Source organism: Sciurus carolinensis, chromosome 1 (genome assembly GCF_902686445.1).
Source record: "Sciurus carolinensis chromosome 1, mSciCar1.2, whole genome shotgun sequence".
NCBI classification, from domain to species: Eukaryota; Metazoa; Chordata; class Mammalia; order Rodentia; family Sciuridae; genus Sciurus; species Sciurus carolinensis.
Genome location: NC_062213.1, coordinates 191,576,404 through 191,698,299, shown reverse-complemented (window position 1 = coordinate 191,698,299; position 121,896 = coordinate 191,576,404). Strand labels below are relative to the sequence as shown.

Here is a 121,896-nt window from a genome sequence, read left to right as displayed (position 1 = left end):
GCCACCTGGGCAGAACCGCGTGTTCACAGAGAAGGGCATCGCGAAGCGAGGAGGGCAAGCCCCCGTCCCATGGCTGGCGGCGTGTGTGCGCCCGGCTTGGGAACGGGCTGGCTTGGGATGCCGGACCTGCCTTTGGCTACCGTGTCTGCTGAGAGTCAAGACATCCGGAAATCTTGTCTTTCACCAATGCAGATGGTGAAAGGACACATCTCACTTAGCGGGGAGCTTTGATGTTTTTGTGCACATGGCACAAAACTTTGAAAAAATGCATAAGGTGATCTAGAGTTTTTTGGTTTTTGATCCCAGGGATTGAACCCAGGGGTACTCTACTACTGAGCCACACCCCAGCCCTTTATATTTTTTTATTTTGAGATAGGGTCTCATTAAGTGGCTGAGGCTGGCCTCAAGCTTGCAATCCTCCTGTCTCAGCCTCCTGAGTTGCTGGGATTATAGGCCTGGCACTACCACCACACCTGGGTGCAAAAAGTGAACTAGAACTCTCTAAAAGTCTACATAATTTTTTCCTCCAGTATTGGAAATGATGCTAAGGTGAAATATATACCATAGTGAAATATAAAAATAATGCTGGAGCCACTCTGGAAAGTAGTGTGGGGAATCCTCAGAAAACTTGGAATGGACCCACCTTTTGACCCAGTTATCCCAATCCTCCTTCGATTTATACCCAAAGGATTTAAAATTAGCTTACTACAGTAATGCAGCCACATCAATGTTTATAGCAGCTCAATTTACAATATTTAGATTGCGGAACCAACCTAGATGCCCTTCAACAGATGAATGGATAAAGAAACTGTGGTATACCTACACAATGGAATATTATTCAGTCATAAAGAAGAATAATCTTAAGGCATTTGCAAATAAATGGATGGAGTCGGAGAATATCATGCTAAATGAAATAAACCAATCCCAAAAAACCAAAGGCCAAATGTTTTCCCTGATAAGTAGATGATGATATATAATGGGGTTTGGGGGTGGGGAGTGAGAGAAGAATGGAGGAACTTTAGATTATGTAGAGGGAAATGAGAGGGGGTATGAAAAATGGTGGAATGTGACAGACAGTATGTACATGCATGATTACATGAATGGTGTGAATCTACATCATGTACAACTGTAGAAATGAAATGATGTACCCCATTTGTGTACAATGAATCAAAATGCAGTCTGTAAAAAATTTAAAAATAATTTAAAAAATAATGGTGGAAATTTAAGATAGTTGTGAAGAAACTAAAAAAATAAATAAAAGGAAAAAATTCCAGCCTCCCGTCCCTGCAAAACAACATCACAAAACCTGAAACAGAAAATCTGATGCATGAGAAGTGTAGGACAGGAGTGGCCGCGGGTCAGGCGCGGAGGTGCGCGTCAGACTGGTGGATTTCCTCGCTCAGGGACCCGCCCCAGCTGATTTCCTCTGGAAGCCTCTCAGCCAGCCAGGGGCACGTTCTGCCTAAGGTGCCGTGTGGACCCTGCAAACAGCCAAACGCACCAACCCTTTCGCCCAGAATTTGACCTTCTTCTCTTCTTATATGGATGTTGATGAGGACGATGATGATTTTCCAGCGGGAATCGTGTTTTCAGGGTTTTGGCTTTGGGGGTTTCAGCATTCGGGATTTGGAAGCTCATGGAAATTTTGAGTTGTGGGGATTTCAACACTTGGGATTGTAGCGTGTGGGCCTGTCTTTCGGGATCACCACAGCGCTGGTCTGAGGGGTAGGTGTAGAGGCAACGGGAGTAGGGACGTGGGCTCTGGCGCTCCGGGTCTCTGCAGGGCCTGCCAGCATGCTGGAAATTGCCTTTCAAAAGGAGGCGAGTTCTCTGCTGCAGAAAATTCTAGGGGCCGGCACCGGGACTCCTCTGCGGGACTTCGTCGTTGACGGCTCCGTCCAACCTCCTTGTCCTGCATGTGGACCCTTCTCGGCTGTGGCTGGAACAGCGGGGCGGCTCACACTGCGCACAGACCCCTGCAGGCTCTGTCTTAAAACAGCCTCCAGAATCGCGGCCTTCCCACGTCCGGAATTCTGAGAGCAGCAGGAGGGCCATTCTGGAGGCCATTCTGGAGGCCGTTCTGGAGGCCGGATGCCTGAAACCAAGGTGTGGGTAGGGCAGGGCTCCCCGGGGGCGGCTTCTGGCAGCTCCAGCCCCTGGTGGCTGCAGGTGCTCCTGGTGCACCGTCATGCGGTCCCTCCTTTTCTGTTTCTCCATAAGGACATTTGCCACTGGACTTGGGACCTGCCTGGATAATCCAGTGTCCCCTCAGCTCCAGCTCCTTCACCACATCTGCGAGGATGCACTTCCTACCCCAGGCCTGCAAGGGCGGGGTGACAGGAACGTGGGCGCGTCTTTGGCCCACTGCGGGTGCAGGGTGCAGTCCTCCGCCTTTCCTCTCAGGAGGCAGTGAGGCTGGCCTCCGATCGCTGGCTTCTGGAGATCCCCATCGGTGCGGGAACCCTCACCGTCACGGGGTGTGTCCCCTGCTCTGGGGGCCCACGTGCACTCACTAAGGCGGCTGTGGTTCCTGCCACGTCCTGCTCTCGGGCTCCCAGCAGCAGGGCAGGAGGCAGCGGGCCCCGCAGGGGGTCTGAGGGTCCTGCCAACAGCAGCCGTGGCGGTGTCCTCGATCGGCTCCACGTCCCACAGACAACCCAGGCTGGTCGTGTAGACGTGGGGTGGGAGCGGCTGCCCCTTCTCTGAAGTCGGCTCTGCCTGGTAGTAGGCGTCTGGCCCTGCAGGCCGCACGCCTCGGGGCACAGGTGAGTCCCGGCTGACCGGCTGACCCGGGTCACACAGGCCGACCCCTGTGAGATTCATGCTGCAGAGGCCCCCGGAGAACCGAGTGAGGCCCCGGCCATCATGGACCGGCAAACTGCCCTCCCGCCCCCCTGGTTCCGCCTCTCTGAAAGCCCCTGCCCGACGTCCCCACCTCTGGAGCTGCTTCCTGGGGACTGACCCATGCTGGTCCCCGGGCCTGGCATGATCATGGAGGACAGTCTGCGTGGGCGCGGGCAGGGCCGTGAAGGTGTTCTGCTGTCCCTGCCAGGTAAGGGCAGACCAGCCGGGCACCTGTCTGGCGCTGCTGGGCCCCAGGCTGCGGGACCCTGCCCCGCTCGTCTCTCTCCGTCAGTCTCCTGCTGCATTTTTACAGCCCGAAGCAACGCAACAGGTCTCTCAGCCTATGACCCGCTTCCCGCCTGGGCGCAGGCCTGGCATCCTCGCAGCTGGACCCCAAGCCCCCGCAGGGAGGCCGTGCCCACCCACTTTGCGTTGAGGGACCATCAGAGGACCCGGTGTTTCCTCTCCCTCAAAGCAGACGGAAGGGGAGACGTGGGGCTTTCTGTGGAGGTGCTAAGGGACCATCTGGGGGGCTGGGCAGGGCAGGAAGTGACCGTGCTGCCCTCCAGGTGGGGAAGGCCCTCCTGGCCGGCGGTGCCACAGGCCGTCTCGCTGGGTCTGACGTGACCTCAGGGAAACACAACGTCCTTAACAAAACCGAGTCAGCAAAGGCCAGTGGTCTCGGTGGCCTCTCCCGCCGGCCCCGGCTGTTGACTTTAGAAGCCAAGAGGCCGGGGTGCCCAGTCCCCGGGCGGTTCAGGGAGATGTGAGCCCCAAGGGCCTGGCCCATTTTACAGGAACAGAACCAAACTCGCTGGGCCTGGGCAGGGTCCACGCCAGCCGGATCAGAGGGCCATGCAGAGCCACGGAACTCCTGGCAGTGGCCACTAATGAAAACCTAACTCCTCGTCCCTCCGAGCCTTCCTAGGGGCTGCTGCGGAGGGCGGGGAGCCCCAGCCTGATGACACGGGCCTCGATGTTCTCATCTCAGACCTCGGTGACTTGGGACTGAGCTGTTTTCATGGGAAAAGGAAAAGAACCTGTTTGAGGCAGGGAAAGAGGGCACCTCGCGGACGTCCCCATGGAGCAGCCAGCGCGGGTGAGCTGCCACGGGGAGGCCCGGAGCCACCTCCAAGGAGGCTGCGTGCGCCAGCACCCCCAGAGTGGAGGGCAGACTGGGGGTCACCAGATGGATACGGAGACAGTGATTTCTCTTTCAATTTTGTGCTTTGTGGAATCTTAGAATCACAGTTCAGAAAGGCAGATGCCTCACTTTCAGAAGCAGAGAAAGGACCACAGATACGGTGCCCTCTTTATTTTTGTGTTGGTGCTGGGGATGGAACCCAGGGCCTTTGCACATGCTAGGTCAGTGCTCCACCCCTGAGCAGCACCCTAGCCCCACTAGTGTCCTTCGTCCTGTTTCTTTTCTTTCTTTTTGATGTTACTGGGCTCAAATGCAAGAGTGCACTGTGCCCTACCACTGAGCTACATTCTCAGTCCTTCTCATTTTTTCTAAATTTTGAGACAGGGTCTTGCTAAGTTGCTGAGGCTGACCTTGAATTTGGGATCCTCCTGCCTCAGCCTCCCGAGTTGCTGAGATTACCTGTGTGCACCATTGCATCTGGCTTCTGCCTCTGTTGTTCTTTCATTGGGGGGCGGGTACCAGGGATTGAACTCAGGTGCACTCACCACTGAGTCACACCCCCAACCCTATTTTATATTTTATTTAGAGACAGGCTCTTGCTGAGTTGCTCAGTGCCTCACTTTTGCTGAGGCTGGCTTTGAACTCGCGATTCTCCTGCCTCAGCCTCCTGAGTCGCTGGGAATACAGGTGTGCATCACCGTCCCCAGCTCTGCTTCTGTTTTTAAGAAGACGTTTTCTCATGGCTTCTTTCCCCTTCGATGACTGTTTTTATAACAAGATTGTGTCCTGGGGCACAAACTTTCCCTTTCCTCTAAAGTTAAGTTTATTCTTTGAGCTACCAATACCTTTAGCTAGCGGGAAATTTAAACTCAACCTTTTCAATTATTGTTCTGGATTGGAGTGAATTCTTCCCTTGTTCCTCAGTTTTCTCACCTGTAAAATGGGGATGAGTAAGCTGAGTTGAAAATGGTGAAAATTTTAGAATACTGCCTACGTGCATTAAGTATTAGCAAATAGTATCATTCCAATGCTAAAGGGAAGACATCGAATCCACCGGGGGGCATCAGGGAAGGCTCCCAGGAAGAGGTGACGTTTTGGTTGCTGACACATCTTGGTTCCCTCTGCTTTCATGGGATACTTACTCAGTCTGGGAGTTACATACACTACACTCCATACAAAGTCCTCCTGCAAAAAACTTGGTAAGGACAGAAAAATGTGAAGATGAAAACAGAAAACGGTTATAGTCCTATCTTTCCAGGAATTTTATTCTAGATAATTTTTGTCTTTATTTTTATTTATTTATTTATTTATTTTTTGCAGTACTGGGGATCGAACTCAGGGCCTTGTGCTTGCGAGGCAAGCACTCTACCAGCTGAGCTATCTCCCCAGCCCCTGTCTTTATTTTTAAACCATATTAATTGGTAAGCTACATACAGTGTGATTCTGGCTAGGCAAATGTTTATTCCTAAAAAGTATAGAGTTGTGATCAATAAACATCCAAATTCAGGGGAAAAACCCAACATGTTGACAGAGGTTATCTTTGGAGGGTGGGATGGGCAGCGATCTTTCTTGTGTTATTCTCAGGAATTGATCTTTTTTTTCTCTCATGATGATGTGCTTTAGTGTCCTTTTAAAATGTTATTTAAAATGTAATAATACATGACTTTTTTTCTCATATGTGAAAGCTAGAGAGGAAAAAGGAAAAGAAAAGAGGGGGTGAGTCTCATGAAAACCAAAGGAGCCGGGTGTGGTGGTGCTCACCTATAATCCCCGAAGTCTGGGAGGCTGAGGCAGGAGGATCGGGAGTTCAAGGCCAGCCTCAGCAACTTTTTGAGGCCCTAAGCAACTCAGTGAGATCCTGTCTCTGAATAAAATACAAAAAAGAGCTGGTCAGTGGTCAAATGCCCCTGAGTTCAATGCCTGGTACCCCTCAAAAAAACAAAAAAAACAAACAAACAAAAAAAAGGAGATCGGCAAAGGAAAGGGGAGGGAGCGGGGAAGAGCTGGGAGCGACACAGGCCAAGTGATACACTTTGTATCACACTTGGTATTGTGTGTGTGCAAATGTCACAAATCCCATCGGAATGTGCACTATAATGCTCCAATTAAAAAAAAGTTTGTGCGTGTGGGAGAAAGAACCGAAAAAGTTCTGGAATAACTTTAGGGTCCATTATAAAATCAAATGCAAGGCATAAACTTGGGCACTTGGGTGCCTCTCATGACCTTTATCTCCTCGAACCCCAGAGCAGAGGGAGTGGCAGGGCCAGATGGTGAGTCCCCAGCCCTCTAGGCGAGGCTGCGTGTGGCCTCGGGTGTGGCTAGGGGGTTGTCCTAAGGACACGAGGCAGGACAGAAGGCTTCACCAAGAACCTGCAGGTTGGAGGCCAGGCAAGGGGTGGCTGTGCATTAACAAAGATGACTGAAATCTTGTCCCCAGGGGCTCCCTACAAAACCACTAACCCTGAGGGAGTGGGGGACATTTACACTGAGTTTGGGGGCATGGCATCCTTTCTGTGATTTGAACGCTAAGGGTCTAAGAGGCCACTAGCTCCTCCCATGTTTGCAGCCTTTACGCTCCTGTGCTTGGACCTGTGCAGTAGCCTGTGAACAGTCTGCACCCCCACTTCCGCCCACACGCACTCCTCAGCCAGCTCCCCAGTGCCCTGTGCCTGCTGGTTTCCCCTCCCCATAGGCCACTACTTCTCCTTGCCCACAGACCCTCCCCAGGGCCCCGGTTTGCTACACAGGCCTGTGCACATGATGCTCCTGCACAAGGCCCCCTGCTGCTCGGCTGCCTGGCCATTTCCACTCACCTCCTCCACCTCATCTAGGGGAGGACACCTCTTCTGAGGAGCCTCCCAGGCTTGCCCTGCCCTTGCCTTAGCTGTGACTTGTCCATCCTGGCATTTGGCACCTGGGGTTTGGTGAATGAGTGAATTCTGTGTCTCAGAGCAGAGTGGGGCTGTGTGGCCCCACAGCGGCTGCTGTTAGGACAGCAAAGAGCCCTCTGGTTTCAGCAGGGAAGGTGGCACAGAGGGAGGCGGCTCCAGGAGACTGGCGCCCCTCAGCAGGACGGGTTTCTCCGGCCAGGCTGCCGCAGGCTCTCGGGGTGGATGTGAAATGTAGAAAGCAAGCAGAGGCTCCGAGCCTCCAAACTGAAAATAGGCAGCTTGGGGCCCAGGCTGCCGCGCGGGGCCCACACAGCTGCGTGCGGGGTCCAGGTCGCGGCTGCAGCGGGCGCGGAGGGCGTTCTGGGCCCGCCGGGCTCTTGCTCTCGTCCTCAGCCTCGGTCTTGGCCTCCCCCTCTCCTGCCTCACAGCTCATTTCATTTACGACCCCAGGATGAGCCAGCCCACGAGGTGCGCGCCACCGGAGCTGGAGGGGTCCCTGGGCCGTGCTGGGGACAGGGCAGGGGTCCAGGCTGGGGTCCTCTGCCCCCTGCGCTGCGTGGCGCTGAGCCGTCAAACCTGCCGGGATGTCCGTTTCTTAGAATTAGAGCCAAAGCCGTTCCCACGGCCGGAGCCCTGTGTGGGGCCACTTCCCCTGGCAGCGGGCAGGCACGGGCCAGGCCCAGCCGGGGACCCTCGGGGGCCCCTGCGGCTCCACCCCCAGTCCCTCGCCAGGTCAGCCACAGGCTGCCCAAATCAGAGGGTCCCCTGTGGCCTCTAAGGTGGAATCCTGGGGCCCCAGGGGGTGCAAGAGGTGGCCTCTTCACCCTGGGCTGGCTGCCGGTGCTCGGGGGAGGCACACAGGCTCCAGGGGGCTTCCTAAGTCCACCTTCCCTCCAGCCAGGTAAAGCCCGGTCTGAGGCGGGGACTTTGGGGTTCAGGGTCCTGTGATTCTGCCACACACCTGGCACTTGGCGGTTCGCTGGATGTGTGGGGCCTCCTCCAATCAAAACGTTTCCCGGCTCTTCAGGGGTCACTCTCCAGGCTGGGGGGATCCTCGGGCCGCAGTGAGGGGGCCCCTCGCCCTTCCCTGGGCGGGGGAGAGGTGGGGGTGTGACTGTGGGCGCCCCCTGCGGCCCTGCGCTGGCGCCCCCTGCGGGCTGCTGCGGTTACTGCCGCGCTTCCCCCTACAGGGACCACCAGCAGCGGGGGACTTCTCCCGGAGCCTGCTGTCCCCTGGCAAGTGGGACACAGGTGGTGGAATTCGAGTCAGAGGCGCTGGAGTTCACAGCTCCTGTCTCATCAGCTTCCGGAGGGGCCGTCACTCCCTACAAAGTGACCCCTTCCCCAAAAAACCCACCATGGAAGCAGCGCGGGCCAGGTAGACACTGCTGAAGGATCGGCTGCTCCTCTGACCCGGGAGAGACGGCTGGGACACGTGGAGAAACACGCGGGTGTCCAGGACCCTGCTCAGAGGGCCTGCCGGTCCCTGGGGCCCAGGCAGTGCTGGGGCGGGGGCAGCAGGTGGCCAAGGGTTTGGGCTGGGCAATGGGAACTTGCTGGCAGGTGCTGGGTTTCAGGTAGACAGCCCACTGACCAGGGGAGGTTTGGGATTAGGGTTCGAGTGGGCGTCAGTCAGACGCCAGGCGTTGTATGGCAGTCCCTGTATGCACCCCAGCAGGCCCGCAGGGCTGGCGTTGGGCTCTGGGGGCTCGGCCTCCTTGCTGGCTGGGTCGGTGGGCGTTGGTGAAGCTGGGTCCCTACACTGTAGTGCGCCTGCCCCATCCTCCAACCTCAGCCCCGAATAACTCCAGGGGGCTGTGACCCCTTAGCACCCCCTCAGGGAACCTCAGGCCCCTCTTCTACAAAGCTGGGGTGCAAAAGAGTCAGCTGCCCTGCCGTCCTGATTGCTGTCAACCGACCACAAATCCCAGAGGGGACTCTGCCCAAGGTGCTGGGTGCCCCCTCCCCAAATGTGCATCTGGGGAGCAATCTGGGAACACGTGCAGTGGCCTCGACCAGAGGAACACAGGCCGCTGAGGGGAGGAGGGGTGACACCTTGAAGGCCTGTCTGAGGTTCTTCTGTGGTCCCGGCCACACCAGGAGGGCTGGCAGCTGCCCCTGGGCCACGCCCAATGGAGCTGGGTGGACGGAGGCACAGGCACCAGGTCTGCTTCCTCCCGGCAGGAGGCCCCCACCGCCCCGCCACGCCCGCGGCCTAGGAGCCTGGCACCGGAGCTTTGACAGGTCTGTTATATTATTGTAACAAATCAAAATTCCATTTTACAGTTAAATAGTACAGAAGACGGACAGTTTACTGTACAAGCAAGTTGTGCATGAAAAACAAACACACCAAGCAAACGATAGTGCAAAGCAGCTTCTCTCCCCCCACCCCCGCCAGTTCTGGGGCGGTTTTACGTGAGATGTGAGCACGGCAGACACCAAGGCCTCAGCGTGACAATATGTCACAAAGGATCTGCAGCCGCTGCCCACGCGCTTACAGTAACCTCGCCCGACCCCTTCCCCTCCTTGTGCTTTCGTCAGTGTGTTCGCCTGACACAACTATAAAGCAGCCTTGCAAATAAGGACCCATCTCTGCCAGCCCGGCCCACCACGGGCCCGACAACAGGCTCCACTTGGCTGCCAGGGCTGCTCGTCAGGGGTGGGGTAGATCAATTTATTTCCTGTCCCTGCCCCAGTGGGGGCTCGGGCATCAGGAAGGGGTGGGGCTACAAAGTGCTGGGCACTGGGAACCAGAGGCGCCTCCCCCACTGACCTGGGCCAGTTTAGGACCACAGAATGGGAGTGAAGCAGGTAGGGCAGTGGACTTTTAGCTGCTTCCTGAGAAGGGGTAGAGAGTCCCCCCAGAGGCAGGGAGTTTGTAGGACACCCCCAGCCACTATTTGGAAGAGACCGAGAATGCTTTCATTCCAGTGAGGGCAGGACAAGAGAAACTGCAGCAGGACGGATCTGAGTAGGATCACCAGAAGAACTTCCTAACCTGTCAGAGTATGTACCTGGCTGTTGTTACAGTTGGAGGCGACACGGCAGGCTAAGTCCTATGACAGAGACCTTCAAGAGGAGCATGGTAGGGGAATTTTCACATCCACAGAGGATGCGGCCTAAGCAGTCACGAACCATCATCTGCTCGCCTGCCCTTGTAAGCTTCCCATCCCTTGGTTCTTTCTAGAACTAAGGAACTCAGGAGTGAGGACCCCTGCAGCCTGAGCCCCGGGCAAGGCCTGCTCTTCTGTCTGCAGATTCCGGGGGTGACCTCCGGGCACAGGGTGTCCTCCACAGCCAGTGCAGTGCATCTGCCCCCACCCCCAGGGCCCCCACCGCCCCCAGCACAGATGTGAGGTTCGGGCACCTGCGGAGCCTCACCCAGTCCCTCGCAGGGACCCTTAGGGGAGGTGCTGCTGTAGGAACAGGGCGTCTGGAGGTGGCAGGATCCCAACAGCCCCAGTCCTAAGGCAGCGGAGCGCATGGGGTGCCTTTCCCGGCAGAGCTTTATCTGTAAGAGCCCTTCTGTTTGAAAATGTTCACTAAAGCGTTTTCTAAAATCGGGTTTAAAAACTGGTTTTTGTTCAGGCTGTTCACTCCTGCAGTGCCAGCAGGCTGGAGGGGGCGTGGCTGGGCCGACCAGTGGCCCAGGGACAGGGGCGACCCTACCACCCCTTGCCCCAGTGCTTGCTGCCAGGACCTAGCGGGGCCCTGAGTTCTCTGGAGGTTAGGAAACCAAACACCTAGAGGACGGAGGGAGGGAGCCTGGGGCTGGGAAGTGCCCCGGGCCAGTCCATAGGGCTTCCCTGTGACGGGACCTGCGGCCAGGGCCAGACTCGCGGACCCCGGGGACTTCTGGGCTGGGCGCGGCGGCAGGGCGGGGGCGCTGGCCAGGTGCGCCCTGCCCTCTCTGCCGGCGAGGTCCGGCCCCAGCCCTGCAGCGAGGGAGTCCCGAGACCGGACGGGGCGCGGGCGCCGGGCCGTCTTCCGGGCCTGCCCTCGGTGGCCGGCTCAGTAGGGCCGCCACACGGCCTCGTCCATGCGGCCCGGCGTGCTGAGGGCGGTGGGCGAGTTGCTGTGGCTGCCGTCGGCCTCCACGTCGCCCGGGCCGCCCAGGCTGGGGTTCATGAGGTTGCCGGCGGGCGCCGCGCCGCCGGGGCAGGAGGCCAGCATGCGCGAGGGCGAGCGCTCGCCCGCCACCATGGAGAACTGGTAGGAGCCCGAGGCGCCGCCGTAGTAGAGGTGGTAGGGCGCGGGGTTGGCGGGGAAGGGGCCGCTCTGGCTCTGCGGCGCGCCGGGGTAGGGCGGCGGGAGGTAGGTGTGGTGGAAGCGGCCGGCGGCCGGCATGCCCGCCACGCTGAGGCCGCCCAGGCTGCCGCCCGAGGGCGCGGCGCTGTAGGAGAAGGCGGCCGACATGGCCCCCGGGTAGTGCATCCTGGGGTCGGGGAAGCGGCTCTCCGAGAGCGGCGGCAGCGCCGGGAAGGAGCGGTCGAACTGGCGCGGGTCGGAGAAGGGCGTCAGCTCCGAGGTGCCTGCGGACAGAGGCCAGGGTCAGAGGCGCGCGGCGGGGCTCGGGCTCCCGGCCCACCTGGAAGCGCAGGGGCAGCAGGATGGGGCCTTGGCGTCCCTCTGCGGTCAGCCCCGCACAGCCCCCAGGCGGCAGGCCTGCTGGTGGCCACTGGGGACGCGAATCACTGGCGAGAGCTGGCAAGACTGCAGGGGAAAAGGGCCTGGGCTGGGCTGAGATCGGGCGCAGGACCCGCTTCCAAGATAGGAAACGGAGGCGGAGACGCGGTCCTCCGGGCAGGCGCAGGAGCCTCTGCTCTCTGCCGCGCGTGGCAGCGCTCAAGCCCCTTCCCGCCCTCTCCTGTGCCCGACTCCCGAAGGCTGGAGCTGACCAGGAGCTCCCCACACCTGCCTCAGCAGCACAGGAGAGGCCAGCTAGAGGGGCGTTGGGGCCCCCCTGGTCAGGGTCCAGCTGGAGCGTGGCTCCTCAGTGGCTGGAAGACAAGGGTGTCCCGGCCTCTACCCCTTCTTCTGTGGTCACAGGCTGTGGAACCTCAGCATTCAAATGGACTTTGGGACTGAATCTAACCACACTGGTGGAAAAATGGAGGTCCAGAGAGGGTGAGGCGCTAAGAATCACACAGGACACTGGACCTGGCATAAAACCCCAGGGCTTCTGGTGCTGAGCCCCAACATATGCCCGATAGGCAGCCATCTCAGGATCAAGGCAGCAGAGCTGAGGGTAATCGTGTGGCCTCTAGAGCTGGACGCCTATTGCTGTGTGTCCTTGGGCAAGTCACTTGACCTCTCTGTACCAGTTTCTTGGGGACCACAGCAGTCTGTGAGGTTTCAGTGAGTCCTTAGAATGGAGCTGGGCACAGAGTAGTTCCTATGAGGCTTTGCACTCTGCCTCTGCTGTGACACCTCTTGCTCTGGGCACCCAGGGGAACTGGCCTTTCAGGACCCTCTCTGACCCCTGCAGGGGCAGAGGTGGAGGAGCCTGGGAGTGGCCCAGAAGCCAAGTCTGTTTGGCACCAGGCCCTGTCCCACCCACCAAGGCAAGGAGCCAGGAGAGGACCCAGGGAACGGAGCTCTGTCCCCTGGCGCAGCAGGGATGCTGCCAGCTGGGGTGGGCACTGCTGACCAGGACCGCCTGACTGGGGACAGAGCGCTCAGGCCTCCCACTTCCTGGGGTGAGACTTGTCCCTTCTGGGGCTCTGGGGTCTGCTCAAGGCAGCTGGGGTTCACATCCCTTAGCAGTGTCTCTGGGCAGCTGGAACCTTCTGGAATGTCCGGCACCCTCCTTAGTGGTGACTGGCTGGTCAGTCTGCCTTGGAGCCTTCGAGGTCAGAGGTGCCTGGTGGCAGCCTGCACCCAGGACCCCAGGGGAGCAGGCCCTCCACGACAGACAAGCGTGAGGTGGCACCTCCTTGCAGAGCAGCGTGGAGGTGGCTCCCATCCTCAGGGGAAAGGACCAAGCAGGAGCCCCTGAGGGACGGCAGGTCTGGGGCTCTGGGAACACGGGGCCCTCAAGTGCAGTGTGGCAGGAGTCCGCATGCGCAGGACGAGCTGGGCCTCCCGGACCGGCCACTGTCCACTCCTGCCTCCTCGAGGGGTGGGGAGGTCCTGCCCCGCGCATGCCTCGGACCCCCCAGCGGCTTCCCCGAGTCTCCAGGCCACCCCCAGCCTCACAGCCCCGGGAAACCCGAGCTGGCCGGCCACTGTGAGCAGCCAATCCCGACAGCGGGAGGAAATGTTTATTTTCTTCTCCAAATTGCCCCAGCTGCTGTGTGGAGGCTGAAAGGGTCCTTTGAGCGGTGAGAAGCCCCCATTGTGGCGCTGTGGCTGGGGGGCCGGGGCTCAGCACTGCCTGCCAGCGACCAAAGCCAGGGGTCAAAGCTATTAACAGGCACCAAGGGAAGTGGTGGGGTGTCCTGAGGGCATCCCCAGGATGGAGGCTGAAGGTGGAGGCTGGACCCACCCAAGGGAGGCCTGTGAGAGTCCTCTTGCCTGGCTGCCAGCACCCCTCGATGGCAGGGGGCTCCTTCTTCCCACTTACAGATAAGAAAACTGAGGCTCAGCGAGGCTAGGTGACTTGCTTAAGATCACAGAGCCGATGAGAGGCAGAGCTGGGCTCCTACAGGGCAACCTGACTGCAAAGTTCCTGCCCCTGCACTGGTCCCAGAGGGGACAAGCCAGAGGAGCAGGACTTCCTGCCGCCCATGATGTGGGTGGCTAATGAGGGGCCGGACCCTATTTTGGGATGTGGCAGGAGAAGCTCAGGGTGGGCCTCTTGCCCTGCATGGTGGCTGATCTCCCCACACCCCGAGCAGAGGCAGGGGCTGCATGGAGGAGGGCGGGGACCCACGGGCACCGATCCCCAGAGCGCGCCCACCCGGCGGTGGCGGGGCAGGTGCGGGCCCCCACTCGCCAGTGGCTCCGCCCGAGGCAGGGAAAGGTGGGCTGTAACGTGGAAGGCGCCGGCTCCTGGAGACGGGAGCAGGGTGGCTACTGGGCACGGTGTGCCGGAACCTTGCTGGACGCTCCCGGGGCTCAAGCGCTGAGCGTCTCACACTCTGGAGCCCCTGGGCTCAGGGGCTGGAAGCTGCGTGGGGTGGGCACCACTGTCTTCACCAGGAGACAGGGGAGGCACCCTGTCTTCACCAGGAGGGCCACGCCCTGTCCCCTGCTGCCACGCCAGGCCTGGAGCCACGGCAAGGGCTGGCCAGGCCTCCCTCAGCAGGAGGAGGAAGTGGCAGGGAGCCAGTCCCCGTCCCGCTCCGGCCCGTCTTGGGCCTCCGCAGCAGACCCTCCTGGGGCCGGTGCCGTGCAGACTAGGCCTGGCCCCTTAACCTCTTCAGCCTCAAGTCACCCATCTGCCAAGTGGGCTCAGAGAAGGGGCAGCGTGCCATGGTGGCCAGTGGGCAACGGCCCCTGTGCCGACTCACTGCTGAGCACCAGAGGACGGGACAGGTGCAAGTCCAGTGGCCTTTGGAAGACCTACCTGCAGTCCAGCTGCAACTTGCCTGCTGTCCCCTTCTAGGCAGTGGGGACAAAGCCCCAGTCCTCAGTGCCCCGTTTGGGAGGAGCCTCTGGGCAGGCGGGAGACCTTTCCCAGACACTATTGTGTGTCCCTCGGGGCTGGTCACTCATGTCACAGTCCGTCTGAGTGCAGCTGTGTCCTGGTGGCCTCCAGTACCCCAGCCCCGAGCAGGGAACCGCCGCCCCGACCTTCAGGTGAGAAGGCTGAGGCTGGGGAGGGGTGCTCTGAGCCCGGGGGACATGTCACCCAGTTTCACACTGGCCCTCTGGGATTAACCCTTCGCCCCGCTCCTGGGCTGAGTCTGCTCAGGCGGATCTGGGGCGTCGGAGGGTGAGCTGAGTGACGGCAGGCCGGTCGCCGGGGCACCCAGGAGCCAGCTGCACCTCCACAGGCCAAGAGTAGCCCGTGCTCCTCAGCGGGGACCCTGGCGTGGGGTTCCTACCTTGGATGGGGGTCTGGCCTTGGCTGCTGAAGTGGCTCGTGGTGCTGAGGGAGCCGCGGGGGCTGGGCGTGCTGGGCGCCACCCGCATGCGCAGCCGCTCCAGGTCCCCGAAACGGTCGGGGAACACCTTGGTCTGGTCTTCTATCTTCTGCCGGTGCCCTGGGGAGCACCAGAAGCCCGTCAGCCACGGTTCCCGAGGCCCAGGGACGCTGCTGGCAAGTTCCTCCCGAGTCCTGACCTCAGGTTTCTGCAGGGAGAACCCTGAGGTCGCCACCAGCCTCCTCTGAGGTTCTCGGAAGACATTCTGAGGTGGCTTGGTGGTTCCCTGCCACCCGGGGCCGCCACCGCCTCACGCTAAATGCACAGTTGGGGCCGTCATTCTTCAGCCGAGTGGGCCCAGACGGCGTCGCACGGTCAGGTTGTGAACCCAAGATCCAAGCTCAAGGTTCACGTCAAAGCCTGTGACCTGATGCTCCACAACACACTGTTAGGCAGAAGGGGACACTGAGGTGACAGCACGGCAGGGGCTCAAGCCGGGCGGCAGGAGGGGAGTCGGCAGTGCTCCCAGGATCCCCAGGCCACCTCCCTCGTCTGCCAGCTCAAGAGGCCCAGGAGGGGCTGCCGGCCGCTCCAGCCCCAGGCCACACAGGGCCCCCACCCGCCTCGTCCCTTCAGCCTGGGACAGAAGGGCAACCCACCAGGATGCTGGGCAGAGGCTGCGCACCCGAGTGAGGAGCTGGACTTCCACCCCGCCGGGAAGCTGGGGTCCAGCGCACCTGGCTTGGGGCGTCGCACTTAGAGAAAGCTGCTGGCCCTCTGGTGCCCTCTGTGGTGGACCACAAGGAAGTGCTGGCGGGGTCAAGGTGGCCATGCCCCTGCCCTCCTGCAGCCTGCCGATGACCCAGAGGGCGCTCTCTGACGGACGTCACGCTGGCGGGCTCCCCGTGACACCCACTCCCAACCACTCACGTAACGTTTCACAAGCAACAAATCAACTTCCCAAAACCAAAGCACCACAGATGAGGCTTTTGACCAGCCGGCCCCCGAGACGCGCCCACTGTGGAAGGCTTTCTGCCCAGCCTTTTCTTTTGTTTTATGTGCATGGAAAATAGGAAGACTCTCCCGGAACTTTCTAGAATGGTGTCAGCCCGGCCATCTCATGCTGCCCGTCACTCTGAGCGGCGTGCCTTGGAGGTCAAGCTCAGTTTGCTTGTCTGTGAAATGGGGAGGGACCAGCCAGACTCCCCAGGGCCCGCCCTGGGTTGCTCAACACGGGTGTGAGACTGCTGTGCCGATGGCTGTCCCTCGCTCTGTGTCACCTCTGCTGGAGGGCCCTTCACCTCCTTGATGGAGGTGGCCAGGCCCTCCCTTAAAACCAGAGTTCTGTGGATCAGAGAGGCATGCAGGTTTGCCAGAGGTCACAGAGCAAGAAGGGGGCAGGCTCTGCTGGACCCAGGCCCTTCAGGAAGGTGGATGGGGAGGGAAAAGTCTGCCCGAGGCCTGGGGTCTGGAGTGACATGTGGAAGTTTTTAGGTTGACAGGAGGGAAGAAGGTGGGAGGTAAGACAGAACTCCCTGATGTCCTTGCTGAGGCTGGCCGTGCGTTCTGGGGACCAGGAGTGGGAAGTGACCCCCAGTCCTGCCGGGAATGGAGGAGCAGAGCCGGAGTCTCAGGAGAGGCCTGATTTCTGATTTTCAAGACAGGGACACAAAGGGCTCTGGTCCCTGAAGACACCTGAGCTCCCTACGCATCCTGGCCCCAAGTACCAAGGGGCATCTGCAAGCCCTGGGCAGCGGAGCAGGGAGCCTGGGGCCTCAGCTGGCCACTGAGAACCAGGGAGCCCCGTGTCCTCTGACAAGACCCCTTTCCAGAAACCACGGGACACTGCTGTGGCAGGAATGTGACCATCTGGCCCTGGCCAGACCCTCTCACCAGCTGTCCCCTCTGCCCAACCGAGGAGAGAGCACAGCTGGGGTTTGGCTGGGGCTGCGAACTCAGATGCCGGGCAGGTGCTGGGCCAGGCATGGCAACGGGGCAAGAGGGATGGGCGGGGAGTGGGGCGGCGGAGAGCAGCCACGGAAGGCACCTGTCCGGTGGCCGTGGTCAGCCAAAGCCCTGACAGGGCTCCAAGAAGATGCTGGCTGCTGAGGTCACTGGAAATGGCAGGGAGACACGGATGAGCGGGGGACAAATGAATTTAATCTCAACAGGCAGGAAGCCTGCCGGATGGAGGTGGAGACCACAGACTGGCCTGACAGCTTGGGTGCGAAGGATCTGGGTGTCGCAGTGAACCACAAGCTTCAAGTGAGCCAATGAGGCCACTCGAAAGCTGCTGCAAAACCTCAGACCTTGTCACTATCGTCACTGGGGAATAAGTCCCCCTTTCCTGAGTCACACCATGTTCCAAGCGTGTTTACAGGTACCCCTGTGGCCACAGAAGGAGGGCAGGGTTCACAGCCAGCTCTGGTCTGAGGCCAGGCCCTGGCCGCCTGCAGCCTGGGGTGTCGCTCAAGTCACCTGCCCGTCCCAGGCTGCAGGGTCCTCACCACGCTGCCCTCCGGGGTGGAGGTGCTGCCTAAAGGTCTTGGACCCTCGCCACTCCCCGAGTCAGTGCCATCACGACTGTCATTCACCCTGGCTGGTGTACGAGGGGGCGCGACTGAGACCACAGGCTCAGGCCAGATGCTGCCCGGGTGTCTGGATCGCAGAGCCAGGAAGCAGGACCCGCACGGTCCCGACTCTGCGTCTCGCGCCTTCTCTGACGCTTTCCCTTTTGCTGCCAGCATTCGGATGGGGTCACCGAGGCTTCAGAGCAAGACCAGTACCCAGTGGCCGGGCCCAGCTGGGACTCGGGCGACCTGGCCCCGCAGCGGGGCTGCTCCATGGCTGTTCTGCCTCCGGGCAAGGCAGGCCTCCCGGAGGAGAGGGTTTCTGCAGCTTTCGGACCTGCTTCCCGGTGGCGGTGGCCGTGCGCACTGCCGGGGAGGGGCACAGGGGAGCCGGGCGGCCTCACGTGGCCAGGGCGCCAGAGAGTCTGGAGCCATGGGGCCGGGGCCCTCACACTGGAGCCCAGGGAACGGAAGTGCCTGTGCCCGCGGAGAGATGGGCCGCAGAAAGGCCCCTTTCATTCCGCCCCCACAGACGGGGCGGGGCGGGGTGCCGGTCGCAGGGGTCACCTGGGCCCCGCCCTCTGTGCTGGTGCCTCAGTTCCCTCTGCACCGCCTGCTGGCCAGGCCTCCCTCTGGAAATCCCTGACCTAAGGTGGCAAGAGGCAGCCTCTGGTCAGACTGCCCTCGGGCGGTGAGAGGAAGGAAGGTGGGGCTGCCCAGGGCCCCCCTCCTGCTGCTGCGGTGCCAGTCTCTAGAATATTCTCCAGCCCCACGCCAGAGCCTCAGCTCAGAGCAGCCTCCACCGGCAAGGCCTCCTGTCCGCGGGGGCCAGACCAGGAGCCTCTCCTCCAGGAAGCCCCTTCTCCCGCCTCTGAGCCCCTGGCTGCCCTACCCGTGGAGCTGGAGGAGTGGGGACCCCGACGACGGCAGCCACGCCCCCAGCGCCTCCCGCACAGGCCAGGAGCGCAGTCCGGCTTTTATGGCTGAGAGAGAAGCTGAGGCTGAGGCGCAGTGACACTAGTCCTGGGCTCAAGGGCACAGGGAAGGTGCCTGGTCACCTGACCTCCCCGGAGCCTGCCTCTCAGACTTAAAACTGCCCAGATTTAAAACTCAGGGGCGTGACAGTGGGTGTGGGGCCACCCAGGCCCCAGGCAGGGGGCGTCTGCAGAGCGGGAAGGATGGGCCTGGGCAGGGGAGGGCAAGGGTCCCTCGGTGGACTCCAGCGGGGCTCTGTCCCGCTCTGTAGCTCAGGACGAGAGCCCAGGTCTCCATTCGCCTGTGCTGGCCCACCAAGTCCCTGTCCCCGAGGCCTCGGTTCCCACCTTGCAAGGCCCAACCCCCAGGCTGTGGATGAGCCTGAGTTGGGATCACAGCTTTTTAAAGCAGAGAACCGGGGAAGACAGGGCGAGCCGGGGAGCAGCCCCCCGGCCCACGGGCCTGGTGTGGGTGCCCATCCTCTCCAGAGCTGGGCTTCCCCTGGTGGCCTGGAGTCGTGCCAGGAGCCTCCCATGGGCCTGGTGGGCCCAGGTCTGCGGGAGGCACGGCACACGTGGCAGAGGTCCTGGGCAAGACACTGTCCCACTCCGGGCTCAGCCGGCTCGTTTGTAAAGTGGGGTCACACAAGCTGAGCCCCGAGAGTGAGGATGGGCTGGTCCTCAAGGGAGGCCTCTGTGGTCCCCGTTCTGACAAGGTCACCCATTCCGAGGCCAGCGGCTCCTCTAGCTGCAGCTATATGACAGTGGGTGGCCAGCCTTCTGGGTATGTGACAGGATCAAGTGGGGGGAGGAGGTGGGGGCTCCCTGGCCACTGTCCCAGGGCCTCGATCAACACCACTGGTCAGGCCAGCATGGGGTCCCCTCCCTGCCGGTGCCTGGTGCTTCCAGGGCAACCAAAAGGCCGTGGAGGCCAGGCCGGGCCTCCACACAGCCCACACCCGTGCCAGGAGCCACAACCCAGCGGGTCTTCCAACGAGTCAGGCAGTGTCCACTGGTCACACACAACTCCTCCCCAGCCTCGTCCCTGAGAGGCGACCACCATCGCCCTCCTCTCACAGACGGGAGAGTGGAGGCACCAGGTTAGTGCCACACAGTGACACTCAAACCTGGAACCACCAGCACGTGCCCCGGAGCTGGGCGGGAACAGAGGTGTTGGCCTCCCGAGACCCCAAAGGAGAGCGGGGTCACTGGGCCACATCCTTGGCTGGCCAGAGGCCCGTGGTGTCCGGCCTCAGCCAGGTGGGAGGGCAGCGGGGCAGGGAACCGTGTCATCGCTGAAGACGGACGGCCCAGCCCCAGCTGCCAGGCCCACGGCCCACCCGAAGCCACTCGGCAGCCTCTGCGGCTGCGACCCGGACACAGCAGCCACTGTCTGCCGGGCCGCGGGGCGGGGTGGCGGCCGGCCTGCTCTGCGGCCTGTCAGGAGATTTACACCGGACCGGGCGGCCGTGCGGACTCGCGGGCGGGTGCTGGCCGGGGTGGTCTGCCGTGAATTGGCCCCCTGTGAGCAGATGAAAGCCGAGCGCTGGGCAGGGAAGCGGGCTGGCGGGGGGCCAGCGGGCAGGGAGGCGGCGGCTCCCTCCCAGGGCTGCAGTGGGGCTTCCAGCGGCCTGGGCTTGATTAGGGGAACCCGGGAGGTCTGAGGTTAACCCCTTCCCTCCTGCAGGCCGGCTCCCTGGCTCCCCTAGGCCTGCCCCCAGCTGCAGGACGCTCCTGGGCTTTGGTGGCCTTGGCTCCTGGTGGTCTCCCCTCCCAGCCCAGGCCTGCCACCCCCGGCCCTGCACCCAGAGTCCGGGATGAGACTGGCCACCGAGCCTCCGCCAAGGCCGGGCTGCGGGCTGCGTCACTCCTCCTGCCCCGCCAGGCCCCCGCAGCCACGCGGCCCCTGGCTCGCCTCCCTCGGGCCTGCCAAGTCTCACCTCTCGAGGACCCCCGGCCCCCCCTCCGCACGCTCCGGCCCTTCTCCTGGCTTTGCTTTTCCTCACGGGATCTCTCGTTACCTGAAATTAAATTAACTATTTACTTGTTTTTAGTTCATTTATTCATCAAATATTGACTGAGCACCTGAAGTGCTCATGGCTGCACCCCAGGGTCGGCGCCCGGGCCCGGCAGAAGGGGAAAAAGAAGCCCCACTGCACAGCCAGCATCGGCTAGCGGGCGGCACGGGAAGAAAGAAAGTGAATCCGTGAGCTGAGTGGCACGCTGGAGGGTGATAAACACCTGAGGTAACATTAAGGCTGCGCAGGATTTGGGGACGGGCGAGGACGGCTGTGTGCATGGCATGTAAGACGGGGCCATCGCTGACAAGGTTGAGCAGAGCTTTCAAGGTGGGAAAGTGTGAGCCGCGCACTACTCTGGGGGTGTCTAGGGAAGAGTGTTCCCCGCAGGAGCAGTGCAAAGGCCCTGAGGCAGGAGTGTGCCTGGGAGGAGCCCAGAGTGAGGGAGGAAGCAGGTGAAAATTAGGTGCCATGGCAACAGCCAGACTCGCTTCCACCTCTCCCCTCTGGAGTACAAGTCCCAGGATGGTGGGAATCCATCAGCCTGGGTTCCCAGTGGTGTCCCTAGCACATGGTGTGGCGTCTGACACGACAGGGATGGTATGGATGGATGCCCGGGAAAATGTTGGTTGGGATCCTTCCATGTACAACTTGGGGTATCTCCGTGGGGGAGATGCCAAAGCACCCCCAACACACTGCTCCAGGGAGGATCAGGAACTCGGGTCCCACCCTTCCAGTGCCAGCCCTTGCTAGGGGTTGGCCCTTCCAAACTGCGGTCACCGCGCCCACACAGGCAGGCACAGCATGGCCTCCCGCCCCTGTCCTGGATCCAGCTCGGCAACCTGTGTTGTAACCAGCCCCCAAGCGACTCTGAGGAACTCCTGCACTGAGAGTCTCAGAAACCGAGGCCACACAGGCAGGAGGCCACCAAGCCAGCCTCAGACCCAGCTGGCCACCTGGCTGCAGGTTGGGCACGCTCTGCCGGGCACCAGAGGGGAACGACCCAGCCACAGAACCCACGGCGGGCCTCGGGGATCTGCAGACTCCTGCTCCGCGGCTCGCGGGGCCAGCCTGCTCCCACCGCCCGCCCCACAGGGGCTCAGGGCTGCAGAGACCCCGGAGCGCAGCAGGCTGGCGACACCCCAAGGGCTGTGGGCACTTCCTGTGGGCCAAGTGCTGGAAGCTCAAGGAACCCACGACTCCCCAGAGCAAACGTGAACACCACCCTGGGTCAGGCGCGCAGGGGCCAAGGCCGAGCAGCCCACACCTGGAGCCCTCGGCGGGAGCCCCAGGCACCCTAAGGCTCACCGTGGGAGCTGCCTCGGCCTCCCTGGACCCCGGCCCTGGCTGTGGTGAAGGACATCCAGGGAGCCTGGCACCCAGAGCCACAGTGGCCAGTGACTTTGGAGTTGGCCTCTTCCCTCTTCTAGATGGGGAAACTGCAGCCAGGGACAGGGCAAGCAGGTCTCGAGGACGGGGACCTGGAGGGCTTGCCCCTCCCCCTTCCTGCTGTTTCATAAATAAACTTCTGCTAAGATTTTGTTTGAACAAGTCACTTTAAAACTGTCAATCTGGTCCCTGCCCTGGCCCAGAAAGGGACACCATTTGCCCCAGGTCACACAGCAATCCTGGCCTCTCAACCAGCTTCTTAGCAGTCCTTTGTCTCCCTTCAACTTCGGCTGCTCTGTCCTCTGGGCTACTTCCCCCGCAAGGGGCCATCTCAGGCCTGGGGGACCTCAGGAGAGGAATGCAGGCGGGGGATTCAACTCGGGGGTCCCCAGGGCAGAGCCCAGCCTCCCTGCTCATCAGAGTGGGCCTCGGCAGAGGAGAGGGGCAGGGCTGGCAGGGCAGGCCAACCTGGGATCTGAGGGATGCCAGGCCTCTGGCACTTCTGCCGAGCTGAGATCCCAGAATGGGGTGCTCCCTTTTTTTTCGGATTGTCCCTAAGTGCAGTGTGCACGTGCGCGCACGCGCATGCACACACACGGAACCCAGCAGTGGCTCCCGTGCCCCCGATTCTGCCCCTGGAGACTTCAGCAGGACTGTGGCCACCTTTCGTGGAGGCTGCTGCGGCTCCTCTGAGCAGAGCCTGGTTCCTGGCAGCCACCCTGAGGCTCCTGGGAGGAGGGAGTCAGTGGGGGAGGGCACCAGGAAGGCCAGGCACCGGGTGACTCATGCGGATCCTCTGACAAAGTCATTTGTTGTCCACATGTTGCCACTGATCTCTAGGCCTGCAGAGAGGGGAATCATCCCACTTCATGGGTGGAGGCTCAGAGACATCAATGACTTGCCTTAGGCTGCACAGCAGACAAAAGCCCTGGCTAAGGCAAATGAACACCTGTCAATTGCCCTGTAAGTGCTTTTGCAGATCAACCCATTGTCTTCCCACAAGAACACCATTTTTTCAGACAAGAAAACTGAGGCCTGGAACTAGCTCCAGGTTCCACTAACCAGCTGGCTTGCTTAGAATCTGCTCTCTACATCATGGTGGTCTATGGACCACACAGGTTTTCCCAGTGACCACTACCTTGAGACTCCTGGACTCACTGGCCCAGTTCACAGATGACAAAATCAAGCCAAAATGGAGATGTGACTGGCAGCGGGGAGGTCATTAAGCCCAAAGCCAGGAGCATGGACCTGCCCACGTCTGATCCCAGCGGCACCCGATGCGTGGCGAGTTGGGTTCCCCCGGCTCAGGGCCAGGCCCACCTCCCCTCCCTGACCTGCCCTGGCTACATGCCCCTCCCAAGCCTCTGGCACTGGGGAGAGGCCCTAAACTTGCCCCCGTCCCAGCCCCGCACACACCCTACCTGGCACCCCACCTCCCCTGGGCTGGATCTGGTCCTCCCTGAACGAGCTGACCTTCAGCTCAGCTGTCACAAGGATCCCCTGCAATAAGCACAAAGGGGTTTTCTAAGTGGCAAAGGGTCACACTTAGAAGGAGAGGGACGGCCCCAGCTCTCCGCACCGCAGGCTGAGCGCGCCTGAGGTGTGGCAGTGGAGCAGGGCTCAGGAGCAGCCAGGTGGCCATTTCACTCCTTTATTCAGCAGACACAGACCCACCCGTGGCCTCCCCACCAGGTTTGCCCACCTGCAAACTGCAAACTCCCGCCTTCAGCAGGCAGAAGGGATCCAACGTAACCTCTGGTGGGTCAGGACTCCTGCCACGGCGCATGCTCAATGCCTATCTGCAGAATCAGATTTTCATTCCCAGTCTCGTGGGGGGGTCCCGGCCCCAGTGCCTGGGCTCTGCGACTTGAGAAAGTCAGACGCTGAGATTTCAAGAAACGTCACTCCTGATGGACTCCTGCCTTGCGGCCACTCGCCCTTGAACCACTGGTAGAGGAGGCTGGTGTGTGGGTGAACCTGGCCCAACCTGGACCCCAAACAACCCCGACTCCCCGTGTCCGAAGCCTCCTCCCTGCGCGCTTTCCATTCCGCGTGTCCCCCGTCTGTCCTTCCCGGGGGGAGGGGTCACCCAGCTGGTTCTGCATCCAGCCCCGGCCTCCCTGCTCCTCACTGGCCTCCCACAGCCTGGAGCTGTGCCCAGAGGGTTCCCTGCAGCACAAACGCGTGTGTGGGGTATGTGCAGAGCTGGGGACCATGGCCCCACCTGTGCTCTGCAGGCCCAGGGACATCTGTGTGACCCCACTGCTGCCTTTCCCCATTGGACCTTCCTCCAGGGCCTGGGGCTCAGTGACACTTACGTCGGGGCTCACGGGGTCCATCCACGGTGACTTTGATGGCTCGGTGGTAGGTGGCCACTTGGGTGGGGTTGGTGAACACAGTGATGGTCAGTGTGAAGCTCTTCCCTGGGGGGACAAAGGCAGGAAGTTGGTACCTGGCCTCACAGCATGCTGGCCTCGCACACAGACCCCGCCCCAGAAGCCCCTGACTTTCAGTGAGGAGCAGGTCTCTCCCCTTTGAGGCCCGGGCAGAAGATGGGGCTCTGGATGAAGCCAAGCTGCTGGGCGTGGCATTCAAGGCCCCTAGGAGTCTGGCACCAGCTGTCCCACCCGTCATCCCCCGGCTCCCTCAATACTCCTTCCTGCTTCTCGACTCTGCTTGTCCTTCTACTAGGTGACCCACGCGAAGTTCCAGTGGGGGACAAGGAGACACACACACACACTCACACACACACACTCACACAACTTACTTTCTGAAAGCAGCGACCCTTTGTGGAAAAATCCGAGCACACAGAAAATACAAGCAAGCAGCCCACCCACCCACAGCGCCACTCGCTAGAGATCAGCACCATTGCCGTTTCCTTGGCTGGTCCTCTTTGTGTGACTCTGCATATTTGCACAGTGGCAGTGGGACCAAAATGCATGTTTTCACTCCCTGTTTTTTCTCTCTTAATTTGACATCTCGTCAGAAGCACTTCCCGTGTCACTCAAGTTTCTTGCTGAACTTCCTTCCTTAATGGCTGCACGCTACTGGAGCTCACGGAAGCTGTCCGTGTGTGTCACCCTCGGCCCGCAGGTATTCCCGTGGCTGCCTGGCGTGCGCAGCCCCAGCTGGGAAGGACAGAGCTGGGAGCTGCAGACATTTCATTCGTAGACACAACTGTTATTTCCAGAACCCTGTTCTATTTTTAGCTACACATTTGGCTCTAAAGTCTCCATTCAAAATTCCTGAGGGGGGGAAAACTTTAAAAATAATACTGAATAATACTTTTTTTTTTTTTTTTTTTTACCATTTAAAATAAAACGAAAATGACCTTCTGTTTATAAAAATCTTTGTCTGCGTCTGTTATTTCCTTAGAACGGATTCCAAGAAGTGGCGAGTGGGACATGGCATTGGTGGGCTGGGTGTCTGCCGGGGCTGATCTCTCTGCGGAGATGACTCTCCAGAGAGGTAGGTGGACAGCGTCACGGGCAGGTGAGGCTGCGCGTCACCCTAGGGCCATCAGCGCTGTGACCCTGTCTATCAAGGTGGAAGATCTTCAAACTCTCTTGATTTTGTTTGCCTGTCTTCTGTGATTAGTGAGAATGAAACTTTATACGGTTATTATCCATCATAATCCCACACGAATTATTGCTTTGTGTTCTTCTATACTTTCCTGTTAGGGGGTTTTAGCGCCTTTTAAAATGGCTATATATTCAGGTCGTTAACATTTTCCATGTCATCTTGGTGGCAATCGGGTCCCCAGTGTGCTGGCTTCTCATTTCCCTAATGCTGAGCTGGTCTTCGTTTTCAGTTCTAGCACCGGCTGGTGACTCCTATGGTTTCTCACAGAGAAAGCAACACAGGTTCACTTTCAGCAGATGGGAATGGCCTCTGCTTTCTAGAGAGACTTCTTGGTCTGGTGGAAGGTCAGGGGTTCCCTCCAGGGGCACCTAGTAGGAGTCTTTCTTCTACCCTAGACTCTGTTAAGCTCCAAAGCTCTGTGCAATTCAAGATGGAGGGAGCTTCCTGGTCCCCAAGTCAGACTTCACCGCCCCCGCTTCTGATGGTGAGGTCTCTGGACCTCAGTCACAGCCTGGAAGTCCCGGGGGGCAGGGACCAAGGGCTGTGCCTCCCCAGGCTGGCCTGCAATGGGAGCCAAGCCATCTCCCTGGTGCCCAGCCAGCAGCCGTCCCCAGCCCCCTGGCCAGGTGGGCGACGAAGCAGGGCGAGGCAAGTCCTCAGGCCCCTCGAGCTGCTGGTCCTGCTGGGTGAGTGAACATGCGAACTTTCCAGCCCTAGACACGGAGAAGCCCCAACAGAATTAAAGCAGCAGGTGGCAGGTGCCAGGCCCACCCCCCGATGGCTTCTGAGCTCCAAGGGAGAGTCCAAAGCTGAAGAGTGACTGAGCTGGGGGTCACTGGGAACCAGGGGCTTCTCTGGATGAGGCCGTGGAACCCGCTGGCTGGCCCCTGGGTCCTTGGGGCCTCACTCTCAGGTCACAGGGGCACTTGGCAAGATTTCTGGAAAGAGCGGGTGTTGACTATCTAGGGAAACGCAGGGCGGGCGGCCGCAGACTCCTGGACACTCCGCCTCACTTCTGCAACTCGCCACGAGGTGGTTTCCACCCTGGACCCCTGCCCACCATAGCCAGGCACCCTCTGGGGGTCTCGGATTCTCCAGTCATTTCCCAACACCTCCTTGACGCCACAGGGCTATGCTGATGGGGAGCTCGAGTGGACCCCTGGGGCTCGAGTGGCCTGAGTGGACACTGAGGACCCCCAGGTCACCATCCTCCACTGCATGACAGTTTGCAGAAGCGCCCCTTCAGGTCTGGACTTAAAAGTCACTTGGCAGGGAGGGCGTCCCTGGCCACTCTGTTTGACATAGGCTCTTCTAGGGCCAGGGCTGTGGCTCAGGGGTAGAGGGCTTGCCCAGCACGCCCAAGGCCCTGGGTTCCATCCCCGGCACCACGAAATAAATAAATAATAAAACAGGCATTTTGATTTTGGCCTCCATGTGGGACCTTCTTACCGCTGAGTAGGCCTGTGAACTGGGACAGGAAAAAATTGCAATGGCATTGTCCCCAACCTCTAACTGAAATCTAGCCTCTCTCAAGTATGAGCGTAAGCAACAAACCACAGAGGAGTCACAGGCTGTACCTGTGACCTTGTCACCAACAGACAGCACCGATGTTCACAGCTCGCGTTACCTCCCATGCAGCTTTCTCTAAATGCCTTTCAGGACTTCAAGTGCCTCATCAGGACTTCAAAATCAGTGGTCATCAGGCCCCTCGCCAGCTCTTGTCACTTGGCGTATGGAACAGAGAGCACACTTATCACAGCTTTGTAAGCATCCTGCTGTTTTAACGTGGCCAGTGCCCCTGCTGTCCAGTGAGTTTGTTTTATGGCCGAAGCTGCTCAGTCAGAGCGCAGAGCCTCCCTCCTCCTCCTCCATCCCTGCACCTGTGTGAAATCCCCCGACAGCCATGGTGTTAACAATCCATCTGCTTATTTATTTTACTTTGTCTCCTTGTTCTCAACTGTAAGTGCCTGAGGATGAGAATTTATGTCCTGTTCACTGCTGTGTCCCCAGACACTGGCAACGGGCAGACAGTAGGTGCTCAATAAACATTCGTTTAACTGCAGTAAGTGCAGAGATGACGGCTCTCATTTTACGGATGAGAAAACTTGGCCTCGCAGAGGGGCAGGGAGTTGACAAGGCAGGGCCCAGAGAGGTTGGAAGGTGCTGGAACCTGCCCGTCTACACAGGTACTAAAGACCCACTCCTGTCGAGTGAGAAGTTCCCACCCCACCAGGCAGCAAACCACATGCCACCCTGAGATCACCACATGCCCCCACGGCTTCCTCCCAGCTTCCAGACCTGTCACCACCTCTGCCAGGTACGCAGAGAGGAGGGAGGGCGTCGGGGATAGGGGCTGGGGTCTAGAGCAGGAGTGGAGGGGACGAGCAGGGACCTCAGGAACCAGGGATAGGAGAAAGCCATCCCCAAGTGCCCCTTGTCTCTCCCTGGCCCTGCCCTGCTCTCTGGCCTGGTGGGCGACCCCCCATCCCCGAGCGGGAAGCTGAGAAGACAGAGAAGAGGGACACCACGTGTGCGACCAGCCGAGCGCAGTCAGCCGGGAGTCCCGGGACTGCTCACCAAGGAACTCCAAGGCTGGCCCAGGTGGAGGCGAGAGGTCCAGGCTAGGAGCCCAGACCCCACGGCGCTGAGTGACATTCCTCAGGACGCAGGGCCCCGGAGCAGTGGCGCTCAGCTGGATCAGGCAGTAGGCAAGTCCCTGGGCTTCTGGCCTGTTTCCTGCCTGACACCCCCACCCATGAGGGCTGCAGGGGCAGCAGCGGGCCGTGTCTAGTCTCAGGGGACCTCTGGCTCTTCTCCACGCTGGCCGAGACCCCCTCTGTCCTTCCCTGGTTAGTGGTTCCCGGCCTGCACCGCACCCTGGCCGCTCTCTCCACACGGCCGTTCCCTGCAGCCAGGTAGTGGCCGTTCAGGGTTCATGCGATTCTCCCTTTTGCTGAGGCCAGTGGTCACTTTCTGGAGGACACTGTGGGGATCTGCGGTGGCGCACTGTCCAGGAAGCACTCCTGACCCTCAGAGGTGGGACAGGGGCAGGCTGCAAGAGCCCGGTGATGCATGGGGACAGGAAGAATCTATTTTTTCTAGGAGGGAAGAACGTCCTGAAATGCCCTGAGTCGTGAGCCTAACTCGATTTTAACAGAATAAGGAAAATCGTTTTGCATTTTAAATATCTACCGACTTTTCTAGAAGGGAAGGCAGTTTGTCTTTTCCCTCTTTTTTCCGGCTCAGTGGCAGAGTGCTTGCCTGGCCGTGCGGAGCCCAGGCTTGCTACCCAGCACCACGGAAAAGAACAGAACGAAACAAAACAACTGCCCAGAACTTTGCCAAGAGTTTTCCCATCTTCGGAAAATTGTGGCATTGACGGTGAGGCTGTGTCGGGACGTGGAGTCCTCTGGCCCTGACTGCTGTTTTCTGTGGCCATCACGGGGCAGAGGACCTCGTCCACCCCAGACGACGGTAGTCCCGACACACATTCAAATCCATATTTTATTATAAAGTACTTTCCTACGTTTTCCTGCACTGTAGCTCTGGTATAATAGAGTTTGAAAGCGTAAGTAGGTAGACTGTGGTGTCTGCGAGAGTCATGCAGAAGGGGAAGGGCCTATTACAGAAGGGCCACCGTCGGAAAGGGGCCTGGTTTTCTTTCCAGCCCTTTCTGGGTTCGCACCTGCAGCCCTGCGTCAGAGCTCTGAGCTGCTGTGGTGTGTGTGTCTGTTTGGAAGCTGTTCTCCCTGGAGCTCCGACAGAATCCAGGAATTAAAGGAAGGAGTGAAGCAGAGACTTCCACCTGAATTCTTAGTCCTGACGAAGTCAAAGAGCCAGGGAAGAGTCCTGGGTTCTAAACCCCACCCTGTCCTGACTCCCTGTCAATCACAGCTGCTCCTCTGGGTGGGAATTTCCCAGTCAGCAGGATGGGCACAGCGGGGGGTACAACTGCAGCCCAGCCTGGGGACCCTGAGCCCTCCCAGGCCCTCCTCCTGGTGCCACCTCCACCTCTCCCACTCAACAATTCACACCTCCTGGGTTTTCCCCCACCCCCAACCAACCACACTGTAATCAGAGAATCAGTGACTGTCACCACTCAAAGGGACCTCAAAGGCTTCCTCAGTCCCAAGCATTTGAAGTAACACAATCGCTAACATGTATCCAGGTCTCAGTGGTGCCACCGGATACACTTGTATCGATTCCCTTAATGAAGTGGATATTTTTCATCCCCATTTTACAGACAAGGAAACCGAAGCACAGAGAGGTGAAATCATTTGCTCCACATCCTCTAGAAAGTCACACCATGGCTCGGACTCAAACTGGAGCTGACAAGTTCAAGCCCAGGCTCTTAAAGACCAGGAGCCTCTGAGGGCTGGACCCTTGTCCAGGGTCCGACAGGTGCTGAACTCCTGCGGGGGCTCCCCCACCCCTTCTCAGGGCCGGAGACTCCACAGAGACTGGACGGAGAATGGTTTATGGACCTCCAGCACCCCAGGGAGCCTCCAGCACCCCAGGGCCACAGTCCCAGCCTCAGCCTCGCCGGCTCCTAGAGCACGCAGGTCAACCAACTCCTTCCCTGTGAGCCTCAGGTGGCGGGCACGGGACTGTGGGCATGTGAGCCACTAAGAAAATATTTTTAGGGTGCAGAGGGGCCAGATGAGGTCTCCGTAAATCAGAGACCTCCTCTCCTTCCACATCTGACCTCCCAGGATGGAGAAGAGCGAGGGAAGGAGAAGGAGGCACAAGCCCCTGACACTCTGCTGGCTCCTGGGGCTGCCCTGCTTTCTGCCTGTTCCCTAGGGCAGCAGCCACAGTGACCCCACTGCGTCCGACACACACCTGGGCCAGCCTCACCCGCCACAGAGACCCTCGGTGCAGGGCCCGGGCTGGGATGAAGTTGCCAAGGGCCTGAGAGATTGGGGATGACAAAAGGGGCTTGGAGACTAATTAGGAGCAGCAATGAAAGCTTAATTCATAAAAGCAAACATTTTCCATCCGTCAACCTGCAACCAGTTAAGGGCAACTTTTGAAAGAAATCTGTGCACGGGGAAGGAGCCAACAGGAACAGGAAATGTCTGAAGGAATGTAAACTATTTCAGTTTCATAAAAAGTAACAAGTAAACAGTTATTACATGCAATAATGCCCTGGTTTTAATTAATGCTGAAAAGTCAAAATATGTTTGACGTTCGTGTGTATACATTGAACGGCTGGAGGACAAAATGGTGCCCAGATGCCCGTGTGGGAAGGGCTGGCGGCTCCCAGGGAGCTGGAACCTGGAGAAGGCCTCCTTGATTGGTGATGAAAAGTGCAGCTCAGCTCCAGCCGCCGCGGCCGCTGCGACTGGGACCCGGAACCAGCTCCTCAAGCACTGGAGGGGCGGAGGGCGCAGCTCAGCCCGCTTGGGCAGGAGGGGTCTTAAAGGGCCAGCAGGCCAGCAAGCCTGTTCTGCAGGGCAGGGCTTCTAAGCTTCTCCACCCAGCGGGCAGTGATGATGGGCTTCAGGAGCCGCGACCTCCTACTCAACAGCCTGGTGGCAGCCGTCTGCTCCTGCCTTCCCTCCACTGTGGTACTGGGTGCATCACCAGAGTTCAGCATCCTGACCTCATTCTCCTTTTTTTTTAAATATATTTTTTAGTTGTTGATGGATGTTTATTTATTCATTTCTATGCGGTGCTGAGCATCAAACCCCAGTGCCTCACACATGCTAGGCAAGCGCTCCGCCACAGAGCCACAACCCCAGTCCCCTAACCTCATTCTTTTCTCTTCTGTTTAAACCACCTCAGGGCTCAAAGGGCTGGGGCAACTATGCCTTTGGGAAGCCACAGCTGGGGAGACGGTGGGGGTGGAGATTCTGCCCCAGGGTGGGGCGGGGGACAGTGCTGAGATGCCAGGGTGTGTCCTCCGAGCCCCTAGCCAAAGACCCGGGAGCTTCCTTTTGGAGGCCCTCGACCCCGGATCTTCTCCCAGCACCTTCTGTGAAGCTCGGTGGGAGGCTCCAGGAGCTGGAGAACCTGGGAGTCTGGGAGAGAGCTGGGCCTTTCCTTCCTAGAGACCATCACTTTCCTTACACCCTCGGAGGGGTCAGTGCGCCCTAAGCTGGGACAAACTGCTATTTCAGACACAGCAGGGCCTGGAGACCTGTTCCCGTGGCTTCCAAGGGGCCCTAAGGCCTCTCCCTGGCTTCAGTCCCGACCGCGGCCCTCTCTGGTAAGAGCTGCTCTCCGCTCACCTCGCCCACTGCGGCCCACGAAGCGCAGGTCATTGAATCTGGCCACCTGGTTCTTCATGACCGCCGAGGCATTGCGCAGCTCAGCAGAGTAGTTCTCGTCATTGCCGGCCATCACCGTCACCACCGTTCCATCCGGCACATCTCCCAGTGCCACCACCTGAGGACACCAGGCGGGGGAACACTTAGAAAGGCAGAGGAAGGCGAGGGACGAGAGGAGGGGCCGGCCGGCAGCTCCCGAGGTCCCCGGCGCACTGCGGATTTCTCAGGCGCAGGGCGGAGAGGGGCTTAAAACTAATGAAGACCTTCCTCAACTAGGACAAAAACCAGAACGTGAAGTGGCTCCCGTGCACGCCTAAGTCCTAGATCCGCTGGCTAACCCGTGTCCCAAGAAATCACCCTTCCAATTCAGAGAAATCTAAGGCCGGGCTGCGGGTGCACTGGGCTACCCAGGGAGGTGGGGTGCAGTTCCCCTGTTGTCCTCGGCTGGGGCAAAAGAGGAATCATGGAGCACCTAGCAACCGAGTCTCTAAGTAAAAAGAACATCAACAGTAATACTAACAGAACTGCTCCTTGCACTCGGTTCACGCACGTGCCGTTTGGGGTAGGAAATTTGGCCCTGAAATGTGGCCCAGGCCAGGCTGATTGGCTTCTGCAGAGCCTGAATTCGTTATGCAGAGAAAATTGCAAAATGCAAACCAAACTGCTGCTTGAGAGGGTCCTCCAGAAAACCCCTGGAAAGCCAGAGTGCTCCTGAGCGCCGAGGATGCACCTGCTGGGAACTGCTGGGTGGTGATGTCCCCTGCATACCAGCGCCCGGGCCCCCACCCCAAAGGAGCACCGGGAGGCAGATGCCTTTTGAAAAGGAATCAGACTCCAAACAGAATCACAGCCATTTAAACGTGGCTGCCGCGTGCAGGGACTCGGGATCCAGATGGTAAAAATTTCAAGGAGAAAATGTTTGGGGTCTGATTAAAAGGCCAGATTTCCTGTCAACATCCTGTCTTCTTTAATTTCAAAGATTCCTTTTAAGCTCCAAGTGACAGTAAAACCTCCAATCTGACGATTACAGTCACACGGGCTTCCTCCCCCTCCTCCCCGGGAGATTTTCCCCGCTGGTATTTTAAGATGTCCCCCGGGAGACCTCAAAGAGCCACTCATCCTTTTCTCCCCCCCCCCCCCCAGTTCGGAGTCCTCTTAATGGGGTAAGGACGGCCTCAGCTGCCAGCAGCCGCTGTTTCCAGCCACCTCGGGCACCACCACCTCCCTAGCCGCCGGCCCTTCCTGCCCTGCCCTTTCTCACGGCAGCTGTGAGAGGTTTAGGGGAAAACCAAGGCGTTTTCGTTTCATCTCGCTGCCCCCTTAAAAAAAATGAAAACGAAACAGTCTCCTACTCTCTGGCACAGAGAAAAAGATTCTCCCAATGACTAGGGGCTACCCGGGTGGGAGCACCCCACTCCCAGCCTATCACTGGGCATGCAAAATATCCCGGCGACAACCCTTTAGGGTGCAGTGCCCCACTTCCCGCCCAGGGTGGCCCGGTGTAAAATTTCAGAAGCCCAGAGGTTGAGGTTGTGAGCAGGAAGTGTTTCAGCAGCGGCGCAGAAGCGGGGTGCTGGCAGTGGAAGCTAGGCCCTGTTCACCTCCCCGCCCCACCTCCGGGACCCTCGCCCGGTGCCGGGGATCCTCTTCCCCGGAGCCCCAAGGGCTGGAAGCCGAGGGATCCCGAGGAAGGGGAACGGAGCCCCCTTCGGCCGTTTCCGCACCAACGTCTCTGCCTAGGGCTCCAGGAAGCCCAGGTGGAGGGGAGCAAAGCCCTAAAAAGTCACGGGCTCCGGACGCGACCCAGGGGCACGCCGCAGTCCCCGTGCCCAGCGCACAGCCGGGCGGCAGCTGCCCAGGTCGCCGCAGTCCGGGCCACTTCCCCTCGCCACTGCTCGCGAGGCCCGCCTCCTGCAGCAGGGACGCCCGGAGCCCCAGGGCCGCTGGCTCCCGCCCCGGGCCCCGCACTCACCTTGAAGGCGACCGGCAGCGTCTTGTTGCAGCGCCAGTGAGAGGGCAGGACGGAGCAGAGGAAGTTGGGGCTGTCGGTGCGCACGAGCTCTCCCGCGTGGTCCGCCAGCACGTCCACCATCGAGCGCACTTCGGGCCGGGCGCGCCCGCCGGGCCCCACGGCCGCCTGCGCGCTCAGCGCGCCGCTGTTCTCGCCCATCTTGCCGCCGCCGCCGCCGCCGCAGGGGAAGGCCGTGGAGGGGGGTGTGAAGCGGCGGCTGGTGCTCGGGTCTACAGGAATACGCATAACCGCGGCCGTCAGGGCGCGGGGCGGCGGCGGCGGCGCGGGCGCCTCCTCGGCCGCCGCTGCCGCGCGAAGCGGGAAAGCAGAAGCGGCGCGGCCGCGGCCTCGGGGCACAGGGGGCGGCGCCGCGGCTGCCCCACCGGGCCCGCCCGCGGCGAGGCCTCGCTGTCCCGACCGACGGCCGCACGCAGCCGCCCGCTAGTCCCGCATCCCGGGCGCGCGGCCCGCGTGCGGCCGCCCTCCGCGGCGTCCGGGCTGCCTGGGCCACGGCGGGGCCCGCGCGGGCTGTGCCGCCGCCGCCGCCGCCTCCCGCCCGCAGCCCGCGCGGCCGCCCCACCGACTCGGCGGCCGCAGCCCAGCGCAAAACCTGGAGAATCAAGTGGCGGCGCCCCGGCCGCCCGCGCGGGGTTAGTACCCCGGGGCCCGCGGGGCGGGGCCCGCCCGAGCGACGCGTGGCGCAGCCAATCGGAGCCCCCATCGCGGGCACCTCGGCGGCGCTCACGGGGGAGGAACGGGCCCGCGAAGGCCGCGCGGCGGGGAGGGGCCCAAGGCCCCGCCCTGCGGAGGACGCCTGGGGTCCAAGGCCCCCGGGCTGTCGCCGCGGCCCCGAGAGCTGTGAGCAGCCGAGGAGGGTGGTGGGAATCGGTTTGGACCATCCGGACTGCACGGAAGGCTCTCCGGCGCTTGTCCCCAGGTGGCATCTCCCTGACGCGGGGCCCGCTGCCCTTCTCCTCCTCCTCGCCTGTCGCGGCCGGGCTTCCCCAGCTTGAGCTGCCTTGGGCAGGTGACGCCTGCATCCTCAGCTGGGCGCCCGAGACCCCAAGACTGTTGACACGGCGCGGGGAGCAGCCCCAAAGAGATCACAACGCCCCGCTCTGGCCCGCAAACTATTCTGATGCAGAGCCGCCACCGCACACGGGGTTCCTCGTGCCCAGCCAATGGCCTGCGCTGCTCCCAGCCCTGCGCCGCTCTGGTCCCTGCCTCGGTGGCCCCTGTGCCAACCCGGAGGCAGACGGGAGTTCCCCACGGGCCCTCAGCCGACAGAGGCCGACCACCCCGTTTCTCTCCACTTTCCCCTCAAAACAAGTTTCAGGACCGCGCAGGCCTCAGGCATCGTCCTTCGCAGTGGCGGCCCGTGGGTCTGTGAACATGGTGGGGCCTGCAAAACGCGTGCTTTCCGAATTTGTTTCCTACGCTCAAGTAACCACCGTCCTGCTTCGTGAAAAGGACTCAGGTCCGTGACAAGAAGAAAACTGCGGGGTGATGCACAACCAAGGGCCCCGCGTCCAGAGGAGAAGATTTTTTTTCCATGTGATGGAAGGTGGTCCCCGCAGGCGGGTGCGCTCCGGACGCTCTGCGAGGACGCAGATCTGTGCACCGGCCCTGCCTGCTGTCGGGCTGGGCGTCTCTGCTCTCACTCGCAATCGCGTGGTCCAGCTACGCTGGACTTCACTGCTAACAACCCTTTCCTCTCCCGCTTCCTAGGCCAGGAAACTGGGCCTAAGACGGGATCCTTGGGGAGGGGAACCAGAAAGATCAAGCCCCATTCAGTCGGCATCATCATTCCAGACGCGCTCCCCGGGCTCTGGTGAACGAATGCGTGCCGAGTCTCCTGGCGCTTTGGAGACCGGGCTGGGTCTTCGTTGCCTCTGGCGCTGGACAGGTGAACACGACGAATTCCGAGCCTGGGCAGCGAAGGAGCAGCGAGTCGGTCGGTGGCGGTAAAATCTCCTCCTGGAGCTGACCTTTGCCCAGCGCAGGCCATTTCGTCTTCCCCGAACGAAATCAAGCCGCCAGTGCGCTCCAGGGGAGACGGCCCAACCATCACCACCTGGACAGCTGGCCGGTACCCCTCTCTGGGCCTCATCCTAGTCCCTCAGGCCCATTCCGAAGCAGGACAGTGGGTGGTCCCTTACTGGAGCTTTTGAGGGAGCCGACTCCTCCGAGCTGTGGATGGCGGGCCTGACCGCGCATCCTCGGAAGCGCTGGCAGGAGCCGCAGGACCTGGGGAAAGCAAGGAACCGCGGACCTTGGCTCGTAGGACTTCTGGAACTTCCGGGGAAAGGCCCACCCGGGCGTGGCCAGGTAGGGCCCTAGGTCGGGCGGGCCGCCCATGCTTCCCTGGCGCGGCCGTGGAACCTGACCTGCCGCTTTTAGTGTTCGTGAATTCGATTCACCGCGCGGTTTCTGTTTGCAGCCATGCCTTTACTTGTCCCTCCGCCTGATTTCTCCCCATCTCTCTCTCTGTGGAGAATTAACAGACGGGTTTCCAGAGAAGGGGGCTCTTGTGGGTCCAGCCCCTGGCCCAGGACCCGGCACAACTCCAGCCCAGAGGAGACACTCTGCTGATGGATGCCAGAACCAACGGACTCTGGTGGCTGGCGCTTGGGTCCCCAGTCAGAGGTCGCGGGGGCGCCGCGGAAGGAGTCGTAGCTAGAGTCACCGCTAGTTGGCGCCTGCGTCCTGCCAGCTGGGAGTTGCCCGGCCTGGCCCTTTGCACAGATGTGGGCCAGCTGCGGGCTTCCTCCTGTGAGCTGCTTTTTTGGATAGACTACCCATCCGATTCCAGGCCATCTGTGTGACCACGTCTGGACGAGCGGTGGCTTGGTGTCAAACGGAAGGTCGCCTTCCCCAGCTCCTCTGGACAGACTTCCCATCTGGAGACCCAAGGAGGGTCTGCGCCCTCCCCCCAGCAGACCTCCCCACCCCCCTCCAGAAATGCACAGCCCTTTCCTGGCCCATTCCGGGCGCGGGGCGGGACCGCAGGGAAGCAGGCTGCTGGTTCTCAATTCCCAACACCCGAGCCGCTTCCCTCGCCTCCTGACTGCCCTTTCCAACCCAGGACGCTCAGCGCCCTCTCCCTCCCCATCTCCTCTCCTCCCACTCCGTGGATGACACCCTGCTTCTCTCAAAGGGCCCTCGCCTAAGAGCGCCCTGGGGTCCACACAGGGTGAGGAAGTCCCTGTGCCCACGGTGGGGCCCACCCAGCAGCATCTCTGTGGGGGGGTGCAGTCTCAGTAGTCAGGTGATGGCTCCTGTCTCCAGACGCCAGAGAGCCACCAACTGCAGGCCTGATTCGGGAGTCCCTGTGCCAGGGGAGGGCAGGGATCCCCAGGTGTGCCTGACCAGGGGCAGGGATGCTCTGGGAAACCTCCGAGCTCCGCGGGCTGTGGAGGGGTTCAGGTCTGCAGTTCCACCGCCTGTGCATGCGCTTGTCTTCCTCCACCCCTGACGGTGGCCGGGGCCCTGGCTCCAAACCTTTCTCTCTCTCTTTTTTGCAGTGCGGGGATTGAACGAGCTCCAAACCTTTCTGAGCCTTGTTTATTTCATCTGGAAAGTGGGCACAGCAATAGCGGCCTTCTCCTGGGACTGCGTGTGAGCACAGGCGTGTTGGGGTGCTCCATCCACGCAAGCGGATCCTCATGAAGAAAGGGGCCTGGCGCCCCTCGTGGGGGCCTTGGTCAAGTCTGTTCTGTTCTGTGGGATCCACGCCTCCTGTCTAGGAAATGGCCAGACCTCACATTCGGAGCTGGCCAGGACTTGCGGAGCTGTCCTGCCTTGGTTGCCTGGGAAGGGGAGGACTATCTGGTTCCTTCCTGAGTGCTCTGTGGGATCCTCCTCCTTCCCCCCCAGGAGGCACTGCGTCCATCCGTCCATGCAGAATCTCCCAGGAGCCAGACCAGTGAAGCCAAAATGTGGCTTCGCAATCTGGCCTCCACCCCTGTTAGAGGGACCCGTGGGACCTGTCTCCTGCCTAGTGCCCTAGAATTCAAAGGGGGACACTCCTGTCCCCCACTGAGCCTCGGCTTGTCAGTGCAGCTGATTCTGACAGCTCCATTTCACAGTGACGAGGATTGAAGATTCCCTCTGGGAGGGGAGGGACATGGGCTGGTGCACAGGAGCGTAAGACACGTCCCATGGCATCCGTGTGCACGTCCGCGTGTACGTTTAAAACCGGTGGGAAACGGTGGTGAAACAGTAACATTCTGAGTTGGGGCTCGTCTCCTGCACGGTGGACTCCAGCTCTGGGGTGGCCCCTCCTGGCCAGCCTCTCTGCAGGGATCCAGCATCGATGGAGGCCGGGTGTGCTTTCCGGTCACCTTTTGGATTTGTCAGAAAGGGCCGGATTCGGAGGGGAGGGACGGGGAACCGGGAGAGGTCGGGACAGGCCTGCCAACGGTGCCGTTGATGGGCTGTGTGGCTCTGCCCGGCTCGCGCACCCCCTGGGCCCACCTTGCCTGGTGGGTAAAGGGACCATGGGGAGCGGCCAGGCTTGCTGAGCTGAGCACTGAGTGAACAGGAACAGTGCCCAGGTCCGCCTGCAGGGAGGACCGCAGACACCACCCTCTCGTCCCCTGGCTGACCGAGCCCAGTGCAGAGCTGAGGGTGGGCCACACACGGTAGCCGGGGAGCGGTGGTGGAGCGAGAGGCAGTGAAATCAGCGGGAGCAGCCATGAACTTGGAAATCAGCAGGCCCTTCGTGCCTGGTGGGAGACAGGGTTTGCCAGGGTCCACTCGGGAGGGTCCCAGGGTGAGGTCCACTGCTCTCCTTCTGCCTCAGGACTGTTGGCAGACACAGGATGGCACCCACATTGTGGACGGGAACATGGAGGCAGAGAAAGCGGTGCAAGGCTGACCAGGGTCTGGACCCAGCCTTCAGCAGGGCCGGGGCAAGCCGGTGACCAGCGCGACAGGCACGACCTCTGTCCTGCTGCAGCCGCTCTGGCCACAGGGTGCCGCCTCAGGCTGGGTGGGACCCCAGCACCGGGGCTCCCGGGGAAGGACAGAGCCTGCCGCATCCCTCTGGGCTCCAGTATCCCCAGCTGAACAGTCAGGCTTCCTGCGACCTTCGTGGGAGCCAGCTGCCCGTCCAACACCGCAGCACCGTGCCCCCTTCTGGGGTGCCGGCACCCGTGGGTCCTTGCTGCCCGGGGTCTCCACTCCTGAGAGGGCGTGGGGCCTCAGGGACGGAGAGGGAGGGAGGGGAGCGCAGGGGTCAGCTGGCTCCCGCCCCGCAGAGCCCCCGGTGCCGCCCCTCAGCACCCTGGTCCGGCCTAATCGTCCTCTCTGCTCCTCATGTGTGAGCTACACGCGGAGAAAATCACTCCAGCTGGAAATTTCTTGGTCTGTGACTTCAGTTATTGGCCTCTGACTGATGTGTGCCCTGTTTTTGGACACCTGGTGTGTGGGGTTACCAACGGAGGGAGATGGTACTCTCTCCGTTTTATGGACTGGGAAGCTCAGCCAAGGGCTCCTCCTCCCGGACCCCGAGCCACAGTTGGAGGAGGGTCTCCAGAGCCTTCCAGCAGCAGGACCCCCTGAGACAGCCTCTACCTCTGCTGACTGGAGACAGCTTCAGGCTCCATCTTGGGCCGGTACGTGGCTACCTGCTGGCAGAGCCATCGAGTGGAAGGACCCTTCTACTGGGGACCTGGGACTGTGAGAGGTGGCTTGGAACCCAAGGGGGATTCTGGAAAAGATGTGCCCCTTCCCCAGTCCCAGGAGAGGGCGTCAGCGCTGGCAGGCAGGGAGAGAAAGGGTTCCTCTGTGGCTGTCACCTCTGGCATATTCCACATTTATGTCCATTTATGTCTTCCAGCATTCTTCTAGGGTAGGCGCAGTCGCCATCATCACCCATTTTGCATACGAGAAAATGGAAGCCCAGAGAGGTTAAGTAACTTGTCCAAGATCACACAGCTGGAAAACTGTGGAGCTGGCATTCCAACCAGGCAGCCTGACCCTGGAGCCCACGTTCCCGACCACTTTGTTCTGTTCTCATGGACCAGAATCAGATGCTTGAAATTACAATCATGGAACAGAATCAGAATCCTGGCATAAGAACCACAAGCAGGATTTAGAATTTTGCAATGTCACTCAAGAGCTCTGGGATATCCAATCCACATCCTATATATCAAATGGCAGAGCTGAGGCCTGGGGAGGGACAGGGTCAGGGACCCCTGTCCCCGGCTGCCTCCTTCTGCTGACTCTGGTCCTGGGTCCCCTTCTCTCCTCTGGGTCTCCTCCGCAGCCTTCCTTCCTACCTCCCACCCCGCAGCTCCCGGGCCAGCGGGTCCCATTAGGGATTTTCCACCTCCTCCGAAAGGTCCTAATGACTGTCAGTCCTTGTGAGGCCTTAATTAATCTCAGAGGCCGATGGCGTGGAGGAGACGGGCTTTGGCCTTACGCAGATGAAGATTACGGCTGCATTTCATGTGGCGGGGAAGGAACGCCTCAGACATTCCTGCCAGCAATAAAAGCCACATGGCTTTCCAGCGTCGCCTTTGGAAAAGAAAAAAAGCGCAACCCTCTGCGGAAAGAAATCAGCTCTGTACTGTACGCATGGCATGAGATAAAAACGGGCCAGCGCGGTGGAGAACAGTCGCCCTTTTATGCCGCCACCGAGCCGGCCGGGGCCCAGCCATCCTGATCCCAGGTGCTGCCCTCCGCCAAGCGGTGGGAGCCCCAGCAGCCCTCCACCTGAGGGGGTTTGGGTGCTCCGCGTACCTCCAGCACGGCCGCTTCCTGGGCGTGCGACCAGGCCGTCACCCAGGGCCCTGCTCTCGGAAGCTTCTGGAGAGCTGGGTGGACCCTCTGCGGCGGCTACTTATTGAACAAGAAAGAGGCCTGTGTTCACGTCTTGCACTGGGCTACCCGATGGCACAGCCAGTCCCTCCGGCGGTCCCCCACCCGCCAGGCTGCACATCTCTGGGTGCCTACCCGGGCCGGGAGCACTGTTTGCTGAGCACGTCTTCCCCACTGGGCTTGTGTTACCGGAGAGGAACTCCACACGAGGCTCAGAGAGGCGTCCTCCTGGCCAGGAAGCCTGGATTTGAACTCAGGTCCTCCAAAATCCAAAGTGAACACTCTCCACCTGTCCCCACTCTGCACGCCTCCCCTCTGCCTGGGATGGCCAGGGTGGTCAGCCTCCACAGCAGAGGCCAGAGAAAGGAAGGAGCTTGGGACCTCTCCCGGTTCACAGAGAATCGGGGACCTGGGTAACCGTGGGCCTGGGCCTGTGTCCCTAGGGCTGGGCGCTCTCTGCGGGGGGCTGCTGCCTCGGCCTGGCCGGGAGGTGGCCGGAGCTCTGCCCCACCCAGCCCTGTCATCTAGACACCCACAAGCCCTTTCTGTGCCCGTCCACACGCAAGCCCATTTCCCTCCGCCGCCTCCTTGAGGAGCTCGAAGAAGCCAAACCCCAGAGGATCCCCAGAGAGCTGGGCAAGCCCCTCACCATCACGCCCCAGAACTTGGTCGTGGCTGCCAGCTCCATTTCCGGGGTCCTTGCTGCAGTCTGGGAGACCCCGCTCCACTCTGGGCTTCAGACTCTGCTACGTGCCCTGTGTCATATCCCATCCCCAGAAAGACGTCTGCCTGCCACATTCTAGAGTTCTAGATGAATCCACCACAGGTCTGAGTGTTTTCCCGTCCCGCGGCCGGGAACCAAGGCCCAGGGAGGGTAGAAGACTTGCCCCAGGCCACCCGGTGCTCACGGGAGCCGGACGCACCCAGGGCTCCCATCTACCAGCCACGGTCTCTGCAGAGCCCGTCGCAGGGCCCGGCTGGCCCTCGACCTGCTGCCTGTCAGCCTTGGTGGCCTGGCGGATGCCCTATGTACCCAGGCCTAGAAGCCACAGCAGCAGGTCCGTGGTAGGCAATGAAGGTCATCTGCTATGGGCCCGGATGTCCTCCAAATTCAGTAGTTGAAACAGTCCACTTAGTGGTATCTAGAGGTGGAACCTTATCAGAGGTGACCATCATGGGGACCCTAAGGAACAAATCATGTCTCAGAAAAGGTCTGGAGGGACCAGCTTCAGCCTGTGGTGCCCCTCTGCCTTCCATCATGTGAGGACACAATGCTTGTCCCCTCTGGAGGACACAGCAACCAGGTGCCATCTTGGCAGCACCCTCATCTGGCACTAAACCTGCGCGCACCTTGGACTTGCCACTCATTGCTGTGATCTGTAAAGTGCCGGGTCTCGGGTGTCTTGTTATAGCAACGCGGAACGGACTGAGTGGAAAGGGAGAGGAAAGCACAACGCCTTTCCCCAGCACGTTCTGGGGACTGTCCTGGCTGTTTCTGTAACACAGGCTCCTTTCCCACAAAAGACAGGTCAGACTGCAGGACCTGAGGGGCAGCGGGCGGGAGCGAGGACGAGCGTCTCCACCAGACCCTGGGCTCACACTCTCCATGCTCACACTCACGCACACCCAGGGGATCGACGCCACCCCAGAGGCGCGTGTTCAGCAGACGTGTGTGTAGGAAAGCCCCGGGGACACGTCCCCCATCTGTGTGTGTTGACACACAGACCTGCTGGTGTGGACTCACAGAGGCCCCCGCATGTGGCCGTGTGGACACCACACCACAGGCAGGGACGCAGAGGCCATGCAGATGGCAGAACACACGGGGCAGGGTCAGGTGGCTGGGAGCCCCTGGGTCAGCTCAGCGTGTAGGGAGCCACTAAGCCCAGGCTTGGAGGTGGCAGAGACCTCCTGGGGGTTGGCCGGCCTGGGGCCTCTGAGTGTCCCTGGGGGTGAGGCGCCTGCAGCCCTGGCCCAGAGGACGGAGCCTAGAGCTGGAGGAAGGGGCTGGCTGCTGGGCCCCGGGCAGGGGTGGTGGCAGAGCCCAGCCTGGGGGCAGAGGCCGCTGGGTGGGATTGAGAGGCCCTGGGCATAAGCGCAGGTCAGCTCTCTGAGCTTCTCCACCTCACCAGAAAATGGGGACCCGCCCTACAACTCCAGGGACTGGGGGGGTCCCGGCAGCTGGAGTCAGAAACCAGCTGCCCCAACCTGACGGCCCGTGAGGGGGAGTCAGCGCGAGCCCCTCGGCCAAGGCCCACGTGACAGCCCCAGGGACTCACGGGGGAAGAGCATTGAAACCAGGTCACGTGAGGAGCCGTCAAGGCAACTGGGGACTTTGTCCTGGAGAAGAGCAGGCCTGGGGGAAAGAGCTCCACTCTCAGACTGATGTGGCTCTCCCTGGTGGCCGGGCCGCAGGGACGAGAGCTGGTGAGTGTTGGGCTGCACAGCAGCAAGAGAAGTATTTCAGAATCAGCTAGAAACCGAATGAGACGCAGCCCCCTTGGGGAGAGAGCTCCCCATCATGGGAGGTATTCAAGGTGCGACCGGATCTCACCGGAGCAAGTAAGAGTGTCCAGCACAGACTCAGCCCATGGCAGACTTTTAAAAAATTTTTGGCTGTTGGGGATGGAACCCAGGGCTGCTTAACCAGTGAGCCACATCCCTGGGCCTTTTTATTTTTTATTTTGAGACAGGATCTTGGTAAATTATTTAGGGTCTCACTAAATTGCGGAGGCTAGTCTTTTCTTTCTTTTTTTTTTTTTTTTTGTGGTACTGGGGATCGAACTCAGGGCCTTGTGCTTACAAGGCAAGCACTCTACTGACTGAGCTATCTCCCCAACCCCGTGGAGGCTAGTCTTGATCCTCCTGTCTCAGCCTCCTGTGTTGCTGGGATTACAGACCCATGCTGCTGCGAAGGCTCAAGGCAAACATCCGTGGAACAATGAGAGTAACTCCAAAGCTCTCCTCCCGCCCCAGCGGGTCAGGACGCAGGTGAACCTGCCCCTCCATCGGCTGACCCCGTCACATTGGGCCTCGTGGAGCCTCTTTCCTTGCCTGGAAAACGGGGCGAGCACTTCGCTTTCTAGTTCCAGCTCCAGTGCAGAATCCTTCCACAGTCTCAGCAGTCACAGCCCTAGGGGGGCCTGTCCATTGTCCCCAGTTTTGCGTCCTCACAAATAGAAGACGACATCCAAAGCAAAAAGCATCCAGCCCAGCCAGAGAGGTTCCTACGACACCAGGAGTGTGGTCCCCGCTCCCCGCAGGGCCAGGGAGAGGGATGTGGGGGAACCCGGGGCCACCGAGGGATTTATTCTCCCAAGCCAGGTGGACGGCTCATGGATATCTGTTTATTACTGTTCTTCAAACGATACTCCCATCTTATACATATTCCTATTTTACAAAATATTTAAAAAATAGTTTTAAAGTCAAGCAAAAGATTAAAAAAATGTATAGAAAAGGCCCCAAACCAGAAAGAATGGACAAAAATCCTTCCATCTGCAGCACCGCCGACGGTGGCCCGCGTCAGAGCTGGGGTGCGCTCTCCTTTGGTTTAACTACTGGAGCTGCGAGGGACCCAGGCCTGAGCGGGGGCTGACCCCACTCCCAGCCCAGCGCGCCTGGGTCCTTAGCCAAATCACTCTGCCAGCCAGGCGGTCCTGTCCACAGCAGCCGCGCTCTCAGCTGAACCGCCTGGTGACCCTTGACGCCGACGCCTGCGCAGCCCCACCTAAGAGTACCTGGGGGCAGCCCCCTGCTGGGCATGCGCAGACGGCACCCCAGGTAGATGCGCGAAGGGGAGGAGCGAAAGTCCACTCAGTCGGGACCCAGCCTGGAGCCTGAAACTGGCCTGTTTTGCGCAGCGGCCTCCCGCCAGAGGCCAGACCCTCAACCCTAATATCGAATGCTACCTCCATTGTCACATATTATTTCATTTAACCCTCACGGTCACCTTATGCTTTAGGTACTATTATCATCGCCCTCAGTATAACAGCAAGAAAAGCCAGGTCCGGGAAGGTCGATGACTTGCCCACGATCCTAAGGGACCAGGCAAGTGTCAGAGCTGAGCACAGACTCCAGGGAGCAGGACAGAGCCACAGCCCCTGTGTCCGCAGCAGATCCCAGGACGCAGGGCCCAAAGGGGTGGACAGCTGGGGCTGGGGGTCCAGCAAGCAGTTGAGGCCCCTGGGGAGGGAGGTGCTGAGGATGCGGGCAGAGCCCAGCAGAGGCTGAGCCGGCGCAGGCAAGCCAGGCCGCAGGCTCGGGCATCTGCCATTTGCTGTTGGGATGTTTTCCTCGCTGGCAGGAATGTGACATTTGCCACCCGTATGTCTCTGGCTGCCCCCGAGTGGGTTCCCCCCAAATGTCCTCAGACCTGGGTGGGAACCGGCCCTCTGGCCTCCTCCCCAGCCTTAGTCAATGAGGGGTGGGCTTGACCACCTGGAGATCCCGGCATCCCTGCCCTGTCCCTAGGGGAAGATGATCCAGTCCTGTCCCCTGTCCCCAGGGGAAGATGATCCAGTCCTGTCCCCTGTCCCCAGGGGAAGATGTTCCAGTCCTGTCCCCACCAGCGCTGCGCTTAGATGGAGCGATGGATGGGACAGGGAAGGGAACAAGAGGGGGCCGCACTGGATGTTTGTGGCTAGCAAACATTTGTTGAGAACCTACTATGCGCCCGGAGTTATTTTAGGTGCTGGGGAGACAGTGAAGGACATGGTGCCTCGGAGCTTGGGTGGCACTTTGCAGCAGGGAGGAGAGAAGACAGTGCCCAGATTTGCTGGGGTCTTGAAACATGGCTGAAAAGAGACCGGGGTGAAGGACCCGCGGTGCTGGAGGAAAGGGCGTGGCCAACGCTTAACACTCGGGGGTGCTCAGGGGCGCCTGGCGGAGGAGGTGACACCGGAGACTGCAGAGGACCGGACAGGAGGGGGAAGGGCTCCCAGGAGGACGGCTGCTCAGGGGTCTGGCTTCCCGCCTGCCCTGTCCCCAGTTTCTTCTCCACTTTATGTCCTTGCCTCTCCACATCAGCCCCGCGAGCACAAGCGGGGCGTTCAGGAGGCTCCACCTGGAGAGCAGGAAACCGAGGCTCAGAGCAGAGGACAGACTGCAGGCCCCAGGTGGCCGCAGCCGCGGCAGAGCCCTGAGAGGTCGCAGGCCTGGACACGTGGACAGCGGGGCTGGACAGGGAGGGCGCGGGGCTCGGGGCTGGGCGGGGTTCCCCAGCCAACGGAAGGCGCGGCCGTGATTGGAAAAAGGTGGCGGCGCAGGGAGCCCAGCCGGGTGCATTGATCTTGCCCGGTGTTCCAGCCACTGGGCGGGGCCAGCGCCGGGCAGGCTGCCGGCTCTCCCAGGTGTGGGGACGCCCGGGGGAACGGCTTTTCATGTGGTCGTGGGGCAGGCATGCCACCCAGCACGTGGGAGGCCGGGCGTTGGGGGCACGCTGGCTGCGGGGGCTGGAGACCCGGAATCCCACAGCCAGCGAACGACAGGGACGTGGTCCACGGGGACCCTGGCGTCCTCGTCCTCTGGCCACCCCTCCTGCTGAGCACTTCGCAGGCCCGCTTGGTCACTCAGGCCCAGGAGGTGGGTCACAGGCTCATCCCCACTTGCAGACGGGGAAACTGAGGCCCTGCAGGGTTGAGTAGTCTGTCTGACTCACATAGACACCGGGACGCGGCCCGGAACAGAAGATTCCCAGAATCAGTCTTAGATGTGAGAACCATGGCCGTTAACACTGGGTCCTCGAGTCCAGGTCCTTGTGTTGGTGACACAGGTCTAATGTGCAGGAGGCAGAGGATGGCCAGTGGGCAAAGGGAATCCAAGGCAGATCTCATCAGGGCTCCAGGCCAGGTGGGGAGCTCAGTCAGCCCTGAGGGTCCTGGTCTCCTTGACTGTCTAGTCAGGACCTTGTCTCTCAGATGTTACCAGATTTAACGGTTTCCTGATGGCACACTGAAAGTTCCTTTAAATGTCTAACCTGAATCCTTCATGCTGCAGGGGAATTTTCTCATCTGGAGGCACTTCTAAGAGTTTGGTCTTGGATGTCAGTCAAGACTGCAGATTCTCTGGTGCTGTGGGTGGGAGAATGTGCCCCCCCCCCAATACTTTTTTCACTTCTGTCACTGAAACACCAGAGCCTTGCAGGATTTTCGCTTAACACTGAAGCGAGGACTCTGGGAGTTGGCATAAGTTAGAGGAATAGGGTGGTACTCAGGAGCAGGGCTGGAGGTAACTAAAGGCTCCGAGGGGCAGGGCACTGATGGTGCCCTCCCGATCAGCCTCATCCCGCTCTGTCCCTCCCTCCCTGGCTCTAGCCACCCAGGCCTCTAGCATGCCGACCACAGGGCCTTTGCACGTACATATAGTTTCCTCTGCTGGCAAGTTCTTCATATTCTGTTGGCATGACTCAAGACTCAAGTCTCCACCTCATCCAGGCCCGGTTACCTCCTCTAAGAGACTGTCTCTGAATCCCTGTGGTAGGCAAAATAATGGCCCCCATTAATGTCCACAGCCTGTGAATATGTCACCTGATGTGACAAGAGGGACTTGGCAGATATGAGGGAAGTTCTGGTCTGGATGGGGAGAGTCTCCCGGGTTATCTGGGGAGAGGCAACGCAACCACAACGCAACCTCCTGCCTCCATGTGCAGGAGGGAGGCAGGTGAGGACAGCCGGGGAGACGGGCAGGGGCAGGGGGAGAGGCCTGGCGGAGGTTGGCTTTGAGGGGAGGGAACCGCTGAGCAAGGACGCCAACCCCCCAGCCCCGGCAGGGCAGGCAGGCCGGCCGCAGCCTGATCTTGGATTTCCGAGGCCTGTGCTGTTCTAAGCTGCTGAGTCCGTGACAAGTCAGACAGCGAGGTGGCAGCCAGGGAGGTGACCCTTCCTGGGTTCCCGCTCTTCAGCACACGCGTCCTACCCGGAAATGCCACCTGGCTCCTGAGCTGCTGCCCCTGCTAGAACGCAGCTGGGCAGGCGCGGGCTTTAGTCTGGCTGGCGTTCCCCGCCCGGGACAGGGGGACAGAGCCCCAGGGACACTGAGCTCCAGATCAGCAAGGAGCACTTTCTGAGTAAAAGGTGTCATAAGATTGCAAATAGTCATTGTTTATCGGAAATCCAGGGAATTCGGGTGTCCTGCCCTCTCTCTGGCAGCTTCGACCCCAGCAGCTGAATCGGTCCCTGGGTACTTGCTAGGAGCTCCTTGAATATCCTCCAAATGAGAGAAATTAATGAATGACGGTATCAGCCTTCGCCGCGAGCTCGAAACTCCGCCGGTTTCCAGAAAGCCTACAGGATAAGGTGTCAACCACAGCAAGTGATAAAAGCCAGCTATGTCCCAGGCACGGCTGACAATGATCAACTCACTCACTTCAAGCAGTGACCCAACGAGGTCATGCGTCCATTTTCCAGATAAGGACACTGAGCCTCACGAGGTTTAGTAACTTGCCCAGAGTCCCCTGAGTGGCAGACCCTGAAGAGCCAGGTTCAGAGAACGTTCCAGCCCTTCTTCTTACCCACCCCTCCCTCGGGGTTCTTTCTATCGCAGCCCTGGGTGTCTTTCTGGGTACCCCATTCTGTGGCTGCCAAACTCCTGTGCATACCACAAAACCCTCTCTTCATTCCCCCTGAAGTGAGCCCATGGTCGACCCTGCTGGGACCCCGTCCCCTCTCTCCTCTCCTCCGTGGCTCCTTGTCCACGTGGGTCGTAAGGACTGGCTACTGTGTCCTTTTCTCCCCCGTCTGTGACTTCCCTGAGGACAGAGGTGGGTCCCTCTCCGTTCTTTGGCCACAGAACTCAGAGCTGGGCCTGGTCTCAGTCTCAAGATGAAGCAGTGAAGGAAAGAGGGAGCGGGGCTGAAGGTGAGCGCAGGAACACGTCTCTCCTGGCGGCTTGAGCGGCGGCGTCCCCTAATCCCCCGTCTCTTAAAACAAAACACATATTTTTCTAAGTATGAAAATAATACACCCTCATTAAAGAAAAATTGGAAAATAATAAAATTACGAAGAAGAAAATTAAAACCACCCAGCATCCTGCCACCCAGAATAACGGACAGGGATGCGGCTTTGAGCCCTCTGGTGGACGGCCACGTGGGTCAGTTCCCTCCCCTGTCCCCGTCTCCGGTGGTGTGGGGACAGGGCATGCCACTTCCAACCTGCTCCTGTGTGTGTCCCCTGGTCACCAGGTCCCCGTCCCGATGGCGGCGGGCGCCCTGGGCTGGGCTGGCCGGTCGGGGGTGCGGAGGCCCCCAGGCTAGACCACCGCCGGGCTCCCTGGGGTCGGCTGTCGGGTGTCTCTGGATTCCCGCTGCTCTGGAGGCGCGGCAGGGACACCCTGCTATGGCGCCTCCGCCTTGTCCTTATTCCTCCCTGAGGACAGACCCTGGGCCTGGCGTGGTCACCGTGGGCTCCGCGCCCCTGCTGCTGGCTCTCAGCGTGGCGGGAAGCAGCGTGGCCCGTGTTCTGGGCTGAGGCAACTTGTGTCCCTCTTGAACGCACAGTTTCAACCAAACCCGCCAAGGAGGCCTCCACGATATGAGGGTGCTTTGACCTCAGGTTGGGAGGACCGCGTATCGTCCGTAAATCCTCGACTGGCTTTGGCCCTCACAGTGACCCCCGGAGGGGAGGCCGGGGTCTCCCACCTCACAGAAGAGGCTACGGAGGCTGCGTGGCTTGGATGGGATCCTGGGGGATGTTGGACTCACCCCAGAGCCCCGTAGGAGGCTGGCTCCCAACATCGTGGGGTCCCCCGGGGACTGCCCCTGCTGCCCTGGGAACTGGGAGTCCTGGCCTTAGAACCGGGTGCAGAGGTGCTGCCCGGGACGCCTGCTGCCCACTGCTCTCCCGGCCCCGGGGAGGCAAGGACAGGCTGGGGCCCAAGCAGGCAGCCGGATCCGGGCTCTGCTTGCGCCCCGAAGGTCATGGCCTCTCAACCTTCTTCACCTGCAGGACGTGAGAGCAGGACTCAGCCCTGGTGCTGAGTCAGAGGGGGAAAGGCCTTTGCCAGGCGACCCCACCGGCTGCAGGCCGGCAGGTCTTAGGGGCCGGGACAGGCGGTCGGGTCCCAGGCTGGGCGGGAGGGGCCGGCTCCCCAGCCCCGCGTCCGACAGGCTATTTTTTAACTAACCCACAGGAAGACGAGGCCAGAAATGAGACCAGGGGGTTGACCGGGGCCCTGGGGACCCTTCCTATTTGCATCTTCTTCCCCCACCGTGGGGGCACTGTGTGGACCGCCCCCAGCTGCCTGGAGCCTTCCTGGGCTCCCAGCAGGACACGGTGCTGCGGCGGGAGGTCCTGCAGGGTCCCCCAAGAGAGGGCCGGCCAGGACGGGCTTCTCAGTGCGCTCTGGGTCTCCGGGCTGGGCCCACCCTCCGCACAGCCCGTGGACAGGGCCAGCCGCAGGTGTCTGGGGGCCCAGGAAAAGGAGGGGTTTCCTGGCCAGAGCAGCAGAGGCCTGGGGGTGGGGAGGACAGCGACCTCTCTCTGCAGCCTCTCTCGGGCCGCACCAGCAGGTGGTCCTTGTTCACCGGGGGGTTCCTGGGAGGGCAGGGTCCAGAGCAGGGGGCACACCTCTGGGGTGTGTGGGCGCCTGGCGGAGTGTGGGTGTCCATGGGGCAGGGCGGGTTTTGGCCAAGGCCGACAGTGGCTGGCGCCACAGGAATCCCTGGACTGGGGCTGGCATGCACATCCTGGTGGCCCCCATGGGGCGGGGCGTGGGGCGGCTCATCAGGGAGGCCAGAGGGCCCAGAAGCTGTCAGGGCCTCTGCCCGGGAGCCTGGTGGCTGCTTATTTATTGTCTGTGTAGACAATAGTGTTAATTAGCAACCCCCCATCACACCCCCTGATACAAATCACGTGAGCACAATGAAAACACTTGAGACAAATCACGTGAGCACAATGAAAACACTTGAGAAAGACAGAAAACACGTTAAAGACCTGAAATCCCATCTCGGGAGGGAGTGAGGCGGCGGCCGGTTAGGCCCACCCGCGGGCGCTGGGCAGCCGACGGCTGAGCACTTTCAGCACCGTCCGGATTTGCTCTCTGCTGGCCTGGGAGTGGCTGCGGGGTCCACTGCTGGACAACTGGGTAAAGGAGGGCGAATACCTCCCTCTGGAGGAGGTGGCGGGTCCAGCCTCGAATCCAGGGCCAGCTGACTCGTGAAGGGTCCAGGGCTGGACTCCAGCCAGGGCCTGGCCAGCCCTCCAGGGTCCACTCCTCCAGGGAAGCCCGAGACAGACGAAGCCTCAGTCCAGGCCCACAAATGACCACAAACCGAGAGCCAGCCACGTCCGCAGCTTGGTTCCTGGTCGGGACACTTGCTGACCGCGGCCTGGTCACTGACGGTCATCAGCCCGCTGACCTCACCCACTCCCCAGGGACTTGTAGAAGCTTTTGACTTGCCACCGTGTGTCCAAAAGCCGAGGCCAAGTGCTCACCTTGCTAGGCCCGTGACCCCCGTGGCCAGGAGCAGGGAGGGCAGCAGAGGGCTGCCCACCAGCCTCGGGCACGTCACCTGAGGACGGGGCTTGGCCTTGGGCCTGGCCAGGTCAGGGAAGTCGCACGTGAACCTACAACCCTTGGCCCTTCTTGGCTCAGGCACAGGCCACCCGGAGGGATCGGTGTGGCTGAGCCACTGGACAGCTGCCGGGTCCCTGTGTTCTCACCCTGTGGCCCAGCGTGAGCTGGCTGGAGCTGGGTGCTGACCAGGCTGTAGGATCCTGCCGGTCCCTGGGGTTCTCTGAGCTCAGCTTGGTTATGTCCCCTCTCGGGCCTCAGTTTCTCCGTCTGTGCCGGGGTGGGCAAAGGGCGTCCCGCCTCCAGGGCCTCCCTGGGACCACTCGCGGTTTTCCCCTCCCCGACCTCGGCCACCGACAGCAGCTGGCCCGTCTCAGGGGAGAAACTAGCCCAGGGACAGCCTGGGCTCACTCAGCCGGAAAGCTCGGGCTCCCCTCTCCTGGGTGCCCCCCGCCTTTCAGGATGTGGCCAGAGGACTTAGGAACCCAATTCATGGAAGCCACCAGCTGTTCCCAGGAAGAGGGCCACCAGCAGCTGACAGATGCTCCTCGACCTGGGGAACCTCGACTAACTCAGAGCTGCCATGCTGCGGTGAGGCACAGACTCCGGATGCGGGCTGCCTGGGCCTGAGCCCCAGCTGGGCGAGCTCAGGCAGCTGTCACAACCTCTCTGGGCCTTAGTTTCCTCGTTTATAAAACGAGCTTCATCACAGCATTTGTCTCAGGGCTGTGGGGTGAAATAAGCCGTCGTGGAAAGCCCGCATCCACGTACACATTGGCAGCTACGTACAGTGGTTGAAGCGTCGGTCACCCTGATTTCTACTTTCCACACAGTTAATCGTTCATTTCTTAGTTCAATTTCATACTGTCCTTTTTTTTTTTTTTAATATTTAGGATCCAGCAAATTTTCCTTTTAAGCCTCACAATTTTCTGGATCCTTGAAAAGATGATTTCCTGGCCCCACAACACCTGTCGCCTGGGACGCCCGAGAGCGGGGATCCCCAAGCGGTCTCTTTCCAGCACGTCAAAGGCTCTGGAAGTCCTGGCGCAGAGCCCCGCGGAGCGCAGTCCGGTCCGGTCCCTTCCCGGTCTCCGCCCGGCATCTGGTAACATCTGCTGAGCGCGCACTGGCCCCACAGCTGCTCACGGTGACGCTACGGTGCGAGCCCTCCCTCTGTCGCCGCAGGCGCAGCTCCGGTTCTGAGCAACCCTCGTTCAGCCGGGCCTGGGGTCCCAGCCTCTCTGCAGCAGCCCGGAGCTCGGTCCCGTCAATATCCCCAGCCCACAGATGAGAGCGAGTCGAGGTTCAGGGAGGTTAGGTGGCCACAGGGCCTCTGATTCTGAACCTCACCTTCCTTCTCCTGTCCACTGGGAGGAAGGAGGAAACCAGACCCCACCCCGTCAGGCTCGGTCTCCCCTCGCGACATGATTCTGTTTATTGTTGGGCGGTGTGTGTGGGGGGTGCCACTGGTACTGGGGATTGAACTTAGGGGCGCCTGGCCACGGAGCCACACCCCAGCCCTATTTTGCATTTTATTTAGGGACAGGGTCTCCCTGAGTGGCTCAGCACCTGAGTGTGGCTGGGGCTGGCTTTGAACTTGCCATCCTCCTATCTCAGCCTCCCCAGCCTCTGGAATTACAGGTGTGCACCCGGCTTAGCATCCTTTTAAAATATCGGAAGCTTTCTTCTCCTGTAGTATCCCAGGTATTAAAAACTTAAAATCTTTAATAGGTTTCCTCTGATGACGAAAGCAACTCGGGCAGTTAGTGTTAAAACTTTTTAAGCATTTTGAGTTGGAAAATAAAAACTCCCTAATCTCATTCCAAAAGACAACCGGCTTCACAGCTGGTCATGCGTGAACCCCGTGGCCTAATGAGGTAGCCGGCCGTTGGCCACACTGGCTACTTAGATCAATTAAAATGAAGGAAGAGTAAAACTTTCAGACGCTGCTGTCTGATTCTTCCTGGCTGTATCCTGACAGGTGTGTGAAACATCTAGTGACCTTCTTCCTCTTCTTCCCGGGGTGCTGGGGGCTGCACCCAGGGCCTCCGTGCGTGGGAGTCCAGTGCCCCGCCAGCCGAGCTACGTCCCCAGCCCCTGACTGACATTCTTAATAACGTTCTTGGTTCTATTTCCACATGGGAAGCGACCTCATAGAAGCCACAACAAGATGCAAGAGAAAAATAGACTGGAAGGAAACACACCCAATAATAGCGGTTTTCTCTGGCTGTCGAGATTACCGAGTTTATTTTTGAGTTTCCTAGATGCCTCAGGTGTTCTAGAAGGCCAGCCGGCCTCGGGCTAGGGACGGTGGTTGGACTGTTTCCCCCCGCCCCCCGTCTCACTGGTTCTAGAATCTGCAGGGCATGGTCCCCGCCGAGTCTTAATCTGTTCTGCTTTTTTTAAAATCGTGGACCCGTGAAGAACGGGAGCCCACAGGTCAAAGAAGGACGCGCAGAGGACGAGGCGAGGCAGGCAGGGGTTTCGCTCAGGGTCCCTGCAGCCTGGGGCCGTCCAGGCAGGGCTGGCTTGGCCTGTTGGACCACACGGCGTCCCTCGCCCAGGTGGTGGCTGTTCTGCGGTCGCTACGGCCTTGGAACCCGGGGTTTCCAAGGGGTCCTGGGTTTGCTTTTTGTCCTGGGCTGGTCCTGGGTTCTCCCCAGAGCGGCTCCTCGCTGACTGCTCTGAATCTCTGCCCTTGTCCCCGGCAGACCACATCAGACGTGGCCGCCCGTGGCGCACTCTCCGTGCCTGGAACAAGTGCACCCGGGCTCCCCAGATGGGTGTCTAGGGAGCGATAAAAATAGGGCGGCGGGCGGGGGCAGGAGGGCGCTGTGGTCGCCACTCGCTGGGGCGGGTGGGGGGCGCTGGTCTATTTCAGAGAGCGGCTGAGCGTCACCTTTCTAAGAAGCCTCCTGGAAGGTTTTGGGAAGAGCCTGAAGGTTCTGTGGTTAAAGAGGAGGAACGTGTAACCTCACAGGGCAATCAGGGTGGGCTTCACGGAGGTGGTGTGAAGAGGAAGCATCTTCCAGGAGAGGCTGACGGGCTGACTTTGATGTCACACCCTGCTGTGAATCTGGGCCTTGCCAGTCACTTGCTACATGGCCTTTGCTGAGCCTCAGTTTCCCCATCTTTAAAATGGGGTGCTAGGAACGGTGCAGCCACCGCTGGGCGGTGGTGGAGACTGAGTGCGTTGAGAGGCGCTTGCTCAGGAGCCTGCGGGGCCGGTGCACAGGAAGTCCTCGGCTACCGTGGCCCCTCTCCCTTCCTCATTTCCTTTCTCTTCTGAAGCCTCCTGCTGGAGGCTGCTCCCTGGTCCGTCTGTAGTCTCATCTCCACAGCGAGGTGGTGGCGCCCAGTCTGAGCCACGGCCAGGATTTGGGAGGAAGGGAGCCTTTCCAGAAGCCCCAGGAGGCTGAGGATCTGCATGGGGGGGGGGGCGCAAGCCAGGGGCTGGGCGGCCGCAGAGGGGCCGGGGAGCTGGGGTCTAGGCTGACTCTCAGGGACCCTGGGGCTCAGGGCATGTCCCGGGCTCCCTGCCTGTAGGCTTGGCCTCCTCTCTGGGCCTCCGTGTCCCCGTCGTGGACTGAGAACTGTGATGCTGCCCGCTTTGCGCACTTGGCCAGCATGTAGCAGGTTCACCTGGTGCTCGCACATGCAGTAGATGCTCAATAAATGCTCGCTGAATGAGTCGTCAGCACCAATGTGCTCACGTCACAGCACAAGGCCACTGAGAAGGGGAGCATCTGAGGGAACCGGGACAGCTCTCCAGGGACACTGCCTGCAGACTGGGAGCATGTCCTGAGCACCTGCTGTATGCATGGCTCTGCCCAGCCCAGGGTAGAGCCACACTCCAAGCCCAAGGGGCCAGGGAGGAAGCAACAGACCCAGCAGCCCGGGAAGAAACAGGAGGAGCTCAGACAGGAGGGCAGCAGGGCCTTGGCCGGGCAGGAGCTGCTGACCGGGCTGGAGCCCTGGATGGGGAACCCGGTCCCCCAGGCCTGGGGAGGGGCTGCCTCTTCCTCTTTCTTTTTTTTTTTTTTAATTATTATTTTATTGTAAACAAATGGGATACATGTTGTTTCTCTGTACATGGCGTAAAGGCGTGCCATTTGTGTAATCATAAATTACATAGGGTAATGCTGTTTGATTCATTTTGTTATTTTTTTTCCCTTCCCCCCCATTCTTCCTCTTTCTTTGGAAAAAATAAAAAAGCATTTTTCCTCCTAAATCTATAAGTAATACATATTCAGTGTTGCAAAGTTTGGAAAACAGAATCACCAAGAGGATTTCAAATACAACTCCCCTGCCTTGATGGCACCGTGAGGCAGGAGCTGAAGGCGGCTGGCATTTTAGTCCAGTCCTTTCATTCTAAGGTGACCTTGTTCTCAGAGGTGGCCTCCTTTGCCCCTGGGGTAGGGCCGCCGTCACTTGGTGGGGACTCCCCCGGGTCCTATGGGGGGTGGCTGGGGCAGGCCCGGGCTCCCCCAGGGGCAAGTCCCGAGGACGGGCAGTGGTAGGGACTGTGGACCAGTCCTCCGCCACTGGCACCCAGGTGAGTTGAGCTCGGAGACAGGGGCATGACCAAAATGGTCCCTTCTCCACTGTCCCCGCCCGTCCCTCCTCCCCTGCGAGCTCCCTGCTGCAGCAGCCCGCCCCGCCCCCGAGCATGCGGTCACACAGGTGCTGGCAGCAAGGGACCTGCCTGGCCAGAGCCGGGATGGGCAGCGCCCTGCCCTGCAGGGCCCAGCGCTCATGGGGCGTCTCAGCCACCGAGTCCCAGGGTGAAGGACGCCTCGTGGGGGGCTGGCGGTGGCCACCCTGCAAATCATAAGTCGCCCGCGCCCGCCCTTTCCGCCCACACGTCAGTCTGAACCTTTTGCCAAAAACACTTTTCCCAGACTTGAAAGAAAACCCCAAAGAGGAACCTAAACCTTCGAGCCGCCCGCTCCGATTGGACGGGAGGGCCCAGGCTGGCCCGGCAGGCGTTTCAAAGAAAACCCTGACAGCAAAGGGGAAGTGAGGGAGGAGCGGGAAGCCCGCCGGCCGCCGGCCACTCCGGCGCTCAGCTCTCCTCCTCCCCTCCGTCCGTTAGCAAGAGAAGCCAGGGTCGCCTGTGAGCCTGCCCTGCTCCCAGGACCACGGCACCCCCAAGACCTGAGGGAAGGGTCAGGGCTCCGCAGAGGGGATGGCACAAAGCTGGGCCTCAAGAGGACAGGCTGCCTTCCCTTCTCGCTCAGACTTCTATTTTATCATTTTTTTTGTGCAGAAGGAAGAATACTGAGTGACAATAATTCCTGGCATTTATGGAGGGCTCCGCTCTGTGCCAGGCTCTGTACGAAGCTCATCATATTCAGTATCTCCTTAAGTCCACCCAACGAGCCTCCAGTGGGTACTCTTAGTTATTCCCATTTTACAGAGGAGAAAACAGCACAGAGAGGTGAGGTGCATCTCCCAAGGCGACACAGCGAGGAAATGGCACCTGCTTCTGCATCATCATCCTGGGAGCTCTTGTCACAGGGCCTGACAGTCTCCAAGTCCCCTACTCAGCTCTGCCCAGTTGAGAAAACCAGAAGTCGGTGCTGGAGAGAGGGGATCTAATTTGAGGCTGCGCATTAGAAGGCGGCTGGGCGAGACTCTCCCGGTCGGACAGGGTGTGGGGGGCTCAGGGTTTCCTCCTCTGTAACCAAAGGAGCTAATTAACATGCAGGCTCCACCTGCTCCTGAGCAGCTTCGACCTGAGCCTATCTGAACCCTAAGTACCTGCAAGGTGGACGGTGGGTCCTCGGGTGGCCGAGGAAGTGGCTTTCCTGCTGCCGAATTCAGTCTTTCCTAAGACCACACCCCTGGTTGGGCCTCAGCTTCCCTGTCTATGAAATGGGGAGGGGGCTCCCTCTGCCACCCAGTTGCAACCCTCCCCTGGACTGGCTCACGGCTGTCTTGTCAAGACCCATGTCCCCCAGGCTGTCCCACCATGGCACCCTGCCCCTGTCATGCCAGGGGCCTCCTTCGGAGGGTGCTGCTTCAAGACCAGTGAGTGGCCCAGGCTGCAGACCCACTGAGACCGCAAGCCTTTCCCTGCCTGGGCTGAGTCCTGAGGCAGGCCCTGGGCCCGAGCTCAGAGGACAGAGCTCCTGGTGGCTGCAGGTGGCCGAGGGAGATTCCTGGCAGAGGGGCCGTTTGAGCTGAGCCTCCCGACCACCCCTGGACACACAGCGGCAGATCAGTGAAGGGGCTGCAGGCGAGGCGTCTCCAGGAGACGGAAGACCCGGAGTTTCAGCTGAAGCCAAGGCCTCTCGGGGGCCGGGACTGACTGACGCTGGAGCTCCTTCTAGTCTCTGCTCCCTTCTGGCCTCCAGGAGCCTTCTGGAAGGTCAGGCCCTCAGGCCCTGCTGCTCAGGGGCATCTGTCTCCCAGCCCCCTCCCCTGCAGGTAGCCAGCAAGCCTCGGCTTTGATGCGGCCACCTCAAGGCCCAGGCGTCAATGGGCCCTCTATATGGCCAGCAGGGCTGATGGGGGCCGCTGCTGGCCGTAGCGGGCACGGGCGAGGCCTGGACACACAGTCCCACTGTGTGGGGCGGCTCATGACCGCCCAGACCCTGTGGGCAGTGGGGGGCTCCTCGGAGTGTCCTTCCAGCCTGGGGGGCACTTTGGACAGGCAGGGTGGTCTGGGGAGACGGGTGTGTGCCGGGCGGCCTCTGAAGCCGCTGTCAAAGAGGCCTGGCCAACGTGGCGCCAGCAAGCACCATAGCGGGTGCGGAATGGCCGCAGTCAGCCTGTCCATCCTCGAGCACCGGTGGGGGAGGAGCCCACCATGGGCACAGCACTTAGGGTGACCAGCCTGGGGCTGAGGGGTTTCCTGAGACTTGGGACTTCCTGCTAGAACTCGGAGTCCCCTGTTGTGGGCTGCTGCCTGGAGCTCGGGGAAGGACACGCCACTGACCTCACTGGCCTGAGCAGCTTCCTTCCTGTCCGGCGGCCTCTGAGTCACTGGCTGGCCCCATCCCGGCTAGACTTGCCCGGGGCCACTTGTCCACCCCCTGCCTCCGCACAGGCCTGCTTCGCGCAGGTCCTGTCCCGTGGCTCCCAGGCGTCTTCGGGTGGGAGCTGTTGGCCGGCCCCCTCTCTGGGAAGAGATCCACGGCCAGACAGGTGAGGCCCTGCTCAGGCCTGCGGCCCGTGGCCTTCCGGCCGCCCCGTCCTGCACGAGCCCGCAGCCCCCGCCCCACGGCGCCCGGGCCCTTGCTCCTTCTGCACCCTCCTCCGGCTGTTCTCCCTGCCTGGGATGACCTCCTCCTGGGCCCCCTAAGACTCAGCTCGCAGGCCACTCCTCGGGGGACGTGCCCTCTCCTTCCCCGAGGCTGGGCCGGGGCCCGACCGAGCACACAGGCCCTGTTCTTCCCCCTCTGACATTTATCAAGCCCAGGGACCCTTCCCGTGGACCCGTCTCTTGTCCCAGATGGAGCCTGGCCCAGGGTCCCTTACCGGAGCTCCGGCCCCAGGCAGGGAAGAGAAAGGACAAGAAGCTTTCTGAGCAAGGACCCTGCCAGGCGTTCCGCCCCCCGTGCCCCCAAGGGCCCCACAGGTGGCTGCCAGGGCTCCCCCTACGGAAGGGGAAACCAAGGCCCAGGGCCGAGTAGAGACCTGCGCCAGGGGCAGAGGCAGGACGTGAGTGGCGAGGACCCGCCTCCGGGCCCGAGTGGACGCGCGGTCGCAGAATTCCTGAATCAATAAGGGAACCCCTTGGCCTCTCCAGGGGTCCCCCGATTCCAGCGGGGCAGTTCAGGCCCATTTCCACAGCTCCCTCCCTGGGGGCTCCCTCGTCGCTCCTCAGGAGACGGCCTCTGCGGGGGGTCGGGGTGTGGTTTCGGGGTGCCGCAAAGGGGCCTGGCCATGAGGGGGACCCCTGAAGCCGCTGGCTCCCCACAGAGCTGGATCTGTCCTGGGATCCTCAGGGCCACTGCCCGTGGTTGACAGATGGAGGAACCGAGGCCCAGAGAGGGACACAGGATGGGAGTGACAGTCATTAGTTCCCCTGTTTGTCAAGCAGAGGTACAAATACCCCTTGTCCCGCCCGGGAGGCTTCTGGGGACCCTGGCCCTCCCCTGGCTTCTGTCTCAGTGACCACATGCCACCACCAGTGGGCAGCTCTCAGGGTGAAGCCCCGGCCTCGCCCTGGGAGGGCAGGAATCCAGAGGACTTCCCACCTTCTTCCGGAACCTCCTTTTCCCCCCAGGAGCTGGGGAGCCCTGGGCCCAGCGGAAACCCGGCTCATGTGAGGCAGAGAGGGCGCCGGGAGCCGGGGGCTGTTGGGTCACACTACACCCTGACTCTCCAGGAGGCTGGGCCTTGCCTGCTGCCCCGGGCCCCCCACCCGCCTCAGGAGGCCTCGGGTCACCAGCTGCGCCCCGATGCTTCCTCCTCAGCCTGGCTTTGCCAGAGGAAACTAAGATGAAGTCAATCTCGCTTTGGCCAAGGGGCACCTGGGGCAGCGGGAGGCAGGTGACAGTGCTGGGCACCCCCTCGAGAGGTGGGGTGGGGCGGCGGAGCATCCTGCAGGGGGGCTGGACCACCTTGAGGAAGGCCGTCCAGCTCGCTCCTCCCCTCCGACCCGAGAGATGTCACGTGATGTCTCACCGGCGCAGCGGAGGCCCAGCCTGGAGGAGGACTGAGCTCCCGGTCAGCGGTCCCCAAGCTTGCCTGGGCTACACAGAAGGATCTCTTTGGGGGGATTTTCAAAGCCACATTTACCTGGACCCAAACCCAAGAGGTTCTGGTTCCGGAGTCCCAGCTGAGAACCATAAACGTGAGGTTTAAAAGCTGACCGGTGGCAGTGACCCGGGAGGCCGCTGGCCCCTGACATTTTGTGGAGGGACTGGGGCAGCACAGTGTTTGGAAGAGGCAGGAAGGAGGAAGAGGAGGACCAAGAGCAGCCTTTCGCCTCTGTCACAACCCCTGGACGACAGAGTCCCTGTACCATGGTGAGACCTCAGTTCTTGACCCGTGCAGGGTCCAGGGGTCGGTGGACTGGAGCTGGAGATGCTGCTGCTATCCCTTTGCTCCCTGTAAACAGAGTGCACCTTCTTCCCGCTGTGACCGTGCGACCAGTGGCCATGGCAGGCATCTTCACAGGCGGTCAGGGCTGCCAGAGGATCCCAGAACATCCTCTTCCACCGCCGCACCGCGGGGGTCCTGGGCCACCAGAGCCCCCTTACTCAGGGGGTCCCGACGCAGTGCACGGCCACCACCCACAAACCTGCCTTTTTGAAGACACAGTTCTTCATCGGTGTCTGGGCTTGGTTTTGTGCGTGTGAGGGGTCTGCAGGCTTCCTGAGGCTCCACAAAGGTCGGTGGCTCCAAACGGGCCACGTGGGGTCAGAGCCCCGAAGAGGGGACCCTGGGCTGGAGCACGTGGGGGGACAGAATTGGTATTTATGGCCCTGGGAGCCTTAGGGACAGCGTGTAGGAGACAGAGCCCGAGCCAGCGTGGTGGAAGCAGAGAGCTGGGACGGCGTGGACGGGGCATCTCCCTGGACCCCGGGGGAGGCCTGGAGCCCGTGTGCCGGGCCGGCCGGGCATGTGCTGGCCGGAGCCTCCCACTGCCCCTGCCCTCTGCCTCGGGGCCACCAGCAGCCACCTCCGGGGCTCATCAGGAGAAGCCCCTGGGCTGGCCAGCCTGCACTGGTGCCCTGTCTCCCGAGGTCCCTTTGTTTGAAACCCTGGGCTTCTCCATCTTGTTCGTGGAGGTTGAGAGCCAGATTACAAAGACCCAGCAAATGGTTTTTATAAACTCTTATTTTCTTGCCACAGAACTGCCTTTAATTAGCTCCGAGGACTACAAAGGCGGAGCGTCGTAACAGCAGCGCTGGAGGAAGGAGCCCAGGGCCCAGGGCTGCTGCCTGTCACCAGCACAGCCGGGGTTGGCGGGCGAGCCCTGCCACAGAGCCCAGCGGCAGGCCCCCTCCCCCCCAGATGGCCAGGGGGACACAGGCTCCCACACACGCCTCTGCTGAAGCTCGTAGACAAGCACCCAAACGGGTCCCTGGCCAGAGCTGGCTGCCCAAGGGCTGGCTCCGGATGGCTCTTGCCGGCCAGCAGCCAGGCAGGCAGAGGGGGAGGAGGACAAACAGGCCGTCCCACTGATCTCGGCGTCCCCACCGACCACCTCGGCTCAAGAAGACAGTGCCACCTCCAAACCCTGGAGTCGTAGGTACCACTCGGCCGTCCTGTGCTGGAGGAGAACTGGTCCCTGACACAGCGCGGCGGCTCGGGCCCAGCCCCAGGCCACCCGAGCCTCAGAGTCACAGGGGACACTGTTCAGGGCACTCAGCAAGTAGCCACTAACCCGTGGGACTCAAACGAGAGACTCTAGACCCCCAATCTCAGGGCCAAAGCCTCATCAGGGCTCCTGCTGGGGAGAAAGACTGTCCGGCTGGGGACCTGCCCTAAGGACCAGATCCAGCAGGGAAACCTCCCCTGGGAGTCTGAACCTCAATCGGAGGCTCCAAGTGGGGTATCCCAGGCCCCCATCCTTGCTGAGGAACACAACCAAAAACCACCCCAGAAACAGCTTCCTCCCCCATGACCGAGTCCGCAAGCCTTCCCGAGACCTCCCCCAACTCCGGGGGCGCAGCCTGGGGGTGAGCAAGATCTCGCGGAAGCCGCAGCCTCCTCCCGCGCTGCTCCCTTTCCCCGGAGGTCACCCCGTAACTGTGACGGACGGTCCTCCCCGAGACCCCCCCACCGGTCTCCACGGCTCTCCTCTGAAGCCTGAGCCCAGGTGGCAGGTCCACGCTCCAGCAGGCCAGGGGCTGGGACTGCAGGGCCCTGGAGCCCCGTGTGTGGGGCAGGGGCCGGGGGTCACAGACACCCCTGTCCTCCCACCCGGGACCCTCTGAGCCTGGTCTTTGAGGTCTCGGGTCACGCGGCACCCACTGCCCCGCAGTGTCCCCGCCGGTTGAGGAGAGGGTTCCACGGCTGTGTCCGTGCCAGGGGCCACGGAGGCCACCAGCCCCTCTCCCCCTCGGGCTGTCCGAGGCCTGGGGATTCAGGTATACGACGACCGTGCACCCGAAGGGCTGCAGCTGTCCACCCGCAGGGGCCGCCCAGGGCCCGGAGCCCGGGCAGTGGTCACTCACCGCGGACGAAGGTCGTCGAGTAGGCCGGGAAGGAGTCGAAGATGCTGTTGGAGGCCATGCTCCCTCCGCAGGGCGAGGGTCGGCCCTGGGGTGGGGCTGGGGTCGACTCGGTTAGCTGTCCTTGCTTTTTATTTAAAAAAAAAAAAAAAATTTTTTTTTCTAACTACTTTTGAAAATAAAAGGGGGGTGGGGAGGGGGTGCCGCCCCCGGGTGGCTCTGCTGTTTGGCTGTTGGTTTTGTCTTTTCCCTGCTGCTACGAAAAAGAAAAGAGGAAAGAAGGCGAGAGCGTGTGCGAGCGGGAGGGTGAGAATCCCCCAGGAAAGTCAGTTTCTGTTTGTACCCAAGAATTTGGATTCCCGGTCCCACAGGAATGTCTAGCCACAGACTCTCAGCAGCGGAGCGCCCGGCAGCGCACGCAGCGTATCATTAGACGGCGGCCGGGCCTCGCAGCCAGGGTGGAGGCCGGGCTGCAGCAGCGGAATGAATGAACGAGGCCGGCCTCCACGGTGCAGGGGTGCGGGCGGCCGGGGGTGGGGACCACCAGGAGCCAACCAGCGCCCGCCCAGGGCCCTGGAGGCGGCTGAGGGCCTGGCCTTGTGGTTCTGTGGTCGAGGGACCAGGCCTTCGCAGTGTCACCCAGCCCCAGCCTACAGGATGCAGGGAGCCAGCTCGCGGCCGTGGCCCATTGGCTAGGCCGCGGTCACCTGGGCCGTGATGTCACGCCTCTCAGAAGATCTTGTGGCTGTGTGTCTCTCTCTTTTTTTGGAAAAGAAAAAAGAGAGAAAGAGAGAAAAAAAAAAGGTGATGGTTTTTATTTGGGGGCTGGCCTCAACCCGCGGACCAGGAAACAGAACCGAAAGCAGCCCCGAGGGGCGGCCGGCGGGCCGGGCGCCCTGGGGAGGCCCCTTCACGGAACTCAGCCTTGGGCGTCAGGAGCCCGGGCCACCAGCGGGCAGAGGGGTCCTCACCAGCCGCCTCACGCCCGGCAGCTGGTGCACTCGCGGGGTTTCCGGGAGCTGGGACAACACACAAATGGGAGGCACCCGAGGCAACCACAGACTGCCCCCGGAGATGGGCCTCGGGAAGGCGGCCAGGATCACGCCGGGAGGCCCCCCACAGAGCTGGGGTTCCCAGCCGTGTTTGTCACTCAGGCCCTGTGCCCATCCTGCCTGCTGGTGCCTCTCTTGCGCTTCTTGGCTCCAGCCTGATGCTCAGAACTCTCTGCCTCTGGGCCTTTGCACATGCGGTCGCTCTACCTGACGGGGCCCTTTGCCAGCCCCTCATTGCATCCTCGGGCATTTCAGGACCAGAGGGACTAAGAAAATACACAGGACATGAGAGACAGTTCAATGCTCCACGTGTATGTTCCTAGGAGCCAGGTCAGGCTGGGGGAGGGTGTGGCTTCCACCATGTCCTTTGTAGACTCTGTTTTCCCATTTCACAGGTCAGATCACTGAGGCCCAGGCTAAGCACAGGTCAGTCAGGCCACTGAGACCCAGGGTGAGGAGCTGGCGTAGTATTCTGGGATGGGATTAGAGCTTGGGCGTGAGACCTTCCTGGGCCTTGGCTGTGGTACCATAGTGCCCTCCAGTGCCCTTTGAACCAAGTCCCTAACCTAAGGAAGTCCCTCTGCAGTCTGGTCACCACCCCTGCCTGCTCCCAGGGAGTCCAGGCTCGGAGCCAGGTCCCAGCACCAGCCTTGGACTCAGAGTGGCCTCTGTGGGCCAAGAAGGAGAAGGGGCCACATCCAGGGGAGGAGCGGCTCCCTAGGTCACGGGGCTGGTTCCGCCCACCCTGGAAAGAGACCCTCTGGGCCTGATGTGGAATCAGGTTCCTGTTGGCGCTCGCTGGCGCCCTGGGCTGAGCTCCCGCGGGGCGGGGTCGGGGTCGGGGTCGGGGGAGGCTCCCGGGGAAGGCCCGGCTCAGGGTCCAGTCCCGGCTCTTCGAGACCCTGCAGCCAGTCATGGTCCTTCTCCAGGACTCAGTTTTCTTTCCTGGAAAACGGGGATGACACCAGGGTGGGAGCGGTGGGTCCCGGGAAGGATGCGACGGTGGCTGGTTTCCCTGGCAGAGTCCGTGACGCAGTCGGGGCCGTTAGGAGTGGGCTCGGCAGGCACCAGGGAGGAGGCCGTTCCCAGCGCCTGCCCGGCCGCCCCACGCGGTCGCCCCTCGGCCAGCCTGGCCGGGCTGGGCAGGGGGGCCTGCCAACGAGTTCGCCGTGTTGTAAAAGAGGTGAGAGCCAGGAAGACCCCCTTTTATGAGACACGGAAACCCAGGCCCCTGAGCAGCAGGGGCTGGCTCGTCTGAGCTCAGCGGGTGGGTCGGTGGACCCGGCCCCCTGCTCCCTGCCAGGGGCTGTTCCCATGCTGACGCCACCTCCGCTTTCTAGCACCCGCCCCGCACGCTCTGCTGTTTTTTCCTCACCTGTGGGTGGGTCCCCCCAAGCTCCTTTGACCCTGTACCGCGGCCTCCGGGAGGGGCCCTCCCTCCCCAGAAGCTGAGTCCAGGCCAGGCGTGGAGGGGGTGCTGTGTTGGACTCAGGTGTCCAGTGCATTCTGGGGACAGTGCTGCACACGCTCCAGAGCCAGGCTTGGTCCTCATGCTTGAGTGACTTATCATCTCCACTCGCCCCCGCTAAGCACGTGCCAGACTCTGAGCAGACCCAGGAAGCTGCCTGGGGAAGCAGAGAGAACGTGGAGGCTGGAACCAACCATACCTGAAGACTGATTCTGGTTCTAATGAGCTGTCAGATTATGGGCAAGAGGCTTTCCTCCTCTAAGTCCTGATTTCCATGACTGGGGTCAGTTGCAGGACTCACCTCCCCAAATTGTAAAGACAGTTAAGTGAGAAAATAATTGTGAATACACTGGGCTCAGGGTAGGTGCTCAATTCCACAGGGGGCAGGGGTGGGAGCCTCCTTTTCCTTTGCCTCCTGTGTGTTCGCTTGACATTCGGTGAGCAGTCAGATTTATTTTTATTCTCCACTGGAAAGAGAAATTAGATGGGTTTAATTAAAAAAAATGATGGAAGGAGAGAATTATAAAATAATAGTATCGAAAAAGAAAAGGACTCATGAAGATAGTATCTTAAACCTTTTATTTTGCTTTTAAACTTCCCATGGCGCATGGAATTGCTTTCCCCTCCTGCTTCGGCAGGAGCGCACCCACGAGGTCTCTTCCTGGGGTCCGGCCTGGTGTCTTGGAGGCGGAGCGCGCCCCGAGGTGCTGAGGAAGCAGCCGGCAGGGAGCTGCGGAGATTCTCCTCCCGATCTTCTGCAGCGGCCCGCTCACCCCTAATTACCACGATTATGTTTCAGCAACTTGCTTTCACTGGGTCTTTCTGAAATATTCCAGCTGCTCTCATAAGAACAGAGGCTCCTACGTGGTGGCACGTCCTTGCTCTGTGGCTCACGAGGGTCAGCCTCCCGCCCAGGAAGACAGGAGCCAGGGAAGCGAGTTCCAAGACCGTGCAACCCGGTGCTGGGAGAGCCGTGGAGCCCGGCAGAGCCAGCTCGGCCCCCCACCGCCGCCGTCAGCCACAGCAGGAAGCCACCACCACCTGGGGAAGAGGCGCACAGGACTGGGGGCTTCCTGAGGCCCCTCCAGCCGGAGCAGGACCACTGCGAGCCAGGCCAGCAGCTGCCGGAGCCAGAGAGACCCAGCCCCTCTGGAGTTCACCTGAGACACAGAACGAAGGGCAGAGACCCGATGGGCCGCCTCCCCGGGTTTCCAGCCTGGTCTGGGGCCCCCCGTTGGTCAGTGCTGCTGCGGGAGGAGCTGGTCTGTGGAACCAGGCCCTGCATGGCCCAGCCAAACAGGGGGACAGGGCGGAAGGGAGCTGAGGGCAGCCTGGCCCGGGATTGGCCTCACCGCCAGTGAAATCCTGTAGCCATGGAAACCCAGCTGGCGTCTGTGGGTTTGGAAACAAACCCGACCCCTGTTCGTTAAGTGGACAGCTCACGGCTGGTGGGGCCCAGGGGTTCTGCCAGTCCGACTGTTGCCCGGGAAGTGCAGGTGAATCCCAGGAGCCGGTGACCGGGACTCCGTGGGGAGAGCACCCCCTGCAGCCTGGGTGGACCTCTCCCCCCCCCCGGCCTGTGTGCAAACTGGGGTTCTCGCCCTGACCTTGGGTCACCGTGACTGGGAATTGTGTCTCCAGCAAGGGGCTCCAGGGCCCTGTCAGCAGACCTCACAGTTTACAAAGACCGCAGCCCCTGCACCCACGGTGGTGCCTGCAGCAGCCGGGGAGAAGGCCAATCCCAGGGACGAACCCGAGTTTTGGCCTGTGGGGTGAGCTGGTCGACCCGGGGCCAGCCAGGTGCAGAGCGGAGGCGAGCTCTCGTCCTGCGGTTCAAACCCCGGCCAAGCCTGAGGCGGGGCCCACGGAGGTGCTCCTTGCTGCCAGCCCCTGCAGGATCGGCAGGGAGACCCCAAGATGTCCCCAGCCCAGGCAGATCTGCCCCTCCCTGGGGTGGAGGAGGAGGCCCGCCGAGCTGCACAGCCCCCGGGGACCACTGGCACGCACGCCCCACTTCTCTGGCAGTCCTGGGCCGGGCTCGGGAGCACGTAGCTCACACCAGACCCTGCTGCTTCCCCGGGAGCCAGCGAGGAGAAGAGGCCACCGAACCTGAGAGCCAGGGCGCAGTGTGTGTGTGTGTGTGTGTGTGTGTGTGTGTGACGCCCGTGCATGTGTGTGCCTGTGTGTGTGCGCATGTATGAGCACCTGTATGTGCATGTGTGTGCCTGTGTGAGCATGTGTGTACGTGTGTATGTGTGTGTGTGCGTGTGTGACGCCCGTGCATGTGTGCGCCTGTGTGTGTGCGCATGTATGAGCACCTGCATGTGCATGTGTGCACCTGTGTGAGCATGTGTGTATGTGTGTGTGTGTGTGTGTGAGACGCCCGTGCTTGTGTGCACCTGTGTGTGTGCGCATGTATGAGCACCTGCATGTGCATGTGTGTGCCTGTGTGAGCATGTGTGTACGTGTGTATGCGTGTGTGTGCGTGTGTGACGCCCGTGCATGTGTGACGCCCGTGCATGTGTGCGCATGTATGAGCACCTGCATGTGCGAGTGTGCGCCTGTGTGAGCATGTGTGTACGTGTGTGTGCGTGTGTGTGTGTGTGATGCCCGTGCATGTGTGTGCCTGTGTGTGTGCGCATGTATGAGCACCTGCATGTGCATGTGTGTGCCTGTGTGAGCATGTGTGTACGTGCGTGCACGTGTGTGCACACGTGTGCATGGGTGAGCACCTACATGTGCGCACACGTGAAGGAAGGACGGGGCAGACTCCTGCCCTTGCACCCTTCCCGGGCCCTGCTCTGCCAGGCCCTGAGCCCCTGGCGTCCAGAGACTGACCGCAGCCAGGGCTGCCCGAGCTGGGCCCCAGGCACACCGGGTGCTGGAGAGGCGGCTGCGGCAGCAGGGCCTTCCCCAGGCACTTCAGCCCGAGACCTCCGTGTGTCTTCGAGACCTGGAAGCGCTTCCCGTGAGCCACTCCTCCCCGCAGAGTCCCAGTCCCCTGACGACAGCCCCTTGGCTCATAATGCTCTTCCTCTGGGTCTGGGATGGCAGCACCTATTCACACCTTCCAAGGGCTCGGAGGGTCCAGGCCTCCCGGGGTTGGACCTTCAGTGGCCACTGGGCTGGACGGCGGGGCTCCTCAGCTGGGCGGGGCAGGGGGTCCCTTGCAGGGTGGGTGGGGCTGGCACCCCGACTCCTGGCCAGGCTGTGCCCGATCCCTCTCACCTCCGGCCCAGTGATAGGAGGGAAAGACAGTCCTGAAGGGCGTTGGGGGCCGGCACAGTGCCCAGGTGCTCTTCTAAGACTGTGCGTGAATTAACACAAAATTCTCACTGTGGTGCTTTGACAGCGAGGAGACAGGCTCGGGAGGTTAAATCCCATGCCCAAGTTCAGCACAGAAGAGACAGAGCCAGCATTGGAACCCAGGCCATCTGAGTCATGATTATTGAGCCCTCTTAGACAACTGAGGAAAGAGAGGCTCCCAGAGGCGATAGTCGATTTGCCCAGAATAACCTGGACAGCTAATGGTGTCCGGACCTGGGGCTCGGCTGTCTAAGCCAGAGCTCTCCAGTCTGTGGGTTTCTCCTAACGCAGGGTGTGGGGTGGTCTGGAGGGTCCTGATCTTCTCCCCTTCTCGTTTTACTGAGGAGGAATTGAGGATCAAAGAGGTAAAGGTGCTCACGTGACAGCACACAGCCAGGAAGTGGGGGAGTCAGTATTTGAGCCGCATCACTGTCATCCCCAAAGCCTTTGCACGAAGCTCCCGCCTCAAACCTGGCTTCCTCCCTCTCTCCCAGCCCCACGGCCTTCCCTGAGGGGACGGGGCCCCAGAAGCAGCCAGAATTGGGCCGTCATTTTAAGAAATGATTTGGTCTTCATACTTCCCTTCCCATCTTTCTCTCTCAATTATAATGACCTGTTTGCTGAGCTTGGCCGGCCAGCAAATTTGCTGACCCAGGCAAAAGGAAGGGGGATGTCATTATGCGGTTGGGAAATGGTGGAGCGATTCCTATGCCACGGATGGAGCATCCCAGGAATGTCAGCAGCCCTCCAGGAAACGAGAGAAGAGCTGCCACCCCGTGGTGGCTTCTCCCGCTCCGTGAGTGTGGGTCCTCCTGACGTTAAGTCGGGATGCCTGGGAGGCAGCCCGGCAGGACGGGGGCCGCCTGGGTGAGGAGGCCGCAGTGAGGCCCGGGGAGCCAGCAGAAGGGGCAGCGCTGGCCCTAGGCCCCATGACAGCCCAGGCCATGTCACCATGTCACGATGTCACTAACGGAGGTCCAGAGCTCTTTCCACGTCCGCTGGGCCTGGTGGGACCTGCTCTCCCGCCTGGGCGTGCCCCTTTCCCTATGTGAAGGGGGATGACAGTCCCGTCTTGGGTCTCCCTGAGCTAAGTCTGGGGGGCGAGGGGTAAGAGGGCGCAGGGCCCCGGAAAGGCGGAGTCAGCAGGGGCAGGAGGAGCAGCTCCCTGCACCTGGGCTCAGCTGCACTGGGGACGCTGTGGAACACAACGCAGAACTGCTCCCCAGGAGGGGACCTGGGCCGCGTGTCCCCGCCCCCGGCTGCAGGGTCGAGCGTGGCTTTAACTCAGGCCGGGAAACGCCCTCAGGCTCACCTGTCCTCCTAGAGAACTGCAGCCAGGGCGCAGGGCTTCCGAGGACCTAGTCCCACGGGTGAGAGTTTGTCCAGAGAAGCCACCTTTTCGTCTTTATTTTAGCCTTTCTTCTCTTTTCTCCAAGTTACGCATGCTCATGGCTGAGGGAGTAGGATATTTCTATGAGGCGCTCCTTCCCACCCCAGAGAAAACCACTTTCAATTCCTTCAAAGGCTTCTTTTAGGATTTCTTTGATTTTTCTAAATAACTTGCTCTCAGAGCTCATTGGGATTTTTCCCCTTGAGGCTGAAGCCATCACTGCCCCGTGGAAGGGGACCGGCTCCCTCCTGCTGGTCCCCTCCTCGCACTGCACCCTTGCCAGCCTCCAGGATGGCCCGGATTTGGGAAAAGCATCTGTCAGCGTTTTGGTGACTCCGATGATATTTCCTTCTGAGCATTTCTTCCTTCCCCCTACAGATATTTGCTTGGCTTTCCATGTGCATGGTTGTCTGTGTTCCTCCCCAAACTCTTGGCCAGTTGTCTAAATCTCCCAAGAAGAAACTCAGCCACATCGGGTCCCCTGTTGCCTTCTCACAGCCCTCACTTCTGGATTCTCTGACACCATCTAGTGGCTTCCATCCAGGGCAGGAGCTCAGCAACCCGCCCGGGATCTCCCCCTCCTCAGCGACCTCCTGTGGTCCTCTGCGCCCCGTCTCATGCTGCAGACCTGTGTCCTGGATCCTCTCTCTCTTTTGGTTTATTTCCTTGTGGCAGAACACATCTTCCAGCAGCTTCCTCAGAAAGGTGCATGGAGGCGACATTTTGTGGCTAGTTTGGCTGGGTATAGAAATCGTGGCTGAAATCATTTTTCTTCTGATTTTAAAGCCATTCCTCCATTGCTCTACTGCTTCTTGTACTGCTGTTGATAGACCTGAAAATATTCTCATTCCTAATATCTGAGACTAGCCCCTGTTTTTCTCTCTGTAGATTTGAAGATATTCTCTTTGTCTCAAATGCTCTGAAATCCCACAGTGAGAAGCCTTCAGTGGTTCTGTTTTCTGCATCCTTTTGGACATTTAATTAGTCTTTGTGTTCTGGATACTAATCGATCAACCCATCTGGGTCATTTTCATGAATTATTTCTTGGATCATTTTCTCCCTTTCTTTTTCACTCTTCTCTCTTACTTTAGATTCTGAAGCGTTCTAAAATTCTTATCTAGCCTCATTTTCGATCTCTGGGTTTTTATAGGGTTTTTTTTTTGTGTGTGTGTGTGTAAGGGTTATATCTAAATGTTTTTCTTGAGTTTCTTGAAACTCTATTAAGTTTCCGATTTCTATCACAATAATGATTTGAATTTGGATTTTTTGTTTCTAATTATTATGTTTCACCACTGTCTGTTCTTATCACATAGATCTAGCACCTTCTGTTATCTCTCTGAAGATGTTACTGTAAAACTTTTTTAAAAAGGTCTCATCTCCCTTCACGTCTGTTTCCTTCAAGTTTTCTTTTCCATTTTGCCTTGTCTTTCCTGGTCCAGGTTTTCTGCAGAGGGCGACTGATCCCTGGCTGCCTGCCCCACCTAACAGTGGGGTGCTAAGCTCTGATTGGAACTCTGTGTCTTGTCATGGGACTGCCTGTCTCTGCACTTCATAGCGGGATCTGGCTAGGTCATTTCCTGGGTCGGTCTCTCTAGACTTTTCATCTCAGTCTGCTCAGATTCCCTGAAGAGGAGCCTCCCAGCCTGTTGGACTGGTTGCCAATGGTCTGGGACAAAAGAGGGAAGGGACGTCTGTACGTAATGTTCACCGGACCCTCCATTTTCTCTACCGCAGCCTCCGTCTTTTACGGGGCTGGCCTTCTCCTGTTCAGAGTGAGTCCCTCTGTTTTTTTTTTTTCCCCCTCCAGAAAATAAGCCTCCAATATTCTCCTGGGGAGAAGATGATCCAGGGGTCAGAATGCTTGCTAAACAGACTTTCAAATTGACCCCCTGTTCTCAGCCCCTTCTCAAACCCCAGGTTCTGGATAGAGCTCTAGGCTGTCAGTCCCTGAGTTTTTGGAGGCTCTGCTGTCTGAGGAGATGAGCTGTTTCTGGATTTCTTTACTGCTGTGTCTGTTGGGGTTTGGGTCTGTAGGGATTCGGGTCTCTTGGGTCTACCAAGAAAGTGGCTTTCCAGGTTTTTACCCTTTGTTGCAGTTATCTTTGCTTCTCTTCTCTTTGACCTTGTGCTCAAACCAAAACAAACAGCACACCACCGCCAACCAGCCAACCAACCAACACCAGCCTTTAGAGATAGGAGGCACGTGCTCTGTCCTCAGCCTTTGGTTTTCTAGATTGTGGGACAAGATTTTGTTTGCAATAAGGATTCTAGAGATATGGTGTTCCTGTTTGAGAAGATTGCAGTTTTAGATGCTGACTCTTTCCCCCAATTAATTCATAAGTTCCAATCAATATCCCGATGGGATTTTTTTTATACCTTCATTTTGTCTGTTTTTTTTTTTCGTGTGGTGCTGAGGATCGAACCCAGGGCCTCCCACGTGCTGGTGAGCGCTTACCACTGAGCCGCAGCCCCAGCCCGACAGCAGGATTTTTAGTAGAACTTGGCAAACTATTTCCAAAGTTTGTATAGAAGAATAAACGGTCCAAAAAAACCCAAAATAATCCTGTGAAAAAGGAGCAACGAGGGCTCACTCCACCAAGTCCCAGGATCTAGAATGTAGTCAGAGAGGCACCGGCACAGAGGCACACAGCCACCCAGGAGATGGCCGCTCTCCAGTCAGGGGACACGGCCGGCTCTGCAGGTGTGGGCAGGCGAGGGACCGGCAACGGTGAGGCACCTGGAGCTGAGGGGGACGCCCTTCCCTGCCGCTGGCCATGGCACAGAGCGGAGAGTTCTAGAAGCCCAGTGGCTCCTGGAGACCTGGGTTCCCATCCCCTGGTCTGCCAGTTACTTCCGTTGTGTGACCCGCAGCCGCCACCATAGCACCGAGGCTGCAAAGCGGGCATCCCAGCAGCACCGTCTCCTGCAGCAGCGGAGGCCCCGGTGGGGCAGTGCCTGGGGAGGGCAGGAGTCCAGGGTGTGGCCCGGGCGGCAGGGGCCCGAGCCGCAGCTGGAAGGGCCCCAGCTGTGCCTGGTTCACCATGGAGGGCTGGGGAGGCGGGGGCAGCAGGCTTGGCAGGTGACGGAGCAGCTGGACCCGCCCCTCAGCCGGCCCAGGGCGCCTCTCCCCTGACCTTGGGCCCCCAGCAGAGCTAGATGCCAGGAGCCCTCAGGAAATGTCCCGTCCCTGGGGCACAAGCCACCGCCAGGCTTCCCCTGCCCCGGCCTGGCCTCCGCCCAGGGCTGGGTTTCCCCCTTTCGAGGAAACAGATCAAAGAACCTGAAATGCTGCCACGCAGGGCGGGCAGGCGGCCGGCGGGCAGGTGGGCGAGCTCCGGGGTCCTGCCTTCCCTCGCGCCCACCGAGGAAGGCGGCACTCTCTGTCCCCACTCGGTGCCGGGAAAAGGGAGGGCCCGCCTGGGGGCACGGTCCCCGGGGTGGACACTGTCCCGCTTCCCTCCGGGCTGTGGGGTCCGGCCGTGCCCTCTGACCTCTCCTTTCTTTCTTTTCCCAGACCTGAGTCCTCCTGCGTCTGGCAGATGCCCTTCTGCCCTGGCATCCTGACTCAAGCACAAGAGCTTCAGGAGGCCTGCGGACCCTGGAAGGCCCCCACTGAATGACATAGTGTGTGTTGTCCAGCGAGAGGGCCCAGGAAGCCAGAGTCCCCAGGAAGCCGGAGCCCAGAGGCAGGTGAGCAGCTCCGCCCCCGGGAGCAGAGCCAGGAGCCGTGACGTCAGGGGTCCCCTCCGGGTGGGCTGGCTCTGAGGCCACTGCCACTCAAACGCAGTCACAGCCGGGCCGGGCAGGGGTCCCCACAGGATGACCCTGGCTCCGAGGGGCAGAGGTCTGCGTCCCTGCACCGGAGTGTGTGAAAATACCCACCCCAGGAGCTTCGCCTGCCCCAGGGCGGCTCACGGCCAGCCCGGGGCCCTCTGGCTGCTGAGCCGGGGGGCGGGGGACCCAGTGGGGGCGTCCCGCCCTCCCGGTGCGGCTCCCGGGGCACTGAGCCCAGAGGGAAGGACGGGCTGTTTTCTTCCTCTGGCGGACATTCATTTTGCACCTACTGTGTACCAGCACGAACCTCAGCGCTCAGATCCAGGGCGAAGGGAGAGGCCTCTGTCCCCAGAGACAGCGAGGAGCAGCACACGCGTCCCCAGTGCTCCGGGGAGGATCCAGCAGGAAGAGGGACGGCCAGGGAGGGAGGGAGGGCCTGTCACAGTAGGCGGCCAGAAGGGGACTTTGCTCGGCAGGTGACGTGTGAGCAGACGCAGAGGCGAGGAGGGCCAGTGCCCGCACTGGGGAGGGTGCGTTCAGGGCGCACGGTGGGCTCAGCCGGCTGGGCGGACGGGGGAGCACCCGTCCCTGCTGTCCCCCGCCGCCGTCAGCTCTGCCTGCCAGGGGTCCACCCTCCACCTCAGCTGGGGCCACGGTGGGTGTCCCCTGAGGTCACTCTGGACCTGCAGTTGTTTGATTTGCAAATGAAAACGCAGGACGGCAGATTTCACACGGAACATACTAGAAAGCATTCCTGTTAACCCGGCCAGCAACCTGATCCTGTGGGTCCCACGCGGACCTTGACAGGCCAGCCTCCGCCAGGCCAGCCCTGCGAGTGGGGGTCTCTGGGGGTGTCGAGCCAGGAGAGAAGGCTGAGGAGTTCGGGGGTCGGCCCCTGGCACAGATGGGGCAGCGGGTCAGTTGAACTTGAGGAGGTGGGATGAGGGTTGGGGACCAGGGGTGTCCCGGGGGTCTGGGCGGGGACACGGGGGGATAGGGGGCTGGGGGCTGGGGGTATGTGCCCAGGCGCCCGGGGGAGTGGGCTGGAAGGGGCGGCCCACAGGAAGAGGGTGCCGTAAGGGGTCAGCGGTCAGTCCGGGGCAGCATGTGGAAGCCACCTCTGTGGTGGCGTGGGCGGGGGCATGTTCCTGGGGGGCTGCAGGAGGCAGTGCCCCGAGACAGGCCGGCTTAGGCAGGTGGATGTGAGCAGAGTGTCCCAAAGACCTGGGGGCCTGGCCCCGGGGGCTCCGTGGCAGAGTGTTGGGAGGGAGGGAGGAAGTAGAGGCGCAGGAAGCTCCCGGGACGGCAGAGGTCCGGGCCAAAGCGGGCAGAGTGTGGCTTCCAAAGTCCCAGGGTCCCCTCCTGTCCCTTTCCTTGCCTGTCCCCAGAGTCCCAATGCTGTTCCACCCTTTCCTCCTGAGTTCACTCCCAGAAACAAGAGAAACACCACAGTAGGGCACAGTGGCGCCCCCGTGATTCCAGCGGCTCCGGAGGCTGAGGCAGGAGGATCGCGAGTTCAAAGCCAGCCTCAGCAATGGTGAGGCCCTAAGTGACTCAGTGAGACCCTGGGTCTCAGTAAAACACAAAACAGGGCTGGGATGTGGCTCAGGGGTTGAGGGCCCCTGGTTCAATCCCTGGTACCAAAAAAAAAAAAGCTTCTTCCTCCTGAGGTGGAATGGACTCCGCAGGCCCCACCCGCGTCCCTGGGAGTGGACGCAGACCCTGGGGACTTTAGGAGTGGGGAGCGGAGGGGACAGAAGGCCCTCCGGCATCACAGCCGCTGCAGGGGAGTCAGGGGCCTGTCCCCAGGCCACCCTGGGGCCCTGCTGCTCCAGATGGCCAGCAGTGACCGGCGAAAGCCACCTGCCCAGCCCTGCAGAGGCCGCCGCAGCCTCTCCAAGGCAGAGCAGCCCAAGCGAGAGGGAAACCAGGCCCTTCCTGGCGGCTCTGCAGGCTGCACGGAGGCCCATCAGACCAGCCTCTCCCCTGTGTGGTCGAGGTGTCAGACGGCGTCTGGTCTGCGTCTCCCTGTGGTTCTCACGCTCAGCCGGGCCCTGGGAAGCCCCGGGAAGGTGTGGGCAGAGCCGGCTCCTCCATGGAGCGCGGGCTGCGGGGCCCGGGGACACAGCATGCCCGGTGCTCTCCTGGCCTACCGTCGCCCATGGCTCCCTAGGACCGGCAGCGTCTCCTCCACAGTGCCTGCCGGCCGGGGCCCAAGGCCAGCCTGGGACCCTCTGCTGCTTCTCACCGGGACCAGATCGGGATACATTCTGTTTGGCCAGAGTCCGTCTCCAGTCCTGGCGGCGGGTTTGCCTCCTGGAACTCGCGCCCCTGCTGCCCTCGTCTACATCCTGAAATGTCACCTTCCAACAGCCTGTGTCCCCCCAGGTCTTGAAGCCGTGGCCTTGAATGTTCCCCCCTTGTAGATTTAACTCACATAAACAAGCTCCGTTGAGCCCCGGCCTTCTTAAAGTTTCATGATGACGCTAACACCTCACTTCCATCCTCCGTGTCAGGAAACTGAGGCACAGAGAGGCTAAGAGACACCCAAAGTCACACAGCCGAGAGGCGTCAGAGCTGGGGATTCAAGCCTTTCCAAGTCCAGAATCTGGGTCTTGGTGCCGCAGGCTCTGTTCCTCCTGTAGGGACGCCTTGGGGTTCGTCATTCCCCGGAACTTGAAGGAAGCAGAGAGGAGGCTTCGCGTCCACGCTGGCTTTGGAATCACCTAAGACCTTCTTCCTTATTGTTTTCTTACAGCAAAAGAAATTTATGTTCAGGCCTGACTCCTAAATTCAGTGCTCTTTCCAAGCCCTTCCGTCGCTCCGGTTCCAGGCGGAGTCCCTGAGCCAGAGAAGGCTGGGGAGGTGACCTGGCCATCCCCGGCCGCCAGGCAACTGACCATATCAGTCAGGACAGATTTGATTATTGCAAGTGACAAAACCCAATGGTAGTGGGTGATTGTATGTGTGGACTTGGCTAGGCCCAGAAATATGGTCAAATACTGGAATGGAGGTTGCCATGAAGATATATATCTTTAGATGACATTAATATTTAAATTGATACTCTCTGAGTTCATGAGGTTACCCTCCATAGTGTGGGTGGGCCTTATCTAATCAGTCGAAGACCTGAAGAGGGTAAAGAAGACTGACTCCCCCAAGGAAGAGGAACTGCCTGGGGGCTGCTAGGGGATGGTCCTGTGGGTTTGGGGCCAGCCTCCACCACAGAGAGCCCATGCCTCAACGCGCCCCCGCCGGCTGTTCTGCTTTCCTCTGCACTGGCTTCTTGGGCAGGCCCTCTTCTGGACTGCAAAGAGGCGGCCAGCAGCTCTCCCCTCACGACCTCAGCTTAGCAAACCAAATAAAGGAAGAGACTTTTTTAAAAGGCATTTCAGCAAAAATTCTGTGGCACACGCCTGTAATCCCAGCAGCTCAGGAGGCTGAGGCAGGAGGATCATGAGTTCAAGCCAGCCTCAGCAGATTAGCGAGGCCCTAAGCAACTCAGTGAGACCCTGTCTCTAAATAAAAGTTTAAAGGGGCCGGGGTGCGGCTCAGTGGCTCAGTGCCCCTGGGTTAAACAGAAGTCTGGAGCGCACTCTCTGGCCCGGCTCGGGGCTCCAGATGGGCAGAGCCCGCGGGGCCAGGGAGGCCTCCCTCCCGGGCCTCACAGTGCTTCCTGGATACTTGCCTTGAAGCACTCCCCGGGTTTGGATCCGTCTAAAGGAGAATCGCAGACCTGGAGACGCAGCGAGCTGCGGGGACCCAGCCCGGGTCCAGGGGGCGGGATCTGGGCAGAGCTGGGCTGAGAGTCCCCAGGGAACTGGTTGGGGACCCCACCCGCCGTGGCCTCGGGGGTCTTTCAGGTCCTGCCAGGGCTGACCAGGGCTGCCTCCTCTCTGCTGACCTCCCGGGGACGCACACCGGCAGGGGTGGGGAGCTCAGCATCCCTGTGACCTCGGGGGTGCTCCCCGTGGGAGCCCATCCTGCCATCTAGACCTCCCTCGCCTCCCCTGCCCCCCAACCACACCCAGCCAGAGCCCCAGGCCGGCCCTCCCTCCAGCTGGGCCCAGGCCGGCCCTCCCTCCAGCTGGACCCCAGATGCTGGGCCCAGCACACTCCTGCCCCAGGTGCTCCCTCCATGCCAGGCACTGTCCTCTCGCCACTGCACAGAGTGGGAAACTGGGCCTTGGAGACTCGGAGGCCCTGCCCGAGGCCGCCTGGGGTGGAGAAGCCCCAGCCTGGCTCCAAGCCCACCTTAGCTGCTGGCTGTCCTGCTTCCTCTGTTTCTCAGAGGACGTGGTTTTGAGACCCCTCTGGGATCCTTAAAGCTTTCTTCTGGTCATGGTTCGGGTGATCAGAGCTTCCCAAAGTGGGGTGCCCAGGACTGAGTGCTCCTGATCTCTGGTTCTACGTGATGGAGGTTCCTCCCAAACTGGCTTAATCACTGGCTCATGTAACTGAAAACTCTAAGGGTGGGCGGCTTCAGGAATGGCTAGATCCAGCTCAGCTAGCATCAGGACCAGACTCCCTTAGTCTCCCTCCGCAGCTCTGTACAGGCTCTCCTCTGACGTGGCCTCGTCCTCCGGCGGGCTGTCCTAGTGACCGAAGTTCTACATTTTCTCAGTTCAACAGTTCCAGGGGAGAGAGCTTTTCCTTTCCTTATGCCCAGAATCCATTCTCCTTGGCTTGGCCTGGGTCACATGCTCAACCTGGGAGCTGGGGAAGTGTGTATGTGTGTGTGTGTGTGTGTGTGTGTGTGCGCGCGCGCGCGTCCGTGTGTTCCCAGAGCAGAACGGGCGGCCGGCGGGCAGAAATAGAGGGCTGCTTATAGATCCAATCTTCCCATCGCTGGGGACTGGGAGTGTGTATGCGCCTCACAGGGAGGAGGCAACTCTCACCTCCTTCCTCTGGGCGCCCTACTTTTGGTAATGCAGCCGAGAATCCCAGTGTCGATTTGAGCAGCTGCTGGATGCGTCTCCAGCTGCTGGCTCTCCGCCCCGCACACCGCAGCTCAGCCCAGCTCCTTCCTGCCATGCCTTGGACCTGAGTCGTGAGTGTCTCCCTGTGACACTCTATCTTGTCACTTTCAAACAAAAGCCCCACAGAGGCTGGAGTGTGCCTTGGATCCCAGGTGTCCCCCATCCTGAGAACAGCGCCAGACCACAGACTCATGAGTGCTCGTTGAATGAATAAATAAAACCTAGCTCAGAGAGCTGGGACTCCTCAGCCGGCGCCTCTGCTACCTCCAGGGCGCCTGTGAGCTTGGTGGCTGGCTGTCAGGTTGCACGTCACAGCCGAATATCAGGAACCGCCATGAGCTGAGCAGACGCCACCACACCACGCGGCTCCCCTCCCCCGAGGGCTCTGCGTGGGGCAGGTGCTACTGTCTTCTTTAACGGATGAGGAAGACAGGGGCTCAGAGGGGTCCTGCAACTTACCCAAGGCCACACAGCAAGGCTGTGCAGAGCACAGACATGAACCCACAGTGGGACAAGGCCAGGGCCCTGCCCCAAGTGGCCGCCAGCGATCACCAGGCAAAGGCATGCGGAGCCTCAGACCAAGGGCTTTCCTCCTGTCACCTCGTTTCACCCGGTTTTTGTAACTCCGGAGAACTGTGACAGCAGCACATTTAAATGATGAGGAGACTGAGGTTCAGAGAAGCTCAGTGACATGCCCAGCATCATGAGCTAGTAAGTGGCTCAGCTGGGGCTGGAGTCCTGGACTGCCCGGGTCCTCAACGCTTTCCTGTGTGGCCTCCCAGCCCCAGGTGATCCCCAGCTAGTGACCATGGCAGGCACTGTCCTGGATGCTGGGGATGCAGCCCCAGAAGGATCAGAGGCCCCGCCCTCCCGGGGTGACCCTCCAGTGGGTGAGGGTTAGTCAGTCTTCTGGCACTGTGACAAAATACCTGAGAAAAGCGACTCAAAGGAGGAAAGGGTTTTTTTTTTTTTTTTGGCTCCCAGCGTCAGAGGGTCCTCAGTCCATGGTCAGCCAGCTCCACCGTTCTGGCCCTGAGGTGAGGCACAGCCTCGTGGCCAGAGGAAGTGGTGGAAAACAGGCGCTCAGCTCGCGGTGGGGGGAGAGGGTGGGGGGCCTTCAACACATCAGCCTTTGGGGGACGTTCCAGATACAATCTGTGAGTCAGATAGATAATAAACCAGAAAGCACAAACAAAACGGCCACGTCAGAGGGTGAAGAGTATTGAAAAGGAGTACTTCAGAGGACGGAACGCCACACTCATCAGGGAAGGCCAAAGTGATGAGGGGACGTTTGAACAGAAACCTGAATGAATCGCGTGCGGAAGCCGAGCTGTCACCTGCAGCAAGAGCATTCGGGCAGAGGAAGGTCACGCGCAAAGGCCCTGGGGTCCAGCAGGCTCAGCATGTTCCAGGAACGGCACGGAGATGGGTGCAACTGGACAGGGCGAGCGAGGCGGGGTGTGGAAAGGAGCTGGTCACAGAGGTCAGTCCGCGAGGGGTCTGAAGCCATCGGGAGAACTCGGTGTCTTCTTCCAGGGCAGTGTGAGCCCCTGGGAGGTTGAGCAGAGAAGCAGCCTGACTCGTGGTCAGGGGCTCACCCCGGCCGCTGCTGAGGATCGACTCCAGGGTGGAAGCAGACGCCAAGAGCCTCCTAGGCTTCTAAGCTGGAGACGCTGGGGGCTGGCCAGCAGGGAGACAGGGGACGGTCTGTGACCGGAGGAGGGGAAACGCCTGGGACTCGGGAGGGCTTGGGAGTCTGCTTTTGGCTGTGACCTGTTCGTGGCTACAGGGGAGGACACCCGGGGCCCAAGGACAGGGCTGCAGCTCAGACGAGACGGAAAGGCAGGAGGGGCGGGCCGGGAGCCGTTGAGAGACACCGCTGCGTTTCAAGCCCGTCTCCGCGGGGTCGCTAGCCGACCGCTCTGCCCGTGTGCTCTCTGGTTCCTCAGTGATCCGGCGAGGCTGGCAGGATTGCCACACCCACTTTACAGATGAGAACACGGAGCCTCCCAGGGATTAGGTGGTTTCCCCAAGGCCGCAGAGTGAGCCCAGAACTGAATCCGAAAAAAATATGGGGTATCAGCAAGGAATAGGGGTGCGGCTATATCAGGGCAAGACAGGACAGGTGGCAAGAGCTAGAGACCCCAGCTCTCACGACAGCTTCAATAGAACAAAGAGAAATCACAGGCAGTAACAGTATCCCATTGGTCCACAGAACTGAGAAGTCCAGGAGCAAGACTGCGTCAGGCACAGATGGATCCAGGGGCTCCAACGGGGCCATCGGAAGTCCCCTGGGTCCCTGGTTCGGATCTGCTTTCCTCGGCTTTTGCTGCGTTCTCAGGCAGACTCTTCTGGCTCCACGTCAAAGGGTCATCATTAGCTTGGCGTCCCCGCTGTCAGCTCACCGAGTGGAAGGAGAACGTCTCTGGGCACCGAGCAGCCGGGGACTTCGTGGGTGGCTCGGGCCTGGGCACGGCCCTTCCCTGGAGCTGCTGTGGGGATCGGCCTCCTCTCCCCGACCCCAAGCCACCGGGGAGGCACACGGGGCACTGGCAGCTCCTCAGGGGAAGTCAGGTGCTATTTTCAGAGGAAAGGAGGATGGACGTGGGATGCCGGCCACGGGGTCCACAGTGGAGCAGGCCCGCGGGCTGGCGGGCGGGCAGGGCTGCCAGGGCGCGATGCTGACCTCAGGGAGCCTGGGCTTCCGGACCCCCCCACTTCCCGTCTCTTCTGCCCGTCTTGGGACCGTCCTGCTCCGGACCCCACCCTCCCTCCGGCCACTCGGCCCCTTGCTGCCGCTGACCCTGCTGTGCCCGCTGCTGCCCCTGGACCTGGCTCATGCCCTTCCTCCCTGGACGCCCCCTCACCTGCTGCCATGCTGCCGGCCTGCGAAGGGGACCAGCTGCCCCGGAGCAGGCAGCTGGCCGGCTCCCCACTGGCCGCGGGCTCGCGGGCAGGGAGACCTCTTGCTTTTCTGTGTCCTCGTCGCCTAGCCTGGGCGGGTGGGCAGGAGGAGCCGGCTGAAGGGACGACAGAGGTGAGGCGAGCGGGAGGGGAGGGCAGAGGGAGGCGTGGGGGGGTCCCGTCCCAGGGGCGCCTCCTGGGGCCTCGCTGAACCCCAGGGTCGAAGCCAGACCTGATTTATTTCTTGGCCCAGTCATTTCTGGACGTGCCGCCTCACCTCCCCGACCTGTGGTTCCAGGAAATACGTCTCGTCTCCGCTGCTCCTCCCGCCACTGCCCTTCCCAGCCCTGCCTGGCTCGCACCTGCTGGGCAGCTGTGGACCCAAGCGACTAAAGGCCCTGCAAGGGTCACAGTGTCCTCCCACCTGGAAGACCAGTGCTTTTCTACTAGAGGGGGCGAGGCCCAGATTCATGGTTCTCTAGGGGAGACACCAGGCGGAAGGGGACAGACTTGAGGGAAGAAGGGAGCATTTGCTAGACGCCTGCTGTATGCAGGTGCCTCACATGTGCTCCGAGTTCGTTTCTCCCGTAGTCCTGTGAGATGGGCATTAGTCTTCTAATTGCACAGGTGAGAATACTGAGGCTCAGAGAGGTGCAGGGACAAGACCAAGGTCACACAGGAATTAAGACAGAACTGGATCCCAGGCAGTGGCGTGCTGGCAGTCCCCTGGGGGAGGAACCAGAGACAGAGAGAGAGCGTGAGACCCACATTGTAAAGTATGCCAATTTCTGTGGTGTAAATACCCACACCAAAGCTCTTTCCAAGTGGCCAAAAACGATCTGCAAAATGCTCAGAGATTTTACAATTGCTTTGGCACAGCACTGAGGGCCTAGCTGAACCCAAAGCAAGGTCTCCTGCCACTGCCCTGAGCTGGCCGGGGGCAGGACAGGCCAGTGTTGCTGGCCGGCGTTGCTGACCGGCTGGAGCGAGATCCTGGGCAGATGGGAGCATGGGCCTGGCTTCTCTCCATCCGTGGCTCCCAGGCCTTCCCACCCGCCTCCCTTCCAGACTCCCTCTCTGGCCCTCTGGGTTTCCTGGTCCGAACCCGTTCTCCCTCCCGTTTTGACTCAGGCGTCTCTCTCTCCTTTTCTTGAACTCTCTCTCCCTCTCAGGAAACATCTCAAAGACTGTTTTGAAAACAACCCAGCGACTAACTTCACAGGTCTTCCCTCTTGTAGAGAACAGGACGTGAGGAGGCCAGGCTGTTTCCTGTGTGAAGTGGCGTGTGTGCTTTTTGAGCAAAACAAGGGTCAGGCTCTGGTCCCCAGGAGCCCATGCCAAGGTCACCTGGCATCGGGCCCCAGGCAGCGCAGCCCGGGGGCCTGCTCAGGCCGCTCCCGCCTCCCTGGGGACAGGTTTTCCGGACTTGTGCCGGGGAGAGGGCTGGGCCAGGCACAGGACGTTCCACCACACACCGCAGTCGCGCCCCATTTATCCACACGCTCACCGCAGTGCGAGAGAGGCCCCGCCTCGGCCTCCCTGGTCCAGCTCCTGCGCCACCTCTGCCCATTATGGGTGTGACCTGAGCACACCACTCTGCCGCTGTGAGCCTCAGTTTCCTCGTCTGTGAAATGGGATGGTGAGGCAGGCTCTGGGGTCCATCTGGCAACGTAGGGAGTAGGTGGTGCCGAGGTGACGTTAGTGATCTGTCCAGGGGGAAGGACAGAGAGTTGGGGAAGGGAGGTGTTCCACGTGATGCTACCAGACGGGTTCGCCATCGTCTGGCAAACCCACGATTAACAGAACCTCTCTTGATGAAAACTTTCAGGAGTTAGCTGTGGGGCCTGAGGCAAGTCACTAGAAGCCTCGTTTCTAGTCTGTAGAATGGGGTTTATTATTGGACCTACCAAGGGATGGGATTTGTGAATGAGTACACAAAATGTGCCCGGAACAAAGCCTACTGTATAGAAAATGCTAAATTAATGCCAGTGGACATTTTTAAATATATGTTTTGTAGTTGTAGCAGGAGAGAATGCCCTTGTTTTACTTATTTTTTTATGTGGTGTTCGGGTTTGAACTCAGGGCCTCCTGCGTGCCTTGCAAGCCTCTGCCACTGAGCCCCAGCCCCAGCGCGATGTCAGCGACTCTGATCAACATTAATTTGAATCACTCAACAGAACATGGGCAACTTTTGTTCCCTTTGCGGAAGCCTCTGAGGGGGGCAATCGCCAGACATTTCCCTCTGGGAAGCAGGGCCGAGAGACCACCCGCATCTCCTGTGCTGCCCTGTCCTCATCTGCGACTAGGCTGAGCAGCCCCCACTTGACGAGTGGGTGGGAACATCCCCGGGCAGTGCTTAGCAAAGATGGTGGTGACGACTCGCTTTCTCTTGCCGGCTGCTCAGCTCCACGTGCAGGGGACCCACGGCCACTGCCGTTGCGTTTTTGCAACGTGTGTCCAGAGGTCAGATCAACTTCGACGCTCCAGTGGGCCTGGCCACGCCCTCTCCAGGAGGCACCTGACTCAGGCTGACCACTCAGAGCTTACCAAGCCCTTGGCCACGGTGATTGGTTGGTGGCTGGACATGTGACCCAAACTGAGCCAATGAGAGTCCGACTTTGGCCCCGCCTGCTGCCCCTCCTTAAGCGCGGCTGCTCTCCGCGCTGTTTCGGGCAAGCTGGTGCATGATGTTGCCGACGCTAAACAGCATCGTTCCCTCCAATTTGCAGATGAGAAAATAGGCACCGAGAAGCCTGGTCGCGGGTCCTGGTTCTGCCGCTGACCACACTGCTCCTGGGGAAGCCCTCTCGTTTATGAGCAGACTAGTTAAGTACCAAATGCAGGGGAGTCATGGTGACTACCGACACTTATGCCTCACCGCGTTTGTTAGAAATGCCATCATTCCCATCGTACAGGTAGGAAGACTGAGGCACCCAAAGCTCACACTGCTCATGAATGCTGCGATTTGAACCTCAGTGCCTGATCCTGGCCGGTGTCCTTGAACTACTAGCTTTACCACCTCTGCTGAGGGCAGGTAGCATCCCTGTCCTCACGGAGCAACCTGGTAAGGGTGGTGGCCCTCGGGCCCTGTCTTTCTGGTTTCAAGGAGACAGAATGGGCTTTGTGCCCTCTCAGCTCTGACCTTGCTCACATGCGACCCTGGGCAGGGCCTGGCGCCTCCTCTCTAAACCTGTTTCCCTCCTTAGGAAGAGATGCGTTCTGATGCTCTGGGCTCTTCGGGGAGCACCTGGGCTCTTTGCACCCCTCCTCTGGCCACCCTGTTCCTCCCCTCCCCACTGGAGACTTGCTCTTGGAACCCGTGGGCTCCGCCTCCTGGCTTCCCTTCTCAGCAGGGGAGGCAGACAGCCCAGGCAGGCGGGATCCAGAGGTCCTGTGTGGTATAGACCCGCCACCCACCGGTGCGCAGGCCTGTCTGGTCTAGCGAGGGGCAGGGCCACTGCTATTGATCCACGCCGCGAGCTCGGGAAAGCATCTGTTTTCCTTCCAATCTGAAATCGATGAGACCTGGCTCACAGATAGGGCAGGAGGGTTTGAGCCAATGCCCCAGAGTGTCAGGTCAGAGCAGAGGGGCAGCGGGCAAGGGGGGCTTCCGAGCATGCTGGGAAGAGCCCTGGGCCGGGAGGCACCTTCTGGGCTCTGAACCCCATGAGTGGTCTGGGGTACAGGTCTGACAGCTCTGGGCTGGGCCATGGACCCGCTGTGTAGACTTGTCCTTCTCTGGGCCTCAGTTTCCCCAGGAATCCAAGGAGGAGGTGAAATCAGTGGTTAGGAAGGACAGTCTAGCTCTACCCTGAAGGACGGTTGAGACAACTTCCTTCTGTCTAGGATGGCTTATGGCTTATGGGGTAGGCTTGGCTCTTATGGGGCTCATTTCACACGCTGGGTCCTGCCTGCCATCCCCAAACATCAGTTGCTCCCCCTCCCCACACCGCCTGGCAAGTCTCCTGGGAAGACCTCACGACACCCCTCCTGGCCCGTTCCCAGGGTCAGGAACCGGTCCCAGATCTTGGGTTTTCTCTGCAGGGGTGGAGTGGGTCCAGGAAAGGGGGCTTCTGATGGCCCTGGGAGCTGGGCTCAGTATTTCCTGGACGGATGGTCTGGGCTGGGACTGAGCCCTGGACACCCTGCTTGCTGGCCCTCGGTGTCGCCACACCAACGGGGGCACGCAGAGCAGGTTCCGGCTGCTGTTACGCGTGCGCCTCCTCCGTTCCCCACCCGCCCTGGTGCCCCCTCCCCCCTGCTGCTCCTGTCCTGGTGTCACCTCCTGCTGCATCCTGAGACCCACCCCACCTGCTCAGCGGGCTCCAGGCTCCCTGTCGCCACCACGTGGAGATCCAGGCCTCCAGCCCTCCCGGCACCTTGTCCCCTTCGGCCCTACCCTCCCACGTGCCTCTGGCCGAGGCAGAGCACGCTGCCCAACTCTGGGACGTGGCACTGGCTATGCCCCTCCCACCCTGCAGGCCTGGGTCAGAATCAAGGTGACCCCACCATAGGGTGATCACTCTGGAGGCTGGGAGACCAAGAGGGGACAGAGGACAGGTCCTCCCCATAACCCTCCTCAGGGGATGGAGGGGAGAACGTGGGTAGTTTGGAACTGGGTTGGTTAAAAAGGGAAGAGCTGGATTGGGAGGATGGAGCCTACGCCAGGTGGGTTTGGCCTGAGCCGGGTACGTGGAGTTGGTTGGGTTAGCTGGGTGGTGTTCCTGCCTTGGCTTTGTTTGGGGTAGTTCAGTTGGGTTGGGTCCATCCGGTTGGTTTGGGCTGGTTTGATGGAGTTGGTTGCTTGGTTTCAGTCAGGTACATTGGTTTGGGTGGGCAGCTAAGCTGAGTTGGTTGGCTGACTGGGTCTGGATTAGGCGGGGGGCGGGGTGCTGAGCTACTTGGGTTGGAGGGATTGGTTGAGTTAGGCTTGGTTAGACGGTTGAGCTCAACTTGGTTGGGTTAGATGGTTGGGTGATTGGCTGGAGCTGGCTTGAGCGGGGTTAGTTGGGTAGAGCTGGTGGGATGTATGGATGGTCACTTGGGTTTCTGGACCTGAGTTAGCTTTGACCGCTGGGCGGGTTGGCTTGTGTGGCATGGGCTAGCTGGCCTGGCCTGGGCTCTGGGTTGGCCTGGGGATAGCCGCAGTGCTGAGTTCTGCTCAGTCTCCACCTCTGAGCCAGGCGGGTGGAGGTGGTGGGCGCCTTGGCCACAAATAGCTGTGGGGAACACAAACAGTTTGGTCTTCAAAGCCCTCGGTGGTGGTGGCTGTAACTTTCCACCCAACCCCAGCTAGCACGTCGCTAGGCCTTGTGGGGGCCCAGCTGCTGCTTCCTGCAAGCTAACCACATGTGGGGGGCGGAGAGGAGGGAGCTTGGGGGCTCCGAGTCTCCTCTGCAGGAGCCAGGCAGCCTTGCCAGGCACCCCCAGCTGGGGCCCAGGTGTTCTTTGCCTGGAACAAGAGTGGGTCCCTGAGGTGGGGGATCATCCCGCCCTGTGGGCTTTCCTGGCAGGGCTGTGGGTCAGGCCTGGCGGGGTTGGGGTTGAGACCCAGCAGGACTGTCAGGGGTGGGCCTGAGGGTTCCACTGCAGGCCCCGGAGAGCCCAGGGTGTCTGGGACTTTGGTTTCTGCGCAGCTGAGGTGGAGCAGGGCCAGACATTCATTCATTCACTCAGAGACCATTTCTTGAGCCTCTGAGTCCCAAGCCCTGGCAGACAGGGTCAAAAGAGGAAGAGAAGGCGAAGGCCGGAGAGAGGAGCTTCTGAAGGGCCATGGGACCACGCCACCCGCCATTTTCTCACTCTCTGCTCAGCCCCTTCCTGTTGTTCCTTGGGAGTGTCCTGCTGTGGGCAACTCGGAGCCTGCTTGTACCCGGATGAGGTGTGCCCTGTGGGCAAGGTGCCACCACGGCCAAGACCCGACAGCAGGCTGGGCACCGGAGCATGGCTCCCACCCACCAGCTTCTCTGCCTTCGGTCCTGTGCCACATGCCACCTCTCCACCCAAGCCGGCTGGACTGACCCTCCCTTGACCCTGGGAAGGCTGAGCCTCAAGGGCCTTCAGAGGCTGTGGGTGTAAGCCTGCACCTCAGTGGGGGACCTGGGCCCGGAGTTGGGAGTGGCCTGCTGGGGACGTGCACTGTGCTGGAGGTGAGCTTCTGGCCAGCCGCCCTCGGGTCCCCTGAAGGAGCCCCCCAGCCCGTGGGAAGTCCCAGCCTGCCCTTGACCGTGTGGCCTCAGGCTCTTCGGTCAGCCTCGCGCTCTCCGGGGCAGTGGTTCTCTCCCGGGCAGTTCACGGCAGAACCGTGGGGGTTCCTGGGGTGTCAGCTGGCGATGCCGCTCACCCCCCGGGCATGGCAGCCCCCTCAGGCTGCTCGAAGTAGGCCCTGTTTGCAGGACCTCCCCGTCACGGTCCCCCGCTCACACCGGAGCTCGTGGGACGCTGGCAGCACGGCCACGCAGCCACCGATGCCCGCTGCTCCCCACCCCTGCAGACTGGGCTCTGCCCTCCTCCAGGCCTGGCCTGCTCGCCCGGGCTCCCCAGGAAACCGAGGCTGGCCGTCAGCCACAGTGCCCTCTGCCCGCTGGGCTGCCAGGCCTGGGGTCTGTCCCGCCCAGCCCAGCGCTGGCCTCCCGGTGTGCTGTGGCCAAGAGTCTTCTTCCCAGGGAGCTGAGCGCCTTCTCCCGGCACCGTCTGATCCCCACCGCACCCCGGCTGCATGGCGCACTCCTCGAGGCAGGGGTCAGCGCCCAGGTCTCGCCTGGCACAGGGGTGAGAGCAGGTGTCCTCTCCAGGGCCCCAGCTCCTCTCTCCACAAGGCCCAGGGACGCCCTCTTCCCTGCCCCACGTCCTGCCTGGCACAGTGCACAGCAGAGGGCCAGTGGGGACCTGAGCTGAGTCCTTGCAGCCTTGAGGGAGCCTGGGATTGTGATGGTCACTGGGGGATGGGCTGCAGCAGGCCATTACAACAGAGCCGCTGGCCGTGAGCGCATCTCGGTGACTCGCAGTCATGGGAAAGACAGGTCTTGTTGATGGACATGCACTTGGGTCCTTGAACGAGTGACCACTGACATTGGCCGTGGCTGGCCTGTACCCCTTCCCTGCTGGGTGACACTGGGCACTTTTTAACTTCTGTGGGCCCCAGTTTCTGCATCTGTAAAGTGAGGGTTGTAATAGTGCCCTCCCCCTGGGCTGCAGAGAGCCAGTCCTGCAGAGGGTCTGCCCTGAGTCGATGGATGACGGTGGCTCGGGTGGTCCAGACTCCAAGGAGCCGCTCAGCAGCATGGTACTTCCCCTTCCCTCCCATCCGGCCTCCATCCCTCCTGCTGGCCCCTCGTTTCAGGCCTCTCCATGGAGAGAGCCCCATGTCCCAGCAGAGTCCTGGCTCTGAGTCCCCATCCCTGCAGCTGGACAGGGTTCGTGGTCTTAACCCCGGGCACCTCGACACGGCCACACCTCCTCCGTGGCATCTGCCCTGGTTTCCCCGAGCCGCCCTCCTGAGCCCCCTCTGGCCACTGCCTGCGGTGCCCACCAGGAGACAGGCTGGAGGGGCGGGCAGGTCTGTTTACCCTTAGCCCGTGCGGGCACTTGAGCGGGAGCTGCAGGTCTGCTGGTTGCCGTGTTTCCTGCCCGCTTTGCCCTGCCTGGCGCAGGGTGGCTGTGACTTCCAGCCACCACCCCCGCCGGACAGCCACCCCACCCTCCACCCTGGCCGCAGGCCCTCCCTCCACGTCCCTTCCCTGGCCACTGGAAGAAAGCCTCAGAAGCCACCAGGCTGCGCAGGGTCTCCCCGCAGGGCGCTGGCACGCTGGTCAGCTGCTGGGAACAGCGAGCGGCCATCCTGCCGCACCTGGAGGCACCGACCTGCTGTCTGCCTCGCTGCCTCTGCCCGTTGCCAGAGGTGCACGTCCTGAACTCGGGGCCTTGGGATGGGGCCGTGACCTGCCTTAAACTCGCTGCCTTTAAGCTCGATGACTCAGGGAGAGAGAGGGAGCCACACCCCATATCTCGGACATCGGGGCCGCTCTGCGGTGAATTTCCGTCCCCAAATGTTAGAACTTATTTTCAAATTTCAGTCATTCCAGAAATAGGTTCGTGGCCTTTCTTACCCTAAATTCCTCTTGCATAGAATATTCCTTACTTAATTTTTTAAAACATGGGTTTATTCTTTTCACTGATTTAGCTTCGGCCTAAGAACTCCTGTTCTTGGGGACTGGGGCTGTGGCTCGGGGGTCGGGGCTCGCCTTGTACACAGGTGTGCGGAGGCCCGAGTTCATCTGCAGCACTGCAGAGACAGGAGGGAGACCGCATTCTGAAAATCACCGGTTAGAGGCCCGAAGACTTTCCCTCAGCATGTGGAAAGCCCTACAAATGGCGGATGCGGCTTGGCGCACTGCTCCGGAGGACAGTCAGGAAGGAGGAAGAGACCCGAGCCCTTCTTCCCAGGTCCCTGAGGGCAGCCTGGCCCCTCTGACCGCCCACAGGTCCTGGAACACGCCAGCCGCTCCATGTCGTGAGTGGATCAGCTCCAGGGCCCGCTCTGCCCGGCCCGACTGAGCACCCCAAGGAGAGACCACGTCCAGCTCGACACGGCTCAGGAGGCGGCGCTGATGAGAGCCCCACGTGCCTGCACCGCACTTTACAGTTTGTAGCCCTAAGGCCTAAGGCCATGTGGCCAGAAAGAATGGAGCTGAGACTAGTGGCCCATCTCAGTGTGGTCACGGGAGAGACCCGAAGGTGACTTGGCCTCAGGCTGGTCGGGAGGTGACCTGGAGTTCTGCTTGTAGGACATCAACTGGGGGCGTGGAGGGCCTTCTTCCACGGTGGCCAAGCCTCCGGGGCTGGCGTCCCAGTGGTGCTGAGAGGGTTTTGCCAGCCTCTCCCCTAAACCGAAGTTCCCAGTCAGGGTTTGGGGGGACGGTGGGGCCTAACTGGAGTTTCGTAATATTTTCAGGGGCCCCCAAGACCCCCCGCGAGTGCGCCCTCACTCCTGGTCATCCTGTCCCTTGAGCGCGGTTGGAACCCGCGAACACCACCTGGAGTTCATCCTGGAGGCCTGACCCTACCCAGGAGCCTTTAGGTGAAGTGTGAGGAGGTGCAGCCCAGCGGCCAGGGTGTGACACAGGCCGGGCGCGATGAGCCGCCGGGGCCGCGTGCTGGGAACCGCAGAGGCCTTGCGGGGCTGGGGCCGCCCTGGCCGGCAGCCAGCATGGACGCGATGCTCCCTGACTGGGGAGCTTGGAAGAGGCCCCGAGCCTGCGTGAGGGTCCAGCTCAGCTGATGCCTTGATCCTGGGGGTCCTGGGCAGCGACCCAGGCCGGGACCCCACCGCTCGCACGAGTGCCTTGCGTCCATCTGATCCGCTCGCTCCCCAGCGGCAGAGGCCAGGGCTCCGCTTTCCTCCTGCAGACCCTCCTCTGCTTCCGGTGGCATGGAATCCGCCTCGCCTGGGCAGCCTCCTGGCTCAGCCACCCGGCCCGCCGCAGAGCCAGGGCTGTTTCCCTCGCCACCTAGGGCTGGCCAGGAGCTGCTGCCCAGCAGCGGGAGAGGGCCCGGCCCCATGGCTACCCGGAGAAGATGCCCACCCGAGACTCCAGTACGGTCTCTGCTGAGCACGCAGCTCTCCCATGACCCCGAGTCGGGCTGCCCGTAGTTTTGCAGTGGCCCGATCCTGGGTTTCTGGTTAGTGTAGAGAGATAAGGTTTCCTTAAAATACTTAAAAATTAAGTTAGCTCAATTTTTAAAACCAGCGTGGAGGGTTTAAAAAAAATGGCCCAAATTCTTTGATGCTCTTCAAGGGAGGGACTTCGGGCCCCCTCCTTGCGAGTCTGTGGGCTTGTGTCTGCTTCCACCCGAGTGTGATGAGGGGGACGCCAAGTGACCTCTGGGGTCAGTTGTAAAGGGCTACACAGCCGCAGTCAGTGGGCCAGGGACGCCACCCTGGGAGGCCATGTGTGGCCCTCCAGCGGCTGGCCCGCCCAGTTCCTGGACACCAGGCAGCATTGGCCACCAGCTGTGTGAGGCCCCAACTTGGATGTGCAGCCTGTCAGGCCTTCAGATGGACACAGCCCCGGCCAGCCGCTGACCACAGTGGCATAAGAGACCCCAAGCAAGGAATGCCCTGCCACGCCCCTCAGGTTCCTGACCGCACCGACCCGGCAAAATAAAACGGTCGCTTTAAGCTGTTACGTTTTAGGGTAATTTGCTCTGCAGCCACCGCGGCTGGAGCCATTAGCCACACATTCATGCGGTTTGAAAATCAAAGTCTCAGACCGTCTGGGCTCAGCTCTGGGGGACGGCTGCCCTGGGGTCGGGCTTTGATGGGATCCTGCGGCTGGTCCGCCCTCTTCCTCGCAGCCACACACATTTGCTGAGCACCTACTGCATACCACACATCTTGGGTCATTTAGGCATTGTGGAGGGAGGCGGAGGGCCCCAGATGAAGTTAACCAGTCTCAGCCAGGGTGCACCGCGGTGCCCGAGCAGAGTCCCCGAGGCCGCCACCCTGGGTACTCGCCCTGGGTACGTGTTAGGCCCTGCATGTCCTGGGAACTGCAGTGACGGTTCCTGGCCAGGTGGAACCACCCCGCAGCAGTGTCCCTGCCGCGAGGGAGGCGAGAAGGGCCTGCACGCGGGAGCCCATCGTGACCTCGCGGCCCTTAGCGCCATTTCGGGGCTGGCATCCTAAAAGTCTGCAGCTAGCCCGCCCGGCAGCCTCCTCGGCGTTGATGGCGTTTGAATCTCGAAGCTGATGGAGGATGCGTCAGATCCAGCACCATCTCCCCTCAGAGACCCGAGGCTCCGGGGCCGGCAAGTGGCAGGAAGGGGCAGAGGCGGGGCTGGGACCCGCTTCCTGCGCTCGGAGCCCCAAACGCAACCCCCCTGGCCTGTTTCCCTGGAGAAGAGCAAGACCAAACCGAAGAGAGGACAGTCCAGCGGGAGACATGCCAGAGCAGAGTCCGTAGGCTGGACGCCACCTCTCGGAGCATCGAGGGGCCACAGGGCTCCAGTGCCAGGTGGCGGCTGAGGTGGCCGTCCTGCTCGTGGGGATGCCCGCGCCAGGAGTCAGCTGGCCTCTGCCGCCCGTCTCGAGTGGAGCCTCATTTCCTGGTGATTTTTTAACAGTATTCACGTGTATATTTATGCACCTGGCAGACACATACACACACACACACACACACACACACACACACACACACACACGCTCACAGCCTGGTAAATGTACACTTGGGTCACATCGTTCAACACACCTCAACGTCTGCACGTTCCCAACTTGGGTCTTTTCCTGGGCCAGAAATAGGGGCGTCCTGTTCCTGGGAGCCGGGCGCCCGCTGTTGCTGGGCTGCGGTGTGCGGTCGGCTCTGCGGGACACACGCTCTCCCACGTCGGGAGGCCCAGCACCGGAGTCGAAGCTGCCATGTTGGAACCCGGCATGTGCACAGTTGGAGCTGGAGAGGACCCTTGGAAAATGAGGCCCAGAGAGGGCAAGGGACTTGTCCAAGGCCATACAGTGGGAGTGACCCAGACCCATCCTGGGCTCTTGGCCCTGCGCTGACTGATTCACGCTTGGAAATGAAGCTCTCCAGCTCTCCAGGGTGGCCCGCTGGGGGCATTTCCAGGGAACAGAATGGACGTCCTGAGTCCCGGGACTTCCTTCATTCTCGGTCTCACAGCTAGGCAGTGGCCAGGTCCGGGCCCCTGGAAATAGGGCCCTCTGCTGCTGGGAAGGAGGAAAGGAGGGGACTTCACAGTCCCTGGGAAATCATGAGAGGTGACGCGGAGAGTCAGGGGGACAGCGGGGGCTCTGGGAGGAGCACTGGGAAGGAATTCAGAGGCCCCAGGTCCAGCAGGACGCTGCCCCTTCTGAGGGCCGGGACCCTCATCTCAGCTCTCAGAGGGCACTGGCCAAGGACCCGCATGCCTGGCTGTGGGCTGTGAAAGGGGAGGGGACAGCAGGGACCCAGCTGGTCCCTCACAGCCGCTCGCTGTTCGGCAGGAAGAGAACACATGGGAGCAGAGTTAAAATCCAAAACGGCCAGGACCATGCAGCGAGTTGGGGGTTGGGGCTTAGGGTGCAGGGAGGGGCAGCTGACCCATGAGCCGTGGAAGGACTCCATGCACCATGCACAAAGGCCATGGAGCAGCACACTGCAACTCAACTGGAACGTACCCGAGGAGGGAAGTAGCATTTGGAATAGGCGCTGGGTACCGGATCTGAGGGGTCAAGAATGAGCAGCTAAAATTTGGGCCTTAATTCTGCAGGCAGTGGGAGCCACAGAAGGTTACTGAGTGAGGGCATGTCAGTAAGTGAGTGTGGGAAGAAGGAAGTCATCCTTGAAAGCTCAATGTCCATGGACTTCTTGAGGGCTCAGCTTTCCTGGCCAGGAGACCAGGAGAACTGGACTAGGTCAGAGAAGGCAGATGCCGGGCCGGGTGACTTCCAAAGCTGCATCCATACAAGGCATCGCTAGCGAATGTCCGCTCCTGTCCGCTCCACAGGCCCCAGCCAGTCCCCACCCATCACAGAGCTGGCCTGTGGGTTGGTGAACCAAGATGCCACCACGAGATCAGGATGGGGTGCCAATCACAGTGATTGACAGCAAGAGCACAGGACAGCTCTGGGCTCCTCCTGCCTGTTGGCTGACGGCCCTCAGGGGCCCTCTGCAGGCTGCAGCTCTCCAAGGAGGGAAACCGAGGCATAGGACCACCAGCAGGCTCCCCCAAGGCCACTCAGTTCTGCAAAGCTGCTCACAGGCCTGAACCCCACTTCTCAGCTAGAGCCCCAGTGTCCCCCAGCCAAGGGAAGGAGGCGATGGTGGGGGACCTCCAGTCTCTGCCCTGCCCCAGAGCTGCTGGGGTTTCTCTCTCCCATCCCTGGCCGCAGCCCTGGTGGTCCCTGACGCCGAGCACAAGAAGCTTCTGGAATTATTGGCGCAGGACAGATGCCCGGTTAGTTAGGAAAACATGCGGCTTGCCTCCCCCGCCCGCCCCGCCAGCAGCCACCACCTTCTAATTTAATTTCCCTCGAAAAACAATGGAGTCAATGAAGGGGAACAAGATTTTCCGAAACTTCGTAAAGTTTTGCAAAATAATTACCCCCCAAACTGGCAGCCCCCCCCCCACGAGCGTCTCTGAGAGATTCTCACAGACTCTCAGTTCCAGCTGGACGCGCCCCTCTGCTCCCAGGCTGCCCGCCCGGGGGTCATCGCCCTGCCTCCTGGTGGCCCACTCCTCTTTCGCGGTCCGGCCGCGAGGAGAGGCAGGAGGAGGGGGCCAACTGTCCCCAGGGCCCAGCGGAGGCCGGGCCGAACCCTGGTGGAAGTCCCTGAGCTGGCTCCAGGGTCCAGCACGGTTCTGGGGAGCCGAGGAACAGGGGCAGGCACTTCCTGAGGCCTCAGCCCAGGGAATGGAAGGAGGGCCCGGCTCCAGACGCCGTCCCAGCCCCCCGGACGCTCTGGTTAGGAGGCCTCTGGGAACGTGGCCTCCTGGTCAGTTGCCGCCCTTGTTGGAGAGAGGGGGTCCTCCTTCCTTCTGTTTCCCCAGGGGCCTGGGTGGCCCAGTGCTCTCTGGCTCTGCTGGTCACTGCCCCCCGCGTCAGGCACGTGGGCCGGCAGCCAGGCAGGTCCTACTGCCGCGCAGGCCAGTCCGGCAGAAGCGTGTCTCCGCTTGCCTCCTCCACCCCGCTGCCCTCTGGAGCCTCGCTCGGTCTGTCCGTGGTCCCTGGGCCCCCGTGCGGGCAGCCTCCCAAGTGCCCCTCACTACTCCTCAGGGGCTCCCCCAAGTCCCCGGGGTGTTGCCCCTGAGCTCCTTTCAAGACGGTTCCCTGTTTCCTCCCTGCAGGGGCCGCCAGCTGCCCTCCTGGCCCTCCCGACAACCCTGACCCCCTCTCACCCCCTGCCCCCCAGAGCCCACTCTTTCTCTGCCCCAGGAGACGAAGCGCTTCGGACCAAGGCCTGACGGGCGGACCAGCTCACTGTGCGGAGAGGCTAGTTTCTGGGCAGAGGTCTGGCGTGGGCAGCGGGTGCTGCGGTGAGAGGCTGAGAAGCAGAGCCTCCCGCTGGCCCCTGGTAGCAGCTGAAGGAGACCCAGCACCAGGGGGCGCCGCGGGTGCCCCTGCTGCCCGCCCCAGCCCCACTTCTTGCCTGAAGGACCTAGAGGGGGCCAACCATAGGATCGGGCTCCAAGGTGCCACCACGACCCTCCTTTCAGATACTCAGCCTGGTGAGACCCCTGCCTACAGCAGGCAGGGCTGTCCCCCACAGGACGTCGCGGAAATGATGGGTCACCAAAGGCACCGTGGCCTTTCAGCTTCCTTCTCTCTCAGATCCGTCACGTTGTGAGGACATTCGTGAACCCGCGGAGAGGCCGCCAGGGAAGCCCGCCAACAGTCCACATCCGCGTCCCACCCAGTCAGCCCCGGCCACCTTCAGAGGAGCGTCCTCCAAGCTGACGGCCAGAGGGCCCAGCAGGGCTGCTGGGAAATCGGGCCCACGGACAGGGCAACACAGAGCGTTCACGTCTCAAGTCGCCACGTTTGGGGGTCTTTTACACAACGGCTGGCGAGCTGGCCGGTCCCTTCCCCACCAGAGCCTCCTGCAGTGTCCCTGCCGCTCTGCGCCCAAGCTTGGCGCAGGAAGGTTGTCTGAAACTTGGAAACAGGCAGAGCGGTCAGCGGGACCCTCCTCTGGGACTGGAGGGCTGGAGAACAGGCCCGCCAGGGAAATCGCTCTGGTCGAATGTTTGTGTCCCTGAAAATCATACGCTGAGGCCTCATCACCAGCGCGGTGGCACCAGCACAAGGGACCTCGGCGAGCCGGTTAGGTCACGAAGGTGGAGCCCGTGGGACTGGTGCGCGGTGAACGCTGCCCTGTCCCCTCCACAGCGCGAGGCGCCATCCGAGGGTGCCCGCCCGTACCAGATGCTGAGTCTGCCTCCGGAAGTGTGGGAAGGGGATTCCGGAGGTCCCTAGGCCACCCGGCTTGGGACCTGCTTGCTACCGTAGCCGGGACCAGGACGGCACTTGCTTCCCCGCAGGAAGGCACCGTGGACTTCCCGGGGTGCCGCTGGAGGCCTGGGCTTCAGAAGGGACCTGTCGAGTCCAGCGTGTCGTCCAGTGGAAAACCCGAGAAGGCCTCGGTCGTGACCTGCTGGGACGTCGGCGGGCTTCGCGCCTCCTGGAGGCGCTTCGCTCCAGCACCCTCCCTCTGGTGTTCCCAAACTCCGCTCCTCTGGGCCTCCTTTAGGTCAGCAGTGTCGCCTCCCGGTCTCCTCGTCCGAGTTAGGTGGACTCTGACGTGCGTGACGCATTTTCCTAACGACACTGAGACGCCTGCCGACCCCCAGGAAGGGGGACTCGCCACCTACCAAAGGACGGGACTCACGCCAACGCGCAGAACAGGCCCCGTTCTCCACCTCCGGAGGAGCCCGGGAAGCGAGCCGAGCCCTATCCGGCAGCCGTCCTGGGATCTGGCTACTCCATGTTCAGAAAAGGGAGCCGTTAGACGGTAAAAAGGTTCCCATCCAGGTTCACTGCTGCCACCCGGAGAAGGAGGGACGGGGAGAGTCATGCCCCTCTGCTGTGCCCGGCCGCTCAGCGACGGGCAGGGGTCCACGCGGCCCCCACCCACCCCCTTCTCAAGAGAATGTGGTGGACACTCAGCCCCTGCCCCGGTTTCTTGTCAGGTCTTTCTGACTCTCGGAGGAAGGCCCCGTCCTGGCCACGACCCCGAGATGACCCCCGCTGTCCCTCCCGCCGCCCAGGCCCCGTCCCTCTGTGGGCTCCGCGCAGGCCCTCGGCGCGGCACTGCTTCCTGCGTCCCTGCAGCTGGCCTGCCCAGTGCCTGCCCCGCGGGGCTCTCCAGCGCCACCTCCTTCCCTCCGGCCTCCACTCACTGGGCAGCAACGTGACTTTGCCTGTGGAATGACCCCATGGTGCCGGCCTCCCCGATGGACTGCAGATCCAGGAGCACGGGCTCCACCCCCGGCTAGTCCCTCCTGTGTCCGGGCCTCACGCCTGGGCCCCAGGAGGCGTCAGTGACATGAAGGCCCCGGGGCAAGTGGGGCAGGGTGGGGGCCAGCACCCGAGTCCCCGGCCCCAGGTCCAGCGCCCACGGCGTCCTGCCAGCCGAGTGTGGCGGGGGCTTGTCACCCACAGCGGGGACTCAGGGCGCGCCGGCGACGGCCGATCCTCCCCCTGCTTCCTTGCAGAAGGCAACCCAGCAGCCGAAGAGACCTGGGAGGCCACTCCCACCAGCTCCAGGCCTCCCATCCCAACTACCGTCACATCGCAGGTCACAGGGGACACCCGGGGAACGTCCTCCTGCCACCGTCCTGTGCGCCATCTGCACTGAGACCGGATCGGGAGCTGATGCCAGCCAAGCTAGTCCACGCGGGAAGCATCTCGATGACCCCGTAGGGCAGACGCTCTATTTCTAACCCCATTCGTGGATGGGGAAACTGAAACAGAGAGGTTGAGCAGATTGCCCGAGGTCACACAGTCAGTGGTGGCAGAGCTGGTAGCTGAACCCAGGCAGCGGACTTGAAAGTGTACGTGGATGTCTGCACTTGAGTTCTAAGGCACAGCCGAGCAAGTGTGGAATTTGGACTTGATACCCTGGCCTAGCTCTGTGATCTCGGGCAACTTGCTAGGCCTCTCTGTGCCTCCGCTGTTTTATCTGTCACACAGACTGTGAAAGTTCTGCGTTGGGGGTGGTTGAGGGGGGAGGTGGGAAGTGCTCAGGACAGGGCTTGAAGCCACCAGGCTCGGGTCATTTCGAAGTCACATGGACACCGACCGACTCCAGGCCTGAGGTGTGTCTGGGAAGCTGGGCCCAGCGTGGTGGCACGTCCCTCTTTGGGTGGCACGTCACCTCCTCTTTCCTGATGCCCTGGCCTGAGTCCCCGCTTCCTGAATTCAGTGTCGCTCTGGACTCGGCTGTGGGGCGGCCACCGGGGTCCAGAGCCCCGCAGGGCCCTCCGCCCGTGATCCTCCACCTGGCTCCAGCCTTTGGGGCGCTGGGCTGATGGTCCTGGGTGCAGAGCCGGCCAGAGCCCGGGCCTCAGGGCTGAGCAGGGAGCGGGCACCCCGTGAACAAGGCGCGCCTCCGTCCTCCCCTCTCAGCAGTCGCTGGCCCAGGGGCTCCTGCAGCGCGTCTATGACGTCACCAAGCGTGGCCCACCGCCTGGCCCGCCGCAGCCCTGCCAGCCGAGGCTGGCCGAGGCACTGGCCTGTCCAGGGTCCCGTTTCTGGCACTCGATGACTCGGTGTGGCCCAGGGCTGCTGCTGGCTGGGAGAGGGCTCCCGGCTCCCGGCTCCCGGCTCCCGGCTCCCAGCTCCCGGCTCCTGGACGGCCCCCACCCCACACACGTCAGGGCCTCCACGGCCCCTCGGCATCAGCCCCGTCCACCCCAGGCCTGCCGGATGCTGGGGACACGAGGAGAGTATGGGGGTATCGAGGTGAGAGGTGGCGCATCCTCGGCCCTGGCCAGGCCAGGTCCGGCCCACCCCGAGCGTGCCCAGCCAGCCCGGCCACCACAGCCGGCCCTGGGCCCCCGGCACACACACCCCAGGCAGGGAGCCTTTGTGCAGAAACGTCCTGGGGCAGAGCGTCGGCAGGGGCATGAGCAGCACGGCCACTTCCTGGGGCTGTGGTCCCCGCTGGTCCAGCAGCCTCTCTGGTCCTTCCTCGGCCTGTGCCCGAACTTTAGCAAACCAGGCCGCGTGACTCCCCCAAGAGCCCGGACGGGAAGGCTGGGATCAACCAGGATGCAAGGCGGCACTCCGGTGAGTGGCGGAGCCGGACGCCGACCCCGGCCTGTGGGACAGGCACCGCCATCCCCACACGCAGAGCCCGGCCCAGCGGCTCTCAGCCCTGCTTGCCCGTGGAATCTCCTGGGCTGGGTTTGAATGGTGCCCACCTGGAACCAAGTTCCCGAGCTGCCAGGGTTGAGACTCGCCGATGGAGCCAGGTCTCTTATTTGATGGCTGGAATGACAAAGGCCCCGAGAAGGCAAGCAACTTTTCCGCGGTCACATAGCACGTCTCTCCATCCCTCTGACACGTTCCGGGTTGATGCTGAGTGACTAATCGCGTGTGCTAGAGCAACGCGCCGCCAGCCCTGGTCCCCGGGCCCCGGCCCACTCTCCCCAGCCCTCGCCCGGCTTCTCCTCCACGTTGGCTGACTCCTCTGCCTTCCCGCGGGAAACGGCGGCAGGTGTGGGTTTCCTCGCCTGCGTCTGTGGGTTCTTCTTCCTCCTCTCGTGACAGGGACTAGAGGGTAGCGGCCAGTGCTCCTCATGGACGCAGGGGAGGCTGAACTTGTGCAAAGACGCGGGGGGGGGAGGGTGGCGCGGGGGCTGCCACCTGGGGTCCCTGGCCTGGGCTGGGGAGGTGGGCAGCACGGGCAGGCGCCTCGTGCTGGCTGCTGGCCTCTGGCCTCCCTCCTCCCTTTTCCTGACCTCCAGGCAGGCCCGTCGCAGGCCGCTGCCCCGGGCCCTGGCCCACCCTGGGCTCCTCCTTCTGTAGGGTGGGTGAGGTGGCCTCGGGCCCCTTCCTGCCGCTTGTGCGGGGTTGTCTTCCCTGGTTTTTAGGCGGCGTGGGGCCATGACGGGTGGTCTGCTCGCCACACCCCGATGATCCTGGTACCGTCCAGTCCAGCACCGCCAACATCGTCCTGGTCAGACAGGCATGGAGAGCCCCGTCCCCGGGGCACCGCCTGGGCTTCTCCCTGGACGTCCGTCAGTGACCCTGGCCGTCTGGGCTCCTCCTGGCCCCCAGTGGATCTGGCTTGCTCGGAGCCCCAGGGTGGCCTGAGGTTCTGCTTGGTCACCCCCCCAGCGCTGCTGGACCGAGGCCAGTCTCCCCTCGCTCACCCCACTGTGCCCGGGAGCTCCTGGTGGGTGCCAGAGGGCGGCCGGCCTCTGGACCGTCCACCTCACGCTGGCCCAGCCTGCAGAGCCGCCCCCTACAGCTCCGGTGGCTCCCCTTCCCCTGCCGTGGGCAGAGGGGTGGGACCCACCGGGGCAGGTGGCTCTCCTGGCCCGAGGGCGAGGCGGGTGCTGGCTGCCGTGGCGTCTCCCCAGAGGACAGAGGGGGCTTCCCGGGGGGCAGGGGCAGGGCTGCGCCACAGCCCCAGGCCAGGAGTGACGGCCCGAGGGCTTCGGGAGGCTGAGGGCCTCCTCTGTCCCCACACCCTGGAGCCCCGCTTCCTGGCCGTCCCGCCACTGTGGCTCCAGCAGCCCCACCGTTAGCAACGCTGGCCTTGGGGGTGTGAAGTCCACTGGCTCTCCCGCGGCCAGTCATTGCCCTTGGCTCCTGGGCCTTGACCCTGGCCGCAGACCACGCCCGATTCCTGCCCCGCAGCCCCTGCCGCACCCGGAGCCCGGCCTGGCTCAGGCAGAGCCGTGAACCACAGCCAGAGGCCTGGCCCCCCGAGGCTGACCGGGCAGGCCGGGGCGGTCATCCCCGTGCGAGGTCAGCCTCATGGTTCCAGAGTGGCCCAGGACCTTCCTGGCGCGGGGAGCTGGCTGTGCCCTTGGGGTGGTCTCCACGCTGTTCCAGCTCTGGCCGCCCGGGTCTAACCCCCTCCCCAACCCCACACGCCGGGGCCACAGGACCAGCCTCATGACCCAAGTGCCGCATCCTGGCCAGCGGCCTCCAGAGAATTTCTGAGCCCGTCAGAGCCTCCGTCTGCTGGTCTGGGCCTCCGCGTGGACAGTGGACTCCACGTGGACGCCAGCAGAATAGGAAAAGCGGAGCCTCATGCCCCCTCCCCAGGCGCTCCACCAAAGCCACCAGTCATCGGCGTCCCGGGCAGGTTGGGGTCCTTTCTGACCCTCAGCTTCCCCTCTGTAAGGGGAGGGGCTGGCCCAGGGGCAGCCGCCCAGGCCCTGCCTCAGAAGCCCCGTGCGGCCGACGGGGTTGGGGGCCGCTGGGGCGGGAGGCGGTGGCGGACGGCAGGCCCGAGAAACCTCTGGAATGTGGGCCTGAAAGTTCGGGGCCCGCTGGTGACAAGGCCCTTCTCCGTCCTTCCTCCTCATGACACTTCACCAACTGTTCCTTCCTTAATCCAAACCATTGTTTTTCCAGGGTGAGATTTAAATCAAAGCCACATGGCTCCCACACGCACGCCCCGCCAAGTGGAAGCCGCTCCCAGCCAATGGCGGCGGCCCCTGGCGGGCATCCTGCTCTCCGTGGGTTGCCAGGCGAGCGCCATCCGGCAGTGGGCAGACGGGCTTCACCCTGGCCCGCTGGGGCAGACCTGGAGGTCCGAGGCCCAGGCACGGCCCCGGCTGGAGCAGGGCCGGGTGGAAGGTCCTCTATCAAGAGAGCAGACGCCCCTCCCCTCTGTCCCAGGCTCGTCCTCCCATCGGGGGCAACGGCCTCTGAGGTCCATCTGGGGAGGGCTTCACAAGACCGGCTGGATGAGGCTGGGCCACTTGCAACGGGAAGCCGTGTAGCCTGGCGGGTAAGAGAGCTGGATGTGGAGTCTTGCTTGTGTCTGATTCTCGCTCACTGTGCTGTGTGACCTTGGACAATTCCTTTACTTCTCTGAGCTTCCCTTTCCTTGTTGATAAAATGAGGCTCTTGCCAGAACTCTTTCTTGACGCCGTGGGAAAAATGAGGGAGGTGAATGGTCGGTGCCAAGGAGGTGGTGGGGGTGCCCAGCGCCTGGCACTCCTTGGAGCTCACGAAGGCAGCTCGTGACGCCTGCACAGATGTGAAGGGCTTCAGAGAGGACGGGGAGGCCAGGCAGTGTCGAGAGGTGATGACGGGGCTGGCAGGGGGAGCTGGGCCCAGGTGGCCCCTGACCACGGGAGGAGGCCCTGGGAGGAGGCCCGGGAGGAGGCCCCGGGAGGAGGCCCCGGGAGGAGGGGCGGGACCTTGAGGGGCAGGCTGCTTTCTGAGTGGTGGGTCACCTGGGAAGAGGGGCCTGGAAGTCCGGCTGGGCCCTCCCTGGGGCCCCCTGCCCGGCTTGTTTCGCAGTCTGGGGGCCCCGATGGCCTAGGACTTGGAACCGGAGTCAGCAGTGCCATGCACGCCTCCCACGCCCTCCGCACACCGAGAAGCACCCCTGGGCCCCAGGGGTAGGTCTAGCTGAGGCTGGCCACCTGCGGAGCCCACCGGCCCCGCGTCCCAGTGGACCAAGACGCCGGGCACACGGACGCTGCCAGACCCGCACGCAAAGCCCGGGCCAGAGGGACCCCGCGTGCAGGGCCACGTGCATGGCGGCGCCCCAGGGGACGGCTCTGCCCGCCCCACCTGCTCACCCTGCACGCACGGGCAGGGCACCTGCCAAAGGCCGTTCCAGCCAGGGGGACGCCGAGCTGGCGCATCCCAAGCGCTGCTGATGACAAGGAGATGGCGAGTGGCCCCCACGCCAAGGTTGGGACGGTCCCTGCTTCCCTGCAGTGACCGCTGCTGTCTTCCCGGGACAGCAGCTGGGAGACGCTTTCCCTGGGGCGGGGCGGGCCTGCTCCTGGCCCAGCCGCTGCCCGGGACAAGCGGCTCTCTCCTCGCCCCCCACTGACACCCGTGGTACCCAAGACGATCTCGAGTCTCCAACGGGACAGTGGCCTGGTGAGGGACAGGGAGGGACTGCGTGCAGGACCCTGACCCTCAGGGGCTTGAGGCAGGAGGGGAGCAGCTTACTCAGCCCCGGGCCCACAAAGCAACCCACCACCGAGTCCTCGGACCCCGGACCCCGGTCCTGCTGGACTGTGCTGGGCCTGGGGCTCCACGCTGCTCCCCACCAGGCGGGTTGAGGCCTGGAGGACGGGGCTCCCCAGGCGCAGGGCTCAGGCACCGGAGGCCCCGCCCCCAGCCCTGCAGCCCGCGGGGACAAAGGAGAGCATCCAGACAGGGACCGAGCCCGAGAGCCGTCCACCGCAGGGACGGTCACCTCGCAGGCTGCTTGGGGGCCACCACTCTGTCCTGCATGTGAATCTGGACACGGTCACCCCTCAGCAACGCTCCTCTCCGGCGGCCGTGTGGGCTGGTTGGTGGGAGGGGAGGGCCGGGGCCAGCCCACCAGCCGCTCGGTCTCCCCTGGAGCCTCTCAGCCACCGCGTCCACCTGGAGCCTTAGGGATGCAGGTTCTGGGGTCCCCTCCTGATGGGAAAATCATCATCTGGGAGCAGATGGGAGCCCCAGAATCTGCATTTTTTAAAAAACCCGGAGACTCGAATGACTCGGCCGCACCGAGACCCCAGGCCTGGGGCCTTGGCTGCTGCCAGTTTTCCGGACCCCTCAGTGAGGTGCTGTGTTTCTAAATCCCGTACACCGGCCCGAGTTTCCAGAAGATGTTGTTTGATGGAGGCGCATGGGCGCACACAGAGGTGCGTCCGGATCCCCATTAGCCCGCTGTGTGATGCTGTGCAAGTCACTGCCCTCTCTGGGCCTTGGTGCGAATGGACTCTGAAGGCTGACGGGTAGTGGGCCTCTGCTGGCCCCAGGGTGGTCTTCCCCTCAGACTGGGAGGGACCCCGACTGATCTTCTGGGCGTCCCTGACATCCCCTGTCGGCTCTGCAAAATGCCCAAGTCCTCCAGGAGGCCTGAAGGGACCCGCCTGGACAGAGGGTACTCATCCCCCTGCCGGAGGACGCTGACCCCCAGGCTGGGCCGGAGGGCGGAGCAGAGGAAGCGAGGACCCCGGCCGCCGGGCGAGGGGCAGCGCCCTCCACTTCTCAGAATCCCACGCGGCCCGCTGAGCGCACTTACGGGAAGGGGAGCGGGGGCTCCCTCCGCACCGGCCCTGCTGGGGGGCAGCGCGTGCGTCAGCCGCCGCTCCCGCCTGCCTCCGGAAACGCCGCCCGGGGCTCAGTCACGAACCTGCCGGGCTGGGGAGCGGCCCGGCCGGAGGGCGGTCAGGTGACCCGCGAGGAAGCAGCAGAGGGGTGCAGCGTGAGGTCAACTTCCCCCTTCCTGGGGCTGCACCCCACCCTGCTGCCCCGCTGGACGTCTCTGGGCTGTCCAGCTGTCCCTCCGCTGTCCCCAGGCCCAGCACGGGCTGGGGTCTCTGCTGGGGTCCTGAGGCCTGAGCTCCCGTCATGCCAGCTCGAGGGCCCTGGGCTGGGGTGCTGCCCCTGGCCTGGGGACAGCGGCTCCCCGGCCCCCGCACCCCACTTCTCGCTGCAGCTATTTAAAGCCAGCGGCCGTGGGAAACTTCTTCGGATGTGTGGTTTCGTCTTCGGCGCAGGACCGCGTCTGCGAGCTCGAGTCTGGTGACTCACTCAGAGTGAGAAAAGCCTTTTTGTTGTTTGACGCTCGCTCCAGGCGCTGCGGCCTGAGAACACAGCCTGGCGGGGCCTTCCCTCTCTGGGACTCCTGGAAGGCCCGGGAGTGCCCATGGCCACCCAGGGAGCCCGGGCTGATCCATCCTGCTCAGGCAGGGCCCCCACTGGGAGGGCACCCATCCCCAGAATTCATCTTTCCTCTGCCTCCTCCAGGACTTCCGCCTCCCCTGAGTGACTCTGACCCTCAGGCTCTTCATCCAGGAAATGGGGCGTTGGGGGTGGAATCAACTTATGCTTTATCTCTTGGCAAGTTAGTGGTGAAGCAATTGAACCCCAGCCACGTGGTACCAGAGCCCGTGTGCCACTAGCCACAGTGCCAGCCTGTCCCTGGAGCTTGGCAATGGCGGCTGACAAAGGTCTGGGCTCCGAGAGCTAGAAAGCGCAGACCCGGAGGCGCAGAGCCTGGGCGTGCTGGGCGCTCCGGCTGCAGCGGCCCCCTGCCTGTGTCCACCCCAGCCTCAGCCCCAGCCTGGTGGCTTCCTCCAGAGCTGGCTGTGTGGGGTGCTCTGGGGGCACCTGGCCCCTCTGCATGCGCAACTCCAGGGCACCAAGTCTCACATTTCTGCCGTGTCCCCAGCTGGCCACTCACCACCAAGCTCTGGGGAAGCAGAGTACCTGGCACACAGCTGGACCCCGAGGCCCGTGAGCCTGACCAGCACCCTGGAGCGGTGGTCAGGGGCGGGGACACACGGAGAAGCAGGTCCCAGGAACGTTTTCTAGAACACCCCGTGCCGCATCCCTGTGGGCAGCCTGGGGAAACGTGTCCAGCAAGGGCTTGGGAGGGACAGGGGCGTCCCAGAGGGGCTGTGCTGTGTCCAGGACTGCAGGCGCCCCCTCGGAGGACTCAGGGTCCTGGAGCATCAGGGAGGCAGGAGAGAGGACGCCCTAGGCCTACGGCTCCCTCCGCCGGGGAGAGACTGAGGCCCTGAGAAAGGAGGACTCAGCGCGGCCCGTGGGTCAGGAGGTCCCCAGGGCTGGGGCAGGACGTTGCTCATCATGGATGGCAGGGGTCAGGGAAGAGGAGCCCACAGGTCTGGGTCCCTGGAGGGGTGGACTCGGGAGGGAGGTGGGCTGAGGAGCAGCTCAGGAGATGGCCCCTGGGAGCCGGAGTCCTGCCGGTAACGCAAGGGCCTGGGCGGCCGGCCAGCCAGAGGAGCACCGGCCAGCAGGCAGCGCCCCCGTGAGAGCAGGGCCTCCAAGTGCCCAGGGCACCTGGGGCTCTGGCACCCACCACCGGCCACCGCAGTCCTGGCCGCTCCTCCAGCTGCCCTGGAGACCGGGTGAGGGGCAGCACAGGCCCGAGGGGCCGGAGCAGAGGGCGGGGACGTCAGCAGAGGGGCCTGGCCCTGGGCGGCGGGAGCGTGGGCCGCCCTGGCCGTGGCTGCTGTCCTGTTCTTCAGGCCCCGACCTCCTCCAAGGGGAATCCCTGGCATCCCAGGGCCACCGACAGGGACAGGCCCAGGAAGCCGGCTGACTAGGAGGGCCTCTGGAGGCTGGCTGCAGGCCTGTCCCCGGGGGAGTCCTGGCTCCTGGCCGCGGGCAGCTGCTGAGAGAAGTGGCCCCTGGTGGAAGGAGACTGGAGATGGGCAGGTCCCCTGCTCTCGGCGTCGGTTTCCTCATCTGTGACACACACTTGGGCTCCACCGTCCCCCAGGACGGTCCTAGCTTATCCTCTGTGGGAGGGGACAACAGGACAGGCTGCTGCCCTCGGGCCTCTGTGATTCCTGACCCACCTCCACCCTGTCCCCCGTGGAGGCCAGAGATGCAGAGATGCCAGGTGACCTGGCCGAGGTTGTCCCACCACAGGGCGGGAGGGCCGCCCCACTCCAGCCTGGCTCCGAGCCGGCATCCGCCCTGCCCGCCTCAAATCCACTCAACGCTCAAGGTCCAGCCTGGCTGGGCATCCTGGTGCTTCCTGAGTGACCCCATCGTGCAGAGGGGGAGGCCCAGGCCTGGCCAGGACTTGACCGAGACCCCCAGAGAGGCTGGGCCAGAGCAGGGAACAGAACCCAGGCCCCCCGACTGCTGCCCCCGCCGTCCCCCCCCCCAGACCACGCTGCAAAGGCAGGTGCTCAAGGGCCCCAGGGACCAGCTCCGGTCTGCACGTGACTGTGGGCATCTGCTGGCCGCCCCTGCTTCCTGGGCCTCTGGTCCAGGCTTGCCAGTTCCAGGGACAGGGGCACCGTCCACTGCCACCCACACAGCTTCAGGAGAGGCCTGGCTGCAGCCCGGCCAGGACAGAGCTGGGCGCCACGTTCCTCCAGACGTGGGCGGACTGGCCTCGCCTTCTGACCGCTCTCGGCCCGAGGGGCCACCTGCAACTCCTCCCCTGCACTCTGCAGTGGCCGGGCCGGGGTGTCTCCTCCAAGTCCTCCTGCATCCTCCCGCCAGCCCAGCGGGTGACAGGCCGGGAGCACCAGCTCTGCTCGGAGATAAAGCCACCCTTGTCTGCCTCCTGGTCGGGAGGCTGGTCCTGCGGGGCAGAAAGGCCATGAGAAGCCTCCTGGGCCTCGGGAGGAGGCTAAGGAGGATGCTGAGCCGGCGGAGCGGAGGTTGGCAAGACCAGGGACCCGCTGGGTCACATGGCGAGTTTGGGCAGCCCAGGGGTATGGAGGGGTGCGTCCATCCCCTTGATGGGGAACTGGGCAGGCCCCAGGCCTAGCTTGCCTGTGACCCCAGGTTGGTCCCTGCAGGCCAGTCTGGGAGACTCTGCAGCGGCGACCACAGGCCAGGAGAGGGGAATCCCAGGGCCAGACGGTGGGAACCAGCCCCCCACTTACCAGCCCCTCCTCTGCACATGACAGAACGTCTGACCTGTGGCCCTGGCCAGGTGCTAGTCCAGCCCAGACCAAAAGAAATTCCCCTGTGGTTTAGAACAGCCACCACCATCACTTCCTGTGTCCTGTGAGGGGTGAGAGCCAGACAGGGGGCCAGGAAGGGACTCAGCCTGCTGCCCAGTGGGGGACCCTGGCTTGGGAGTCTGTCCCTGGGGGTCCAGTGCTGGCCGGGACATGGCCCGGCTGCGTGACCTCTGGCGATCTCCTCTCCCTGGAATGAATGGTTCTGAAGGGCACTTCCCATCCTGCCGTGGTTGTGAATGTTTTGCTCTCCTGAGGGACCAGAAGGGATACCGGAGAGGCTGAGGCAGGGGGCGTTAGGGAAGGCTTGGGGCTTGGAACCAGCCAGGTCTAAGGTCAGACTCTAGCCCTGCCACTTTCTTGCTCTGTGACCTTGAGCAAGTGACTTTACCTCTCTGAGCCTCCATCTCTTCATCACATGATTTGAGCCCTTCCGCCTGCCAGAGGGTGTGCCAAGTGGCCCCTCTCAGACACGGTCCCTCTGGGGTAGGGGCTCTTAGGGTCCCCTGTGGGGGACGAGGGAATGAGGCTTCGCGTGAGCGCGTCCGGGGGCACACAGACACCATGGCCTTTGGTGCCTGCTGGGCCGAGCAGTCACCCTGGAGACCAGTGAGATAATTTGAGAAAAGCTCCTTCTCACTGCACTTAGCACATGGATTTTATTTTCGCATTATGATTGTCATTCATTCTCCTCCAAGTGAGGCCCTGCCTCCCGAGGAGCCCTGGCTGCTCCATCCAGGCAGCTGCCGGGCCTCGGAGCGCAGGCCCCCAGGGCACAGCACAAAGGGCCCTGCCCCTTCCCGCACGGCTCCCCTGTCCCTTTCCCTGTGCCAGCCGCCCCCTGCCACTGGGTAGCAGGCCCTGGGGCTGCGGGACAGGCTCCCTGTTGGTCACACCCTGAGGTGGCCTTTATCCTTGGGTGGAGAAGCCGGGCGCCTCCACAGCATTCTCCGGTGTCTTCCGTTGGCACAGCAGGTCCCCAGATCCACGGAGGGGTCAGGTCCCTGAGACGTTCCCGGGCAGGCACAGCAGCTGGGACGCCTCCGCAGGGGACAGAGTGGACAGAGGCCAGGGTGCAGGGTGTCAGGGTGAGGGAGCCACAGGGAGGCGGGTCGTCTTATCTCGTGGGGGCTCCAGGCTCCGTGTGTCTTGAAAGGCGGGCGGAGGAACCCGGGTTTGGGGCCCCCACCCCCCGCCCGACCCGCTGGCTCGCTGCCTCCTCTGCCCCTCTGTGCCCTCAGGGAGCGTTCATGAGCACCTGCCAGGTACCCGGGGCACCTGCCTCCACAGCCCCCGGAAGGCTGCCTGTCACCTCTGGGCCCGGCCCATGCTGACCTGCTCCTGACCCGTCCCCATCAGCCCCCGGCCAGGGCCAGCAGGGGCGGAGCCCAGGGGAGCCAGGCTGGTGGGCTGCAGCCCACAAGTGGCTTGGTTTTCCGTTGGGAATCACGCCCAGGAGAGCCACCAGGAAGGACGACGCCGCCGGGCCTGTGTGTTCCGACACCTCGGGAGGCGCGAGGCTCTCCGGGCCCCGGCCTCCATTCCGACTTTACCCACTGACTGTTCTCAGGTGTCTCAGGGTCCAGGCTCTGCTTTTCCCTCAGAGCAGAGACCCCCAGCACCCCAGAACACACAGCCACCAAACACACCCTGCGTTCGCCCATCCGACTCTCAGGAGCCACTGGGTGACAGGCGCTATGATTCTTGCTCTCCAGGGAGGGAAGGCAAAGCTCAGAGATGTCAAGTGACGCCCCCACAGCCACACAGCAGGGACCCTAGACTGGGCCTCTGGACCACAAAGCCCCATCCTCCCAGCGCACTCTCCCCACCCCCCGCCCAGGGCACTTGGAGGCCACAGGACCTGGCTGGGGGCAGGGAGGAGGCCTGTCACTCACAGCCCTGCTCAGGAAATGCCCCTTGGCAAATGGCTCTTTTTCATCAAAACAAAATGGTTCCGCATAAAGTGAGAGAAGGAGACCACCAGGAACGAATTTCCTTTTTCTTTTCTGTGCTTCTCTGTATTTTCTGCTCGGAGCTCAGAGGTCTGGGGAGGGGTGGTCTGGAGCGGCTGCAGAGGCAGCCTGGGTTCCTGCGATGGCCATTCAGGGGACAGGGAACAGTGACCCTGGTGACTTCCAGGGTCAGCGGACACACTCTCAGCATCTTGGGGTGCAGGTAAACTCTAAAGGGGAGACAGTGGCTTTGGGGACACGTGGTCAAGGATAAGGGTCTTGAGGGATCAAGTGGACCTGGGGGACCCAGCTGCTCAATTAACTAGAGTATTCCCTGGGGCCAATCAGGGCACCTCTGAGCCTCAGTTTCCCCATCTGCAAAATGGGGCCCTGGTGGGCTGGATGCAGGGAGACCGGTGTGCAGAACGCGCTGCGGTCCCCAGCAGGCACAGGTGCCGGACGAAGCCAGCTCCTGCTCGTCCTTCTCTTCATCCAGCGCCCAGGAGCCTCCAGGGACTAAGCCCCTGCTCTCAGGTGCAGAGTCTGAAGTCCCCGGAGGGAGGAAGGACGGGTCACCGCCCTGCCACACCCAGCGACGGCTTCCAGCCTCAGGTGCCGAGCGGAAGGCGTGGGATCGCTTGGTCCAAGAGGCCCGGTGTGGTTCTCACACCTTCCTGGGCCCGGGCCTCCTCTCTCCATCTTCCCACCAGCCCGCCCGGCCGCGCTGGGGACGGGTGGAAGCAGGAGGACCCCGAGTTCTCCTTCTCGCTCTCCATCTGAGTCAGCACCGCGACACCACCGCGAGGTGACTCAAAGGAGACAGAGCCCCGGCCACACCCCACCCGTGGCGGCAAGGGGGCCTCGCTCCAGGGCCAGGTTTCCCAGGGTCTCCCTGCCCACCAAAGCCTCTCAGGCTCCCAGGAAAAGGAGGCCGGGGTGGAAGGATGGGGGACCGGGAAGGAGCGGGAGGGGGCGAGTGCCTGGCCAGGACCTGGCAGGACAGCAGAGTCCAGGAGACGCTTGGGCCGGTTGCAAAGTCAGACAAAGCCCCTCCTCCGTGGCCCTAGCAGGGAGCTCGGTGCAGAGACTGGCCACAGCTGCCCCCTGCTCACTGTCCAGCAGACACATGTGAAGCGCCCGCTCTGTGCCAAGCGCCGGGCTGACTCCAGGGCTGGAGATGAATCAGGCCTGCTCCCTGGGGGCTCCCGGCCTGCCCCTGCCGCAGGAGACAGACGCAGAGGCGAATAATTAAAGACGCAAATGGAGGCTTCGAGATAAAAATGCACGGGTCGGGGGCAGAGGGAGGCGGCCGAGAGGAGGAGCTCCGTGTCCCAAGGGGCCTGGACGAGGACAGAAGGAGGGCTTGCGGCCGTGTGAGCCCCAGGATGCTGGAGACCCTGTCCCCATCGGACGGTCCACCACCTGCCCTAGGAGAGCAACAGGGAGGAGGGAGATCCAGATGCGACCGTTCCACAGCGCCGTCTAGACCTTGACCTGCAGCCAAGCCAATCTTCACAACCTCAACCGAGCTTCTCTCTGAGCCTCTGTTTTCTCATCTGCCAAATGGGCGTTTGGACCGGAAGGTGATTCCAGCAGCCGACACCTGGGTGCTCACCGCGTGCATTCCGCCCACACCTCTGCACAGCTCCCCTGGCTGCCTCTGCCTCTGCCCTGGGAGGTAAGTACTATTAATAGAAGGGACCTCTCGTTCAATGGCGGAAGACCAGTGGTTGGTGAACAGAAAAGAAATATTTAAAGCAGGAAGTCTTATGCTACATAAAACAGGCATTTTATTGAACGTAAACACGGTTTATTGAATGTTATTGGAAAGTAATGCATGAACTTTTATTAAATGATCTCCTGGCGCAGGCCCAAGGCCGTCTTTGTGACCGAGGCCTCCGGCGGAAGCCTGCCTTGTTTTTCTTGCATTAAACAAACCGAAGCAGCCGCGTGCATGGTTCCCATTTGGTTTCTGCAGGGTGAGCGAGACCTTAGAGAAGCGCCGAGGAAACCTGAATATGCAGCCTCCTTCCTGATTTTCGAGAAATCCCCTACTTTCGGCCACACCTAAGCCAGCAGGGATTTCGGTTGGTCGGATTGATTTGCTTGTTTTCTGCTTTTGGTTTTCAGGCCTGGGCATGGAAGCCGGCGCCTTGGGCCTGCTCGGCAAGTGCACTGCCACTGGGCTACGTCCCCAGCCCTGGAGGGCTTTGGGCTGGTCTCGCTGACCCACCGTGGGGGCGCCCCGGGGGAGGCCCGGGGCCGCGCATGGGACCTAGCCCGGTGGACACCACGTTTTCTCCCATGGGCCCACGTTTCGTGTCCGGCTCCTGCATCACAACCCTGCACCTTGGCGACATTAAGTAAAGGAAGAGTTACTTGGTCACAAGCACTGTGGTTCTGAGGTACTGAGCCACCTCGCGTGCCCAGCCTGGTGACACTGGACAAAGGGACGATTCACGTCCCAGGAAAGATGGAGAGACTGTGAGATGTAAAAACCAATCCCAGGAAGGTGTTCGGCAGAGAACTTACTGATTGTTTTTGGAATTTTCCATTTAATATTTTTGGACTGCGGTTCACCCAGAGCAACTGAAACCGTGAAAAGCGAATGGCCGCTGAGGAAAGGCGGCCCTGCTCCTTCCCTGGCCCCAGAGCAGCCCGCTCACCTCTGACTCCGAAGCTTTTTCCTTTCTTTCTTTCTTTCTCGATGCCTCACCTTTTCTTCTCAGTTTTCAGGACCTGGCAGCTCTTTCCTGGTCTCGTTCTTGTCTCTGGTCCAGCACTGACCACAGGTGGCCCAGGAGCAGAAGCAGGGCGGCTCTAGGCAGTAGCCTTCGCTGCCCGCCCAGAACCTTCCCTATAGCCTCCCACAGGACAGGGAGCAGGTCGGCTCACCAGGGAGCCGCTGGACCCCGTCCTGTAACAGGCTTCTATCATTTCGTCCCCATTTGACAGATAAGGAAACCGAGGTACCTGACGTCACTTCCCTGAAGCCACCCACTCTGGGCAGAGCGAGAATGTGAACCTGGGCCCCCGGCCCCCTCCCTACCTGCTCTCTGCTGCCCCCTGTCCTCACAGCTGAGGCCTCGGGGCCCCCTGGCTTCCCTGCCGGAAGGACCAGAGAGAGGGAAACATGGTCAGCACCAGACCTGCGCTCCAGCAGAGCCTGCCCCCTCAGGGCAGCGTCCCCAAGCCCAGGCCTGGCACTCTGCGGTGCTCCCGAGTATCATGTAGCTGGACAGGAGCAGCTGCCCTTTATGTCCCCACAAGTGTCCCAGCACCTGCTCCAGGCAGGCACAGGCTGGCTCTGGGATGTGACCAGGAGGAAGGCAGACGCCATCCCGGTCCCCACGGTGGGACCGGCGGGATCGTCCAAGCTTCCTCCGGCTACACTTCCTCCGACCGGTACAGGGCGTTGCTGTGTGTGGGATGTGGATTTTGGAGTCAGAAACACCTGAATTCCAGTTCCGGTTCTGCCACTTACTGACTGTGTGTGACCCTGGTCCCACAGAGGCCTCGCCCCAGGCCCTCGCGGGACAGACCCCTGCAGGGCTGAGTGAGGGACCCTGAGGGAGGGGCTTGGTGGGCAGGGGACCGGGCAGGTACTCCGAGCAGCTTCCGACAGTTGGCGTCTGTGGAGAGGGCCGCGGTGAGCCAGGGAAACGAAAAGAGGCCAGACGCCAGCCGGCCACAGCACGCAAGGCCGCCCCCGCCACCGGCCTCCCGGGCGCGGAAAGGGGAAGACAGCCCAGACCGGGAAGTGGTCGGCTTCGGGTGACCACCTCAGGGCCACCGCGCCAGCCCGAGCAGGAAGTGGTCGGCCCCTTCCCACCCGGCAGGCCGGGCCGGCTGAGCTCACACTTGGGAAACTGCTGGCCCAAAAGTCCCCGCTGGGCCCGGTTGGGATTGGCGCCTTGTTCTTAGAAGCCCAGCTCCGGCCAGGCCCCGACTGTGGCTGGGGAGCTGCGGACCCCATCCCAGCTCTGCCACGTCCTGACGCTGAAGCCCTGGCCAAGTGCTTCCCCATCTGGACCTGCTCCCCCTGGTAGAGGGGTGACAGTCCCCACCTGCCACCTGAGAGGACAGTGAAGACAGACAGTCCTAAAAAGCTCAGAGCTGGAAAGTCCCCAGGGGCTCTGACGGAGGAGGATGCAGGTGGACAGGGTAGGAGAGGCCCAGGTCCCAGGCCAGGCTGCAGGAGGGGCACGAGGGTGGGCGCAGGACTTGCTCACGCAGCTCCTTCGCAGCCTGGGGACCTCCGCCTAGTCCTCCAGCCTTGGCGCCTTTTCCTGGGATGCGAAAGCAGCCTTGTCTATCTGCTGGGCCCCGTGGAACCTGCCTGCAGTGAGGCGCGGAGAGATGCTTTGCAAACCACAAGGTGCTGTGCACGCACAGGCCTCTCGATGAGCTGGACCAGACCGTGTGGGAGTGTGTCCTGGCTGCCCCACCCTGGGTTCAACGTAGGGGCGCGGATTCTGGGAAGGACTTCTCTTAGTCCCCACCTCCCTGACTTGGGTGACAGGTGACGGTCTCTTTCCCTGATTCCACGGAATCACTGGGGCTCATGCTCCTGGAGGGGCCAGGTGTGGAGAAGTCACCACACCAGTGGTCAGACAGGCCATTGCCGCCGACTCCCATCCCCTCAGTCATGGCTTCCGCCAGCCAAGCCCACCCTCCCTGCAGGCCAGGAGGGCCCGCCCGGTCCTGAGGCCCAGCAGCACCCACCTTGTGTGCCAGGCCTCCCCGATGCCACCGGCTCAGCCTCCCCGTCCCAGCCTGGCCTCTGGAGCAGAGCCTCAGACAGTCCTGATGGCAGAAGCTGCGGAGGAGATGGGGGCTCACGCTCAAGGGGCAGGACCAGGGTGTGGGCCTGGAGAGCAGGGGCCCCCAGTCACACAGAGTGGTGGCCCTGTGTGTGTGTGTGTGTGTGTGTGTGCGCACAAATCTGCATTTCCTCGGGGGGAGAGTCCAACTGTCTTCAAATTCTCAAAGCCCAAAATGGAGAACGTTAGGACGGATGTTTCCCCACTTTCCCGCTTTACAGACGAGGGAGCAGAGCTGAGGTATCTCCCAGGTCTGAAAGCTGGGGTGGCCATTCCAATTATGGCCACCTTTTGGGGGGTTCAAAATGGCACCCTGTAAAATCCAGAGGGAGCCACTATCCTATCCCCCGCCTCAGGACGTGGATGGGGGCAGGGCTGGAGGAGACCAGGCTCTCCGCGGGAAGAGGGGTAGGCTGGGTCTTCCAGTCGGAACAATCCCAGCACCACCGTGAGCACTGCCCCCAGCACCATCTCCACCGTCACTGCCCCCAGCACCATCTCCACCGTCACTGTCCCCAGCACCATCTCCACCGTCACTGTCCCCAGCACCCACCACCACGAGCAGGGCCCCCACCATCACCACCAGCACCAGTGCCAGCGGGGCAGCAGCACAGGGCCTGCCTCACAGGCTTCCACCACCACCCTGAGTGGCGCGGCCCCTGCTGGTGAGAGCCGAGGCCCCGCCAGCCTCTCCCAGAGCCCGTGGGCCATCCCCAGGGTGGCTGAAAACCAACCTGGGGCTGAGATGGCTTGGGGACATTCAGAAATGAAAATGCCAATCGCAAAATGAACTCAACTGGCCTGACCCTCGTCTGAGAGCCCTGGAGGTAGGGAAGGGGGGGCGTCTCCCTCCTGCCATCTTCTGCGCACGTGAGTGGATCTTATTTGAGCTGACGGCCGTCGGTCACTGGCCGGCACTGTTCTAAGTACTCTAGATACAAGAGCTAGCCTGGCGGGAACCCTATGGACTAGGTCACGTTATTACCCCTATTTTACAGATGGGGAAACAAAGGCACAGAAGTAAAATGACCTGTCCAAGTCCAGACCCCTGTAAAGGGTAAGGTTTGAACCCGGGCATCCTGGACCACAGAGCAAGCTCCTAACCACTCGTCTACTTTGTCGCACTGGAGGATCACGAGCCAGGTCAAAGAAAATCCCAGGTGCACTGTGCTGCCGGTGACTGTGACCCCCGGGCAGCTTGGGCCATATGATTTGCATTCTGGGTTCTCAGGTCCCACCACTAGGCCTGGGAAGCAGTAGGGACTCATTGTTGTCTGAGCAGGTGAGTTAACACTGGCCTTCAAAGCCTTCCCCGGGCTTCTGCTTCCTCCCCCACCAACCACACAACAAACTGTGGTTCTACCACCAACCAACAGAGAGCAGCAAGTGTAATAGGGTAAGACCTTCCTCCAGCAGCCAGGAAGAAGGAATTAGGAGGAAAAGGAGGCAATACTTTGTGGCAGGCATGGATGAGTGATCGACTCCAGACAAGTTAAGACAAACCCTGATGGGACGTCATGGCTGAGGCTCCCTATCCTTTGGCTAAGGTAACCGAGAGCCAGAGAGAAGAGAGTTCTTGCCCAAGATCAGAGCAAGTGAATAGGAGGACCAGGCTTAGAGTTCAGATCTCCTGGGCTCCCTTCCTGCTGAAATGGAGGGGTGGATTGACAGATTGTAAGATAGACCGGGCCTCCTCCTGTCCGAAGGAACAGCCACGGTCAGGATTTACTAGCCAGGGGCGACCCCGCCCCCCTCCTTGCACATGGCCAGGCCGCCCCCTGGTGGCCGTGACTGGCAGCATCCAGAACCAGTCATGAGTTTGCCCACCCCTCAGACATAAGATGCACCTCTACCTTGCTGGCCTGTGCCATATGGGAGACACTGGACCAAAAGCACCAGGTTCCAGCCCCTTCAGGGGCCTCAATCCAGCAGGGGAGGCCAGGTGGACCCAAGGACAAAGCACAGAGCTTGTTCACCTAAGTCCCAGCGACTGCAGCCAAGCATGCCCAGGCCTGCGGATGCTCCGTGCCTCTGGGCTGCGCTGTCCAGCGGGGTAAGTACTTGGGTTCCCCACTGACAGCTGCTCAGCTGGACAACTGAAGCTCCGAGAGGGGCCGAGACATTACCATGGAGCCCACGCTGGCCGATGCCAAGTCAGGGCTTGTCAGCCATCTGTGCCACACCTCCCACCTGAGGGGTCCTGGGAGCTCCTGGGAGGTGGGGCTCTGCCACCTCAGACACAAGACCCGCCCCTGCGGTCACTTCACCCGCCGATGCCCTCCAGCACCGCGAGTCCCATTCCGTAAGCTCAGCGGTGCTGCTTCAGGGCAGGGATGGTTCACTTGTCCACTCACTTAATAAGCTTTTCTGAGCATCGCCCCCACCCTTGGGTGCTGGGTCCTGGGTCACCACAGCGAAATCTCCTGCCCTCATGAAGCTGATATTCTGGAAAAGTAAGCAAGACAATGAGCAAAACAGATAAATAAAACATACAGTGAGCCAGGGGCTGACAGCTTCTAGGCAGAAGAGGAGGGCGGAGCATTTGGCGAAGGGGGTGGAGTCCAGCAGCGGTCAGAGAAGGTCCCCCTGAGGCGGCCCGGGAGCAGAAAGCTGAAGCAGGACTGAGTCCCGAGGGGGTCTAGAGGGATCGTCCCAGGCAGAGGGGACAGTGTGCAAAGTCTCAAGGCCACCGTCTCACAGTCCAATGAAAATTGAGTTATAAAACGCTGTGTTAGCTGCTGTGGCCAAAAGACCCAACGAGAACAACTTAGCGGAGGAGAATTCATTTGACCTCACAATTTGGTCCTTGGTGGTCTGACTCCTTTGCTCCATTGCTCTGGGCCGAGGGGAGGCAGAACACCACGGCGGAAGGGCGTGGTGGAGGAGTTCACCGGCGGGAAGCCCAGGGGGAGGAGGCACCCTCTAGGCCACACCCCGGAGGCCCACCTCCTCCAGCCACACCCCACCTGCCTAGTTACCACCCCCTCAGTCCGTTCCAACCAGGAGGGTAGGTTCCGGCTTTCACAGACAGGGCTGGGGCAGCACCTCGTCCCCAAACCAAAACAGCCACCAAGGTTCCCTCCCACAGGTGCCAGCGTAGGAATGGTTTTCTAAGTCTGGGAACTTAGGGAAGAGGCAGGAGAAACGGAGGCCTAGGAGGTCATGCTCAAGGTCACATTGTCAAGGGCAGTTGGGATTCAAACTCTGGTCTTCAGCCTCCTGTACCAGGGCTATTCAGAGAGGCTTAAGAGTGTTGTCTCCCTGATCTCTAGGGAGGAGGCAGAGTTCGGATCCCAGAAGGACTAATCCATGGAGGAGAGGAACCAAACCCAACCCAGCGCATTCAGAGTTCTTTGGTGGCCATGCTGAGCCGTGGTAGGACTTCAGGGGCAGGCCCTCCCCGCTGCCTGGCCCAGCGTCCTCCGTTAGTGAAAGGGCTCCCCTACTCGGAGAGGGCTGTGCCTTATGCAGACTGGCGGGGAATGGCCAAGGAACCCCGAGTGATCTTAGGCTGACCAGCCACTGCCCAGGAACCAGAGGTCAGCCTGTGGCCAAGGTCAGCAGTCAGCCTGGGTCTGAGGTTTGTGGTTGGACCAGGGGTCAGTCTGAAGCTGGAATCAAAAGTCAGTCTGTAGCCAGATCGAAAGTCGGTATATGGTTTAGTTACGGAATCAGAAACGAGAGACAGTGTCCAGTCAGGACTTCATCTATCACCAAGGTCATAGATCAGGTGGACCAAGGTCAGGGCTACTCCTAGCCAGGGGCAAGGGTATATGTCTGTGGAATAAAGTGCATCAAGCCAAAGGCTGACCTCCATGCCAGGTGGGGACAAAGCATCAGGTGCTCTGACCACTGAGATCCCAGCTGTCAAGCAGAGCACTGGACAGAAGGGACAGGTCAGTTCCCTCCATCCCCCACAACAGCCTTAGCAAGTCTGGGCAGCCCAGCTCCCAAACCTGCTCTCTGGCATGAGGTAAAGAGTTCTGTTCTGCCACGTGCTCCGGCCCAGATGTGCCACCCCAGACCCGAAGCAATGAGGCCTACTGACCATAAACCAAAACCTCTAAAACTGAGACAAAATAAACCTTTCGTCTTTATAAGTTGGTTACTGCGAGTATTTGTCATAGTATCAGAGAGCTGACGAGCACATCTCTCCGTGTTTCCCGGCAGGACTGGGCTCCGGTTGCCTCATTGCCCACAGCAGCAACTTGCTGGGTGAGGCCCTCTCTGATGGCTCCTTCACCGTCCCCCTGCAGGGGCTCCTTGGGTCACAAACGAACGGCCTGCAGCTCACACCTTAGTTTGGGGTCTGCTTTGGGATACATCATGTATGTCACTCTTGGAGTCTTCACGGGTCCCCAGGAGCAGCCTCCCTGCTGCACGCCACAGAAACCAATGTTCAGAAGGCCTAAGGTCCTTGTCAGGTCACATGCGAGTGCCTAGCCCATCTGGGATCCCTCCCGGGACTGCTGGCCATCAGAGCCGACCCTCTCCCCCGAGGCCTCATGTGCCTCCCCTTCCCCAGGGAGGACCTCCCTGAGAGGGGAACAGAGCAGGACTTTGCAAGGGACGGGGGAGCAATGGGAGGACACTTGGCCAGTTGCCACGCAGGCAGCGGCTCCTCAGCAGACCAAGGATGCTTCCCTGGGGCCGTGGGACTTGGTCTGAGTGCCAAAGGGCGCACAGGCGTTGTCCAGGTGCTGGAGAAAGGGAATGCACGCCAGGCGGAAGGAAGAGCATGCACGGAGGCTCAGAGGCACGGGCGCGGATGTCACATTTAGGAACGTCCAACTGAAGCAGGGGTGACACATTCCGGGGACAGTGGCAAACTTGGTGGCAGTGTTGGGCCTGCGTGGCAGGTGGGAGCTGGCTACCACCCTGATCAAGAGAAGGCGGGCAAAGGCTTTAATCAAGAGCAGGGCTGGGGAGATAGCTCAGTTGGTAAAGTGCTTGCCTTGCAAGTACAGAGTCCTGGGTTCGATCCCCAGCACCAAAAAAATAAAAAAGTTTCTCTCAAGAGCAAACATGGTCAGCTGTGCATCTATGTGGAGGTGCCATGCTGGGCACGTGGTGTGTGTTCAACACAGATCTGGTCTTTATCTTACTTATTTGTTTTTGCTGTCCTGGGGATTGAACCCAGAGGCACTTTACCCCTGAGCCATATCCCCAGTCCTTTTTTTTCTTTCTTTCTTTTTTTTTTTTTTTTTTTGAGACAGGGTCTTGCTAAGTTGCTGAGGCTGGCCTCAGACTTGCAATCCTCCTGCCTCAGCCTCCCAAGTCCCTGGAATTTCAGGCATGCACCAGTGTGTCCATATGGTCTTAACTATTAATCTTGTATTTTATGATTTGAGCTTGTGTCTCTCATTAAGAAAACCTCCTTCGCCCCAGCATCATGAATAGCCATTTACTTCTGAAAACTCACGCTTGCTCTGTCACACTCAGGACTTTAAGTCATCTGACATTTTCGGCATATTGGTGTGAGGTAGGGATCTCATTTTATCCTTTGTATGTGACCTAGCACCACGGGCTGTTCTGTAAGTGCTGATTTCTGCTCTATGCTGGCCCCCACTTGTAAGTGAATGCACTTGCAGGTTCTCTTCTGTTCTTTGTGGTCGCAGTCCTCTAGTTACCACAGCTTTATAAGTCATGGTACCAAGTTCTTTATCCTCCTTAAAGTCGTGCTGGTGCATTAATTTCCTGTGACTAATGCAACTAATTCCTGCCAACACGGAGGCTGTGAACAGCGCCTACTGTTCTCCGAGAGCTCTGGAGGTCAGAGTCTGAGATCAGCTTCGCTGAGCTACAGGCAAGGTGTCAGAAGGCTGTGTTCCTCCCTGGGGGCACCGAAAATGATCTGCTCCCTTGCCTCGTTCCCACTCTAGCGGCCTCCTGCGTCCCTGGGCTGCGGCCCCTCCCTCCACCGTCAGAGGACAACGCTGCATTTCCTCTCCATCATCTGCTCCTGCTCCGTCATCCCCGGCCTTCTCTTCTCACGCTGACCCCCTGCCTCCCTCCGCAAGGATAATCCAGGATATTCTCTCCGTCCCAGGTGTGGCCGGGACCCAGGATATGATCCAATCTGGGTAAAAGTTTTCTCTGTCTGTGGACTCGTGAAGCTAGAAAATAAGTTAACTGCTTCCAGAACATGACGGGGGGACGGGCATAAGATACTAGCTCAACACCCGTCCGTTCAAAAAGGGAGGAAATGGAAGGGGGAAAGCAGCCGCCAGTCCCAAGTCTGGATCTGGACTTTTCCCAGAAGGCTGCGTGTCCCAGCCTGTGGTGCTGCTGGGAGATGGTGAGACCCTTTGGAGGTGAGGCGTAGTGAAGGAAGTCGGAGTGCTGGGTGTGTTGAGACCCCAGTCCCTCCTTATCTCCCGTCACCTGTGAATAGCTTTGATCTACCAGGTGCCCCCACTGTGATGTGCTGTGTCACCACAGGCCCAAAGCAACAGGCCCAAGGGAGCATGGGCTGAAACCTCTGATCCAGGAGCCAAATAAATCTTTGCTCCTCTAAGTCGATTACCTCAGGTAGGTTGTTACAGTGACGGAAAGCTGACTGATACACTGAGCAGCTTCAAAATTCAGTCAGACCAACTCCATTAGGTTTCAAGGCCTGGGAATCCACCGTCTCTTGCAGCTCTGTCCTCCATGTGGACAGTAACAATGACAATGACGAAAACAGTTTTGCATTTGACCTCACGCTACATAGATGAATGGAACAAATTATATGGACCTAAAGAAGCATTATTTTAAGTAAAAAAATTCAGACACAAAAGGACACATAGTATCTGATTATTTGATATGTGAAAACAGTGACAGAAAGCAGATGAGTGACTGCCGATGTCCAGGCAGCAGGAGGAGGGCCCGGTTGTCTCCAAAGGGTTGTGAACATGGCGTCTTTTGAGGGTGATGGAAATGCTCCCTGTCCCGGCCGTAGTTGGCTCACAACTGAAATCATTTTCAAAATACACCCAATTGTGCCCTGGAAAGGGTGGTATTATTGTAGGCAAACTGCATGCTGCTAAGTGTTCTTGTCTATTCCTGGCATATGAGAGGGAGGCAGGGAGGGAAGGAGGAAGCAAAGGAAGAGAGAGAGGCAGGGAGAACGTAGGGGAAAGGGGAGGCCAAGGCTGATGGACCCAGGTCCTAGGCGGCGTCCACTGTCCAGGGTCCAGCAGACCCGGGCTCAGGCTGTGAAGATCTTCCTTCTTCGATAGGCCTGTTTCTCTTGAGAGCAGGAGTTTCAGCCCCCAGGGTAACAAACTAAGGTCGCGCACACACCAGCTCACACAGCGGGGGGACAGAGCCGCGTCCAGCGTGTCACTCGCCCCCACCCCGCTGCCTAACCAGCAGGCTAACTGCCCGGTGCAGGTTCCAGGGGCCCCGCTGGGCCTCCACCTGCAGGGAGAGGCCTCGGGGACGGCTCCACATCAGCCTTGGAGCTTCCGGTCCTCCCGTCAAGGAGCCTCCTCGGCCACCCAGAACCGTCCTCTGGCGGCTCTCGTCTCCCTCACAGGAGCCACAAAGAGCTTAGGTCAGAGTCCAGCTCTGCCACCGCCTGGCCGTTCCCCACCTGAGCAGCAGGCAGAACCGTCTCACCCACCTGCCAGAGTGTGGGCCCAGAGTGCTGGCCCTTGTCACTGCTGACCACCTGGCTCGCTGGCCTTGTGCTCCCAAAGTCCAACCCTGGCCAGCCTGACACAGAGCTGAGCAGAGACTGGACATTTTCCCAGAAACCAAGACCCAGTCCCTGCCCATGTCCATCCTGCCCGTGCAAGCGTCCTCGATCGAGGGCCAGCTGATTGTGGCTTCGGGGTCTCAACCACCAGCTGCAGGGGGCTGGCTGGTCCAGACCACAGGTCCAGCTGGCCTGGGCCCCGGGGGAGGTGGCGGTGGGTGGGTGCGCAGG

General features: G+C 61.3%; 1 protein-coding gene across 4 annotated transcripts; it reads right to left on the bottom strand.

Annotated features, from left to right (window-relative positions):
• Positions 1 to 9,112: 9,112 nt before the first annotated feature.
• On the bottom strand, positions 9,113 to 62,297 carry Runx3 (RUNX family transcription factor 3). Of its 4 annotated transcripts, XM_047526126.1 has the most exons (7): positions 62,192 to 62,297; positions 33,687 to 33,955; positions 31,676 to 31,832; positions 24,179 to 24,283; positions 20,394 to 20,474; positions 14,871 to 15,029; positions 9,113 to 11,411 (listed from the first exon to the last, which is right to left on the bottom strand). In XM_047526126.1, the coding sequence occupies exons 1-7, from the start codon at positions 62,247 to 62,249 to the stop codon at positions 10,891 to 10,893; spliced, it is 1,350 nt and encodes a 449-aa protein (XP_047382082.1). In that variant the 5' UTR covers positions 62,250 to 62,297; the 3' UTR covers positions 9,113 to 10,890. The 4 variants fall into 4 exon arrangements, with proteins under 4 accessions (XP_047382082.1, XP_047382099.1, XP_047382090.1 ...); XM_047526143.1 differs by lacking the exon at positions 20,394 to 20,474; XM_047526134.1 differs by lacking the exon at positions 62,192 to 62,297 and having other exon boundaries at positions 33,687 to 34,342.
• Positions 62,298 to 121,896: the final 59,599 nt, after the last annotated feature.

What these genes read in the sequence shown, in the direction of transcription:
- Runx3 (XM_047526126.1), bottom strand. Translation starts at nt 62,249, where the DNA reads ATGGCCTCCAACAGCATCTTCGACTCCTTCCCGGCCTACTCGACGACC. An exon ending in CGTGGGCCGCAGTGGGCGAG is followed by an intron (nt 24,284 to 31,675) that starts GTGAGCGGAGAG and finishes TTGTCCCCCCAG; the next exon opens with GGAAGAGCTTCACACTGACC. An exon ending in GGGCCGGGGGTCCTCGAGAG is followed by an intron (nt 15,030 to 20,393) that starts GTGAGACTTGGC and finishes GGTGCTCCCCAG; the next exon opens with GGCACCGGCAGAAGATAGAA.